Source organism: Phyllostomus hastatus, unplaced genomic scaffold (assembly GCF_019186645.2).
Source record: "Phyllostomus hastatus isolate PE091 unplaced genomic scaffold, TTU_PhHast_1.1 phas_contig_210, whole genome shotgun sequence".
Taxonomy (NCBI): domain Eukaryota; kingdom Metazoa; phylum Chordata; class Mammalia; order Chiroptera; family Phyllostomidae; genus Phyllostomus; species Phyllostomus hastatus.
Window position 1 is genome coordinate 11,756,266 of NW_025333737.1, and position 142,839 is coordinate 11,899,104.

General features: G+C 49.3%; 1 protein-coding gene and 2 long non-coding RNA genes across 4 annotated transcripts; 1 reads left to right on the forward strand and 2 right to left on the reverse strand.

Annotated features, from left to right (window-relative positions):
- Positions 1-1,507: 1,507 nt before the first annotated feature.
- Positions 1,508-12,820, reverse strand: LOC123816763. The gene is made up of 3 exons (XR_006785346.1): positions 12,761-12,820; positions 5,373-7,766; positions 1,508-1,788 (listed from the first exon to the last, which is right to left on the reverse strand). It is a non-coding gene; the product is annotated as an uncharacterized LOC123816763 (long non-coding RNA).
- An 11,248-nt stretch (positions 12,821-24,068) lies between these two features.
- Positions 24,069-76,722, forward strand: RGS9 (regulator of G protein signaling 9). Of its 2 annotated transcripts, none has more exons than XM_045835953.1 (19): positions 24,069-24,305; positions 32,426-32,522; positions 36,031-36,081; positions 37,377-37,483; positions 37,686-37,737; positions 37,995-38,053; positions 38,963-39,039; positions 42,262-42,343; positions 48,432-48,503; positions 56,631-56,660; positions 57,351-57,412; positions 58,166-58,279; positions 58,628-58,743; positions 61,990-62,077; positions 63,888-64,026; positions 66,428-66,513; positions 69,657-69,774; positions 75,411-75,895; positions 76,276-76,722. In XM_045835953.1, exons 1-19 carry the CDS (start codon positions 24,249-24,251, stop codon positions 76,409-76,411), a joined length of 2,028 nt encoding a protein of 675 aa, XP_045691909.1. In that variant the 5' UTR covers positions 24,069-24,248; the 3' UTR covers positions 76,412-76,722. The 2 variants fall into 2 exon arrangements, with proteins under 2 accessions (XP_045691909.1, XP_045691910.1); XM_045835954.1 differs by having other exon boundaries at positions 48,432-48,494.
- A 20,102-nt stretch (positions 76,723-96,824) lies between these two features.
- Positions 96,825-121,779, reverse strand: LOC123817413. Its single transcript, XR_006785421.1, has 8 exons — positions 121,363-121,779; positions 117,873-117,984; positions 117,669-117,740; positions 114,151-114,338; positions 112,395-112,547; positions 104,224-104,395; positions 102,677-102,760; positions 96,825-97,019 (listed from the first exon to the last, which is right to left on the reverse strand). It is a non-coding gene; the product is annotated as an uncharacterized LOC123817413 (long non-coding RNA).
- Positions 121,780-142,839: the final 21,060 nt, after the last annotated feature.

Here is a 142,839-nt window from a genome sequence, read left to right on the forward strand (position 1 = left end):
AGGTAGAACAGGGCAGGTTATCGAGTTGATGTCCAGGTCTGCGGTCTGAGCAAGTGCGTGGGTGCTGGTATTTGCTGAGACTGGGGACAGTGAAGGAGGCCTATAGGACCATGGGCTGTATCCCCTCCGTTTCGGACATCACAGAGTGGAGATCCCAAATGCCATGAGAGGTCATGGTGATGCTGTGTAGACAATGTTGGATGCACGGCTCCCAGAAAAGAGGTCTGTGTGGCATGAGATGTGGCTGGGAAGGCAGGCTGGACCGTGTTAAAGATACTAGTAATGGCCAACATTCGCCACATCTTCAGTAAGTGAGAAACAGTACCATTGTCTCCATTTATAGATGGGAATACTGAAACATGGACAGGCTAGGAAACTGAGGCTAGGAAACTCAAATAACCCGTGAAGGACAGTGCTAGGAATGCAAAGCCAGGCAGTGGGCCTACAGCATCTGTCTGTTTAACTATCCTGTGATCCTGGAGTGCTACAAGAGTGGGTGTGCCCGGCCCAACCTTGAACAAGTGAAAAAAAAACCCATCAAGAATAAATCACTCGCCCAAGGTCACGCCAGCTAGTTGCAGCAAGCACAGCTGGGGCCGGAATCCAAGCCTGCAGACTCCCAGCACTTCCCTTTGCCTCACGCATTCCACTTCGGGGCACGCAAGCTTCTTTTCCCAGATTAGATATTATTAAATTTTTAAAAATGTGCTTTTCTCTATTTCTAAATTTTTAGTGGTGAGCATGTACATTTATAATGGAGAAGAGAGATTTGTTCAATGATATTGAAAGACATCAATATCATTCAACAGAAACCACCTGGCTCCCATTTAAGGGAGGCGTATTGTGGTGTCTCTTGAGGTACAGAGGATGGGACACATTGTCCTGTTTGCCTTTGATGATTTCTAGCAGGAGTTTCTGGGAAATTTCTGGGCTCCTTGCAGGAACTCCGCTCCCTAGGATGTGAAGGATGGAGGGAAAACATTTCCTATTATAGGCTGACCTACTGGGGGTGACTGGGCAGTCTTTCTGAGGTCAGATTATGCTACATGAAATCCTTCATGTCAAGTCATCCACCCACGTTCCTACCTGCTTCCTCCCTCCCTCGGGTCCTCACTACACACCTCACCTGGAAATTAAGGTGGTGCGGGGAAGAGGGAGGAGATCTAGGCCTGCAGGAATGAGACATCCTTTTACTTCTGAGCTGAACTAATCAATTTAGATGAACAGACACGCTCTAATCAATTGTCTTACAAGAACAGTAAGATGTTTATCAAACTTGAATATATTTTTACCAGACTGTTCTTTCTCTAATAGGCATCTTAGACTAAAATGAAACAGTACAGGTTTAACACATCATTTGGATAAATATAGTTGTTTATCTTGAAGACTGTTAAGATTGCTTATTTTCTCCTTTCTTCCCCCTCTTGTCCAATTCATCAAGCCATCTCCCACTCATCATTCAAATATAGTTTATTTAACATATTTATATCTCAAGTCATTCCAAAAATGAGTTGTTGTGGCTTATGAAAAGAAAGAAGCTCAGACAATAAAACCCATGATATGCAAACTCGAATAGGAAAACAGATTAGAGAATAAAATTAGAAATCAAATGTTCATTTCAGTTGTTCCAAGGGAGCCTGTTGCCGTATATTTGAAGAGTTCTGCTGGTCAAGATGAAAAGGGAAACAAGAAATGCACATCTCTCTTGATCGGGGAAACGGACACAGTGTGGGCGGTTACAGGGAGAACTGAGTCTTCCTTGATACTAAACTTTGAAAGACATCTCTCCTGCAGTAGATAGTAGAGAGTTAGGCTGGTCAATATCTTGACAACAGTTTTGGCTCAAACCAGAATTTTTTCACAAAGAAATTCCCATGGCTCATTCCTATGGTAATTTTTGGTAGCAGTTAGAAATCCTAACACTGCATTTTAGCCCAGAGATGCTGATTCAGGGTGGGCATTTGATCAGTGCACTGGATTAAGCTGTCACTGGCAAGATCTTTTGGGTCCAAGTGCTGTTCCTAATGTATTAGCTATTCTTTTAATGTGTCTCTGTTTGAAAAACGTAAACACTGTCATCATCCAAATCATTATAATTTTAAACAGGAGTCAACTTGAGGTGAATCCTGTGAAGTGCAGCTAGAGACCTATCTCTATGCCCACACTGATGGTTAAGGAGGATTTGGGGATATGGTCATTCAGACACAATTCCACTTATATTAGTTCTCATCTGATCTATTTATTTACCTATACCATGTCTCTTTTTATAGTTGAGTCAGTAAGGCATACAGGAGATGCATAATATAAATAGTGAAGTGTAAATTAAATATGAGAATGAGGAAAACAAATGAAATACGGTGTCAAGACCAGGGTGGGTATAGGAAGAGGTTGGACAGAATGAAGATCTGATGACAATAAAGTTCCACTGTTGTTACAAATTGCTGGCTTGCTTTGGACTTCCTGGAACACCACAGGATCGATCATGTGTCCCTCATTCCCCAATCTGTAGCCTATTACCTCCTGGAAAGACTGACTAAAGATGATACAATGTGCTCTTGTTAGTTACCAAAAGCCCCCGGTGGCCTTCACTTCCATTTGGAAGCGCTCCTGGTTATCTCTGCCTGGCTCTGTGTGGCTCTCCCATTCTTGTTACCACCCCAGCCTTCCACTGCTTGCTCAGAGTTTGTCTCTCTTACAACTTTAGCTCAGCTATGGCTTTGCTTCATCATGGGCCTGATTCCACCTGGGGGCTGCTTTTTTCAGATTTGGCCACCTCTGCTAGCCAGCTCAAATGACTGTTTGCAACAGTGACAATCTGGTTGGTCCAGGTCATCATTTTCTATCTGGCCATGTTACAATTGGCCAGTCTATGACGTGGTGGCCTGGGTCAGGTACTCCAACGTCCCTGGTACAGTTACTCACAAGACAAGTCATGTGGTCCAAAATATGAGCCAAGGGTTGGGGTGGGGATGTGGAGAGAGCTGTGTGTGAAATCGTTTTCTTTGCACAGAGGTTTACGTGTGGCAAGCAATCAAAGATTTCACTTCTTCACCTGGGTGAGGGACTGAGCATGGGCATGGCAAACCAGCTGCCTTTTTGCCTCTGTTGCATCAGTTGATAACATGAGGACCTTTGTCCTTCTGGGAATCTTTTCTTCTGAGTTGCTCAAGTCATCCTCTGTGGAAGTGTGTTTAGAGGGCATGGGAAGCCTGAAGTAAGCACTCCCTTTTAAATGTATAGGCATATGGATTTCTGAATGTATTTCACTATAACCCTCCCCCTACTTTTTTGTTGTTGTTGTTGAATGTCATGTTTATTTATAGTCTGTGGAACAAGTCTTTGTAGACCTTTGCTACTCAGATTGAGGTCAGCCTGGGGCTGCCGGGGAGCCTGCTGGAAATGTAGACTCTCAGCCTTCCCTAGACCTACAGAATCAGAACCTGCATTTTAACAAGTTCTCCAGTGTGTGCACTCAAATTTGAGAAACACGACTTGCATTGCAAACTTTGGACAGTGCTGAATGACTTTGGCCAGGGACTGAGTCTCCAAGAGGTGATGTGACTTGCCTGAATCCCCCAATGGGTCAGTAATAGATCTGGAATCAGAATCCAGTGTCCTGAGTCCTAGTCACATCCTCTTCCCACTACCCCATGATGTCCCCCTCATCTAGGAAATGAAGAGGTTGATTAGACCATCGTTAGACCATGTGATCAGAAGGATCATGATTTATCAACCATAGTCACTTTTGAGAGTGCAAGAGGACACCATGAATTACCTTAGGGCAATAGATGCAAAGTGCCACAGGTGGCCAGTCCATACACCTAAAGTATTTTTCTGTTTTACAGAGCCCTCTCACATCTGTTAACTACTTTAAACAGCATAAATATCCAATGACTGGATGATCTTAAAGTGTTAACTATGCAATAAAATCTGGTTCTCAAGTAACATACACACACAGTCACACTATCTCATTTTAGTAGACAAATCACTATCTAACCTGACCAAGAAAAAAGGTAAAAGCCCAAAGCAAGAAAATATGAGAATGAGGAAATGATTGTAGATAGTCACACATTTAAAATGATTCTGAAGTTACTTTGCTTAACCCATTCCAGTAAGTTTGAAAGCCTGGATGAAACTAGCAGTTCCCTCCGCCCCCCATCACACACCATCGCAGTGGCCCAGCTGGGGCTGCAGGCTACATGTCAGGTAAGCTTTCTGTCAAGTCACTTCCCTATGAGTCAACCAGACTTCAGAGTTGGGTGTCGGAAACTGTTATCCCAGTGCTTTAACTCAAAGCTAAAATGTCTGGGCAGCCTGGCAGGAACTCAGCTCTTCCGTTGGGGTAGGAACCAGAGCATGTGAAGAGTTGTTAACTGATTGGACCTCTATGGCAAATGGCCACCCACTTCCTTCTGATCTCCATTTTATCTGCCACCTTCATTGCCCTGCTCTAGAAATGAAAAACAGGTATGTTCCTGATCCTGAGAATGCTGAGTGTTAGACGTGAGAGGTCTCATTTTATCAGAGATTGGTTAGTTCCAGTCCCTCTTTTAAAGATGAAGAAATTGAGAATAAGGAAGTAACTGTCAACTTGAGACTATTTTCATTCCAAGTTGTGTGCTCTATTACACTATCTTTAATAATACTAATGTTAATAATGTTAACAACTGATATCTACTGATTGGTTTACTCCATCACCCCTTCACAACCCTATGAGGAAGGCAGTCGTTGCATCATCCCCACGTTACAGAAACTGAAGCACAGAGGGGTTAAGTAACTTGCCCTGAAACACACAGCTAGTTAGTGAGAGGCAGAGTTGAGATTCGACCCCAGGTAGTCTGCTTGCACGCAGAGCCTATACCTCACCTCCATTTACTATTCCAACAGTTCCCTTATTATTCTGACAGGACAGACCTCGGATTATGTATATAACAGAGCCACTAGGCATGGTGACCTTTAAGAAAGAGTCTCAAGGCAAGAGAAACTATGGTTTACCTAACATTCAGCATGTGCCAGCTACTGTTCTGAGTGCTTTTACAAGTGTTAGCTCAGTAATCTCAAAACCAAAACCAAAACAATCATCCCCCAAAACCCCAAAACAAAACACACACGAAGAGGGCACAGTATCCTCATTTATCAAGTGGGAAAATGAAGGCCACAGAGTTTCCATAATTACCTTGAGTTCCTACAGCTAAGTGGCAAATCTGGTGTTTAGAACTAGCCCATCTGGCAGGTGAGCAACATTCTTCACTGCCAACTACACTCCACTACCAATTGACTCAGTTATTCATTTCGTCCTCATAGTACCTGACAGGCAGGTGTCATTTCCCAACCACTAATTTCCTTTTCTCTGCTTAGATGAGGAAACTGACCTGCTTGTAATGTTTAAATAATTTGCTGACCGCCATCCAGTGACTTGGTGGCAGGCCAGCCAGGATCCAAAGCCCGTGGTAGACTGTTTTCACTTCTCCAGGCTTTAGTGGTGTGAGCCAAAGCTGGACCTCTGGGACAGATCCTCCCACTCGCAGGTCTCACCTGAGGCTCCGCTGGGTACCGGCAGAGCCACACACAGCCCCCTGGCGGCAGGTGGGCACAAGGGCAGCGCATGCTAATGAGACTGCAACATTGCTCGCTGATTGGCTGGCACTGATTCCAGCTACTTTTCCCAGGGGCGTGAAGCGCTGCAAGAATAAAGGGGCGCCGCAAGCGCTGCTACCCCCACCCCGCGCCCTTCGGTCCCCTCATCTCCCCTTAGACCTAAGGGCGTGAGGGAAGCACGCGGGCTCTTTCGCTTGCTAGATTGTCCTTTTCTCTCCCTTTTGCGTTCTGGTTCTGAATTCATCCAGGATCCAGGATGACAATCCGACACCAAGGCCAGCACTACTGACCGAGGATGGCATTTCTCCCGAAGGTAAGCGTGGTCCGGTCACCTGGGCCATGGGAGTTGGGCAGGGACGCAACTCTGGGAAGTGTCCGCGGAGATGCTGGGAATTTCGGAGCGTGTGGGCAGGAGTGGAGAGCACTTCTTGTGGTCTTAAATGACTGGCATGTGGTGGAATGACAACAGTATCTGTTTAGGTTTCTGTGCTGGCCTGTTGATCCTGAAGAATCAGCACTGCTTGTGCAGAGTGCTGGAGGGTGCAGAGCCTGTTGCCAGGAACTTCCTCCTCTCTCGGGTGGGACTGTTCTGGAGGTGTTCCACACTGTTTCTCCCAGAGGCTCTGCTCACTCAGGACTCCAGTGGTCCGAAGAATGAACCTGGATTGTCCTCCTTTCTTCCCCTGGCTCACTTCCCCAGACCTCTGCTGCCACTTCTCAGGATCAATCCTTCCACCAACACTAGGAGATTATTATTCACATTTTACAGGTAAGGAAATTGAGAACCAACACTGGAAGGTTGTGAGACAGTGACAGTGGTCTCACTGCAATGGGAGAAACATAAAGTACAGTGGGCAGTGGGAAGGAGCTTCTACAATTCCCCGTAAAGAGAAGGGGGAGAGAACCTTGAAGCTGAGACTGAAGGATGCTGGGCTTCTGCAAAAGAAAGGGCAGAAGGAAGACCCAGGCAGCTGGGGGCAGAAGTATGTGCCAGAGTAGAGGTGTGTGCCAGTGTGCTGTGTTTGAAGCAAGTTGTTCACTGTTGTTTAACAAAGGTGGATCACGAAGATATACTTAGACCTATGCCTTTCAAAGTTCATCCGATTTTTCCCAGAGGAAGTCATTCAAGACTTTGGAGCAGGTGAGTGATGTAGTCAGATTCAAGTTCAAAAGACCACTCTGATGTGAACAAGAGGAATGGTTGGGGTGTTTTTTTCTTTTCCTTGAACTAAGAGAGTTCACTTAGGGTCCTCCTGTGTCCACTATATTCCAGTTGCCTAAGAAATGACAGGTCAGGGAAGAGGTGCTGGGCTGAAGGGCTCTTCTTTCTCCTGTGGCTCCTATGCCCACTGAAACACCGAGTAGACAGTCCCACCAGCCATAGTACCATTCTCTCTGAGTTGCAAAGCTTAATGACTAGCACCCAACCAGGGAGGGCTCCTGGGCTTAAGATGTGGTAGAAAGAGATGGAGCATCCACAGTCCAGGAGCCTTGCCTGGGGGAGTTAGCTGATGATGCACAGTGGACCCGAGAGCATGTCTAGGCAGCCTGCTGTGGCCTCTGGCATCCACAGGGCTCTGTTCTGGCTGCTGCCTTTTACCTCCTATGTCTGGGCAGCTCTCTAAAATGCCTTCCTCTTCTCCGACAGAAAGAGCTGGACTTGGGCAAGGACTGCAAGGAGTAGGGATCTTAATGAGGCTTGAGTGGATTTAGAATTCTTGTATCATGTATGTTTTTCCATTGAACATTTATTGAGCACCTACTATGTGTCAGGCATTGATAGACACTGGGATAACAAAGACATTCAAGACATGGTCCCTGTGTTCAAGTAGCTTCCAGTCTAGTTGTGGGACAGCCACATACACCAACCCAATGGCACGTCACAGGTGCCACAATAGAAACCTGGAAGGTAAAGGAAGTGTCCAAGTACAGGCATTCACTGTCTATTGGGTGGAATTTCACAAAAGGATTCTGAAAGATTCAGTGGTGCTTTAGTTGCATCTTGAAAGATGTGAGAAGGTTCTTAAGGCCCTGGGGTGCTGGAAGAGGGCTGTGACACAGGAGACATGCATTCAGCTCTGGATCTGTTGTGTCTCAGCTGCTGATCAGAGCCAGAGAATGATGGCCAACAGGCAATTCTGTTTCTAGAAGGAGGTTCTGGAATGATTCTGGAAGGAGGTTGAGAATGATTCTCAGTGGTTATTGAGAATGTAACAAAAATGAGGATTAATAGCATATGGCACTTGGGCATTTGGACTTTGAATGGCAGCACTGCAGCTGGGCCATGAACCCCTACTAGGAAAGAGGGTGCAGTGTATTTTATTTTTGACCACTAGTACATCTTTACACAGCCAGGACACGATTCCCATTGTCCTTAGGGAATGAGGAACACTTCACTCCCTAAGGTCTCTTGTAGAGAGTGACAGCCACTTTACGTGAAAAGTAACTGTGAGTATGGGTGGACAGCACATCAAAGCCATGAACTGCTGATACTTTTAGTGATTGTCTGGATTCTTTGATATGCCTGATGTTGTATCTCAGTCACATGCAATCTGAGAGGGGAAAAGCTAGGCCTATGGTGGGGTCAGATAGGCCAACGATGGCCTTTTTCTTACAGGATTTGTCTGTGACCTTAGGAAGTAGTTGGAGAGGTGTCTGGATTCTAGAAAGCCCAGAAGCTGGGGTCTGCTCTATGGTGTGTGTGTTGGGGGAGGGGCGGTGACAGGTTGGGGAAGGGCTGGGGGTCTTCACTGTGTTTGAGGAAAGGAGGTGGCTCAGGAGAGATGCACACAGAATGCAAAGATGAAGGCATCCTGGAGCAAGGCCACAGCAGTACCTTTCCTGGCAAGCTTGAAAATCAAGGTAGATTTTCTGTTGTTGGTGGGCAGGGTTCCTGTTGACCGAGATTACGTCTCTAAGACCCTAGAACTTGGTCATATTTCTTGCAGATTTCTTCATATTTCTTTAGATTTATTATAATTTTAAAAGAAGATTTTACTTACTTATTTTTAGAGAGAGGGGAAGGGAGGGAGAAAGAGAGGAGAAAACATCAATGTGTAATTGCCTCTTGCACCCCGCCCCGCCCCCCCCAGGGACCCAGCCTGCAAGCCAGGTATGTGCCCTGACCAGGAATTGAACTGGCGACCCTTTGCTTTGCAGGCCAGCACTCAATCCACTGAGCCACACCAGCCTGGGCTATAACTCTTTTTTAGAGAGCCACTTAAGTTAATTTACATGGGGAAAGGTCAGAGGAAAATTATCCTGTACCCTAATGCGAAGACTCCTGTCTTAGTCAGTCTGGGCGGCTATAAACAAAATACCAGAGACTGGGTAGCTTATAAACAACAGAAATTTATTTCTCACAGTTCTGGAGGCTGAGATCAGAGTGCCAGCATGGTTGGGTTCTGATGCAAACTGTCTTCTTGGTCACAGGCTTCTAGTTGTGTTCTCACATGGTAGAAGGGACAAGGGATCTCTTGGGTCTCTTTTATCAGGACACTAATCCCATTCACGAGGGCTCCACCCTCATGACCTCCCAAAGGCCCCCACCTCCTAATGCCATCACTGTGGGGGATAGGTCTCAGCATATGAAGCTGGGGGAGACACAAACATTCAGACCATAGTGACTCCCTAAAAACACATGTGGAACATACGTGTTCCACTTTTCCCAGCAAAACCTTACTTCGTATACAGTGGGACTTTCCTGCTGTAAAGAAGCCTGCTTCTCTTTATTGTGACTTTAAAACTAGTTCTTGGGATGGAAGCGGCCTAATATATGGTGATGGAAGATGGTTTGACTTTGGGTGGTGGGTATACAATGCAATGTACAGATCTTGTATCTAGAAATATACACTCGAAACCTATATGATCCTATTAACCAATGTCACCCCAATAAACTTAATAAAAAATAAAAATAGTTCTTATTGGTCTCTTTGAAGATTAGTTCAAAATTCCTTATAGATTAATACTTTCTTTTTTAACACAGAGGGAAAGGAATGAAGCTGCTGATATTTTTATCAGATAAGTTTCCATTTCAAACTAGCAGAACAGGTAAAACTCCTCTATCCACTGCTCAGCTCCCTGATTCCCTGAGAAGGTCCTTTCACCCAGTGAGGTAACAGTATTTTCAGTACAAAGTTATTATAACCTGAAAAGTTATGAATGAGTGAAAGGAAGAGAAAGTTTTAAGCCCTGTTGTTAGAATCTAAAACAGTGTGTGTGTGTGTGTGTGTGTGTGTGTGTGTGTGTGTGTGTTGGGGAAGAAGGGACAGCTGGCTGCTACCAAAAGGAGTAACTCCTGCAGCCCATGGCTCTTAGGTCCCCTGGCCATGTCCCGGAGGAGTGGGGTTACCTCCCAGCAACCCCCACACCATGTTGGGGGCACCTCTTTGCTCCCTTCGCTGCTGCAGGCTGCTCTGCTGACCCAGTGGGACACTGCCAAGCCTTGACATTGCAAAGACCAAGGTCTGCAGCTCTGCATGGAGCTGTAATAAAGTTTCCATTCCAGAACAAGTGTGTGAGCCAAGAAAGTGTCCGTGCAGATGACGCCAGCCCGCAGTCAGTCTTGCTTGCTGGCTGAGTGCTAGTGCTGTGCCCTGAGTGACCCTGACCATGCAGTCAGTCTTGCTTGCTGGCTGAGTGCTAGTGCTGTGCCCTGAGTGACCCTGACCATGCTCCTGATGGTAGCTGTCCCTTGAGATGGTGATTCAGCTGCAAACTCTGGTTCAGCAACAGATTGAAAGAGGACATCCCTGCTGTCAGGCTGACTCAGGACACTGTCCCACACTCCTTCCCTCCTTGGGGAGGTGGGAACCTTCCAGCTGTAGGAGCTGGCTGGCTGAGGGGGAGGTGGCAGGAAGACTTTTAACAAGTTAGGGCGCCCCTGCATGGTTCTTTCCCTCCAATGCAGCTGGGTCTCTCAACCTGGTCACAACATGAGTTCTCTTCAAAGTCTACTTCCTCCGGGAAGCATTCCTTGACTATCTCAATAATCATGCACTTGGGGCACAATTTATCCTGTGCTGCGTGTTCATCTTTATCTGCCTATATATGTTGTCACCCCAACTCCTAAAGGACAGAGATTATGTTTTTTGTAACACTCATAAAATTGATTCCATAAAAAACATTCAATTAAGTTAAATCTGTGTTCCCAGAGAGAGAGAGGGAGACAGCACATTTTCTAGTCTCTTCTCATAAGCACGGATCCTCTGAGATCAAGTCTCCATCCTTATGACCTCATGTAACCTGAAGAACTTCCTAGTGGTCCCACCTCCAAATATAGTCACACATAGGGGTTAGGGCTTCAGTGGGTGGACTTGGGGGCAGGGGTGACACAAACATTCAGTCTGTAACACATATAAAACCTCTAAGAAGGCACTTAAACTAAAATTAGGCTATTAGGGTGGATGCTAATCCAATTTGACTGGTGTCCTTATAAGAAAAGGTGATTAAGACACACAGAGAAAAAAAAAAAAAAAGACACACAGAGAGACACGAGGGGCGTGTATCCAGAGGGATGACCACCTGCAAGGCAAGCAGAGAGGCCTGGGAAGAAACCAACCCGCTGGCACCAAGACCTCAGACTTTCTGGCTCCCAGAACTGTATGAAAATAAATTTCTGATGTTTAAGTTTCCCAGTCTGTGGAATTTTGTTATGACAGCTTGAGCAAACTAATATGCCTATGAAGTGAGGTCCCAGGCTCGCTGGGTCCTAGATCTATTTGTTCTTCCCAATGCCTGCTCTGCATTTTCATCCTCTCATGTCTTTGCACCTGCTAGCTCCTCTTCCTGGAATGCCCCTTTTCTCATGCCCGAGGCGGTAAATCCACATTGCCAAAGAGCCTATGTGCTGTCTTAGTGAGAACCACTGGGCCATGAACACAAATGATGTGTGTGGCTTCCAAGCTGAAAGCACTGAAGGGCAGCTGCGAATTCTTTGCGTTTTTGTCCCTTCCCCTGCTTAGTGATAGTGAAAGCATGCAATGGAATGAGGGGCCACAGATGGTAGCAGCCTGGTTCTCTGAGTCATGACATTGAGGGAGTGCCCTGGACATTGCCAACTTGAATTAGCATTTGGGTGAGAAAGAAGTCTTTGTTGCATTAAACCTTGGGTACTACAGTATAACCCAGCCTGTCCTGACTCACACACTCTCATTTTCTGTCAGTTCAAATCTTCATCTTTTAAGTACCAGTTTAAATGCTACCTCTCTTTAAGAGCCTTCCAGAATCAACTTACCCCCACCCCCATCAGAATTCATCTCTTTCCCTTGTGCTTTCATAGCACATGTACCTTATGTCTATTGGGTGCTAAATGCTTAGTGTTATGGTTAGTTAAGTACGCATGGAGTTAGTGATGCAGAATGAGTAAGAGTATGGATTCTGGAACCAGACTAACTGGGTTCAAATCTCAGGCCTGCCATTTATCAACAGTGGGACCTTTGATGAGCTACTTAATCTTCTAGGACCTTGGTTCCTCTCTGTTTCTCTAGTGCCTGCCAGAGCTTTTGGTACAATAATTAATTGCTTAATTGTACCTGCTTGCCAGCCTCTTTCTGTTTGCCTCATAGATGGAAGCATCATGAAAAGACACATAGAACCAGAGATGGGGATCCATATGCAAAGCCAGGGGGTCCTGTTATCGGGGCCCTATGGCTCAGGCCAGGCCTGGAACACACTCTAGTTTTTTCCTACAAGTTAGTTCAAATTGGGGGGGACAGAATTTAGTGGGAGAAAGGAAAGATGAATTTGATGTTACTTCTCAAAGGTTCTTTCCCTGAGGTCATTATTTTTATGCATCTATCAAGATGGTTCATGATTCTCCTTTTTTTTCTGGTAATGACTTACCTTGATTGATTTTTAAGTATTGAGTCACCGTTGCATTTGTGGGATAAACCCGAACCCTAACCCTGGCTGGATGGCTCAGTTGGTTGGAGTGTCATCCTGTATACCAAAATGTGGGTTCAATTCCTGATCAGAGCACATACCTAAGTTGCAGGTTCAATCCCTTGTCAGGGTGCATATGGGAGGCAACCAGTTGATGTTTCTCACTTTCTTCCCACCCACTTTCTCTCTAAACATATTCTTGGATGAAAAATTTTAAGAAAGCTGTGGAGCATTTATACAATGGAATACTGCTTGGCCATAAAAAAGAATGAAAGCTTACCTTTTTGAGACAGCATGGATGGACCTGGAGACTATTATGCTAAGTGAAATGAGCCAGTCAGAGAAAGCCAAATACCATATGATCTCACTTATATGTGGAATCTAATGATAAAAAAACCCAAAAATCAAAATTAAAACTCATAGATATATAGAACAGACTGAGCGCTGTCAGAGGGGAGGAGAGTTGGGGAGCTGGGTGAAGAAGATGAAGGGACTGAGAAAAAAACTCATAGACACAGACAACAGTATGGTGCTCACCAGAGAGAAAGGGGGCCGGGGGTTGCAGAAAAGGGTAAAGGGGGTATAAATGGTGATGGAAAGAGACTTGACTTGGGATGGTGAACACACAAAACAATATACAGATGATATATTACAGAATTGTACACTTGAAACCTATATAATTTCATTAACCATCACTCCAATAAAGTCAATAACATTTAAAAAAATAAGTTAAAAACAAGATAAACAAATTAGCCTCATCCAGCACCCTGACTCACCTGCCTCATTCTCCCTTGTAAATCCAATCCCTTAATCATTAAGCCTTCGGGACAATGAGGCCCTAGTCGGCATTAAAGAATCTTGGGAACAAAACCTCTGGTCTGTTGACCACAGAGAGTTTCAATCAAACTAAAGATAGCATCTAGGCTGCAGTTGTGTTTCAGTTTCAGACCCAGAAAAGTGAACCAATTCCACTGACCACATCCTTGCGAAACCAGATGAAGTGACTCCATCGCTGACGTTAGGACCAGATGTACTGATCAGCTCCCCTTCCCATGGTACCAATCAATCGGTAGAGACCATGATCCCACCTGCCTCAGTCACCATGACAAAGGATTTTCCCTCTATATCACCCATTCCTGGAAGCCATCATGGAGCCAGGTCTTTGGGCATGGGCTTACCTGTGACTCGGGGCATGGTACCATTTCCTTAAAAATAAACCTTTACTTTCTTGGCTACAAATCCTGCCTGTGTTTGATTGGGCTCTGGGTGTGCGGGCAAACAAATCCCTTTTGTTTAGTAACACTGCCTACAATCTGGAGTGGACTGCCTTTCCCTTCAGTCTCTGCTTGCCTACCATGTACAGGGGTCATTTTAGGATTTCACCCAGGACGCTCCCAAGGTTTTGAACCAACAACGGGGCCACAGACACTTAAATTTTAGAAAGAGAACAAATATATAGAATGAAATCAGTCACCAACAGGAAGGACCCAAGAGACTGGTTATGAAGACCCCGAATCCAAACTTGGTGACTTAGGTGCAACTTCAGGGAAGCACAGCTGGATAGGGGCTGTAAACAGAAAAGCTTAAACCAAGCCAATTACATGTGCTCTAGCTCAACAAAGAATATGGGGAGGGCATCTCTGAAAGGTATGAACAGAGGCTTTTTGCCCATGAAAATAAATACCTAGCCAACCTGACAGGTCAATCTGTTCAGTGAAGACACCTGATGCCATTCAACTTGAATACCAGTCTCATTGCTTTGATTCTGCGCTGTGTCTCCATTATAATATGCTGTAGTATAAAGAATGTGGACTCCCAAGCAGATCCTCCTTCAAGAAGGAACACACTGTTGGCAGATAAAATTATCCAGCTGACAGGTAACCATGTTTTTCACTAGAAAGGAATCAACTTGCACTCTCACTTTGTACATCAGCCCCTTTTGAATTTGGTTTGCGTTAGTGTATCTTCTGAAGCCTGCTTACCTCTGTGAACTACTGAAGCTAGGTTTCTGGCCCTATGGATGGAGGACCAGGTGATGGAATAAGGACACTCAAACGTATTGTTACCTGTCATCCTTAGGCAGGTCTCACTTGAAATTGCACGTTTAGTAACATACTTGTAAGTCCCTTCAAAGTTCTCTTGGACTGACATTTGTGTCAAACATGTCACACTATCTCATTAAGAACTTCTATTGTTACTTCTGTAACTAAGCAATTTTATATGAAGTTCAGAATAATTTTTGTACTAAATTTTATTCTATATTAGGGCAAATTTACAGTGAATGGGATGTAATGCACACATACAACATATGTCAATGGTTTTCAATTACATTCTATTTACAGGAAGAAATGAATTTCCTAAGAAATTTGTTTATGAAACCCTCAATTGTAGAATTTCCACTTGGAACGATACTTATATTTTCCAAATACTTACTCCCACTGTTTTGTTAGTAATTATGTTGATAACATTCATCCAGTGACACTGAGATGCTATCTACTGTGCATGATGCATGTAGGACAGAGGGCAGGAAGGGTTCACTTCCTTTTCCAAATGTTATGGGGCTTGTAGTACTTCATTATGGGCCATTTTCTGCCACGTTTGTAAATTGGAAACTACCCTTGCTGAAATCCAGTCAGATGACTTTCAAAAAGTAGTTTTGAAATGTCTTTTGAGAAGTGAGAGTGTCTTTTGAGCAGATCTGAACCACCCCCAGGTAAGTGATTTCTTTGTGTCAGCATGTCCCAAAATAAGTTCTGGGGAAAATCACTTGGAGATACATTAATAGGGTGTTACTCAAATTTTTATAGACAAAATACTTGAGAAAACACCAGGCTAATCAAAGAAGAGTTCCGTTAAGGCAGGACTTCTCAGAACAAATATTCTATTATTAACTGTGCTCAGGTCCCGTCATTCAAATGCCAAACTCATTTGTCCATCTTTTCTTTTTCCCTCAGGAACACATTATGATAAAAGCTTCCTTATATGAGATATTCCCCAATACAATCTTTTTAAAAAATTTTATTTATTTATTTCTAGAGAGGAGGGAGGGAGGGAGGGAGGGAGGGAGGGAGAGAGGGAGGGAAAGAGAGAGAAACATCTATGGGTTGCATGCCTCCAACTGGGGACCCAACCTGCAACTCAGGCAGGTGCCCGGACTGGGAATCGAACCAGCAACCCAGCAACCTTTCTGTTTGCAGGCCGGCGTTCAATCCACTGAACCACACCAGCCTGGGCCCCCAGCACAATCTTTAAAATAGTGTCAGAGAAAGTAAATACATTTCACAAACGAACATACACCACTGCACAATCACACACACTAGGACGGGATGGCAGATACCCTCATTTCATTATTGAGAAAACTGCAGTTCAGAAAGTCTAGGCAGTTGGCACCTGTGGCAAGTGGCTGCCCTGAAAGAGCAATAACCCAGGCCGGCACTCTGCAAGTAATCTAAAATCAGGCGAGTCCCATTTCTCATGGATTCTGAGCCTCCACCCTCTCCCGCAGCGAGGCGTTCCGAGGCTCTGCCCCGCCCCGCACCTCCTTCCAAACTGCACTCTGCGCGTTCCCTTGCATGCGCTTCTTCTTACAGGGCCACAGTTCCCCATTCTTTAACCTAACCCCTCTCTCCCATATCTGGCCACAATTCAATACTAAGGTACATTTTTTTAGTTACCTGACTTTTTTCAGTGGGCAAGTTGGTCGTTCTCTCAGTTACACCAAAACAGACCCTAAAATCACTTATTTTTAAACTGGGGAATCACCATTATTTTCTACGAGCCAGTTGGCCTCGAGCAGTTATAAAAAGGAAACAAGTCCACGGCTCTGGGTACCCGAGGGGCCGATTCTGCGGCACCACTTTGAGGGAAAGGGGCCCTGGCCCCAAGGTTTCAAGGTGGTCTTTCCATGAATCCTACCCCCTGCCCCCCAAATCCGCGGCACGTTCGTACGTATAGGGGCTCCGCCCAAGACTCCAGGCCCGACTTCCGGGGTCCACGCCCCCGCCGCACGACCCCCAGGAGCCCGGAGCATGCGTGTGGAAAGAACCCGCCAAGCAGCCAACTCTTACCTGTAAAACTAACGACCGGGGGCGGGTGGGGCGGGGCCGGAAGTGGGCCACCGGCGGAAGTCGGCCCCCAGGGAGCCTGCATTTCCTCTCTAGGAGTTTGGAGGGATCTGCACCTCTATGTTCTAGACCTCTCCTGACCCCGTGGCGGGAGGAAAAGGTGGCTCCTGGCCCTGTAGGGTAGGGCGCGGGTTAATGTCCTCGGGACAGTTTCTTACTCTTTCATACCCGGGTGCACGAAGCAGCATTACTAACAGAGAGTCAGAAATTGACCTTTTCAAGATTCTAAAAAATGAAGATACAGGAACGCGATAGGGCGGCCCAAAACTCCTCAGCAGTTTTCTAGCAGTTTTTAATTCGTGAAGTGCACATGCATTTTTTAAATTGACATGAGGTCTAACTTGTATGTAATAACACTGCTCAAGTAGCTCAGTTTAAAAACAGGTTCAAATATAAATACATTTTAAGTATCTTTTGACTTGAACCCCAGGTTGGGGTTGGCCCTGCTGCTTTTGTGTCTTCACACCTAGTTCTACAATGATGAGTGGGCACACCTGTCCTCCCCCTCGCCTGCAGGGCCCCAAGTGGCTCATCTGTTTATTCAGAGGTTCAGGTTAATCAACTTTAATATACTCTCTTATTGTGATCTTCCACTCTAAAATGAAAAAGGAAATTATGCAAATATAAATACGGAATCTAATAAAATTAGCATTGTTTAGGTTTTAAAAATGTAACAGCATCCAACACAAATGAGGGTGTGGTAAAGTTAGTTCATTCTGGGCAGATGAATGTAAATACACAATGCTGTTGAAAAACTACTCGCCATTGTATATCAAAAACCACTGAATATGTTTAGGCTCTGACCTGTGAGAAAATTTACCCCAAGCAAATAAGTCCAAGGGAAAGGACAAACTGCATTTCTGAATGACAGTACAATGGATAACTCTTAAATTTGCTTATCCAACATTTAGTTTTCTTTTTCTTCTGATTTGTAACACTAAGGTTTTCCTGTAGGAGGCCAGCTAGCTCTCACATGACATGGCCTGGCCCATCAGAATATCCCAGCATAGTCGGGAGGTAAGGTATGAAGTCAGAGGCCACGCTGCCTGGTCCTAGTCCTGGCACTGCTGCTTCCTAAATGCATGAACTTCAGCTTGCTATTTATCCTTTCTAAGTCTCAATGTACTCATTTGTCGAATAGGTATATTAATAATAGACATCTACCTCATAGGGTTGTAGTGAGAACTACCGTAAGTGAATGGAACAGGAATATAATGCCTGGCAGGTATGTATTACCATTTCCTACCCCCATGCCTCTGAGCAGGATCTTAACACCTTTCCTTTCCTCACTTTCCCCATTGCCTTCCATGCATCCCAGTATCATCACCTACATTAATCCCAGAATTGTATTTTATACCTTTTTTCCCTCCTGGAAATGCCCTCAGAGCTTAAATCCTGACTTTTTTTCCTTCTTTTAGTAATGCAACTGCCCAACCTAAGCTTTGCTTGCCAAAGCATCGACTTCAAAGACAGCTATCCCAATAAACACTTTGTCAGCCACACCATCCATCCAGAGAGGCAGCCTCCAGCACTGAGCTCCTTTGTTTGAGGGATCTTGGTTAATTTCAACAACTGATCAATTGGGCTACTTGTTTGTTTTCTCTTCCTGTGTTTTCAATTCTGGCTCTTATGTTTTAAATTCACCAATAAGGAGTGATTCCTGGGAAACCCTAGGCCCCACAACCCTCAACTCCAATGAAAACAGAATCCCAGACCCCTCTCTCCCTCCACCTGCTCAGCCCCCAAACCTTGCTGTGTAGCCCTAGGTGTACTGTGTAATTTCCAGGTCCTATAAGTAATAAGCCTGCACCTTTTCAGTTTCCTGATGGTTACTGCCGAAGGGCATCTTGCAATAAGAACCAAAAAGGCTGGTCCGGCCACAACATTGGCTCTTAATAGGCTGAGACCAGTTCAATATATGCCTACAGGCACCTTTGTTTCATGGGTACTTCATATGGTTCCTACCCCAGAAACAGCGCTTGATAAAGTCTTGTTGAACAAATCAATACTTTCTAACATAGCAGAGAAAGCTGGAACGATGAATGAAAATGTAATAGATCCTAGAGGCTAAACAAAAAGGAAATAGAAGCTAGAACAATTTTCTTACCAAATCACCGCATGATTCCTTGGGATTAGAGACTCCATTCTTCTCAGCCCTGGACTTGCTCTCCTACTGTGGGTAGTTGAGTTCCAGCAATGGGCTAGTACCTAAGGCAACTTTCTGAATTACTGCTTCCTGTTTCTTCCTTAGAACCCATCTCCTCCCTCGGGGACTGGCAGGAGAAATGACCATTGCCTTCAGAGTGACTAGGGGCCACTAAAGATGTTTGAGAAAGGGAGGAGGATTGCAACAGCAATACCTTGGAGAAATTAATTCTCTGAGTTGGCACTCAGAAAACTTAAGATATAATTCACATGTCATAAAATTCACCCTTTTATAGTGTACAATTCAGTGGTTTTAATATACCACAAGGTTGCGCAGCCACCACCACGATCTAATTTCAGAATATTTTCATTGCCTCAAGAAGAAATTCCATACTCTTTAGCAGTCACTCCACATTCCTCCTTCCCTAAAGGTGTGTACTTTTTACATAGCACTACATTTGGTATCTATAAAGTGGCTTGAACTTTGAACCCAGCAGGGATGTCTTCCAAAGGTAAAGAGGGAAAGGAAGGGGCAGAACTAGCAGATCAGTGGTTGGTTGCCTGGGGACAGCAAGGGGAGGGATCACAAAGGGCAAAGGAAGCTTTGGGGGGAAGTGAACATGCCCATTGTCTTGGTCATGGGTATAGTTTCACAGGTGCACACGTACATCAGAACTCACCAAACTGCACATGCGAAACACGTGCAGCTGAGTAGGTGTCAAATACACCGCAGTAAAGCTGTTTTAAAAGGCCACATGTCCAGTCAGAGACAGGGCAGGGACTGGAACACACATCTTGTGCCTTGAGGCTTTTGCACTTCCCCTTAACCCCAGCGCTGCCTTAAAACCAAAGCCTATTTGAAGTTGTCCTGGCCGGTTTGGCTCAGGGCCCGTGCAGAGCAGAAGGTCACCTTTTCAATTCTTGGTCAGGTCACATGCCTGGGTTGCCAGCCAGGTCCCAGGTTAGGGGCCTGCGAGAGGCAGCCAATCTGCACCTTGATGTTTCTCTTCCTCTCTTTCTCCCTCCCTCCTCCTCACTCTAAAAAAATAAATAAAATCTGTCCTGGCTGGTGTGACCTAGTGCATTGAGTGCTGGTCTGCAAAGCAAAGGGTTGCTGGTTCAATTCCCAGTCAGGGCACATGCCTGGGTTGCAGGACAGGTACCCAGTATGGGGTGTGTAAGAAGCAACCACACATTGATGTTTCTCTCTCTCTCTTTCTCCCTTCCCTTCTCTCTAAGACTAACTAAATAAAATCTAAAAAAAAGAATAATAATAAATACCAAACCATATTCAAGTTGTAGAAAAGCCTAATGTCATTTTAAAAAACTGCACTACTCAAAATTTTCTATAATAAAAAATAAGAACATTCTTGACAAAAGAGTAGCAGGTACAGGTGGAGAGAAGTGAACTCCACTGAGCTGGAACAGAGGCACAGAGTGGTGTTTATCTCTGACTATGCTTGCAAAAAGTATCTCTGCATGGAGGGTAGAAAAGATGAGGATGAGGTTTTTATAAGACTGTACTTTGTGATGTAGTTGGTGGCCCCCATGGGCCAAAATAGTCTTTGAACAACTCCTGGACGAGGAAGAGGCAGGAAACCTTCCAGAGAAGTTCCAACTCACTCCCACTTTCTCTCTCTCCCCCTCCCTCCCTCCTTGATCACACAGCCAGGCCACGAGGTGTGGCCAGCTTCCAGAGGTGTAAAATAGCCTCTTTGTGGAGGTAAAAGTACAGGGTCAAGGGTAGCTGTGCTCCACCCCTACTTGCTTTGCTGCTCATCTGGGGCTGACCAGCACGTGCACAGGGGCTGTCCAGCTGGCCCTGTGTGCTCTCTGGGTAGCAGCAAATAGGGCTTCTGGTTTTCCTACCAGAATATGTTTTTGTAAGATATTGCCTCACTAGCAGGAGCGAGGAAGCAACGTGCAGGCATCTTAGGTGTTGTTTTTCTTTTATATGATTTTTTTTTAGAAATGCAAATGTAACACCCAAATGTAACAAATTCAAATGAGATAGAATTATGCCAAATGCAAACAGGGTAGAGTAGGGGCAGTGGCTCTGGGAGACAGATGATTCAACGTGATTTCTGTCCCAGCCTGGGAGATGTCATGCAGGGGCAGAAGGAGCAGTTACCGAGATGCCCAAAGTGTTTGGGACACAGGGTCCACTCTGAGAACTCTCCTCTGGCCATCTAGCCTGTCAAAGACATTTAACCCACCGTACTGCTTCTGCACAGTTTGTACGCCCTCCCCTCCACCGCGTTCCTCTCGCTCAGAATCCTTTGCCCTCCTCTGCCCTGCTCTGTGTTCCAGAGAGCTGACCCTAACAGGCTGCATCTCCCAGCTGCACTGCCGGCTGGCCTCGGGTCAGGACTGAGCAATGGGAGGCAGTGGGAGGAGAGGGAGAGTGTTTATCCCCCTCTCTCCCATGCCTTTTTAAGCTTTATCTCCTCAGTACCTAACACAGTTAACTGAACTAAATTGCTGAGGTGACCGGAGATTTAAGACATTTTCCTGTGGAGGTGACTTTAGACCTGGGTTTTAAAGGGCACTGCTGTGTGGATGAGCGCATAATTGTGCCCGGATGACGTTTATCCTACAAGGGCCAAGGTCCATGTTGATCACATTATATCGTGTCCAGGGCAGCATGAACCCAGTCTGGGCCCTGGATCATACCCTTCTGTTGACAAGGAGGACACTGGTGACTAAAGTGACAATGGTAATGATGACAGAATGTCCACTTACCTGACTGAGTCACAGGAGGATTTCATTTTTGTACTATGCCCCTCTGTCATATTGCAAGATAATACTTGCTTTTTGGGTCAGTCTTTTTGGGGGGTGTAGTTTACATGCAATGGTTTAAGAATACAGTTGGATGAGTTTTGACAAACTTACACACTTACCTCTGTAACTACCACTCACATCAAGATATAGAATGTTTGTCACTTCAGACAGTTCTCTGTGCCCCTTCCATTTAATCCCTGACCCAACTCCACATCCTTCACCCCTACCAAAACCAACCATTCTCCGTTTGACCCCTATCCACCTCCCTCTCCCCAACCTCGTGGGAAGTTGCGTCTAATGAATTCCTTGTCACCATCCTCAAAGCATGCTGATCCTCATCTCCATGTCCATTTTTGCACTGTTCTCTGTGATGTACCTGCATTTATCCCTTCCCACCTGGTTAAGCCACTATCTTCCTTTAAGACTCCTCCTCCAGGAAGTCTTCCTGATCTTCTCTTCTGTATAGCAGGGATAAGGTGCCCTGCTATAAAGCCTAGTATTGCATTGACTAGATCACCATTACAAACAGATTTCATTTTTATAACTTTTTTGTTAAAGTTTTCTTTTCCCCATTAACCTGTGAACTTCTTGAGATAGGGACTGGGTCATAGTCTGCTTTGAATTCCTGACTCGAGCACAATGCCTGACATGCAATATGTTAGTTGTTTAAATGAATAAGTAAATTAAATCCTTTTTTTTTTGAAGACATGGTCACTAAACTTTCACCCTTTTACATGTTTGAGCCTTTTGGTTGCAAGAAACAAAGACTCAGACTATGTGGGAGGATTTGTAAAGAGCATGTGCCCTTTGGAAGGCACAGAGCCAGGTGAGGCGCAGGGATCTCCCTGCAGCCATCGTGGCCGCACTGCTGCTCCTGGCCTCTTTACTTGCTTCTCTTTTCTGTTTGGCTTCCACTCACCTTTCATTTCTGCTTCCTCTTAACTTTAGCTTGCATTTGGCCTCCACTTCCTCTGGCCCTGACTTTTCCTATGTCTGGCTCGAGTTGACATCTATGAAGGTAATACTCTAACAGGCTCATCTAAGCTTTTCAGATCCACATCATGGCCACATCCTTGGCGGGGGATAGGTCGTTGAGTCACACATCCTGCATCTCTAGTCCAGTGAACTAAAGGGGGGGGGGAGTCAAACAATGTGGTTGCTTAGAGAGCGGGGTCTGATAGAAGAAAAAGTGGCAGGCATTCTGAGGCCTCTCCTATCCTATTGCAGAATAAAAGTCCCAGTATTTTTGCCCCTCATTGCTCCTGAATAATTTTAGTATTCTCATCCTTGATGTCAAGAAGGCCAGTTATCTCCTTTCTACTTAGGGTTTACAGCATAAGGAATGTTGAAGCTGGAAGGAACTTCATAGTTCGTCTGTTCCAGCACATTCTAGTGTGTGTTCTACATAATGCCAGGCCCCGAAGATGCTCAATGAAAAAACAAAAAAAACAAACAAACCAGTCAGGATATTCCAGCATTTTCCTTGGGTCTCAGCTCACACCAGGAACATACTTCTCAGTGATGGACCCCTGTAGAGCCCAGGATCCTTTAGAAGTAGGTGGTCTGGCTCTGAATCAGGAGCCCATGGAAAGCTCCAAAGGGAGACCAGCCATAAACCCCTTAAAAATGTTTGCAGACTTGAGTCAGTGATGCGTGAGTATGTGTGAACGTGCACACCCGGCCCCGTTTCCGAGACAGAGTTCCTGGCCTTTGTCAGATTCTTACCGGAATGTACCTCCAGGGCCAGAGATAAGAGCTGCTGCTTAAAAGGACTTGGGTTGACTGGGTCTTCCTGAGGCAAATCCCTCTTCCTTCTCTTTCAACTTAAACATTTTATTTGCTGCAGTCAACAGCCTTCCAACTTGTATACATAGGAAAAAGTGCTTTACATGACAAAACATGAAGGGTTCTGATGATTGCTTAAGAGCCCTGTCATTTTGTAGATATAAAAACACTAAGGACCAGAGAAGTAAAATAGAGTGTGCCTAGATCAGGGAGCTGCTCCAGTAGGGACTACAATTGGCTTCTCTTTCTTCTTCTTCACTTTCTTTCTTTTATTAAGTAACATCTCACCAATTCCACTTTATCACTTTTCCCTCTAAACATTTAAGACATTTATTGAAGGCCATGCACCGTATTACACATTTCTTCATTCAATAATATAGCAATCCTTCTATTGCATATTATCTCACTTTTTTACTTTTCAGATAAGGAAATTGAGCCCTAGGGACTTTAAGGAACTTGCCTAAGGTTGATCAGCTGGCTAGTGACAGAGTTGGGAGAAGAACTGCTCTCCACCGTGCTTGTTAGTGAGGCTGCCTTGTCTCATTTCTGTACATAACTAGGTCCCAGGTTTAGAGGCTCATTCTCTGCAACAGATCCTCCCACTCGAAGATCTTACCTGAGGCTCTTGCATGGTCCCGGCGAAGCCACACACTGCCCCCTAGTGGCAGGTGGGCTCAAGCACAGCGCATGCTAATCAGTCCGCGGCACGACTCGCTTATTGGCTGGCGCTGATTCCAGCTGCTTTCCCAGGGGCGTGAGCCGAGCTCTAGTAAAGGGGCGCCGCAGGCAGCTGCCACCCCCACTCCGCGGCCTCCGGTCCCCCATCTCCCCTTAGACTTAAGGGCGTGAGGGAACCACGCGGGCTCTTTCGCTTGCGAGATTGTCCTTTTTCTCCCTTTTGCGTTCTGGTTCTGAATTCGTCTAGGATCCAGGATGACAATCCGACACCAAGGCCAGCAGTACAGGCCGAGGATGGCATTTCTCCCGAAGGTAAGCGTGGTCCGGTCACCTGGGCCATGGGAGTTGGGCAGGGACGCAACTCTGGGAAGTGTCCGCGGAGATGCTGGGAATTTCGGAGCGTGTGGGCAAGAGTGGAGAGCATCCCTTGTGGTCCGTTAGTGCTGCTGCTGGTGCTATTTAATGACTTATTTGCAGTATGTGTTTTTTAAAGACTATAATAATTAGATTTCAATGTAATCTGTTTATACTGGAAAATCGAAGCCAGGGGCGAAGGTCTGCTGGAGGCTCAAAACAACCTGTTACTCAGGAGAGGGGGTGCCAGAAGGCAGTTCTGCGGAGCCTGTCAGATGTGAGACTGTCTCCTGATATTGTTATAAGGCGCTCAATGTTAAAATAATGTTGTTTTTTGTTATTTTTTGGATTCCAAACTGCGGTATTTTAAATTGTATGTGTGTGGTGAATGTGTACACATTGATCATGAAAATGATATGATTTGTAGGATAAGGGGACACAGCACTCCAGTGCCCTTATATTACTCATTGGAGAGTGTGTATCTGCTCACCAGGTCTCTGTGCTGGTAGTCTTTCCTCTTCCCTCACAAAGACTTTCTCAGACCAAGTGGCCAGGCACAAGGTGCCCTGTGGTCATGGAAGAGGTAAAATGCATCTTGTGGGGTGATGTGTTTGGGAACAAAGAGGCTCATTTTGTTCTGAACTCTTAAGATAATCAGTATCTGGAGAGATTGTCAGAGGATTAGGTCCTAGGTCCCTGTCCTCCTTTCCTTCCATCCACAGCCACTTCTCCTGGTGCAGTGTCCACCATCTTAGGCTTATCTTGTTGAGCAGAATTAGCTGAATGCTTTGTGACAAGCAGAGCCCTGCCCTGAGTCCCTGGAGCTCAGCACATTGGAGCAGTCAGTGCCCCACAGCCCTGATGGCCCGGGACCTTCAATGCTGAAACCGGGACAGTGCCAGGCACACCGGGATGGCTGGCCATACTTGTTCTGCCTACTTCAAGAAGCCTGTGCTCATGTCCAGGTAGTAGAGGTGTGATGCTCATCCCTAAAACAGGCAGGTACCGCAGACACCTGCTTCTGAAAGCAGGAAGAAACCACCTAAACCCTGTATCTGAAAGCTGTAAGTCATCTTCCAGGATTTCCCCAAGTCTGCCTTCTTCTTTTTCCCAAACAGGGCAGTCTTGGAGGCTCAGACAGTAATTGCCTGGAGACATTCTGTTTGTTTTCTGAATTTCAGACATGCTTTCCATCATGACTGTTAGGTAGAAGAGTTTCCTCTCTTTACCTTGGCCTTCTGGCTGGAGTCTTGGTCGCCAGCCTCCCCTCCTCCACCCCAGCCACCCTCCTCCACAATACCCTTCATAAACACAGTTTGCTTTCACACATCAATGTTGATTTCCTCGACCTGAAACCCCGCTCTGACTCCCCACGTTCACAGGATAGAGTCCAGACTTCTCAGCTTGGGCACTCGGGATCCTGCTCTGACCCATCTCTCTAGCTTTACCTGCCGCCTGCCTTCCATGCTTGCTCTCCAGGGAAACAAAATGAAGCAGCCATGAGCACTCGGTGGGGCTCTCACCTCAAGGACTTGCTCACCTGTCTAGAAAGCCCAGCCCTTTCATGCCTCAGCTTCCTCTACTGGGAAGGCCTTTCTCCCTTCTCATGTGCCAAGTTCCCAATTCCTCCTCTTCCCAGGCACAGCTCAATACCCTCTCCTCTGGGAAGACAGGTTCTCTGGACCCACCTGAGCAAAGGCTTCCTTCTCTGCCCTGCAGGCTCTTTCTTGCCCTTTCCCTTTGCCTTGAAGGGAGGGACCTTATTACTGAGGTCTTCACCAGGTCGCACTGCTCCTTGGAGCAGGAGGTTGGGGAGAATAAAGGTGTGCAGAGTGGGTCTCAAGAGCCCATGCCAGGGTACCCTTAATGCCGAACCTGCTGAACTAGATGTCCAGCTTTCGGATGAAGGACCCAGACTAAAGGACCATGAACCTGATGCAACTGTCATTCACCACTCAATGAATGTTCAGTGAAATATTCAATGAAGATTTATGAAGTATGTTGTATTTTCTAGTGGAGGCCTTACATGTATCATTTCGTTTAATCCATAAGACAGTGACTATTATCAGATCCATTTTACAGAGAAGAAACTGAAGCTTAGAGAGGTCGAGTAGCTTACCCTCATAGCATAACCACTAAGTCACAGAACCAGGAACCAGGGAAAATACAGGACTGACCACCTTCTGTTGCCAAATTGACACAATGCCATGCACATGTAGTACTATGTCGGCTGTTGTGTGATGTAGGGCAGAGTGGAGGCTGGGGAGAGGCCTGGCTAAATGTGTCTGGGAGACCTGGAGCTGAGAACTGGAGGACAAGTGGGGGTTCTAGGCAGGGAGAAAAAGAAGGATGTTCTAGCAGAGGGAACAGCATGTGCTAAGGCACAGAGGCATAGAAAATTTGGATGTGTTATTCGGTCTGGATGGAATTTGACATATTGGGAGAGTGGGGGCCTGAAAAGGTAGGCTGGGGCCAGGGGACTATCATGGGCCTTTTTAAAAAATGTATTTATTGATTTTAGAGAGAGAAGAAAGGGAGAGAGAGAGAGAGAGAGAGACATCAATTTGTTGTTCCACTTATTTATGCATTCATCAGTTGATTCTTATTTGTGCCTTGACCAGGGATTGAACCCGCAACCTTGTCATATCGGGTTGATGCTCTAACCACCTGAGCTGCCTGGCCATGGCCATCACAGGCCCTTTGAACTGTTTCAAGGTGGTTTGATTTTATCCTTCAGGGAGCCATTGAGGAATTTGGAATAGGCAAGTGACATGGGTAGGACTGCACATTAAAAAGACCACTGATGTGAGAGAGGACTAGATGGGTATCTTCTTATGCCTGAGTTCACTTGGGATCCTCGTGTGCCCAAGGATCCCAAGCCTTAGGAGGCGCATGAAGTGGCAGGCTTGTCACAGGGCCAGGGAGAGTGGTGCTGGATCAGGGGCCCTTCTTTTCCCCGTGGTTGCTGTGGCTCTCATACCCAATACTCCATCTCAGGCAGATGCAGCCCCCAAACAGAGGTGCCCACTAGCCAAGCTGGAGCAAACCTTTGATGCCTGGCCTAGTTAGGGTGTGAAGGAAAGAGGTGGAGAGCCCACCCATCCAAGGCTTTGTCAGCTGATGACACGCAGATAACTGCCTCCTGTGGCCCGTCCCCCACTGTGATTCCAGGTCATCATCCTAGTCGGTCCAGGTGCCACTGCCCGTGCGATACACCACGGGTTGACTTTCTTGGCACCATGTGGAGAAGTCCTATTAACACTGCATTGCTTTCCTGTGTGGCTTCTGCATCCCCCCCCCCCCCCCTTTTGCATGGGAAGGGAGTGCAGAAACAGGAGACCTGGCAGAGTGTGGTACTTTTTGCTGGTATCATTCTTCATCCAACAGGCATAATAAGGGTCCACTCGTGCTAGACAAGTGCCAGCTGATGGGGACACCATAGGGATTAAGACGCGTCTCCTGTCCTCCCGGTGCTTAGAGTCTAACAGAGAAAGACAGATATATAAATGAGAACGGTGTCCCATAGGTTCTGGCACATGTGGTTAGAGGAAATAGATCTATATCTAGAGCCATGTGCATATCGGGATCTGTCTAAATTCCTAGCTATCTATCACAGATCAGGGAGTGGCCAGTTCTACTTGGCTGAGGGAAATCAGGGCAGGTTTCACAAGAAGGTTTACAACTGTCTTGAGGTATGAAAAATACATAGTTTTTTTTTTAATGCCAACAGGATGGGAAGCTGAGTGACATTTTAGGCAACTATAAACCATGGACGTGTGACACAGCACGGCGGTTTGGGAGACTCACCAGGGTTTGGGGCGGCTGGTCCAGGGCGGGCAGCAGGTTGATAGACAGTGAGGAGGGGCAGCGAGGAGGGGCCCGGAGCTGGGGGCTTCGTATGTTGTGCTAGAGAGTTGGATGCTTTCTGTGTTCAAGGAGAAGCTGTTCGATGTTTTAAAACCGGAGATGAATAAAATGAGTTGGTTAACAGGTTAGAAAGATGATTCTGATGAGAGAGTGTGAGTTCTTCTCCACCCTGGCTGCACTTTAAGAAATATTGCTATCAAGTTACCATCCTTTGAGTTTCTGATTTACTTCAGGGTAAGTAAGTAATTAAGTGGGGTGGACCCAGAAAATTAGTGCTTTTTTAACATTGATTTTTGTTTTTAAGAGAGAGAGGAAAGGAAACAGAAACATGGATTTGTTGCTCCACTCATTTATGCATTTCATTGGTTGATTCTAGTATGTGCTCTGACTGGGGATCGAACCCACAACCTGGACGTATTGGGATGATGCTTCAACCAACTGAGCTACTCAGCCAGGGCGAACACCGGTGTTTTAAATAAAGCTCCCCAAGTGATTTGAATGCACAACTAAGATGAAAGCCCTTAGAGACATTTGGCAAACTCTGGAGACATGTTGGGTTGTCACAGCTGGCGAAGGGGATGCTGTTGGCATCTAGTGGCTAAAAGTAGGAAGCTGCCAGACATCACAGAGGGCACAAGACAGCCAGCCCCACAAGCAAGAGTGATCTGGTCCTAAATGTCAACAGTGCCTCGGCTGGAGGGTGTGTTGGAACCTAGAGATATGTCTGTCAAAATGCAGCTGCCAGGTGGGCAGAACCTGGCAGTCCAGGATGGGCGTTAGACGTCCCACTGAGGCAGGATTCAGTGGCCAGAGAGGAGGCACATCAAAAACAAAAGTAGTGTCAACAGATGTTGACCACTGCTGTCTGGGGTCATGTAGGGTGCTCCCGGGCTTTTGATCAGGGCGTATAGAGCAGCCTTGGGGGAAAGACTATTAGCACTGATCAGGGTGCGGCACTCGTGAGGGTCTGCGAGACATTGGGGTCAGGTGTCCGGGAAGTCAGCTGGCCTCCGTGTGGTCAGACGTATTAGCAGGAGCTCCTTCTGCTTTGTTAGAAAACAGCCCCATGCTTCTGGGTCACTTCTCCATCTTTGTACAGAAAAGTACTGATTATTATCACCCCCCTGGGAGCCTTCTCCAGCTTAAAGGAAAATTCCAGCCCCACAGATCTTCCACAGTGAGCGACAGCTCCTTAATGTGAGGAGCGGGCGTGGGCGTGGAGGGTGGGTTGTGGAGGCCGTCAAAGCCGTCATTTCTGCCCCTTCACAATGTGGGGGTTCCCTGTCACGCCTGCAGGCACATCGCAGCACGTTGACATCTGAGAGAAGAAACGTGAGGCTGACAGCCCGCCACCCCTGCCCCCAACACGGGGTCAGACGGGGTAGCACAGCCTGGTTACTCGACATTTATTCCATTTATTCGTTGTCTAGGAAGGAGGTGTGGCTCCTCGGAGGCGCCAGGGAGCTGAGTTGGGTCAGGAGCGGGCTTTGACATTTGGGGTGGGGACGGCCGTCCTCTCCCTCGTCTCCAGAGGGAGGCCCGCTGGCCAGAAGTGTGTGGGAGTTTGTGGCAGAAAGGCCAGGGCTCCTCGCTCCCTGGAGAACTTGGGGAACAATTCAGACTCTCCTGTCTACGCTGGGCATAAGGCTTTTCTGATGGAGGTGAAACCTAGACCCCAGAGTCGGTATGCACTTGCCTGGGCTGCCGTGACAAAGTGCCTCAGGCTGGGTGGCTTAAACGACAGGGATTTGCTTGCAGTTCTGGAGTCTGGGAAGGCTGAGGTCACGGTGCTGGCAGCGTCGGTTTCGCCTGCTGTGCGGCCTCTGTCCTTGGCCTGCAGACGGCTGCTTTCTCCCGTGTCCTCACGTGGTCTTCCCTCTGCATGTGTCTGTTTCCTCATTTCCTCTTCTTAAAAGGACACCAGGCAGATTGGGTTAGGAGCCATGCAAATGGCCTCATTTTAACTGCATTACCGCTTTAAAGACCCTGTTTCAAACATAGTCAGTCACCTTCGGAGGTCCTGGGGGTTCGGACTTCAACCTATGAATTTGAAGGGGACACAGGTCAGCCTGCAAGAAAGCTTCTCAGAGACAGCGCCACCGGCCAGTCCTGTCGTTTCCTTGTTGGGTGACTGAGGAGATGCCTCCAAGGAATTTATGTGAGGAAAGTCCCAAGGAAAATTGGTTGGCATCCCAATGGGCCCAACTCCCACAAAATGTTCTCAAGATCCACGTGATGTCCCCTCTTTTCTGGAAGGGGTGATGTACCTGCTAGCAAGAAATCCAACTCCCTCATTGTGTTTTTAAAATAACTCTCATTATTCTCCCTCTGAAGGTTATTTTCAAACTCTTTATAACTGGATTATTTTTAATACAAAGAGAAAGGATCAACCCCTGACGTTCCATCAGAGAAACTTGGGTTTCTAACTTGTAAGATGGGCTTCTATTTCTTCCCGAATATCTGGGCCCTCTGTTTACATGAAATGCTGCTGTTTCATCTAGAAATTGTTTTAAAATAAATGTGAGATTTTATCTGGCAGGTCATGTGGGAAAGGGGAGGCCTGGGCCCTCACATCCGAAAATCAGGCACTTCTTGGAGTTGCATGTCAATCCACGGCTTGCAGTTAGTTGAGAACTCTGGAAGGAGTGACTCTGCAGTCTGTGGCTCCTCAGTCCCCTGGCCATGTCCAGGAGGAGTGGGGTCATCTCCCAGCACCCCCACCTCCCCGCTGGGGGTGCCTCTCTGCTTCCCTTGCTGCTGCTGGTCGCTCTGCTGACCCAGTGGCCTGACACGCTGGTAGGCCTTGCCATTGCAAAGACCAAGGTCTGTGGCTCTGCATGGAGCTGAGGTGAATAGTTTCTGTTCCAGAGCAAGTCTGTGAGCCAAGGAAGGGTCGGTGCAGATGAAGCCAGCCCGCAGCCAGTCTCACCTGAGGAACCCCAGGCACTGCCCGGTCAGCGGCCAGTCTTGCTGGCTGAGCCGCTGGCGCTGTGCCTGGAGTGGCCTTGGAGAACTTGGGAAACCTGTTCATGGTTGCTTCTGGAGATTGTGATTCAACTGCAAACTCTGGTTCAGCAAACGACTGAAAGAGGAATCTCAGCACCCCGTGTCACCTCAGGACACTGTCCCACACCCCTTCCCTCCTTGGGGAGGTGGGAGCCTTCCAGCCTCAGGAGCTGGCTGGCTGAGGGGGAGCTGGCGGGTCTAATTTGTCCTACTCAGGGCTCTTTTTCTTTGGGCCACAAGCACGTGCAAACTGTAAAAGGACTTTATGACTGTAAAGGGCGGTACAGCATTAGAGAGTGTTATTTTATTAGATAGCAGGAGAGTAATGGTGATATAACCATGTTAGTTAAATGGAGGGGAAGCAGGCAGACCGGTGAGCCCTTGTAGTTTGGGGAGGGGACAGGCTGGTTTTCAGGTGTGACCCTCCCTGAGGACTCCTCCAGCTGTCCGCAGCTGCCATGCCTGCCAGCGAGGGAAACTTTGCCATTGACTCTGAGTGGAATGGCCTTTGCGGAGTTTTGAGAAGAGAGGTGACATGTTCTAAAACAATTAGAAGCCTCACTCTGCCTGCTCTGAGAACAGACCGAGCGGTTGACGTGGCAAGGGTGAAACCCCACATTTCTTGCCCAGACCAATGAATTTGAACGACTCTCCCCGCGTTCCTCCACTGTGGCAACCTGCTTCATACTTCAGCTTCATTCTTCTCTCTGTCCGAGACCACATTTCCAAAACGCCAGCTGGCCTATGCTGCTCTTCAGTGCTGCTCTTCAGAAACAGCTGCTGGAACCATCCACACCGGGGAGTGGCACTTTCGGGCCGCTGCGGTCTGGCCTCCACCTGCCCTTCCAGCTCTGTCTCCCACTGTTTTCTGTCCCTCTCACACCCTGGGCGCAGTCATCCTCCCTGCCTTTGCTCTCACTTTCTGTCCAGAAAAATCCTTTTTTGTCAAGTCCTATCTTCTCTTGAAAGCCTCTGCGGAACCTCCAAGCCAGAATGACTCTCTCCGGGTACTCACACTCAGGCAGGGCCTCTGTGTCTGTGGAGCACACGGTTCTGGTGGCATTGTAGTTACTCAGGGCCACCTAGGTGGTCAGCTCCGTGCGTTCACCTTTGTGTCTTTTGATCCCTCGGTGCTGTGTAAAAAGAGCCTCGCTTGGCCTTCCAAATGGTTCTGCTCAGCCCTATGTTTTGCTTCTGCCTTGCAGATTGAAGCGTTAGTGAAGGACATGCAGGACCCAGAGACGGGGGTCAGAGTGCAGAACCAGAAGATCCTGGTCACCAGCGTCCCTCACGCCATGACAGGTAATGTGTCTGGTGATGCAGTCTTGTCCTGGCGACCACACACAGGGGCCAGCAAACTAGAGCTCGTGGGCCAAATTCAGCCTACAGCCTCTACTTGTAAATAAAGTTTTATTGGAACACATCCACATCCACATTTTTGTATTATCTCTGGCAGTTAAATAGCGGTGAAGAGACAGCGTCATGCCCACATAACCAAACTTATTTACTTTCTGGCCCTGCGCAGAGTCAGTTTGCTGATTGCTGCGCTGCAGGCTCCTCCCGAAGGAAAGGTCAGAAGGGGAGGAGCAAAAGATTCAATAGGTCACTTTTGTGAAGCCATTCCTTCCAGGAAGTCATTTGAAAAACTTTTACTGTCAATTTTTTGTTCACTTGTTTTCGTGTTTAATAAAATTAGGTAGCAGGAAGTAAAAACTATGTGGCAGAAAAAAATGGCCCTTGTCCCACCCTCCCCTACCTTCTAATTCGTATTCAGACCTTTCTTAACTACCCCATTGGGATGGCACCCTGTGTCCTTTCTCTGGGTGGGGGATGGAGGGGTGCAGGGCATCCCTAGAGGATATGGGCAGGAAGGGCTGGACCCCAAAATAAGAACTCATTTTGATAATTATGCGGCATGTTTTATGATGCTGGGTTTGCAGTAGAGGGTGTGTTTCCCACCGAGGCACGTGGGCTACAGAAGCAGACCGCTCCTGCAAGCACCAGCAGGGGCCTTGCCCTGAGCTGAGCTCCTGGCGAGCCCTTGCTCTCTGCCCCGCCCACAACCTGGCCATTCCTTTTTCACCCAGGGTGCCCTTGTCTTTGCAGAGACAAGCTGCTAACAGTTCTTGATTCCCTCTCCAACGGCTTGGCAGAAGGGTGTCCCCACCAGCCATGTGTCACTCAGGGTTCCTGGAGCACCCTCCATAGAACACCAATTTCGGCGAGTTGGAGCAAAAGAGGAATTAATTGGAGTGCGGCAGGGTAGCTCCCACAAGACAAGGCAACTGATGAGCCAGACTTGGGAAAGGCGAGGAACTGGGTAGCCTGGGCACCCCCAGAGCAGGAGCCGTGGGTGGGCTTTTCAGGATGCCTCTGCCCTCCCCCAGCATTTAAGATGCATCTGTGGCAATTCTTCCTGAAGGCATCCCTGCCCCCGCCCCTCCCTGCCCCCGGTTGTCATTAATTGGGACCTGAATTCTCCACTAGATTCGGAAGCCCTCAAGGGGAGAAATGTCTTGCTCATCTGGGTAACCCCAGGGTTTAGCATAGCTGTGGGGCGGTTAGAGCTTTAATAAAAGTTTACTGAACGTGTGAACTGGAGCCAGGCTCCCTGGGATTAACTCCTCCAGGTGCCTTTTTGTAGCTATGTAGCCCTGACCACAATGCTCTCATTTTACATGCGGGAACAGCAATCCCTGTCTGACAGAATGATGGCAGGAGCGAAACGAGAGAGCACTGGGCACGTGGTCAGCTCACAGCTGACACTCCAAGGGCGGCACCAGCGCACGGTTTCCCACACTGTCTCAGTTAATACCCACACTACAAGTTAGCCCTCCCCCCTTTGGTAGATGGGGCCATGGCGACACAAAGAGGTTCAGCAACCTGTCCCCATGCCTCTAAACTCGTACGTGGCCCAGCTTGGACTGGAGCCCAGTTATGGGACTCCTGTGGCCATGCTCTTATTCCTGGTCCGTGTGCACAAACTGCTTTCCTTCCCTGCACACGGGGTGCCCTTGGTCCCTGGGCTGCCTGCCCTGCCGTGTGTTCCCTTGTCCCTCCTGCTAGTGAGTCCCAGCCTTATCTTGCAGCTTCGGATCAGCAGTCATACAGGCAAGTTGGGTGTTGGCATCCATCTCCTCAGATGGTAGGTGACCCAGGGCTTCTGGGTGTGAAGGTGGCTGATGTAGGTAGGAGCCTGCACAGACCACGTGGTGCAGGCGCCAGAGGCCTCGTAATCTCATTTGACTGATTTCAGGAAGCAGTCAAGTGGAGGAGAGAACCCTCGGCTCCTTGGGGGACAGCGCTAATCAGTCAACTGTCTGCCTGGGCGTCTCTCTTGGCCTGCACACCCTTGTGTTGGATTCAGTGAGACTGGGGCTGGGAAGTCTGAAACATCCAGTCCCGGGGTTTTAGCTAAGATTTTAGATGAAGTTTCGCTTTTGAGCAGCCAAACAGGGGTGGATAAAGCCAAGAGTAACAGAGGAGAACCCAGGGAAAGCATGAATGGTGGGCACATGGGCACTGACTGAGATAATGTCTGGACATTGTGCCCAGGGTGTGGACAGGAAGGGAAGGTTCCAGGCGGCCCCCCTCAGCCATGCTGTGGGCAGGTACTGAAGCCCAGAGAGTGTGTGGGTGAGCCACAAGGGCCCTTCCTGGAGGGCAGTGACGGACGTGCCTTTTCACTGTCTCTGAGGATGGAATTCTCATTTGCAACAGTGCAGTCACAGGGGCGGTGGGGCCTCAGGCCCTGATCCTCCTTCCTGGCGTATTTTGTGGGCTTGGGGACCAGTGTAAGCAGGCTGAAGCTGCTGGAAGGGAGGTCTTTGGCATCTGCAGGATGGTGTCTGCAGGGGAGTGCTTGGTACCCGGATGTCTTGTTCTCCTTCTGAGAGGATACTGCCTTCCTCCCACGAGGAGCACGTTCTGCGCTTGGGGCCGGAAGCTCCAGGCTGAGTAGGGGACACTCAGCTTCCCCGCAGCCCTGCAGCACCTCTGGGTCTGTTGGGGTGACGTGGCTTGACTCGGCTTTTAAATGAATCTAAATCCTTGGCGGGTAGGTGGGAGGGATGCATGTTCTCTCCTGACCTCATCGCTGTCTGCCTCTCCTGATGTTCTCACACCAGCCTCCACTCTGCATGTTCCCAGGCCCGCCTGTAAGACCTGCAGGACTCGGGGCAAGGGTGACAATGGAGCCCACACTCTGTGGTCCAAGGTTATAAATCATCCTGCAAAGTGTAACTAACATATGTCCGATCCTCTTGCTTTGACAAAGGTACCTTCACGATGCCCTGGAAGGTCAGGTTTGAATTTCCTGGCTCTCTCAGAGTTTTCCCGGGCACCTCGAGGGCATAGGAGAACCAGCCCCCCACTCTCGGACTACCCCCAGTTTTCTTCCCATCCCTGCCTCTGGCTTATCCCAGGTGTTCGGGCTCCGCCTAGAACGCCAAAGAGCTCGCCTTGGGTCTGTTGTTGTTGTTGTTGTTTTCAGAGTTAGAACTTAGTCTATTTACTTTCTATTTGAGTCTATGCACAAATTATTGTAAGGTGAGAAAATAAGTAGCGTAAGAGAGGTTAAACTGGAAATTTGGCCAGATTCAGATCACGATGGCCCCGAATTATGGGGCTGCAGGGTCTGGACTGAACTTAGTGGGGCAGGTGGTGGAGGAGAGTCCTTGAACATTTTGAGCAGAGGAGGAACGAGATCACAGCTGAGCAGGGAGGAGGCCCATTGGGCAAAACACACACAGCTCGGAGTTCAGCGGGTGTGTTAGGAGGCTCTGATGATGGCCACACTTCTGTTTTGCAGGAAGTGATGTTCTACAGTGGATCGTCCAGCGGCTCTGGATCTCCAACCTGGGTGAGAGCGCCTCTGGCACGCAGTTACGGAGGACTGCGGGGTGGGCAGCGCGCAGGAATCTCTGGAGGGCGGGGCCTAGAGGGAGGCTTAGGCGGGGCCTCTGAGAAATCGACATTTTAATGGAAGAGACAAGGCCTTCATGTGTAAAACAACCCGAGCATGTAAATAGCAAGGGTAACTGGGGAGGAGCCAGTCAAGAAAGACTTCTTGGAGGGAGTGATGCGTACCCACGCCTGGTCTCAAAAGAAGCGATTGCTTGTGAATTGTGGTGGGGGGAGCTCAGAGGGTCTGACTTCCCAGAAAGGAAAACTAGCAGGAGCAATGGCGGAGAAGTGGGCCAATGAACAAGGAGTGGACTGGGACCGAGGGGAAATTGGGTATGAGGGCAGTGGAGGGAGGGGAGTGCCTACTTGAGGACTCCACGTTTTATCTGGGAGCTAGGCAACAGGGGGCCCTGGGGGAGAGTCCCATTTAAGGTAGGATGATTGGCAGGAGTTTGAAGAGTGGAATGGAGCAGAAAGAATCTGGGGACCCGACTTCCCACTAGAAAAGGCTGGTGGAACCAGACATAGGAAATGACGGTCTGTGGTGGAGGGAGGGTTGGGGAGAACCTCTTTTCAAGGCTTGGAGGCTGGGCTGTGGGTGGCATGTGGGCTGGGTCCTTGGGCAGGGCAGGCTGGAGGACTGGAGGGCTCTCTCCATGAGGGAGAGACACCTGCTTTCATCAGTGCCTCTAAGAAAGAGCCAGGTTACTTTCCCTTTAATCGATGCAAATTCAGTAACAAGATTATGTTTCCAAGCAAACTGGAGAGGGTAGGTGGGGAGGAGCCAGAGTGTCTGGACCTGGGGAGAGAAGTTGACAGTAAATGCGGCCTCCTTTCCCACGGAGTGAGGAAGTGCTGGTCAGACAGAAGCATTCTCTCCCTCCTCCTGGGCACTTCACCAGACCCAAAGCGCCCAAAGAAGCTTCTCCAGGATGTCCCCAACTGTCACCCCTAAACACCTGCAGTGCACCACCGGTGGCACCTGTTAACATTTGGGGTTCACTGGCTCCCCTCCAGACTACTGAGTTGTCATTCCCAGGGACCTGGTTGGGGATCCTCCTATTAGTATGCTCCCCAGCTGGTACTTGTCCACAGCCAAGTTCAGGAACCACTGTCCTCACTCCCTATGGAAGTGCTGTTAGGACGGGGACATCTCTTCTGGAGTTTGGGGTGCTGTGTGTGTGAGCCGGGTAATGAGCTTTGCCTTCAGCCCCCACTCTTAACTTCCATTTTTCAACTGCTTCTCCCCAGAGGCCCAGAACTTGGGCAACTTTATTGTCAAGTATGGTTACATCTACCCCCTGCAAGACCCCAAGAATCTCATTCTCAAGCCCGATGGCAGCCTCTACCGATTTCAGGTGAGTCTTGACCTGGACTTTGGGTATTAATATGGGGCTCATCTTATCTGGAAAGAGAGTTGCTTGGCTTTATATCCTCACAGATCAGGATTTTAGAAATAGTGGAGGGAGCTAAGGAAGTTTTGTCTCTTAAGCCACGTGGCTGGGGGCTCCCTGGGTCACAGCCCGCTGTCTAAGCGGGGTTTCTTGGTTTCTTTCATAGACACCATATTTCTGGCCGACCCAGCAGTGGCCAGCTGAAGATACAGACTACGGTAACCACCCTCCCCCTCGTGCCTTTGGTAGTGCTTAGTGTGCTGCTAATTTACCTCCTGCATTTTGGTGGCATTTGTCTTGCTGTCATCATGACCTTCTGTCAGTGCCTATCTGTGCTGGGAGTGGTCCTGAGGGAAGAGAGCGGGTCTGCTGAGTGTCCCCTCCAGCAGGCCGAGCGCAGCAGCCTCTCTCCCACAGAGGCTGCGGGTGCCGTTTTGAAATATGATCATGGAAAATGTGTTGTTTTCTTCTCCAGCCATCTATCTAACCAAGCGGAATATCAAGAAGAAAGGGATTTTAGAAGAACATGAAAAGGTACAGAATGCTTTCAAGTAAAGGTTATTAAAATTGAATAGAATATAATTGTGAGCTGTTTTCCCCCATCCCTCCACCGCTACATTCACATCCTCATTTATCCATTTATCCATCCACCCATCCATCCATTTTTCCGTCATTCATCTACCATCTGTCCGTCATCCATGCATGCATGCAAGCATCCATCCATCCATCATCCACCTGTCTATCCATTTGTCTACCCATTATCTATCCTTCCAGTATCCATCTGTCTGTTCATCCATCTATCCATCCATCACCAGTCCATTATCCATCCATATGTTCAGAAGCAGCTCCCTGAAGTAAATTCTTCCCAATGCTGACCTTCAGTTTCTCCTGCTATAATTTAAGCCCTTGCTGTCCCCAAACAACATGACTTAATAAATATATATGATAATGCATATTATTTGGTGAACAGATTTGAATTTGAGTTTGTGATGGGAAAACAATAGTATAGACTTTTATTTTAGTCTAGATGAGTCAGATTTCTCAGAGGACCCTCAGAAGGCTAGATTTCTGGGCAGATGGCAACAATTCTGCTGGGTGTTATTCTTTGCAAACCTGTTTTTAGAAGAGCCAGCATCACAGCCACGTCAGCTCTCATCTGTGTGGGTTTGCGAGGCTCTGTGGTGGAAAACTGGGTTTCCACGTCCCTCCCCACGCTATTCTCCTCTTCCTAATCAGATGTGGGCACGTGTATCTACAAAAAGCTTTTTGAGAGTTCGGTGCTCCCCCTTGAACACAAGCCCTTTGCAGGGCTGGGGTGAGGGCCCTCGCTGGGCCTACTCCCTGCAGAGCCAGGGTCACGCCCTCATTGACCGAGGACTTTCTGACCACTGCCCATGGCCTGTGTCACGGACTCAGTGTTCTCACTTGGTTTTCCTTCCCTAGGAAAATTACAATATCTTGAACAAAAAAATTAACTACAAGTGGGACTTCGTCATCATGCAGGCCAAAGAGCAGTACAGGTGAGTGAAAGGTCACATGTGTCCTCCGACTGTCCCCTTTCCCTCCCTTCCTCGTTTCTCTTCACTAAAATAAACCCTTACTGGGAATTTATGTGTCCAACACTGGGCTGGGCACGGGGAATATAAGGACACAGTCTGGTGAGTTAGGCAGATGACTGTGGTGTGGCAGTGAGACGAGAGCCACAGGCAGGCGTTTGCAGAAGCAGCTGTAGAGATAGCATCGAACTTGGAGGCTGCGTAGGAGGTACCCAGGTGAAGGATGGTGATGGTGGAAGGAGCAGTGAGGTGGGAGGAACCGTGTTCTCAGCAGACAGAACCAGAGTCTGGAGGCAGGGAGTGCCTACTTGAAGCGGTTTCTCGTACGTAGTAGCAGGAGTGGAGAACGCAAAGCTCGGAACTGGTAGAAGCGAGGCTGGAGATGCAGATCAGTGAGCATTTTGTGCTACGGGCCGTGGGGAGCCACAGAGAGGCGTTCAGCAAGGGAGGCATACAACCAGATTCACACGTTCGCACTACCCACTGCTGTCTCGCTGGCCTGCCGTCCACACCAGAAATGGCGCTGACATCCCCCCGGAGGGCTCTGTCTTGTCCAGGAGGGCCAGATGTTAATGCTGGGGAGGGTGTTTTGTCAGTCAGGTGAGGATCTTATAACAGACAGCGTCCACCTCTCAGATGCAAGAAACCACAGTGTTCACTTCTTACTTGCGTTACATGTCCCCTGCGGGCCAGCTGGGGCCCAGACATGCTCTGTGCCTGCTCCAGGACATGTGTTAAAGGAGCAGCGCCCTCTGGGCTTTGTCTGTTTCCAGAGCAGTGGGGGCGGGAGGCTGTGCGGGTCACAGGTGGTGTCTGTCATTTCTGCTCACAATTCATTAGACAAAGCTGGCCGTGTGGTTTGGCCCAACTTCAAAGGAGGATGGGTGGGATGTCCCACAGGACTGTGTGCCTGGGATGTGGGAGAGTCAGCAATAGCTGGGGACTGATACCACTGACCGGCAATGTGGGTAAGCCCAGCTGGCGCAGCCTCCCGCTCCCCGACTGGGCCAGACCCTGGTAGGGCTAGCCCGGCTGGTGCGTGACTGGGCTGGACAGTGGAGACCCCCTTCTCACGAAGCAGCCTTGGAACCAGAGTGGTGGTGAATCAGTCAGGGTTCTCTAGGAAAAGAGAACCAATAGCATATACATATAAATAGATTTATTGTTAGGAATTAGCTCACACAGTTATGGAAGGTTAAGTCCCACAATGTGTAGGCGGCAGGCTGGAGACCCGGGAGAGCCAATGGTGTATGCACCCGTCTGAAAGCTGGCGGGCTGGAGGCCCAGGACAAGCTGGGCTGGGACACGAACATCCAGCCCACAGCAGCCCATTTGGAACATAGTGGGAGATCAATAAGTCTCCGAGTGAACAAATGAATGAATAATTGACCAAGAGATACAGTTGCTAAAAAAAATCATAATATGACAAACTAAAATAATTGCTCGTTTACTGCCTCCCTTGGGTCCCATTTATTACATCTGCCCTCCAGCAGCATCCGTCAGGGAAGAGCGGACGAGCAGAGCCAGGGCGGGCCACTGCAGTACATTAGTGACGGACTCTATTTACCAGGCTGCCCGGCGTTAAGGAAACTCCACAGTGCCGCAGGCTCCTGAGGACGCGGGGTAGTTAACCTGCTGGAAAATCGAGTTAGGTTGGCAAGGGGAAGCTGGAATGACAGTGTTTATATTTAATTTCCTGAGGAGGTTGGCACAACAGCCCGCCAGAATGGCCCTCCCCACCCATCTGGGCCTCTGGATGTCATTATTCACAAGACATTAGCTGGCAAACAAATCCTCCGACTCTGTCTTGTAGGGGGCATGTGCGTCATCCCACATGGCCTGGGCAAACAAGCATTACTGAGTGTGAACGCAGGTCGCCACGGAGATGGTGCTGAATGAGCCCGGGGTGCGATAAGGAACATCGCCTGCCCAGCTCCTGTGGGAGCAAAGCACATGATCGTTTCCTATCCAGAATGGGGAAGGGGGAGGCTGAGAGATGAGAGGGGAAATAAATAGCCTTTTGTGGGAATAAGTTGAGCTTGGAGAAACTCTGACTTGGCACAAACTCCTTGAAGTGACAGAGTGGAACTGGCAGGTGGGAAGGAAGGAACAGGCCCCGAGGCCAGCATTTTCCCCATGGTGCGCTGGCACTGCGGGCTGCCTGCTCTCCCAGGTGCTGGTGGTGTCGCTTACAGAAGCAGGGAGAGTGGAGAGGGCGGGCGGTCAAGTGTCAGCCCGCAGTGCCATCCACGCCCGCTCCAGTGGTGCAGGTGGTGGAGGTGGTGCGCATCCAGGGCTCCTCATGGGCGTGGCTGCAGCCCAGTGTGGTGATCAAAAGCAGAGCCAGACTCTGTCCGGGACCAGAATCCTGGTTCGAGCCCCGCTCCTGCCACTGGCTGACAGTGTGACCCCGGGCAGGACATTCTACCTCTCTCCTTGCTTCAGTTCCCTGAACTGCGAAGTGAGAGAAGGCCGCTGAGAGGGTCCAGTGAGTTCAGACACGGGCAAGGGTTTAGCAGGGTCCCGAGCACACCAGGGTCCCACAAGTGCCTGCTGTTTTCATTATCACTATGGCAAACACGGATCGGGTGGGCAGATGGGGAGCGTGGTGTGGGTCACCAGGAATGGGATCCCTCACTGAGCAAAAGATGCCAAATCTTTCTGGCTTTAAACCTGGCTTTTAAAAGAACAAAATCTTACCATTTGCAACAGCATGGATGGATGAACATATAGGGTATTATGCTAAGTGACGCAAGTCAGTCAGAGAAAAACAAACATCATGTGATTTTGTTTATACGTGGAATCTAAAGAACGGTATAAATGAACAAACACAACAGAAACAGATTCACGGATACAGAGAACAGACTGAGGGTTGCCAGTGGGGAGGGGGAATTGGGGGCCTGGGGCTGGGTGAAAAGGGTGAAAAAGGAGAAGGCACTGAGAAGCACAGACTGGTGGTTGCAGAACAGTCACAGAGACGTCAAGCACAGCACGAGGGGTAGCGTTAATAGCGCTGTGATGACGATGTGTGGTGCCCGGTGGGTACTGGGTGCTTCTGTAACCTCTATCCTGTACACCTGACACTAATACAAAATAATACTGAATGCAAACGGTAATTGAAAAAATTAACTATTAATAACCTGAAGAAAACAAAACAAACGAAACACATGGCCTTTGGCTTTTCAGGACTGGAAAGGAAAGGAACAAAGCAGACAGGTATGCCCTGGATTGCCAGGAGAAGGCGTACTGGCTGGTCCACCGATGCCCTGTGAGTATTCCTGCTGGGTTCCCAGCCCACCCTGCACTCGCCGCCCCTGCTGCTGGCTGAGCTCCCTCCGGGGCCGGAACTCCCCAGGGCTGAGTTAGCGTCCAGTGCCTCTTGGCTGGAAGAGGAAAGGCACTCCTTGGATGGGCTCTGCTCGTGGCCCATGGAGTGGTGTTAGGACTACGTGACATTTCTGAAGCCAGAGACCTTCATGAGTTTATTTTTTAAGAGGGGTAGGCTCCCTCGTTTTTGGCCAGGATACCTTGGAAAAGAAATAGAAGAAGAAAAACTAGAGCATAGGCTCCGAAGTACAAAAATAAAATGCTGCAGAGAACTGGCATTCTGCACAGGCATGGCCTTGCCTCGTGTCTCTGGCTCCCCCACTCTTCCCCAACACCTGGAGCTGGACAGGGCGAGGGGAGAAGTGTGTGCTGAGCCTCATTGCTTAGAGTGCGTGGCATCTCTTGTGGTGGGACTTTAAATGGGCCAGAGACACCAGCTGCACATCAGCGATGTCACTGTCACCGTTCATCCCTGGGAAATGGTAGCCTCATTCCCTAGCACAAAGAAGCAGCGGTCTCTGTCACCCCCTGGGGTTAACTCTGCTGCCTCAGTTTACTCCTGTGTCAGGCCCATGTGCTGCCTATGGATCACGGGAGGCGGGAGATGTGAAAGGCCTTCTGCAAAGTGAAGAGTTCAGAACAAGCGCTCCCATTCTTCCTCTTCTGGTTGTCTTGCTTGCCAGGTGACCAGATTCTCAGAGCCAGAGAGCAAACTGGTCCATCATGGTGCCAAAGCCTCTGGATTTTTGAGTGCAGGCCTATCAGATTTTGGCCCTTTTGCTTTTCCCCCCCACCAATATTCAAATACCCTGTAGCTGTTCCACCATGGGGCCACTGGTTCAGATGACTTGTTGCTGAGGGGAAGGCCCTGGGGTTGCTCTCCAGGAAGCTTGCTTGGCTTTGCTCTGTGTCGGCGCTCCTCCTCTGGGTGCATCAGTTGCCTGCTGCCCAACACGGGTGCCTGGGGGCTGGCGAGGGAGTGGGTGATGGAGCCCAGGGTCCCGGGGAAACAGAGCCAAGCCCCTGCCTCTGCGCTGGAGCTCGGGAGTGAGCTCTTTGTATGAGAAGGGAACCAAGCCTAGTTCAACCTGCATTCACACATCTGTTCCTAAAGGGGGCGCCTTGGTGAGGGTTAGGGCCAATGGCAGAAAAGCCGCTCCTGTGGCAAGATGCCCTGGTGCTCAGTGGCACCGTGACCGAGAGGATGCTGCTCCTTGCAGGGTGCAGCATGGCTTCCATGTTACGTGTGAGGCTCTGGGGCGTGGGAGTGCCAGTGCAGCTGTGCCCTGTGCAAAGTGACATCAGTTGGTTGTGCACGTGATCTGCCCCTGGGGCCCACGCCTCCCCTCTGCCCCTGAGCCCAAGAGGCCTCTGGGAGACAAAATGAAAACCAGATTGTACGAGTTCTCCCCAGTTCTCTCGGGGTAAGCGCTCAGCCCCCACACCAGGCAAATGGCTGAGTGGTTCTCCCCAGTATGATTCAGAAGGACCTAAATTTGACAGTGTGTCTCTGTGATGACTGCTTTCACTATTACCTCACACACCGCCACCACCTCCCGCATCGCCCCCGCTTTCTCCACCTCCATCACCACCATCACCACTGTTGACATCATTGCTATCGTCATTATCATCATCATCATCATCATCATCATCATCATCATCACTGCGGCCCTGAATCAAGAACTTTCAGTGTGCCTGGCACTGCCCTAAGCATCATTCCACAGTCACTATCTTATTTCATCTTTGTGGCCCTGGGTGGGAGTCAAGGTTATTAGTCTCGTTTTGCTGACAAGGACGATGAGCTGGGGGATGCTGCTAATTGGCCACAGTCACACAGCTGCTGAGTACCAGGGGCTCTGAGTCCACAGGCCGTTCAGCCTTTCCCTTAGTTGCTATATTCTTTTGCCTCCCATGACGATGTCTCAGTGCATAGAAGACCTTCTTGTAACCTCCTTGGTCATTAGAGCATTGCACGAGTCGCTGCTGCTCTAACCACCATGCTGCCAGGGTTCAAAGGCACCCGGTTCCTCTTTGATAGCGTTGGGGAGCCAAGTTCAGAATGAGGCTTTGATGTGCTCGGAGCGGTTGTAAAAAAATTCCTCGGATGCAAAACTCTTCACATCCAATCTCTCTCACTGCTGCTCCCCGAAGTCAAAACCGGACCAAGTCGTCAGAGATGAAGCCAGAGGGCAGCCGGGTCCTGCTCTCCTCCACTTTCTTAAAACATCTGCAGCCTCTGAAAGCACTGGGGTTAGGGATGTGTCCCGTTTGAAGAGCGGAACTTCTGGTTTGAAGTCTGTCTCAGCCTCGAAATTGAGCAAACCCAGGAAGCCTGGGAGCTTAGGGACTGTCAGGCTGTCTCCGAGAGACCCAAACAAACTCTCAGTCTGCTGGGAAAAAAGCCAGCCAGGCAGACAGAGCACTTGGCTCTGTGGCGTGTAGAGCAACTAGGATGTGGGCTGACGAACCCACCCTTGTTGCGGGTGGGACCCAGCCTGCAGTTCCCGAATCAATTCTTTCCCCTGTTTGCTTGTCTGTCCACTAATCCCTGCAGAATTCCTGGGGCCCTGACTGCCAGCTAAGTAGTTAGGTGCTGGGTGTAAAATGGCAGCTCGAAGGCAGTGTCTGCCTACCATGTGCCTGTGTTAAGCTCTTGGCACACAGATGGTCCTATTTACCTGAGGGTGGCGCTGTGGAACAGGGAGCAGCACTGTCCCCATTGTCCACACGGGGAGAGCCAGGCTCAGAGAGGTTCAGTAGATTGTACAGGTGCCTGTGTACTGTACACAGCCCAGCTGGCTGTGAGAGGCAGGGGTCTTACGTCAGACAGGGGGTCTGGGAGCATCTCTTTGTAGAAGTGATATTCAGATATTCAAGCCAAGATCTGCCTGCAGTGGACTTCTCTGGCCCTTGCATCAAACTTGTCTCCCACTTTCAGCCTCCTCTCTAGCTCTGTCCTTTGTTCATAAAACTGGGATTTTATTTAGTTGTTTTCTGTCTCAGGCACCCAGAGGGTCTGAACTGATATGTTAGGGAAGAGAGTGATGAGGTGAGGAGAAGAGAGCAAGAGAAGGAACCGGGGTTGGGGGGGGCGGGGCGGGGCATGGGGGTTGTCAGCAAGGAGCGGACATTGCCTCCCACCCTGCTCTGGAGTGCTGGCTCTGGGAATGTCGCCTACTCGGCATGGAGGCCCTTTCCTAACCTGAGTTATGAAGCGCATTGCCTCTTTGCCTTATGCCCAAGGGGTATGGTCACACCCTGGTGTTCATCGTTCCTCTGGTTGCAGGGGGAGGCCTGGCTACCTCAGGAGGGCTTCCTGTGTGTGGCTCCGGGGCTCCAGGCGCCTGCATGTCTCCTCATCTGCTGGCAGCCCACCACGGGGGTGCCCACTGCCCTCGTTTCCTGTGCGCTGACAGTCAGTCTGGGTTATCACCGTTCAAACATCTTCTTGCGTGCCAGGAACTATGTCAGCTGTGGCTCTGGTGACTATCACGGGGAACAGACTTCATGCTGCCTGATGACTGCATGCATGCATGCATGAATGAATGCAACCTGGGGGTTCCCAAAACCAGCCAAAGCAGAAAGGCCGTCCCCTGGGGAGTTTTGGAGGCAGGGCACTGGGATGGGACCACAGCTCTACAGGAACAGCTGAGATTTACTCAAAGGCCGAGAGGAGGCAGAAGCCTGGGTGGCGGGGCAGCCAGAGGAGCGAATCTGGCCCTTCGGTAGAGCTGGAGAGAGCCAGGAGGGCTGGCACTGGCCAGGCTGGCAGAATCGTCGAGCCCAGTAGTGGCTACAGCTCTGAGTCCCAGCTGTCTGGTTTGGGCAGCTGAGGGCAGCCCTGTGCCGATGATGGTTGTGCAGGTGCACCACAGAGCGCTCAGGCAGCCGAATTTATATCAAAGCATGGGGGGTCAAGTTCAAGGGAGAGAGTTGGAGAAGTAATTCAGGCCTCAAGGAGAGGACTGCACTAGCACAGTGGAAGAGCGGCCAGCCGGTGGCTGTAGGGGCACCGTGGGCACGGGCTGCTCATGTGTGAGTGTTCCGGGTGTGCATGCCTGTGTGTGAGAGTGCAAGTGTATGGCTGTGAGAGTGAATGCATGTTTGTGTGAATGTGTAAGTGTGAGGGTGTGTGCATGTGAGCATGTGAGTGGGTCTGAGTGTGAGAGAGTATGTGTGAGTGTATAAATGTGACTGCGTGTGAGAGTGAATGCATGTGTGTGATATGTGAAAGTTGTGAGTGTGAGCGTGTGTGTGAAGGCTGTCTTCAGTTAAGCTGGGGGGTTTCTTGTACCAGACGGAGGGGGCCAGTCCTAGAACCCTCTATAGGTAAGGGCAGCGATGAATGACTCTGGATGACCACGCTCCCCCCCCATGCTACCCCATGCTGGGCCAGAACCCACGGAAGCCTGGCTCGGACTCCTGTGTTGTCCCTTCATACCACTAGTCATACTGTGTGATTAATTGCTGAGTGGCTGCCTCCTGCATGAGACCCGCTGGGGTGTCTGGAGTCAGGGGTCTCTGTCACACTTACCACAGGCTCCCCTGGGCCAAGCGTGACGCCAGCCGTAGAAGCACCCGATAGATTTGTTGGCTGGAGTGCACGTGGAACAGCTAGTGTGAGGATGGCCTTCCCCTCTCTGTCCTCCCTCCACTCACTTTCTGTTTGTTTCTTTTTCTCTCTTCCTGGCCTAGACTGTCTGCCCAGTATTTGCCCCCATGGTAGTTCGCTGAGTGGAGTTGCCAGATTTAGCAAACAAAATACAGGACGTCCAGCTAAATTTGAATCTCAGATAAACAGCAAATGATGTATGTCCCAACATTTTTGATACTTATTATATATTTATACAAAAAACATATGCGATATATTTTTATGTAAAATTATATAATCAAAACATTTGTTGTTTATTCTGCAATTCCAACTGGCCTGGGCATTCTATATTGTATTTGGCAACCATACTTCTGAGCTGAAACTGTGACCGAACCCACTGATGAGGCCGACTCTGACGGGGAGAAAGCCCAGCGGCTTCCTGCCTCTGCTCCAGTTGGCCTACCGGGTTCATCGCCCGAGAGCTTGATGGGTGCCTGCCACCAAGGCAGCCCAGAGGGAAGTGCAAGACCAAACTGCCTGCCTTAGAGAGTTGAGAGGGAGTGAGCAGGACTGGCCGGAGAGTTGGTGGCCTGATGAGGAGGGGGGCTGACGGAGCCCGAGACCCGGCTTTGGGCCAGGCCCCTGTGTACATACACAGTCTTAGGATGAGCACAATCCCTCGCTCAGGGATAGCTACCCTCTGCTGAGAACCTCACACTCCGCCTTGTTAAGGCCTCACAAGAATCTGTCAGGTAGGAGGATCTCCATTTCTCAGAAGGGATAGAGTGTGCAGAGAGGAGAAGTGATTTCCAAGACCCTCCTCATAGCTGGGAAGTGTCAGGACCAGGATTGGGCCCCAGAGGTGCCTGGCTGACGCTTGGACTCTCCAAAGCCCTGCAGGGAGGGGAAGAGCACGGGAGGAGCTGGGAGTCCCATGTGTCCATCCCAGTCAACTCCTATGGAATTTGAGTGTTTATATATCAGTTTATCCATCCACCCACCTGCCTACCCATCCATTCATCCATCCACCCATCACCCACCTACCTACCCATTATTCATCCATCTATGCAACCACTTACTCATCCATCAGAGCATCCACCCATCCACCCATCCACCCCTCACCCCCCTACCTACCCATCTATCCCTTCATTCATCCATGCACCTGCCCACCTACCTGCCCATCCACTCATCCATCAGTGCATGCATGCACCCATCCATCCCACTGTGTTAGGTTCTGGGGATGCTGTGGTGCTGGAACAGCCCTATGAAGCTCACCTGCCCACCCAGAGGGTCTCCCACACCCTCATAACACCTGCGGGCTAGGCCACAGCCTTTCTCAGCTCAGTTTTACAATCGACAGTTTGGCCAACACCCAGGGTTAATTAAAAACCGGAGACTCTCCCAGCAGTGGTCCTCATGTTATCTTTATCCCATTCAGCCAGGAATGAACAACGTGCTGGACTATGGCCTGGACCGAGTAACCAATCCGAATGAAGTTCAGGTAAACCAGGTAGGTCTCCACTGCATCCTTTGGGCAGGGCCTAGGTCATGTTTTAGGCTGGGAAGGTGTCTACCTGTCTTTTGTCTAGCTGTGTCTATTGGGGCAATAGTGAGATTGCTTCAGTGGGGAGGACATTGCCTCCATGATATCAGTGTTGGGGACAGAGAGGCCAGGGGCAGGCCCCTGCATAAAGAGAGACAAGAGGTCCGGGTGCAGGTCAAAGCAGATGAAATCTAGATGGGTGGTTGTCAGACTTTTTAGAGTCATTTTCCCCCTTTGAAGATATAATGAAAGTTATGAAACGCTCTGCCCAAAGATGCACAGACAATTCGCATCTGATCCCAGCCAGTTCCCTGGCTCCCTGAGGCTGGTGGGCCCCAGGCTTAAAACCCTCCCATCAACTTGGGGTTAAATTTGCCTCCACAGGACAGGACCTGGAATGCCACACTTTCTTTTGCATCCCAAGAGGGTAGGAATCTTTGCAAAGATTCTCCTAGGCTTTTGTTTTAAAAGGACCGTGTCCCCAAATACAGCCACTGTTTATGATGGGTGGCCAGTTTCCTGTGATGGTTTCCTATTTAAAGCAATGCAATTCGTAAGCTGTTGAAACAGTGAGAGTCCTGGTTAGGGTCGTCCATCCCTGACACTGTTGTTTTGAGCTTTCCTGCTACAGCAGGATGTTTGGCAGCATCTTGGTCTCTGCCCACCGGGTGCCAGTAACACCGTGCCTTTCCCTGCCCACCTCCCAGTCCTGATGGTAAAAAAAATGTCTCCAGACTTCGTCCCATGTACCCTGGGGCACAAAATTTTCCCGGTTGAGAACCACCGACCCCAGTAAAACCCAGCCTAAATCCCATTTCAACTAGTCTTAGATGGTTTCATGGATTTCTGCCCAATGCTGACTTTGGTCAGCAAGGGGTCAGTGACCTCTCTAGCCTAGTGTGGCATCTGGAAGCTTTGGCAATGCCTGAAGGCCTGGGTGGGAGCCAGGAGGGATGCGTCCCGGAAGGAGGGAGAAGGAAGGTAATGGGCAAAGAGAAAGAAGCAGGAAAACGGTGGCCACGAGGCGGCTCTGGGACATGTATACTTTTGCCCTCTGGGACCCAGACTTCACCATGGCTGTGGGGGCCCCCCACCAGTGTGTGAGACAGGTGCCCAGGTTTAGGGATGGAGTCCATCTGAAGAGAGACTTTGCGTCCCCCGAGGATGTCACCTGGGGGCGGGGGCCATGCTGAGTCCCTTGCCCACAGCTCCCAGCGATCCTTCCTTTGATGCACATATGGCACTGCCATCCTTCAGCAGCCTTTTCCGTGTTTCCCCCGTCAGATGACAGATAATTGCTGAGGCCTTGTCGCTTTGGTTGCCATGGAAACAGTCATCAAGGCAAATAACTGAACCTGGCTGGGAGACTTTTTTTTTAAATGGGTAGCTGACAGCTCTGGAAACCTCCGCCGTGTGGAGGCGGGGAGGGCAGAGGTGGAAGGCACAGTGCCGGTCGGCTCTGAGGAGAGGGCGCCTTCTGGCTTCCAGCCCCATTTCTGGCCGGAGGTGGGCAATTCTGCCCGCCTGAGCCGGAGTGTGTGGGACAGAGGGCTGTGTCCACCATGCTGCTGTTGGGCACAGGCCTGCTTTTACCTCTGCTTACCATCGTCTTCTCTGTCTCTCTCTCTCTCCCTCCAGCTCCCCTTCTCGTGTCTGCCTCCGGCTGCCGTGCAGCGTTAAGAAGAACTAAGAACCGTTATTCCAGTGCAGGCAGGAGCCTCCTGCCAGTCCCCTCAGCCAGCCCCAGCGAGGGTTAGGGAAATAGAGGCTACCACTGTGCTGCAGGGTCTTGCCTGTTCGCCACATTTTCCCAGTCTGACTCAGTGTCCCCCATTTTTCCGGGTTTGTCTGCCCGGAGAGGAGGGGGTGCCAGACCGCAATGTGCCCCCGCGAGGCCCTGGGAGAGCAGAGGTTTCAGGGTTTTGTTTCCTCTCAGAGAAGAGCTCCTGGTGCTGGTTTGGAGGGAGAGGCATTGCAGAGCATTAGTCAGTTCGTGAAAACATAGTCATTTTCCTTAAATGGAGGCAAATAACCCCCCAGAGTTAAACACCATCTAGTGTGAGAGAGGAGGCTGCTGGGGTGGCAGGTGTCTAGGGGTGAGGCGCATCTTTGGGTGGATGGCCACTGGTGGGCATGGCTGCCCGGCCCTGGGAGGAACTGGCCAGGGGCCAGGGCCACAGCCTGAGAGGGCGCCCTCTCTTAGGCCTGATGTCTTGAGGCTTCCCAGGGTGCCAAGCATGCGCAGCCCCCAGTCTCCCTTATTTCGGAGAGCATTTGGCTCTGAAGTGAGAGACTGGGGGGCAGCGGGGCAGAGGTGTGCCCCAGGCTGGCCCTTCCCCCCCCGACTCCAACCAGGTTACCGTGGTCATTCAGTGACGTGGTCACTTAGTGAGGAGGGCCAGGGCAGTGTGCCGAAGACAGCTTTGACTTTGGGAATGAGCCCCACCCAGGTCTGCCAGTCCCTGGCTGTGTGATCTTGGACATGTTTCCACGCCATTCAAAGCCTTGGTTTCCTCATCTATAAAGTGGGCATAACGATAGCTCCTTCTGCAGAGAATTACATGAGACATCGATACTGAAGTGTCTAGGAGGGCATCTGACATGCAGAGACACCCGGCAGACACCAGCTGCTGCTGCTGCTGTAAGATCGCCGGGCTGCGAGAGACAGTTTAGGGGGCCCTGTAGGCCCCAGGCCCTGTTTTGTGGGGCTGTCTCCTCCTCTGCCCTTCCACCTTCTCGTACTTCTATCCCCGTTGGAGCTGGAGCAGGGAAGGGACACACGCATTTCAGCCTCCTTCCCTCGTCTGATGAATGGCTGCCGGAATGGCAGTTTCCCAGGACATGCGCACTGACTGGTGTTCGGGGATACGGCAGAGCTCTGGCTCCACAGTGTCAGTACTGTGTTCTGCAGAGCCCTCGGCCTGGAGCCCCCAGTGAGGGACAGCCCCCATGCACGCCCACCAGCTGGGGACAGGCAGCTTTCTTCCTGTGGCTCCTGTGGAACTGGTGCTGGATGAGAAGGGACAGCTCTTAGGGCTGACATTTGCTGACGGCTCCTTGCGTGCCAGGGACATGGGGCGAAGTGGCTCACACTCGGTCATAGCCTAGTTAGGACTCACAGCTGCCTTCAAGGTCATGAATTTTAGTAGCATGCCTACTGCATTGTTGAGGAGACAGAGAGTAAGCAACTCAGCCAAGACACAGGGCTCAGAAATGGGGAAGTGGGGATTTGAACCTGGGTTCATGGACCTAAGCTCAGTCCATATCCTGCCTGATGTGTTCTATTGTCCATCGGGTGGCTTCTAGGAGCTTTGCTGGATTTCACGACATTTGCACGACAAAACAGAAGCAGAGAAGTTGAGCAGTTTGCCCAAGCTGGCTCAGCCAGGATTCGAATTTAGGTCTTGCCAGTTCTACAGCTCTTGTGGTTCCCCCACACCATCATTACCCCTCCCTCTGCAGCCACACCCTTGGGCCCCGCACGCAGGGCCAGTCTCTCGGCAGGTGACTTGTTCTCAGTCTACAGCTCCACACTCAGTGCGCCCTGCTCTGTGTTTAATGTTCAGCTCTCACCATCTTAAAATTCTTATACTTTTTTGAACAAGAGGCCTGCATTTTTATTTTGCACCATATCCTCCAAATTGTGCTGTCTCTCCTGCCTTGGCCTGAACAGGAAGGATGCGGCAGGCCAGGTGTTTCAGAGGATCGCACCTTGAACTCTTGTCTCCTTGCACCGCTTGCCACATGCCTCCCATCTCGTTTCTCCTGCATTTCATCACCCACGTCAGTTCTGAATTTCCAGGTTTCTTTTTGTTGTTCATTTTTATTTATTGATTTTTTTTTAAAGAGAGAGAGAGACACTGATTTGTTGTTTCACTTATTTGTGCATCCATTGGTTGATTCTTACATGGGTTCTGACTGGGGACCGAACCTGCAACCTTGGCGTACGGGGTGACGCACTAACCAACTGAGCTAGCCAGCCAGGACCCTGAATTTCCTGATTTCTGACTTCTGATTCTCTCTGTGCTCTCAGTGCTTGGGACCCCGGTTCCCCAGGCTTCTCCCCATCTTGTGTTTTGCCCGTGGCTTGCCCGTCCTGCACCTCTTGTCTCTGCGGGTTCCTGCATGCTGCCTGCTCTGCTCAGAGAAGGGTCCTTGCTTCCCTCAGTTCTGGGCTCCACGCTCCTGTCCACAGGGACTCGGGGCCTCTCAGGTCGTGGCCCTGACCCCTCCCGCCTCCCTGTGATTATTGTCTGCAGCCTGCATCCGGCTCTCAGGGCCAGCAAGTGGGCCACAGAGCTGTGTAAACAAGTTCTAGATGTGTCCCTATTTGGGCAAGTCTGCAAGTGAAAAATAAGTTAGAATCCCAAGAATGCAGAGCATCTGAAGATTCCTTAGACTGGGGGCTTACTGTACAAAGTGTCGCCCAGATGAGAAGCGACCAGTCCCGGAGGGCCAGCTCTGAGAAAGCAGGGCATTTGTGCGTGAATTCCAGGGCACAAGAAATGTTTATTTCTTATTTTATCATCAGGTGGTTTTCTCTGAATTGCTTAGAAGCATGTGTGTGTTTTAACAACTTCCATTTATTTTAAATTAACATTTCTTATGGCCTTTGGCTAAGTCATAATTTTGGTAGGTTTATGAGATTTGGCAAATAAAAATACAGGGTGCCCAGTTACATTTGAATTTCGGATACACAACAAATGAACTTTTTTAGTATACGCGTGTCCCAAACGTGGCACGGGCCTCCTTGCATTTTGTCTTGTATGGAGGACAGAAACCCTGCCGTGCACAGCCTCAGCAGCAGCGTGTCAGCCCTCGGTCACTGGCCCCATCTGTGGAGTGTCTGCTTCGTGCCAGTCACCGGTCTACTGTCTCAGTCAATCCCTTGTTTTTCTACCCACTTTTACAAATGAGAAAATAGAGGCTTTGAAATGCTAAAAAAACAAACAAAACCTCATCCAAAGTCACGTTAGCCAATAAGTGACAGCCCCAGGATTTTGACCGTGGTCTGAGTCCCAAACCCACACCCTTTCTTCCACCCCACCTTCCCATCAGCTTTTCTCTCCGTCTTTCAGAGAAGTCAGAACCCTCGTGCTCACTGCCCTGTAAGCCCACAGAGCACCCTGTGTGTCAGCCTATAGGAGGCTGATCCCATGCACAGCTATTTTTAAAGCTAGAAACGAATGCTGAGATCCACACGGACACTCCAAGGTGGATCTGGGAAGCCTCAGATTCAGCTGAATCCTATTATTAGAGAGCTCACGGCAGCCTGATTCCCAGAAGATAGCTGGTAATTCTGGGAACCCAAACCCAGCAGCAAACCACACCACCCCATGCAGGGCCCTAAAAGGGTAATAAAAGCCAATGAAGTGCATTAAAATATGAAAAATTTTAAACCCTGAAGATTGAGATAATGGCTCCGGAAACACACATTTTTAGGCCAAAGTCAGACCACGCAAGGTAGACCAGAAATGATTCGCAGGGACAGCTCCCCACGGAGCCCAGAGAACATCAGGGCAGACTGAGAAGCTGGCTCATTTGCGTGTGCACGTCCACTCAGGAGCTCCGAGGCCACGGAACAGGCAGTCTGACCTCGGGTACCAGGCACTTTGAAGGAGGGTGTTCGGAGCGGTGGCTGCTGAGCGCAGGCCTAGCACACTTGCCATCTTAGTTTACTGTCAGCACTGCCTCCCCCACCCCTGGCTCGGCTGAGATGTTACTGACATGTAATGTGTGTAAGTTTACGGTGTACAAAGAGATGATTAGATACATGTATACATTGCAAAGTGATTACTATGGTAAGGTTAGTTAACACCTCCATCCCTTGAATAATTGTGACTGTGTGTGTGCTGATAACATTGAAGTTCTACTCTTAACAACTTGCAAGTCAGTAACACACACTATTGCTAATTATCGTCACCACGCTGTGCCTTAGATCCCCAGATCTTATTCATCTTACAGCTGGAAGTTTGTTTTATCGTCACTAGTGTTAATTACAGTTTTCTGTGTTCGTGTTGCATTTTGGGATTGGGGCTCCAGCTCTCTTCATGGTAATTTCACTTGAAACGGCTGGACAGAGTCATTCTGTTTTGCATGGTTCTCAGCTTCAGGGCAAAGAGGAAACTGGTGATGAGAACAGGCTATTTTGTTTCTCATGGACCCTTCCTCAGCCTCACCAAGGGCAGGTCTGGGTTTGAATCTTGGCTCAACCACTTACTAACCGGGATATGTTGAAAAAGTTGCCCATAATCTATTACAGTTTCGGAGCTGAAGATCAGAATAATAAAACCTCCCTTGCTGACACTTGATAAGGGCTCCAAGAGGCATAAATTGCTTTGTATGAATTGCTAAGTGGTTACTGTTTTGCAACAGTCCAGCTTCCCCTTCTAGCAGAGGGCAGAGACCCATAGATACTATTTTTAATCCACTTCAGTGGACTCTGACAGAAGCATCTGCTTGCATTGGGTTTGCATGCAAATCTCCTGTAGCATCCTGGTCCTTTTCTACCTGAAACATGTGTCTTCTAAAACGGTGCCTTATGGGAACAAATAATCAGTGTGGTTGCCAAAATATTTGAAGTATTTAGGTAGTGTCTTCAAGTTTTTAAGTGGAAAGCTATTCTACTAAGCTTAGAATACAACTACATTTTTGCAGGGAGGGGGCTTCTGAGCACACGGCAGTCCTCGTCTATTTAGTGTTTATTGAACATCTACTCTGCACCAGATATGATGCTAGGGAAGGTACACTGGCTTGTCCTGCTCTTAATGGTGCCTGGTTGGTGATTTGTTTATCAAACACAGAGTCACACAAAGAGAGATCTAATTACCATAGTGATAAATGCCATGAAGAGGAAGTCAGGGTGTGTGTGAGTCGAAAACAAGAGATGTCGAAAACAAGAGAAGTACCTGAGCTTTACCTTTCACAGGTAATTCTCTTCAACTCCTACCCAGGAAAAGGATTTCCTGTGAAAAGCAGTGACATAAAAGCAATTTAATGAAACAAAGTAAAACCCTGCAGAGGTTAGAGAGATGAGTATGGGGCATTCTAGATGGGACCCTCCTGACCCACCCTTGTCCATGGGCTGTGGGCCTGTAGTTATTTTGCTATCTGGCTCAGGAAAATAGTGGCCTCCTTGGTCTTTTGACTCTGTTCCAAGTAAAGACCTGGCTGTGTTCAGCAGCGGGGAGATGAGCAGCCAGGAGCTAAGGTGATCAATCTGGAGTATAAGAGTCAGCACCCAGCAGCCCCTGGGCACAACTAGGAGAACCCAGGCTGGAGTCACCAACTGCACCCAACCTCCCAGAGCTGCAGGGAGCAGCACAGTGTCACTGTGGGAGCATGTCAGACTGTAGAAGACGTTAGTAAGAGACAGGTCTGAACAGTTTTCAGGAGCTTCTAAGAACCCAGACGTGCCGTCCCTTTGGGAGCCACCCCCTCTCTGCCACAACCAAACAAGTCCAGCGAGGGGCCTCCCTGCCACCCGTCCCTGGCGTGAACTCGCTCCGGCAGCTTCACTGAGAGCGTGGGGCCCGAGTTGATCTTCACGTCAGGGTTCAGTTCTGGGACTCGGCCTTCAGTGGGTGCTGGTCCAGAGTCTTTCATTCGTGTGCTTTGTCTTTGGCGATGTGACTCTTTCTCCCCACGTGGGGTGCTGGTCAGGTTGTGACGAAGCCCCAGGGGATGCGTCTCACCACTTGCTGGCTTGTCTCCTGGGAGACGAGACGAGGACTCAAGCTCCATACGGGTTCCTGTCTTCATCTCCCATCCCATCGCGGCCGGAACTGTAGGCACGGCGGTAGACGGGGACCAGTCCCAAACTTAGCCTTTCATTCACCTTGGCTTTGGGGAGAGCAGGGTAAGGTTATAGGGGTGAATCATAGCCCTCCCTTCAGCAGATCTCGTGGTTCATCTGATTCTCCAGTAGTTGTGTAGAAGAGGGTGGAGATGGTGGTGAGGGGAAGTTCTGTCTTTTAAGTAGGAAAAGATGGGCAGTTTTCTCATGGGGGATGCATTTTTATTTTTCAGACGAGTCTTTGAGCTGTAATGATTTAATGGCATCTGTTTAATGGTACTGGCTTCTTTGTTTTACAGAAACAAACAATCACTGCTGTCAAAAAAGAGGTAATTAAGTCTCTGGTTCTAGGGAAGTTGGATTTTAAGCCCTCTAACCAATTATGTGTACTTTGGCTGTGCTCTCTGCACTCAGTAATGAAACGAAAGCCACGTGTAAAGTTCGAGGGACTGTTCACAAACCGATGAACAGCGGAGACTGGCGCAGCATCTTCTCAAGGTTCTCATGGGGCTGGTGCTGAGACGCTGGCTGTGGCCCCTCGGAAGGCACAGCTCTGTGGGACGGGCGAGCACGGGCTGTGGTGTCTGCGTCCCCACCTGGTCCCTGCTCCTGCGGTGACAGGGCTGTTCAGAGCCTGCCCAAGGTGGCAGTTACCTACTTTGGCAGATCTTATATCCAGGGCCCAGGACAGAGCCCTGGTGACCATTGGCTATCGAGGTTAGATCTGCTTGGCTACAGATCAGCCCCCATGTCTCGGTTTAATGCTCCTTAGAACTTTTTTTTTTTTTTAATTAGCGCCTTTTCCCAGACCAATGCATGATGGTTTCAGGAGGCCCCTGATTTGGCGTTTGGGGTCTCCCATTGACTGTGGGTACTGAGGTGTCTGCCTTGAGGGAATGGAATGGGGTGCTGTGATGGACGGATGGCTTCTAGTTCTGGAGGTCGCATGGAAATATCAGTGCTAGTGACACTCCAGGGAAGGGCAGTGGGACATCTTCTAATGCCTGTGTCTCTTCCAGATCATGTACTACCAGCAGGCCTTACTGAGGTCCACCGTGAAGTCCTCAGTGTCCCTCGGAGGGTATGTTCCTCACTTGTTGGTCTGGACGGCAGATAGGCAAGAAGAGAGCGTTTGCTTTAAGGCAAACTAGAGATCCTAGTGAACTCCAAGGGACAAAGCAGTCTCTTGGGGGTTGTTACCAGCTGCTCACTCAGCGCAAGTCACCAGGTCTCATCTCCAGTGAGGCAAAGTCAGGGGTGGGCGAGGCCCTGGACAAGCCTGTCACCTGTCTCAGAAGCCACCGCTGTGTGGGTGGGAGGTGGGGAGAGTTCATGGACTGGACCCTACGGGGACCCCTGAGAGCCAGCGTTCCCAACATCACCCATTCAAATTAATCAGGGATATGTGGGTTATGTTACGGAGTCAATTACTATTTTAATGTCTGTGATTTCACTTAAAACCCAATCAGGATACACTGGCAACATAGGTTTGGTTTATTGAACGTTGTTCAGGCTCTCTTGACCCAGTCCCCCGAGGACGTTATTTGAGAGGCACTACAGTGTTTGGGGTCACGCTACAAGGCCCAGAGCCTGCAGTGTTGGTGGGATAGGCACAGAGAAATCTGAAAGGGACTGGGCTGGGAGACAGCATTCCATTTCACAAGCACAGCAGGGACAGAGTTTTGTCCAATGCCTGCACTCTGAGTGCTGCTGGAGCAGTTTCCCGAGAAGATAGCCGTCAGCAGGTAACTGAACCGGCAGGAAAAGGAGGGCAGGCGGACCCAGTCTCTGGGGGCCTGACCCCCCAGGAGGCCGCTTCCCACTCGCCTTCCAGGATCGTCAAGTACAGCGAGCAGTTCTCGTCCAACGACGCCCTCATGTCCGGCTGCCTCCCCAGCAACCCCTGGATCACAGACGACACCCAGTTCTGGGATCTAAATGCCAAGTTGTATGTACCTGATATGTTGGCTTTTAAGAAATAGCTTTTTGAGTTATTTCCCAAGTCAATTTTTTTTTTTACTATATTCATAGACCCCTACCGCAGTCACCACAAGCAGGTCCTCCCCTCGGCGGGGTGGCCAGCTCCTAGCATCGGGCCCAGGGGACTTGTCCGGGGATGCATCTTCCTGACAAGTGGTGGCAGGCATCGAACATTTGCTCAATGAGGGCGGGGGAGAACTGGGGGGAGGTCTGGGCTGTGGGCCTCACACAGGCGAGAGGGGAGCCAAAGGCCCATCCAGGCCGCCACCCCGCACAGCCCAGGTGTCAGGTGCTTTTATGAACTGTGTCCCCGCAGGGTGGAAATCCCAACCAAGATGCGAGTGGAACGGTGGGCCATCAACTTCAGTGAACTGATCCGAGACCCCAAGGGTCGACAAAGCTTCCAGTACTTCCTCAAGAAAGAGTTCAGTGGTGGGTCTTTGATTTTTCTTAACAAAGAATTTACATTTAGAAAAGAGACTTGACTTCTAGGGTTCCCAAGGGGGCCTCACAGTTGAGGGGAAAATTTCATTTGCTCACATTAGTGTCACTCACCTTTCCAAGCACCCCATCCTCTCTGGCGCCCCCACTTTCTCACCCCGATCCTGGGGTCCCCAGCCCAAGAGCTCCCGTGGCTACTGCCACTGATACAGCTCCTCGGGAAAACCGGACGAGAAGGGGGCCAGAAGGCAGGCTCCCTCTTTTCGTCCCACAGCCGGAGTTCCTTCTCCAGCTCAGTGCCTGTCTACCCTGGCTGCACGTTCGGCTCATCTGGGGGTATTTTAAAACACACTTGCCTGGGTCCCATACCCAGAAGTTCCTTTTTAATTCATTTGGGGTGGAATTTCCCAAGGTTTGAACACTCCTCAGGTGATTCTAATGTGTGGCCATGATTAAGAGCTGCCCTCCTGGTCAGCTTCCGTCTGGGCCCTTGGAGGGTGCGATTTTACTGGAGTGGGTGGGGCCACATTTTAGACACACCCCACCCTGGCAGGGCTCTTGCACGGCCGACACTTGCAACTCCTTCAGTATCCAACACTGAGAAACATCTGGGAAAACCAAAGGCCAGGCCAGAACCGATTACATTAGGCTGAGCGTTCCACCGGCTTCCACACTTACATCGAATCATTTACTTTATGGGGTTCATTTACTCCTCACCAACTCCCCAGCTCCGGGGAGCATCCCACCTGAGCCTCAGCACTCAGCTGCTTATTCCCCGAGACCCATTTGCCTGTGTGGGGTTGTTCCTGAAACTAACCCCACGGGACATGCCATTAACTGGTGTGACCTCCTGATGCAACACATTACAATATAATATGGATTTTTGATGATCCTTCTCTCTAAGTATGCCTAATTGCCATGATATAAGAAAACCCAGTTATAGATGGATGGGGAAGGGGAGTGCATTCTGCACGGGACCCAAGCTACTAGCGAATGAGTGGATAGAGTGCCATCTAGTGGCAAAGTCACGAACCACACCCTGAGTTGATCCCACCCAGGCATCACTTAGTAACAAAATCTGTGGAAAAGGTTCCCCTGCATTATTGAAATGGTACACTTGGTGATTATCTCACGACACTCCTGAGGCTTCAAGTATGAGCAGGGTAGGTGAATCATCAGTTTGCTCATTTAATTAAAGACATTTTAAAATTGGGATATAATTTATATACCATAACTTCACATACCAAATAATTCACATGCCATCATCCACATACCCTTTTAAAGTGTACAATTCAGTGGCTTTAGTTTATTCATGGAGTGGTGCAACTGTTACCACTAGAACACGTTCACCACCTCCGAGAGAAAGCCTTCACCCATTAGAGGTCCTTTACTTTACTTCTCTCTTCCTCTGTTCCCCACTTCCTCCCTACCCCCAGCCCTAGGCAACTGCTAACCTACTTTTTATTTTAATAGATTTGCCTATTTGGGACACTTCATATAAATGGAATCATAAAACATGTGTTCTTTTGTCTTCTCTTACTTAGCACAGTGTTTTCAAGGCTCATCCATGTTGTAGCATATAAAACAATGCCTCATTCCTTTTCACAACAGAATGATATTTCATTGTGTGGACAGGCTGTATTTTGTTTATCCACTCAGCAGCTGGTGGACATTTGGGCTGTTTCAACTTTCGGGCTATTATGAATAATGCTGCTGTAAACATTCATGTACACCTTTTTGCATGCTCATTTACTTTTTTTAGTGGTAAAGTATTCATAACATACAGTTTTCCATTTTAACCACATGAAGTGCACAGTTCTGTGGCATTAAGTACACTCACACAGATGGGCAACCATCCCCAGCATCTGTCCCCAGAACCTTTCATCATCCCCCTGAACCTCTGTCCCTGTAAACACCAAGTCCTCATCTGCCCCTCCCGCCAGCTCCCAGCAGCCACCACTCTGCCTTCGGTGTCTATGAGTCCATATTTCTAGGTGCCTCATATAAGTGGCATCACTCGCTGCTTGTGCTTTTGAGTTGGCTTATTCCATTTAGCATAGTGTCGTCAGGGCTCATCCAAGTGGTACTTAGTGCCAGAATTCTGTTCCCTTTTAAGGCTGGATGACATTCCGCTGTGTGCACACACTACATTTTGTTTATACATTCCTCCACGGTTGGGCATTTGGTTTGCTCCCGCCTTTTGGCTAGTGTGAATAATTTCTTACTCAATTTTAGCTTCAAGCAGTGAACCCCTTTTGCTCTGGGCAGGATGGCCCACGTTGCACCTGGTGGGAGATGGATCACACACCCCTGTTTACTTGTGCCTGCAGTCTCAAGGACAACCTGATGTTTGGGCGGAAGAGGATGGATCTCTATAGACTTCTGGGAAGATGTCAGTCAGCTTAGAACTGTGCACCCTTTCGATCTGAAACACCTGGGGGCTTTCAAAATTACTGTGGAAGGAGAGGAGGGATCTTCTCTTGTCCACTTCCCCACATAGAGCCATTCTGTGATTCTCACACGCACACAAGGCACACACATGCACATACATGCACCCCCCCCCATGTACCCAAATGCACCCACCTCTGGCTCAGGTGACTGACCCTCGGTTAAGTCCCCTAGTGTAGTCTGGGCTTCCCCGACCTGAGAGCCAGTCTCTCAGCATCGCTGCTTGAGCAGCCTCTCTGTTAGGACCTTGAGCTGCAATATGCTCTGTGAGGGGCTCTCAAGGACGGGACCTCTACGCACAAAGGAGGCAGAGGTCACATGCAGTCACTGAACACGTGTGGAGGAAACGAGGCCCTTCATGGAGAAAACTTATCGCATAGTGACACTTGTTTACAAGCCCAGGCACATGCGGACCTGCTCCAGCACGTCTGCTATGGCTGAGTTCTGGGACAAAGAAGAGCACAGCAGCCTCTGGGGGGTGACATGCACCCTTGGGGACAGAGCAGCGATCATAGTTGACGCACAGAGCCGCAAACATGGCTGTGCCGACGTGGTTCATCCCACGGAGCACGCGCACAGCAGCCCCCAGGGGACCGTGCCCTCCGGGCTCCGGGACGCTGCTTTGGCTGGCCCCTCAGCCTGCCGTGGCTTGCTTTGTATAAGATGATGTTCTCCATGCCAGGGAGCTGACTCTATCCCAGCTAACCCATTTCTTTTCTTTTCTCTTTTCTTCTCCCCACTTGTTTCCCGTCTGGCTTTCATCTGTGTGGACCCCTCCGCCCTGGGCAGGGGAGAATCTGGGGTTCTGGGAAGCCTGTGAGGATCTGAAGTATGGAGATCAGTCCAAGGTCAAGGAGAAAGCCGAGGAGATTTACAAGTGAGGATTAGCCACTTCGCTGGAGGCCCCCCACCCGCCCCCACACCTGCCATGCTATAAATAGCTCACTGCTGCTGCTGTGGAAGGTCCCCCTGATCCTGGGGAATGTGCTCAGGGCTTTAAAAAGCCAGCTGCCCTGAATTACAATGCCTTGTCTTTGACTAAACCCCCTTAGGTCTCTTGAGAGGTAGGTGCGTGTGCGTGTGTGCGTGTGCGTGTGTGTGTGTGTGTGTGTGACAAAGAGATTGAGAGAGAGAGAGAGAATAGGTGAGGTGGGAAAACCAATTATTCTTCTGGACATCTTAGGGAAGTGAGGCCCGTGAGGGGGAGGGAAGTTCCCCAAGTGTCCGGGACTGTGGGCCCAGCAATCTTGCAGTCACTGGCTCTCGCCTTTACTTGCTCGGTGGAGCAGTAAGTCTGTCCCTCTGCAGGCCTGCCTCTCCTCCAAATTTCCCTGCCGGTTATGCAAGAGCCTAGAGTGTCCATTCAGAAGGGCCAGTCCTGCTTCTGCCGGTGGAGAGGGGAGGGGAGCCGAGGTGCATGGCCACTGAGGTCTGTACCCTCCCTCCTTCCCCGGCCTGGAGGGTGCTCCTGCCTTGCTGTGGTCACATCCCAGCTGGCCCTCTCTGTGCTGGTTGTAGTGGGCACCATTCGTGGGTTCTGTGGGCCCAGGGCTTTCAGTTCACTCAGCCGTGGTTTCCAAAGCCCAGCCACCACGTGGGCTGGAACCGGCTGTCCACAGCCACCCGCAGTGGGCCCACCGGCCCTTGCCTCTGAGCACTTCCACCTTTGGGCCCCTGGTCCCGTTCCTTCAAAAGGCCTCAGAATGGACCATCGCAGTTTTCGCAGAGGCACTAACAACATTGAAGAGAGAGCCTCAGGTCTCAGACTCAGAGGCTCCTCTATTCTCTCAAAGGTTTTCCCACCTCCTCCCACAGGGGGAGGGTCTGTGCCCCGAGAGAAAGGGGGATGCAGGGTGGTTGCCGGTCCAGGAAGGTCCCCCGACACCCTTCCCCAGGACCGTGGTGTCCATCGCCTGGCACCCAGCGGCCCAGGCGCAACTCCTAATTCCAGAAATCTGCTGCCAGGAAACCTGCTGCCTCCACCTCGTATCAGCTTCCTCGCTCCCCTGGCCCCCCCACTTAGGTAGTCTTAGCTCGAGTTCCAAAGTTTTCCGTGCAGCTTAGGAGGGTGGCGCAATACCCACCGGAGTCTTCTAACCCTCAGAGAGTCGCAGCGGGAAACCCCGCGGAGCTCCTGAAATGCCAGGTGGAGCCACAGGGTCAGGCAGCGTGGGTGAGTTGGGTTCCCACTGGCACCATTGGCGAGGAGGCCCAGGTCATCAGACCCTCGGGTGCTGGCGGCAGGGGCTGCCTCCCAGCTCAGCCCCGAGGTCCGTCTCCAAACGCACCTAGACCGGGCCAGGGGAGAGCAGCGGCAGCGGCCCTGGAGCTCCTGTGTGGAGGGGCCTCTGTCCGAGTCCCGGTGAAGAACGGGGCGGGGGGGGGGGCCGGGGGAGGTGGGGGGCAGAGGCCTTACGTTGGAGGTTGGGCTCCTCCATCCGTTTTTGCTGTCTCCTGAAGGTGGGGACACTGGTTAAACAGGCACGTTCCCAATACTGGCATGGTTGTTTTCTTGCTTCTGAGAAATGCTGCTTGACAACCTGTTGAAACTCTTACTGTCCCAAAAAGAGACCACTTTCAACGGGGAGACCTGAGTGACGCCAGCCCCTGCCTCTGGAGCAGCTGTGCACTGTTCAGTGATGGGCCGGGTGCAGCGGCTCTCGCTAACACTTCCCTCCCCGCCCCAGGCTGTTCCTGGCCCCAGGAGCGAGGCGGTGGATCAACATAGATGGCAAAACCATGGACATCACAGTCAAGGGGCTAAGGCACCCTCACCGCTACGTGCTGGACGCTGCGCAAACCCACATTTACATGCTCATGAAAAAGGTAGGTGCGGGGCAGGTCTTTGCTGATGATCCTCTGGGGCGAGGGATCCCTTCCCTTCTCGGGGACCTGGAACGTTCTTCAGATGGGGGGGCAAAGGGAGGTGACGTGGCTGTGGCTTTGCTGGTGTGGGCATGCAGGACGGCCAATTCTCTCTGCCATCTGTCCCCGGGCTGGAACCTGCTTGAGCCCCGAGCTCGCCGTCTGGGGAGGCCCGCCTGTGTGTGCATTGCAGTGGGCCTCTCACTGTGCTGTAGTGTCACAGGCGGTGATGACATTGGTAATGACAGTGTAGCTCCAGGAGCTCTTACTGAGGGTTTACAAGCTGCAGTCGATGGGCCCAGCACAGACTTGAATCAGACACACCCCACGAGGTAGGAATTGCTTCTCCGGAGTCCAGAGGTTTGCTCAGGGTCTCCCCAGGGGTGTCCGCCTGAGTCCAAAGGCCGAGTGCTTCCTCTCTACGGTAGAACCGTGGCAGCTCCGGTGGCCCGGGCCCCGAGCACATGTAACATGTTCGGGAGGTCAGTGTGTGTGGTTACCGCACACCCTGTGAGAATTCAGACAGCCTCCCAGATTATTAATAAAAATGAAAATGGTGGAAATTTTTGGGACATTGTTTAAACAAAAAAGGGAACCTGAGAGAAAATGAATCACTTAATTTTTTTAACTATCCTTGAGATGAAAGTTCCATGGTATCTATCACTGTTTTATTTTTTTAATGTTTAAAAATTACTTTTCAAATTTTACATTTCAATGACAGTTTACATTCAGCAGTATTTTGAATTAGTCTCAGGTGTACAACACAGGGTTGGACCGCCACACACCGTACAAAGTGCCCCCCCCATTTCCAGTTCCCACCTGCACCATACATCGTGATTGCGTATTATTTCAATTGCCTTTCTAAAAAATCAGCATTCGGGCTCCAATTTGGCCTTGGAGAAGTTGTCTAGTGCAGTGGCTGCTCGGTGCCACGTCCGACGAGACTGTCTTCAGCAGCTTCAACTTCTCACACGGCAGTCACTCCTTTGAGGGCAAAGAGTCTCTAGAAACTTTGTTAAACGGCGCAGGTCTGCGTGGATGGCATTTTTATTAGTTTTCCTCTTTATAGTCCTTTTGCTTAGTGTTTTTAAGTGTATTGTATTATAAAGAAATAGTTTTACTTTGCTTTGCAAATATGTAACAATTTAAATTTTCACCCAGCCAGATGAGCCATTTATTCCTCCTTAGTGGGGTTTTCTGTTGTTTGCCTTACAAGAAGGTTTCCCGCAGAATTTCTTTAATAAAGGTCTTTCTTAATGTATTTGAAAATACATTTTGATTCTTAAACATATGGTTTTTGTACAACCTTGGAGGGAGGCAGCCACGGGGTTCAGCTACGAGCCAGAACAAAACAGAATCATGGGTAGCTTGATAATGAGGCACGCAGGGGTGGCAAAGGGAGGTTTACAGTGATGATAACGTGAATCAGTTCACAGAGCGATCACCATCATCATAACCTGCATGTCTTTTCCACGCAGACAACTGTAAACCTACTTCTGCCCCCCGCAAGCTTATTGGACTCGGTGTCACTACAGGGTGTTTCCTCCATAATAAACTTAACACAGCCTGATGGTTTCCTAATCCCTACGCCCAGACTCTCTCCTAGTTCTCATGATGTTTATGGCTACCCCTTCATCCTTAAAGCAGTCCTCCTTCCATAAATAAAAAAGTTTCCGATCCCTGGTTGTTGCTGTGGGCTTTGTCCCCTGCGTGTTGTGACAAGAACTGTTTTGAGTGGGCTTGGAAGCAGCCAGCGTTCATGAGGCGACTGCTCTCAACCTCACCAGGGTCCAGGATGTACCCACGCAGGAAGAGTCTGAGCCTGGGTCTCGGTTTCATTTTTTCTTGCCGTCATACCCCAGGTGAGGGCAGACAGGGAGGTTAGCAGGCTCCAAGCAGGCTCCATGCTCGTGGCTGCCCATTGTCCTTGGAGGAAGGTATTGGGTGGGACGGGTAGTTGCAGGTGTCCTCTTGTCTCATGCCCACTTCACGGAAGAACCCCCAATGAGGATTTAGGGTGGGGGGCCCAGATTGCGATGATCTAGCCTAAAGAGCAGTGGGGTCCCCTGGAGGCTTGTTCAGACCCAGGTTGTCCCGCCCCCAGAGTTTCTGGCTCGGTAGGTCTGGGCCGATCAGAGGATGTGCGTTTCTAGCACTTTGCCAGGTGACACTGGTGCTGCTGGCCTGGGGACCACACTTGAGATCCGATGCTTTGGAGTTGCACCAAAATGCCTTTCACACAGAGGGGCAAATTGTCTTAACCTTCTTCTGATGGCTGAGGGAGGGCTCAAAAATGGCAGGCATGTTCGTTTCATTAGACACTTCCCTCCCATAATTACGGTTTTTCTCTTGCTCCCACCAGGATTCTTATGCACGGTACTTGAAATCTCCAATCTATAAGGAAATGCTGGCCAAAGCTATTGAACCCCAGGGAACCACCAAGAGAAGGCAAGTGGGAGGAGCTGTAACTGCTGGTTGCCTGACGCTTTGTTTCCCGACAAGTAGGGGTCTCTTGCTGCCCACTGGCTGTGGCTGAGATATTTGTTTGATGAAAATACTGGGGACTGGGAAGTATTTCTCAGGGTACGGTTGCCGCATTGGCTTCATGATGCTCTGAAGTCACCCTAGCAGGATTTCCTCAGCCATTACTGCCAGTAAGTTTTGTTTCCCTTGTCCTGGTTGGAAAGAGCATTTTTTAAAAAAGGTTTTGTTTATTTTTTAGAGAGAGGAGAAGGAAGGGAGAAAGAGAGGGAGAAATACATCAATGTGTGGTTGCCTCTCCCACGCCCCCTGCTGTGGACCTGGCCTGCAACCCAGGCATGTGCCCTGACTGGGAATCCAACCAGTGACCTTTTACTTCGAAGGCTGGTGCTCAATCCACTGAGCCACACCAGCCAGACCTGTGAAGAGTCTTATCAGACATAATTATACTTACCACAATTTTTTAATTAAAAAATTTTAATTTTTTTTGCAGCTCATCATTTTTTTAAATTGCTACACTTCTCCACTTCCAGACCAATATATGAGGATTAATTTAGCCACATCCTCGTACCCTTGCAATGTCCCAAGGCCTTATAGAGAGTAACAGCTTGTACTCCAAGAAAAGTGGTGGATTGCTGAGGGGAAATGGACAGTGACCTTCTAAGAATTCTTAGTGACTCCTTCCAGTGCCTGGTCGTTAGCCCCTTCATTCTCATCTTCCTCACTGGAGACCAGAAGGTCTCACCTGGCAGGGCCCCTGGGCAGAGGGTGGAACAATGTTCTGAGGGGGCAGTTTGAACTCATTTTTTGGGGAAAAAGAAACTTCTGTCACAGCGATTTTCAACCTTTTTCATCTCATGGCACACATAAACTAGTAAAATTCTGTGGCACACACATAATATATTTTTTTGCTGATCTGACAAAAAATTGGTATAATTTTGATTGATTTACAAATGATAACAATAGTAATCACCTACACTTTTTGCTCTAAAGTGACTTTTGGAAAAGTAAGGTGCTTCTACTTGTATATAAGGATTTCTGGCCTTGGCTGGTGTGGCTCAGTGGACTGAGTGCTGGCCTGAGAACCAAAAGATCGCTGGTTTGATTCCCAGTCAGGACACATGCCTGGGTTGTGGGCCAGGTCCCCAGTAGGGGGCATGTGAGAGGCAACCACACATTGATGTTTTCTTCTCTTTTTGTCTCCCTTCCCCTCTCTAAAAAGAAACAAATAAAACCTAAAGGGGAAAAAAAAAAGGACTTCTGATACCAAGAATTAACCAATCAGACACAACTTTATTATGTGACATGACCAATAAGATGCAACTTTATTATATGACCTATATATTTATGGTTCTTAACAGAGCATTCACACTGGACAGCGATCATTGTGTTGGGTGTTATCGTTTTTTTAATTTGACACCCCAAGGGAAAAGAGGTCAGTGCCCCTGACTGAACAGTCAGGTGTTGCACGTTTTAAAAATTCTTGTGGCACATGGGTTGAAAATCACTGCTCTGTGGGGACTGAAGATTCCAAAGCATAACCAGACGACAGCCTGAACAAAGACGTGGGACTTTGGCGGAGGTTTCCCAGCGCCAATGCGAGACCGTCCCCGCTTCGTTAGTAAATGTTCCCGTTTGCGGCTCAGCCCACGCTGGGCTCTTATCCAGTATCTCTAGTCAATTCAAAAGTGGGGGTGGGTGGCTGGACCAGAGCCTTTATCAAAGGAGCTTTTAAAAAAAATAACCCAACTTGGTTTCATTCTTGAGGATAATGGCACTGTTATGAAAAGGAGAGAAAGGAGGTCTTTGTGGTGCTATTCTTCTAGGTTTACCTGGGAAGGAAGGGAGTTCAGGGTCCCTGGGGATTTGAAAGCGTCTCCTTTAAGCCACAAGAAAGGGCCATAATCGCTCCACAAGCCCTGCCTGAAACTAGTGGGGAAGGCAGGGGAGTCTCCCACTGCTCGCTGCAGACGTTTTGTGAGCGGAGGCAGACCTGAGAAATCAGCTGGGATCTGCTCGCGGGCACTGGGGGCACTTTGGGGGCCGCGGCGGCCTTAGACCACAGAGGTGGCCTTGGACCACAGGGGTGGCAGTGCTGCCACTGTCACTGCCGCCGTGCATGGGAATACACCTGAGGGTGCTTCTGTAACTCGTGAGGCTGTGTTTATAACTGTGTGGGGTGGGGGTGAGTGCGAGATTGTTCTGTGACTCGCAAGTGTAAGACAATGCATGAAACTTTAATTTTTCTAGAATGAGAGAAATCGAGCTCTGAGCCTCCCCTTGGCAGGGCGGGTGGGAGACCCAGCATCAGGCACGCCCTGCTGTCAGGGAGCCCCCCTCTTCCCCAGGGCCAATAAGGAGTTCTGTGGGCTTCTGTGGGGCAGAGGTGTGGGGAGGTCCTAGGGTTTAAGTCCACCATTGCTGCTAAAATGTTTGTTTTCCAAGCCTCTGGGTTGTTTACCTGCTCATTCTCCCCTGTATCCATTCCCCGGAGCTTTGTCCTGGCTTCCAAGGCCACGGTTGAGAGAGTTTGGTCCCAGGAGGCCATGTTTAACTTCTGCAGAAGGCCCTGACTCATTCGGTGCCTGTGCCCAGAGCCGGCAGCTCCCCGTCCCTCTGTAGGCCCTGTTCCCTTTCTCTGCCCATCAACGCCAGACCTTGTCAACAGCCCAGCTCTCTCCCTCCTTCCTAGAACCTTGGCTTTGGAAAACAAACACTCCAACTCTCCCTTGAGGCAGGAACCCTTGGGCTTCCAGTATCCAAGCCCCGCCTTTCCCCTTCTTTCAGGAAGAGCCCACGGGAAGTTGGGATGACAAATTGATTTCTAAACATTGTAGGTGTGTCCAATCATCACCATCCCAGCAGTCTTCCCTGTGCCTAGCCTAAAATCTGGTGGCAGTCAGGACTCACTCTGGTCCCATGCTCCAAGGGCAGAGAAAAGAACTAAGGTGGGGCCCACCTCTGACAGCCCCATCTGAGGTTCCCCGGGAGAAGGAGGGAGCAAGTCCAGATTCTGGCCTCCCAGCCCTGCCTCCAGAGCAGGTGGTAGGGGTCACTGCTGGGCAAGCCTGTGGCTTTCTGCTGACCTCCAACCCTGTCCCTCCTTCCAGCTCCAGCCTCCCATTTATGCGGCGTCACCTGCGCTCCAGCCCGAGCCCGGTCATCCTGAGGCAGCTGGAGGAGGAAGCCAAGGCTCGAGAGGCAGCCAACACGGTGGACATCACCCAGGTCATGAGCAAGCTGGACCGTAGGAGCCAACTCAAAAGGGAGCTGCCTCCTAAATAAGTCTACAGTTCCTGGGGGTGGCGAGGGCCTGCCCTTGGGAGAGGCAAACAGGCAGGGTCAGAGCCTAGAAGAGTCATTCCCCATCCCAACTCCCTCCGACCTCCTTCAAGGTGGGCTTCCCGCTACCAAGGCAACTCACGCTGGTTCTCTCACTCCAGCAGCCCCAGGGCAGGGTCGGCAGTGGTGGGGGCAGGGCGCCTGACTCAGCTGCTGTGTGACCACCCGTCTTATGGGAGGGGGCTCTTGTAGTGAGAACCACAGAGAAAACAGGCTGATTTGCATTCCACCACTTGCTTTGGAAAGTTAAAGAGAAGGCCTTCCCGCGCCCCCTCCACTCCCAGGCATAGTTCGCTCAGGCACATTGGTTTTAGGTAGTTTAGTGAAACGCCCCCTCCCGTTCTCACCTGTCCAGTTTAGACTTGGCCTCTGAAGCAGTCGCAGATCCTGCCAAGGGACGAGTCGCAGGGCTTCCCTGTGGGTGCGCGTCACTGGGCGCCTCCTGAGCAGTCAAGGTGAAATGGCCTTCAGAGGAGCATCTTTTTGGATAAAGATCGAAGGGGTTGATGTCTTCATTCACAGGAGGAGGGATGGTAGATATCTGTGCCATTTTCAAGAGGGGTCAAGGTCAAAGATAATACCCTCTCAGATATTGCCTAGATATTAGTGCTTCCCTCCTTTGTAGCTGTAGGCTAGGCCAGCCCTGTGGTCAGGGTGGAATGGAGGGCAGTTCAGACTCTAACCTTGAGAGGCCTACAAAGTTATCTGTGAAAGCAGGCTTGCCCCACACACCTGTGTAAGAAGGGAAAGGAGATAGAACAGGTTGCTGAGCCACCTTGCACGGCAAGAAGGCTCACTCATTGAGCATGTTTACTGAGTGCCTACTATGTGCCAGGCATTGGAGAATAAAATAGACATAGTCCCTGTCTCATGGAGCTATCACATGTCTGGGACTGACAAAAATAATGAAGCCAACTGTATCAGGTAGCTGTTGCTGTGTAACAACTACCCAGAAAGCTGGAGTGGCAAGTGATCGTAAGTGTTCATTGCTCATGTGTGTAGGGCCATCTGTGCGACTCTGTTGGTCTTGGTGGCATTCATTCCCCTGCCAGGGGCTGATGTGTGGTGGTCAAGGCTGGGATGAGTGGAATGCTTCTTCTCCGCTTCACATGTCTCATCCTTCAGCATGAACCCAGGCACGAGGCTGTGGGCATGGCAAGGGACTGAGTGGGAACACGTAAGGTTTTTGAGGGGCAGGCTGGAAACTGGCACACGGTCTCTTCCCCTCATTTGTTTGGCCAGAGCAGGAACCAGAGCCCACTGAGAATCAAGGGGTGGGAAAATAGACTCTATCTCTTTAGTGAGAGAACTTTCAAAGTCTCGTGGCAGAAGGAAAGGAGACAGGGAGGGACAGAGAATTGGGGCCATGATTGCCATCAACAATGCAAACACATACATGGCAAAACCCGTAGAAGCTGTTATTAAGGAAATGGATATGTGTGTGAGCAAGATGAGGGGGTGCGTAGGTTACGGAGGCTTCTCCCAGGTGGTGACAGATGAGCAGCTGATGGAAAGAGCTGGCCATACAATGAATGTGGGCTAGGCAGGGAGACCTTTCCAGGCCAAGGGGGCTGCGTGGACAAAGGCCCAGTGGTGGGAGACGGCTCGGAGTGAAGGGGAGCACTGGGGAGGGGTGGAGCCTGGTGGACAAGGGGGAAACGGAACGAGATGAGGTGAGAGAGGTGGGCAGGGCCAGGTCATCGAGGACTTTTTAGGCTGTTGTGAGGAGTCTGCGGCTCTTGGTTTCATATAAGCAAAATGATTTTTCTTCCTGGGGCCAACTTTGCTCATTTGCTTTTGGGGACAGTGAGGGAAGGGTAGGCGAGAAGGAACCGGAGGGGGTAGTGCATACTGCATGCTGAGCCTGAATGCGGCCCTCTCCCCGCCCGCCTGCTCCCAGGGAATCAGAGTTCAGGGGGCCACAAGGGCTCACTCGACTTCTCACTCACTTTCTGAACAGAAATCGCATCTCTTTGTGCCATCTGCTCTGCCTTTCATTAAAAATCCTGTGATTGTGCCCTCATGTCAACATTCCTGCTCCATTTCATGCTCCTTCCCCCACTTCTGTCGGCTCCCCTGCATAATAAAACAACAGCACAGCACAAAACAAAGCGAAACCGGGCTCTCCTTCACTGTGTCTCTGGCGTGTCCCATTTCTTTGCCGTGTGCCTTGCATTCCACTGCTTTGCTGCTTCACACCAATGGTGGGTATGGCATCATCTGGAAGGGCTGGGTCACCAGGTGCAAGCCCCAGGCCTCTCTAAGAGTGGCCAAGGTCATGGTGGGCTGGGGTGGAAAATGCATCCTGCTTAGAGTGTCCAGGGCCAATTGGGTTAATGGTTATTTGCCCAGAAGGAAGGACCTCCTCAGCCCAGGTAAGTGAAGCAGCACAGTGGCCACCTTCCTTACCTGTACTGTCATTCATCCTGGGGAAGAGAATGGAGGTGGGGGCAGGGGGCGAATGGGATGGGGAAGAGGACAAAGAATCAGGGGAGTGGGGGTGTGTGGAGTGGCTCATAGCTGTATGATCTTGGTTACACTGCACCATCGCCATGAGCCTCAGTTGTTGTTTTTTTAATCTGTGAAGTGGGGATTAGAATGAGGGTCTGTCCCTAGTTCTGTGTAAGTATGGTGGGGTGTTCTCACTTAGTTCAGGGAGGAGCAGTTGGATGTGTCTCACAACAAAGCCTATTTCATCATTCTGCTGTTTTGGCCCACTCTCCAGGGCCCCAAGTCCTACCCAGACCCCACAGGCAATGGGATGGCAATAGGGATCAGCAGAAAAAGCAAGGGCGTTGGGGTGACACAGAACAGGGGTCAAATTCTCATTCAGTCATGGGGTTAGTCATCTGTTGCCACCTAACAAATGCACAGAAACAGCCGCCCTCCACTCCCCGGCTCGTGGTTGGCCAGGTGGGGCTTGGCCAGGCTCTGCTCAGGGCCTCGCACCCAGGTGTCACGGGGCCGTGCTCTTCGTGGGAAGAACCTGCTTCCAAGCCCATTCACACTGTTGGGAGGACTCAGTTTCTCACTGTGGATGGGAGGCTCCAGTTTTTTCCTGGCTGTCAGCCGGTGGGGTTGGGGGGCCGCTCTCAGCTTCTACAAGCTGTCCGAACTCCTCGCCACGTGGACCCCTCCACCTGAGAGCCAAGAGTGGAGAGGTTTTCCCTCACTGAATTCCTGTCCTGTCTCAGGCCTGTCTTCTGTCCCTGGTCTCTAGTCTCAGCTCTGAAGGACCCACATATTGAGGTGAGGCTCACCCTGATAGTCCTTCCCCAAATTCACCTGTCATGTAGCCTGGCCATGGGGGTGCCTACCAATAGCATTCGCTGTGTACACCCACATGAGGGATGGAGGCAGGGTTCCTGGGGGCCACCTTGGAGTTCCATTGTACACACCACACTGGCTGATGGGCTGTGAGAACCCGGGGAGGGTGATGAACCCCTTTGGTCCTCAATATTCTCTTCTCTAAAATGAGGCATCTACAGATTCGTAGCGTGCCTACTACACAGCAGATGCTTAATGGGACCCTCTTCTTTCACCTAACAGTTGTCCCCCAGCCCTTATTTAGGGCCCAGTTCCTCCCCCACCCATTGTTGTTCTTCTTTGCAGACTGTCTTGTGTGGAAACTGTGTCCCCACAGAAGGGAGGCGTTGGAAGCATAGCTCAGAGCTCCTCAAACTTAGTGGGCACAGTGACGCCCTTGGGTGTCCATTAGAAGATGCTTTGCTTGAATCACGTGCCCTGAGAGTCTCCGTCAGTGGGTCTTGGGTGGGGCTAGGATGTGCCTTTGCAGCTGGCCCCCGGGGTGATTCTGATGAGACACCCAGCTAGCAGTCCCATGTGCAAACTAAGGTGTCAGGGAGCCTGGTTTAAAACCTGCCCTGCTGTTCCCAGCAGCGTGTCCCAGGGGCTTGGTTCCTCGAAGCGTTGGCTTCCTTATCTGTAGGATGGACATAATAATAGCTCCCTCCCTGAGTGGCTCTGGGAAGTAAATGCAATACTCTACATAAAGTACTCAGCTCAGAACCTTACATTTGCTAAGTTCTCACTGCTAATTAACAATAATAACCATTCGGCTTAGTGTAACAACCCAGTGGCCCCAGATATGGTCTGTTGACCTGTGGGTATCTGAGCAATCAAGCAGAATCAGTGGCTCCTGTTTCATCGCAGAATCTTGCTTGACCTTGAACTTCAGGAGGCAGTTGGGAGAGAATGTAGACCCCCCCCCCCCACACACACACACAGCAAAGCACACTGTGGCCTCCTGGGTTTCCTTCCCTCCAAAAGCTGTTCTTGCATGTACCTGCCTTTTCTTCTCTAAGTTGGGACTGGCCCACTCAGGTGACCTGGAAACTAAGCCGCAGGCCGCAGAACCAGGCAGTCACCTTTCGGGGCCCACAGTATCTAGGTCCCAGGGTGGCAGGCAGGTCCCTCTAGGCAGGACCTTGGGGTGGCTGTGGTGTGTCCTTCACTGAAATCATTGCCAGTTCTCCCTTGGAGGCAGTGTCGGTCCAACTGTCTCAGGGGTCCCCTCTCCCTAGCAGGGCCAGCATGTCCTTAGGTCCATCCACTCTGGGCTTTGGGGTGGCACGTGGCCACAAGGGGCCCTCAGGGTGGGATCAATGAGCTCCAGGCAGTGGGCCTGTGCAACCTGGGCAGGGAAGAGAGGTGACAGCAGAGAACCTCCCCGAAAACTCCAATTTTCACTTTCCCGCTCAGTCTGAGCTCTCTTGGGCTCCTCAGGCTGAAAACGTGCCTGACCCAGCCCTCCTGCCCCAGAGCTCCCGGACCCAGGGGCCATGGTGGCCCAGGGAGGCTGAGACACTCCTCCTCCGAGGAGTAACCTCATCACCCCATATTTCCTCTTCCTTCTCCTGGCTTGTCCAGGTTCTACATCCAGTCTTTCTTCCTGGCCACCCCGCTCTGCTCACGGGAGGCACAGGGAAGAGCTGGGTCCGGGCCAGCCCCTAGCTCTGGTCAGTGTGGACACAGGTGTGGGTTCAGGTCAAGGTGGGTGGTTTCAGGCGTGGAAGAGTCAGCCAGGCACAAGCTGGGGCTTCTTCTGTCATCTCTATCACCCTATTAATGCTCTAAATGCCTCCAGCCCTCAGGTTGGGAACCGAGCATAGAGAAGGGATGATGGCACGAGGCAGGCACTAAACATTGCTCACTGGGGGACTGGAATTGGGGGGCAATTGGGAGTTCAGCCTGGCCACACCCAGCTTCTCAGGCCTGGAGGAAGCCAGTCTATGCCCTGGGATGAAAGTGCCGAAGTCTGGGGACCATGGCCAGGGCTTGGGGACAGGCAGGCCCTTTGACAGGAGGCCTCTGAGTGGCTGTGCCACTGTCACAGGTGGCTTTGGGCACCCTTTCCAGCTTCCCAGGGGATAGCTATACCAGGGGACAGCCGTGCCCTCTGCTTTGAGCACTGCAGGGGCTGAGTCAGCAGAGGGCGGCCCCGGGCCCATTGACTGGTCAGTCACCTGTCTCACTCTGAGCTCTCTCTTTCTTCCCTGCAGCCAGGCCAGCACACCGCTCCCAGCCCCCACCTGGCTGTGTACACGGGGACCTGCGTGCCCCCCTCTCCTTCCAGCCCCTTCTCCCCCTCCTGCCGCTCCCCTAGGAAGCCCTTCCCTTCGCCAGGCCGTTTCATCCGGAGACCCAGCAACACCATCTGCCCCTCACCCATTAGGGTGGGCTTGGAGAGCTCCTTGGGCTCTGAGCAAAAGGGGGAGGCCTGTGGATCCAGTTCCCGCCAAGGACCCTCCACCGCTGACACCAGCGAGTCCTCGGCCGACTGCCCTGGGCCCCAGCTGCTGCCCACGGCCCCTCCCAAGGCCCGCATGGCTCTGTCCTTCAGCAGTTTTCTGAGACGAGGCTGTTTAGCCTCTCCGATCTTTGCCAGGCTCTCGCCCAAGTGCCCCGCTGTGTCCCACGGGAAAGTGCAGCCCCTAGGGGATGTGGGTCAGCAGCTGCCACGGCTCAAATCCAGGAGGGTGACAAAGTAAGAACCAGAGGGAATTGCACTGTGCATGTGTGCACATATGTCCTCGGGCATGTTCACATGGGCACACATGCACATGTGTCTGTGGACACACACATGGATGCTCACGTGCCTGTATGCATGCATGTGTACATGCACACACATCCGTGCACATAAGTGTGTGCATATGCATGTATGTCTACAGGCATGAACATTTGTATGTATGCACATGTGTCTGGACACACACGCTTATGTGCTTGTGTATATGTGTATGTGCACATGTTTGTGCATGTGAGTGTGTGCATGTACACTTATGTCTGTGGGTGTGCATGTCTATTTAGAGTCTTCCCACTTGGCATTCCCCCTGCACCCCCACACTTGCTTTCCTTTTGCGTCTGAAGCTTTTTCCAGATCAAAATGGATGTGCGTATGGAGAATGGAGCCTGCCTGATGGACTCAGAGGACACGGGGACAGGAGAATCGGGTGACCGGGCCATCAGGAAGGAGGTCATCTGCCCCTGGGAGAGCCTGGCCTAGGGGAAAGCTGGCTGAGCCGGGGCCCTTGGACCAGGCAGGTGCTCCCGAAGACTCTGCTGCTTTGGGCCACAGGACACGCTCTCAAACCAAAGTGCATTAAGATCATACCTGGGGGCCGAGAGCCAAGATGGGGTAGATTTTGAGGAAGAGTGCTTTGTCTGGACTCCCAGGGGCCAACTCCCTCCCTGCCCCCTGACCTTCTCTTCTTTGGGCAGAAGAAAAGCATGCGGATCAGATGACTTTACTTGCTGCCTTAAAACCGATAAAAGGATAACTTGTAAGAGTCTCTTGGATTGAAATATTAGTGCGTGTCTGGTTTTCTTAGTTATTTATGAGCTATTATTAATGAGTTAAACTCATATCTTCTTTGTTTGTTTTTTGACAAAGAACTTGATTTCTGCCTAAATCGGTTTGTGTGTGATGCTTTGTACAGCAGTGCTCACCAGAAGGACACCCTAGTGTGTGGCATCACCCAGGAAGGGGGCTGAGGGAAGGCACCCTTCTAGAATGCCAGGAGTATTGTTCAGACCCACTGAGAAGCAGATGCCAAGATGGGGGTAGGTGGGCAAGGGATTGTTGGGGAAACACCTGTGAAGAATGGGGAGTAGGAGCTGGAGAGGGGCCAGGGCCCTTGGGCCATGATGCTGGGCTGACCTCTGGGGAAGGGGAAGCGGGCAGGGAGAGGAAGTTTTGGCCAGGCTGTTGGGGTGTCCTTTAGCCAAAGTCACTGGTGGAGGGGTCCTGTGTCTTGCGAGAATCATTCTGCACGAGTATCCCCACTGGGCAAGGTCATCGGCTAGGAGCACCTGTGGGAAGCCTGGCCCTGGCATAGACATGCTGGTGGCCACGGTACCTGCAGCAGGAGACCTGAGCGCACATTGCCATGGCTGCTGTACCAACCCAGCAGGCACCTCTGCAGGTCAGGGCCTCAGTGCACCGCTCCAAACTCTTCTCCAGCTATTCATTCAACAAGTCTTTACTGAGCCCCTGCTGTGTGACAGGCACTGTGCGAGGCCCCGGAGACGCAGTTGTGACTCCTTGCTTCACGGAATCCATCTAGAGCAGTGGTTCTCAACCAGGGACAGCTCTCCCCCAGGGCACAGGGAGCAGTGTGTCTGGAGACAGTTTTGGCTGTCAAAACTGGCTGGGGAAGCTACTGGCATCTAGTGGGGAGAGGGCAGGGATGCTGCTAAACCTCCTGTGATGCACAGGACAGGGCGCTTATCCCTCCGCAACAAAAGAGTTCCTGGTCCGGTATCAGTGTTGCTGCTGAGAAACTCGGAACTGAACGATAGGCCAGGCTCTGTGACGCTGGGCATGTGCCCCTCGTCATTTGTTTCAGCCCCAAGACCGGAAGCTTTGCCCTGAAGGGTCCTGCTGGGATCATATTTGGATTGAACAGTGGGTGGGGATCACAGGTTACACAGCAAGTAAAACATTTCTTAAAAGATGCATGGAAAGTCACTCTAAAGAAAAAAATTCAAGTGATTTGCCCGACCACTTATCATGCCTCCTCCTCAGGGTTAAAGAAAGCTTTAATGCTCAGCTATCTCTGAATTCAGTTAGTAAACAACAGCCCCACATTTGATTTTAACCTCTGACAATTTACCTTACTTGGCCCACAAATATGGGGGCCACCGAGTCATTTCTCAGTATTCTAAAGACGCACGGTGGGTAGGTGCACGGCCAAGACCTGGACTTGCTGACCCCGCAGGAAAACAGGGCCTTCCACACAGAAAGAGCATCGCATTTCTTATTCTACAGAATCCCCGCCAATGGGCTCACAAACGAGTCACCAATCTAGGGCTCAGGAACCTTTCTCCAAGAGAGTAAGTAAAATAGGCCAGGTCTTTCTTGGAAGGTGAGTGGGCCAATTCATTTCATGCCTTTATTTACACAACTGGTCTGAAATGATATTGAAGGCACAGCCATCCATACCCCCGGTCTTCCAGCAGCCAGTGTCTCTGGAAATAAGGAGAGTCTCAACCTTGAACTTGCATACTAGTGTTATGGGGTGCCCCTCCTAAGCCCCCAGAATCTTAAAGAGAAACCAAGCCCCTGTAGATCTCATGTACCAATGGCTAAAGCCTGCAAGATTCACTGGTTGGAATAACTAAGGTCCAGGCTAAAGTTTAGTGACAAAGAGACCCCAGAAGGAAGGAAGTTCAAACACAAAGGAGTTTCTCCCTCTGTTGCTTGATTGTCCAAAGGCAAGACACATCCAGGGCGAGGGGGGTCCAGGGAAGGGAGGGAAGCCAGGGCAGGTTTTTTTTATCTTCTTTCTCCACTCGTCTCCTAGCCACTGGTATGATGATTCATCATCTTGTCTGGACAGTGGACTCCTCTGGGGAACCTTGAAAGCTCCCAGTGCCCAGGACACACCCGGTCCAATCATGTCAGAAGCTCTGGAGGCAGAGGACCAGGATTTTTACTTTTTGATTTTTTTACAGCCTAGGTTGCCCCAGCCCATGTGTTAAGCACCTCATTTGAACCCCGGCAAGTGCCTGGTGCCTACAGCCGTATTCTCAGCCTTTAGGAACACAGCAGACACAGAGACAGAAAACACCCTTTTTTAATATCCCAGCACCTTTGTCAAAATTTCAGGAATGTGCTTATTTTCCTTCTGTTGAACATCTACAAGCAGAACAATTTCTCCAGGAGCCCTAAAGTGGTTGTCTCTTTGCCCCATGGGGAGGGAACCCTTGGTGGCCCCCGGAGGCTATGAATTCATTGAGCCTGAGAGGAGACAGTGTGTCCCTTGCTCATTTGTTAGGAAAGAGGAGAAGAAGGATTGTTCAGGAGTCTGTAATGGTCAAATACTCAGAGGTCGCTGAGTGCCCAGAAGGCGAGCTGGGGACACTGAGGGGACGTGGGACATCTGTTCCCCTTGGCCTCAGAGACCCAGTCCTCTGCTCTGGGCACAGTCTCCTCCTCACACTTCACCAGAAGAGGGAGTCCGAGGCTCATGGATCCCCAAAGGGAGGAGGCTGGTATTTCCCCTTAAAAACTCAGAGACCTGTGTTGGAGGAGAAGGAAGAGGGAACTTCGAGGCAGGCTCTTTCCTGAGTTGGGGGGATGGGGAGGACTTGGTGGCAGCAGAAGGGACCTGGTCTCCCTGGTGCGCTTTGTCCTCCTGTCCTCAGCCCCAGAGCCCCCACAGCTGGCCGAGGGCAGAGGTGCTGACACCTTGATCTCAGATGTCGGGCCCCTAGCACTATGAGAGAAAAAATTTCTCTTGTTTTAAGCCACTTACTTTGTGGCATGTCGTTATAGCAGCCACAGAAAACTAATACATTATGATTGTATCATGGTTTGAACACTAAATTGTTTCCCATTTTTCATGAAAACAGCGTTGTATGGAGAACACATCCGGAGTGTTCTTCTCCGTGCACCTCAAGTGCCTCCCCGGGAAGAAACAACAAAGGGGGGGTCCCTGGGTGAAAAAATGTGCATATTTTAAAGATGAATCCACCATGCCACGTTGCCTGCCTAAAAGTCCATACACATTCAGATTTCTGCCAACATGAAGACATGAGGGCAGTCTTTCCTTACACACACCCAGGACCGACAGTGACAGGAGTGCATTGCCTGTGCCAGCACTTACGCAGCAGCGAGACCAGCTGGAGCCAAGCACATTCTTCTGGAGCAGGGCGTGAGGCCGAGTACGCCACATCTCCTGTCCCTTTGCACAGTCCTGAGCCTAGGAGGACAGGACAGTGGGACGGTCACGGAGACTGTGGGCGTGTGCCTCCCTCCCTGTGTCCTGGGGGGCATCCCAGCTCTGCTGGGGCTTTGGGTGTTCGGTGCCACCAGCAGCAGGGGTCCCAGTGTACAGCTTAATAGGAAGTGCGGGAATCTTGACTATGACCACAGTTAAAATACAATACAATACAATACAATACAATACAAACTTGTGTTTGTGAGTTATCTCCTTGAGAGGTGGTGACATCCCTGGGATTGGGTACTCTGTCAGTCATCTTTGTGCAAAACATGGAGAAGAGCCTGGGCCCTGGAGGGGAGAGAAGTGAGGTTCCATTTGCAGCTTCCTCACTGGACTCAGCCTCTCTGAGGCTGCTGGTGCCCCCACGTCTCCCCCAGAAATGCATTCTACCTTTGGAAACAGAATGTGAGCCACCCCCTCCTTCCCATGATCAGGCCTCAGGATGTTAGCTACAAGGTGACCCCAGAAAAATGACTCAGGTCCCTCAGGCACATCCTGGGTCCTCACTGTGGGGTGTCCTACTATGGACAGGCTGGCTCCAGGGTTGTAGAAACAGAAGAGGCAGGATCTGCTGATGCCTGCTTAAAATTCACGTTGCCATAGCAGCGTGGCATGAGGCCACCGGTGATCCGGCTGCACAGAGCTTTCATCTCAGGGAAGCCAGGGTTTCTTTGCTCTTGAGCTGGTTCTGAGGGGACACTGCCTTGGGGTCAAGCTTTGGCTTTGTTCCTAGGCCTGGGGATCGTCCCAGAGGTGGGAGGTTGAGGACAGGAAGACAGAGAAGGAGGCCCTCAGAAGTTGGCTGAGCCCTGAGACTGAGATTTTAATCTGAGGGAGTTGGCTGGACACCCTCAGGGCAAGAGATCTGGGTCTGAAGAGGGAGCCACCAGGTGCGTCTGTAATGAGGGGTGCAGGTGCTCTGCTTGACCTGAGAGGACAGTGCAGGTGATTTTTGTAGCACAGCCATGGAAGAGAGTGGTTGATCAACAGATGTGGCCTGGCCCAGCGAGTCTCAGCCATATTAACAATAGAAGGATTCTTTCAATGCCGGTTAGGAGGACTTGCTGTGTGGTTGGTGCAGGGGACACGAGAGTGGCTCGCAGGGCTTCTGCCCTCAAGGACTTTCCGAGTTTTCAGGGCTCGAAAGCACACAGTGAGATGATGATACAAAGTAGAATGGGACCAAGAGAATGGAATTTCAGAAGGGAGAAAATCACCCCATTGGTGCCATCGGGATTTCATAGATGAGGTTAGATTGAACCTCTCATGGAGGAGAAGAAACAGGCGGGGCTTCAGTTAGAGTAAACCACAAGGACCATGGACGGAGATAGAGGACGGACAGGAAAGAGAGGGGATGCAGCCAAGAACCATGAGGAGTCCAGTTTATTAAAGCGATAGTAGGAAATAATGTCCCAAACAGAGAGACCCTGGGGCTGAGCTGAGGGATAATACACTTAATTTGATAGCTAATGGGGAGCCATGGAGGGTTTTGAGCCTGACAATAGCTCATCAAAGCCAGACTTTAGGAAATAAATCTGGGTGCAGGGTTTGGGATGGACTGAGAAGAGAAGCAACAGTAAGTCTGTGAAGCCTTCGCAGGTCCGAAGAGCCCGGGGACCGCACAACGGTGGCAACCGAGGGGCCGTTAAAGACAGCTCCCCTGTGATGGGCCTGGAGACCAGGAGGGTGGAGTGGCTTGGGGGGAGGGGGCTAAACACATGATGCTGGGCTGGAAAATGCCGAATGTGTCCCTGGGAGAGGAGACAGGACAGGTGATGTAGCTTCTGTCGACACCCTCACAGGCATAATCAAAATAGTGAAGGCCTGGGAACAGATGCAAGCACTGAGGGACAGAGCAAAGTGTCAGAAGACAGAAGATAGAAAAGCAGGGTGTGGAGGAGAATGACAAGGGCCAGAGGACACAAGCGCATTGCCCAGCAGCATGGAGGACCCGCTAGTGGTTTGAGAGCCTGCGTTCCCGTTGAGTGTGCCAGGGCAGGGGTGAGTTGCCTGTCACAGGAGTTTTGATAGGGAAATGCCTCAGCCCCACTCCTCACTTAGGTGTCCACATATATGTCCTTCTGTCCATTCTCCCTACAGGCTGACTACATATCTGACCTCCTAGGTCACATTTTTGGTGACTTTCAACTCCTTCTTTCTTTCCATGACAGAGCTGAAATCCCGTGGTAGTATCACTACTGTGTTGTGTGCAGAAACATATGCTTTATCTTTACTACTTTTTCTTACACTTTTCTCTCTATCTTCTATATCCATTGCGTGTGATCAGGGCATACAAGTAATATTATTTTTCCTTCCCTCATACATATTTATGATCGCACACATTTCATCTGCATCTCAGTGGTCCCTAAACTTTGTACCACTAAAGACCTTTTTATTACTTCATTCTACCCACATATTCCAGGTTTAAAAGGAATTAAGGAAGGGGGTTTATTTACTAGTCACATGTTTTCACATTTTTTAATTAAAAATTAAGTAACTCATAATCAGTACTTTTGACCCTTAGCTCTTCTGACATTTTTAGGATGCCGCAAGATAACCATGCGGCCAGACTCTGCTGTGAGGGGCACACAGACCAGGGACAGAACTGGAGGGGTAAGCCAGACAATGAGTGCCGTTCTAAATGCGAGATTCGTCTTTGGAGACCATGGAAAGCCATCACAAGATTTCAAATCAGGAAGGACATAACATAATTTGTATGGTTAAAATTTCTCTTTAGTGGCAATGTGGAAAATGGGTTAGTTGAGCGAAGGAGGTGGCAGTGAAGAAGGAAAGGAAGACAGAGATTTGAGAGATGTGTAGGCAGTAAAATGAACAGAACTTGGGTAGCCATCTGAGTACAACAGAGTGAGGGTCAAGGATTTAAAAAAAACGGTTTGGCTGGGAACATAACCAAGCGAGGTAGGGGGAAGGACAGATCGGGGGGGGGAGAGATAGAGGGAGGGAGGAAGGGAGGGAAAGAGAGAGAGAGAGAAGTATTTGGGGAATAGATGTAAAAGAATATGCATTTTCAAGGACATTTATTAGCCAGGGCATAAATTCACTCATTCAGTACCATAAACATTGATTGAATACTAGAAATACAAGAAAGGGTCTCCTTCCTCGAAAAATGGACTGTCTCCTTAGGAAGTCAGACATGTAAATAAATAAATGTCAATGCATCTAATATATACAAAGTATATTTTAGTATATTTCCCTCAAGTTATATTTGTTGCATATATAACACTTTCTCAAAAAATTTATTAGATCTTCCTGTTGTCTCCATACCCATGCCATGATATTTTATATTTATTATAACTATTTTTAATTACCATCTCTATAATTTTATTGTTTCTTTAACAATGCAGCAAGAGTTGAGACAGGAATTGGAAAAGGAGGCTACAAATATTATTTGTAGCTAATAGGATTGTAAGTATGAAAAGCTCCAAAGAGTCCCCTAAAAGTATTTAAATTAATTGAGAATTTAGTAAGGTTAGATAAAAGACAATAATCCAAATTCAGGAACTTTTCTTACGTGGTGCCTTACTTATATCGCCCACCTTGTCCCTGTCGGCCTTTTCTTGGGCAATCCCTGATTACACACTGAACTTAATCTTTGGATTTTATCAAATCAAATCCAGAGCATCAGAGAACTCTTTCCCTCAACCACATTCCTTTGGCTCTTTGCCTTTGGCTTATGGAATTTGCCTCTGGGATCATTGCAGGAAGTTTTTGAGGGGGTGGTTTTCTAGAATCCACAGGACAGATTTCCCTCTGCATTCAATGTCAGAAAATACCTCTGCTTCTCCCCAGCCATGATTGGTCTCCAATCCCATGGACGCCATGAGTCGGGAGGCCCATCACGGCTCTCTCAGCACTGACTTCTGGGAAGTGCAGGGCCAACTATTTCATAAGATACTGTGTGTTAGTGTCACGCAACATTCCTTGTGCATATAGAGAAAAGGATGAAAGGAGATACATTAAAACATCAACAGCAACACTGTAGGAGGCTCTCCTAGAAGCAGACCCTGAGATGAGGATTCAAGTGCAAGTGATTGATTAGGAGAGTGCTCCCGGGACAGCCCAGCCGAGGCGTGTGGGGAGCAGGTCAGGGAAAGGGACGGGGCCCAGGAGGGATGTGATGTCTGTATCTTGGAGGGGAGCTCCAAGCAGGGGAACTCAGGCACACCTCACAGTGTCCTATTCTCCTTCACGTATAATCTGCCCAGCCACTGCCGCCTGTCTGCACGTTTGAGCGAAACAGCTCCAGCACCATGAGGACAGACCTCCTGCTGGAGGTCAGGAGGCGAACCACACTGAGCCCAGAGGAGGCGCCGCGGACTCAGTGGAGCAGCTCTGGGTGCCGCAGCGCAGAGCCGGAGCGCCTGGGACGAAGGGGTCGTTTCTGAGAAGCCAGATTTTGTGTGATTATAGGCTTCGTACACTTGTATTATGCTCAGCTTTTCTACATAATCAGAATAGATTGTTTTATAACCAGAACACGGATGGAAATAAAATGTTAAGCCATTCTTTGACACTATTTTCTTCTAGCTGCTAGTCTTTCTTCTTTCCCTCTTTGTTAAGCCTGTCTTAAAGAATATTGAGGATACACTTAAGATGATTTAAGATAAATTCTATTTATTTTTATGACAAAAGCAATACATATTCATTGTAGAAAAAGAGAAAATACAGATAAGTAAAAATCAGAAGATAAAAGCTCCCTAATCCCCCCACAGAGAGATAACCGCTGTGATTCCCTGCAGGTATATTCTTCCAGGTGTGTGTGGCAAACAGAAATTTGATAGTACTATAAATACGTGCTCTTTGAGATATTTAGATAAACTTTTTTTTAAAATTTGAGAATGGTTTTAGATTTATAAACAAGTTTCCAACATAGGACAAATAGTTCCCATATACCCCTCATCCAGTTTAATGCCTTCTTTTTTTTCTCCACCTAATTGGTCATGGAAACTTTCCCATAATGTTAAATAGTCAACATCATTGTAAATAATGGGATCATATCCAATTATAGAGATAAGCATAACTTATTTAATCCTGTTTTTGTTGGCTAGATGGGGTATTTCTAATTTTTCACTTTTATAGGTGCGTCTTACAAAAGGTTCCTAAAACTCGGAGTGCTTGGTCGTGTGGGGGAAAGTTTTAAGGCCCCGGATCCTGTTGATCGTTTACCTCTCAGGAGGCTGCTCTCAGCAGAATAAATACATGAGCACCCGTTTCACCGCCATGTGCATTACAATGTAAAAGTCCATGTTCTTTAACCCCCACGGCCACGCCTTTGTCTAAATCCTGGTCATCTCTTGGCAGCGCCCACTGCCTCCTCTCTGGCCACTTGCATATCCTTGGTCCACGTGCAGGGCATCCTGTAAGTACCAGGGAGCTAATGCCAGGTGAGGTCCCAACCCAGGGAGGATGGGCATTTGTGGACCAACCTTCTGAATCCCTCATGGTTGGTGAGACAGCCTGAGGTCTGTTCCACAGGGTCTCTCAGAATGTCCTCAGAGGGACCGAGCTACAGGGGCCCGTAGTTGCAACCCAGTCATTAACACACACTCCTCTGGTCTTCTCCTCCCTTCCTGTCTCATGCACCCCACTACCTCACAGTACTTTTTTGAATTACCCCTTAGGTAAGCTGCTTGCCCCCAACCCCTTGTCTCAGGGTCTCTTTGGGGGCAAGGGTGTGGTGAAAATATATGGCAGCTCAGTGCACTCATATCTGAAACAAAACTTTCAAGAAAGAATACTTATTTATCAAATGCATTCTGATATTTTCTTTTCTAACCTATTCTGCTGGACGTGATCCACGAGGCTGATTCGATGACCCACTCCCAGGTCTCAGTCGGCAGTTGGAAAGTCACCCTCCTGGAAGGCGGGCGTGTGAAGGAGAACGCGCTCTGGATCACAAGGGCAGTCGGAGAGCGGGGCTCTTCCTGGGGAGGCCCAGAGAGCAGCTGAGGTCAGCCGGGAGGGTTTCGGACAGCCTGCGGACGCCTGTTTCATCGGATCTCAGACCAACACTTCTAGTCAAGGGACTACTTCATTGGCCTCTGCTGACCACCCTGGCACGAAGCCAAGTAGAAACAATGTCCCCCTTTTCTCCAAATAGTCCTTGGGGTCACCTCCGAGAAGACCAGGGCTGGGAGGGAGGGTGGAGAGAGCAATTAGGAAGGAGGAGGGGGAGGAAGAGTGGATGTAGATTTTCAAAGGTCAGCTGGAGTATGATGAGCGAAGGCCTGAAGATTTATTCCAAGTGCCTTTCCTGGAATAACTGGAAAAACACAATAAAAGAAAAAAAACACACCCAGGCCCACAAGTGGGGTAGAAGTTGAAGAACACTTTAATTCATAAGGAAAAGGGCTTGAATAATTGATGCTGCCGCCATGCCAAAGATAATTTCAGCTGTCTCTCTATCTCACAAAGACATTTAGCATTGATTGAGATCAAAGTCTCCAGGACCCCGCTGCTAGGCTGAAAGGCAAAACTCGCAGCGCCCTTTCTCCGCTCTGATAATGTCGTCTTTATGTAGTTAATAAACTGCACACTTCAGTCAAACTATATCATTACAGAAGACTTAGGGAGCTAATAATTTAAAAGCAAAGAATCGCTTCTGTTCTTCACTTTGAACTAAACAACACTCTGTTGAATGAAGAGGACATCAAAGTCTTGTTACTATTACCAGTGTGGATTGAGCAGAAGGCCGCACAGAGTGGGTACTTCAGTCATCGAGAGAGAGAGAGAGAGAGAGAGAGAGAGAGAGAGAGAGAGAGAGAGAGATAGGCAGAGAGACAGAGACACACACACACACACACACACACACACACACACACGCATACACACAAAAAAGGATTAAAGATACTGGCTTGTCAACCCAAAGGCAGTACCAGGTGGTATATTATTATTTTTTCTACTATGCAAGCATCCTTGTTAAACGGATATACATTAACTGGGTCGGACTGTCCATCTTTCCCCTTAGCCCCATTCTGAACATTGTCTCAACCACCTTTGTGTTCTCCTCCCGCCTGCCCACCCCTCTCACCACTCCTCGTCCCCGGTTCTGGTTCTCTTTTCCAGCTTCCCTGGCCTGTCTTTGTGAATGACGGCAAAGCTGTGCATCTCCCTCTCCAACACTGGCCTGCATGTCACTGGTGGCTTGTGTGTCACTTCATGGCTTATCCGCTCCTACTACGCCTCTGAGACTCTGCAGGCTTCCCTGGCCTAGGACACCCTGTGCACATGTCTGGGGAGATGCCACCATTTGGAGCAGGGCTGTTCCGGGGTTGAGAACACCATTCCGCCAGCACACCCCCCCATCCTACCAAGCTCTGTGGCTGGGTAGTTTTAAAAATTCACATGGCATAAAAAAGCACCTAAGACCTCCCACCTGCCCACTCCCAACACTACTGTTAGGAGTGTGTCCTAGGAGGTATTTGATAGAAGGGATTCTCCTGCAAGTGATTCGTTTATCGAGGGTGGCTCTTAGGAGAAAAGCCTGTGAGGAAGTAAAGGAAGGTAGAGGAAGAAGTCCAGCAAAGACACAGCTCAGCTGAAGTCTGGTCTCAGCCCAGTCCCAAGGGGAGGCAGGGAGGTGAGTGGCACTGCTGGTGGTCCCGCCTTGAGGTCAGGGGGCTGGCCTTCGTACCCCTTGTCAGTCTGCCAGTGGCTGTGCGCTGCCCTCGGGGATCAGCTAACATTCTAGGCACTTCCAGGAGGTTCCCCGGGACTGCGGCGCACCTGAGAGCCCTTTGCAGTCAGTGTGCACAGCACGTGAGAGAGAGATATGCCAGCCCAGGAAGGGGGCGCAGGCAGGGATTGTGAAGGGTAAATGAAATTATTATTTATCAGCAGACTTTAGAAGTCGTAGGTGTCCCTGAGCCCAGCAGTTTTGTTTTCAGGTGTTCATTGGGAGGAAAACACGGGTTTGGGAGAAGTCATGTGGTCATTATCACCAATATAATCATCTGTATCATCCTTTCTTGAACACGAATTTGCTGAGCACTTGAGAAGTAGTATCTCAATTAATTCTTTCAGTGAGTCTGGGAGGTATTGCCAACATTTTATAAACCAAGAAAGTGAGGCTTAGAGAGGTTTTTGCCCTTGCCTTTGAACCCACAGCTAGAGAGTAGCATGCCGGGGGGATGTCCATCATAGTGTTATATACAGTAATAAAGGTTTAGAAATAACCTATTTCTCCAACACTGGGCATGGGAGGTCAGTGGTGGCTCCTCTGTGCGATACCATAGTATGTGGTCAATAAAAATGCCATACTGATAAAGAATGGGCCCACGGTGCATGTCTAAGTGGAAAAATTAGGTCACAGTGCAGTATCATATTGGTTGGTGTGAGCATGTGTAGACAGTATCTTTAAAATATCAAGGGATATTTTTGTATCTGCCATTTCCTTTTAGCCTTTGCTGAACCTCATCCTGACCCGGGAGCCTCTGTATTAAAGTTCTGCCCTTTGGAGCTTATTGCCTCAGGGCAGGGATGTGCTGCGGAGAGAGCAGTGGGAAAGAAAAGGCGGCAGGGTGTGGGGCTTAAAACGCAGAAAGGTCTCGGGGCTGATGGGTGAACTTTTCCCCAGCCCCACCCTAGAAAAAGATCCTTTGGGTTGACTGAGTGAGAGGGGCTGGTTGTTGACGGGTGGAGGGAGGGATGGGGGTGTGTTGGAAAGGTGGGGGAGGGAGAAAGCTAAGAGCTGAGACACTGGCTGGAGGGTTCCTGAGAAAATATGCTGAGACTTGCCTGTCTGGACTAAGTCTGCCCAGGGCTGTGTGGACAGAGAGGATGTGCTAGCCTCTAAAGTTTAGAGGCTCCAAGAACCCAGAAATCTGAGGCCAATTCCTGAGGGGCCTTTGATCCCAGAGAGGGGATGCTGTGTGGGGAGGATCCTGAGACGGGTCCTTGGGCAAGCCCCTTGCTTGCTCCCATGCTCTAGGGGACCCTCAAGGCAGAGACACTGAACCTGCAGCCCCTGTACAGGGGAGTGAGAGGTAATGGGTCGCACACCATTGAGATGGATGCCTGGGTCCATGGCCCAGGTCCCCTTGTCCCCTTCGTCTCCCCCATCATCCTCTTCTCCTTCCTCTCCCTCCTTCCTCCTTCTCCCCTTCATTTTTACTCCTCTCCCTCGTTTTCCTCCCCCTCTTCCTCTTCCCTCTCTTCCTCCTGCTCTTCCTTTTCCTCCTCCTCTATTCTCCCTTCCTTCCTCTATTCCTCTTTCTCCTGTCTGCCCTCCCTCCCCCGCCCATTTTGGACACAACCTCAGGGAAAGGAGGGGGACTGAACTGCTGAGACTGAGTGTCTGCCTGCAGTGGAAGGTGGGCTTACAACAGAAATCAAACTGACCCAGAAGAAATAAGATCCTTTTCCTGCCCACCTGAAACCGTGCACCTTTATCGCTGAGTGATTTCTATTCCCTTCTCGATGATTTCCTGCACTTTCCAGGGGTTTTTTGTTTGTTTGTTTGTTTGTTTGTTTGTTTTTGCAGTTGAACACTAATTAGTTTTGCAATTAAAAGAGTTATTTAATTTCCTTCTCCAACAACAACAATAGCTTACATTTATTTACCAAGGAAGTTCAATATGCCGGACTTAGGGCTGGCTGCCTTGCATTACTCTATTCCCTCCTCACCACTGCCCTATGGGGTAGGTTCTATGATGATTCCATTTTACAGATAAGAAATTTGAGGCTCACAGAACTGAAGCAACGGAGTTCACGTGGCAAAAATGCACTGATAGTCCAGGTCTGTTTGACTCCACATCCCGCGCTCTTTCCATCTCGCCTATTGTCCGTCAGGGGAACTTTTCCTGCTGTAACACATAATGAGCCAGAGCCTCCGGGTGGGGTGGGTCTGAGATGCGCTGCGAGCACAGGTGCTGAGCAGAGCTGGCTCTGCCAATCAACAGAAGAGTCTCCACAAAGGGCCGGCCAGCAGGGGGCCCGGAGACACAGCTGTCCATGCCGTGCGCAGGGGAAATGTGCCACGACGAATTACACTGATGCGACAATGAAAGAATCACTGTTGAAAGAACTGAGCTGTTCCGAGAAGACAAAGGCACATGGATCGCGTCCACGTTGATCCACGCAATGTAATTTCTGAACTAGGCTGTTTTGTAAGTTTCTAAGTTACATTTTTGTTGAAGTTTGACAGATATAGATAAGCTCACACAGCAAACCGGGGTGCAGCTTGCTGAATTTTCTGAGTGAGTAGGCCCATGTCACCTGCTCCTAAGTGAAGAAACAGGCATTTCAAGGACCCCGGAAGCCCCTTCTAGTGTCTTGTCCCTTCATAAGAGTACAACGACTCCTTGACTTCTACCACCCCAGATTGGTTTTCCTGGTTTTGAACTTCACGTAGATGGAACTGTCTGAACATTCTATCGATGGACCACACAGTATACGTATGAGATTTACCCATGTTGTTTATTTAAGATTTGATCATGCTCATCAATGCACAGTACCCACTGAGTGACTGTATTCGTCATCAGTGTGCACTGCTGATGGGCATTTGAGTGTTTCTGTTTTTATTCATGTTGTTTGTTAAACATGCGTATGCATTTCTTTGGGGCGTATACCTAGGTGTGGACTCGCTCAGTCATAGGGTATCCGTGTGCTCTGCTTTGGTAGGTACATCTGACCATTTCCCAAAGTGGCTACGCCAAGTCACAGCCCCACCCAGAGTGTGTAACTGTTTCTGGTTGCTCTCCTTCTTTGCCAGTGCTTGGCATTTTCTGCTTTGTTGGGTGTGTTGTCGTGGGTCCCAGTTTGCGAGATCCTGGGCCGCTCTGAGCACCTCAGGTCAGAGGCCCAGGACTTTGCTCTCAGACCCCCACTCTGCCCCCATCTCTGCTCCTCCCTTGGGGGCAGCTCCTCTCTTCCGGGCAGGCAGCATGGCTGTTGGCAGCGCGGGGTCTCAGTCCTTACCACGGGATGGGCTTCTGCGGTTAGACTGTTTTATCAGCAGCCAGAGATCTGGGGTCTCTCACAGGAACTTGAGGGGAGGGAACAACGCTGAGAAAACAGAAACTACTGCTACTCAGGTGCCTCCAAGGTGCTCCCCTGAGTAGCCAGGAAGAAGTAGGAAGGACTGGACTCATGAGAGGTTTTGATGGGGGGAACATGGGAGGACTCTGTTGGGGAGGGGGAAATTCCCCCCTTCCCTTCTTGATTCTTATGGCTGGTCAAATAATGAAAATCACATAAGACAGACCCGGGGAGTCACATCAGCATGAGCCTTCTGAAGACAGGGAGGCAAAATGAGTTATATATGTCATATGGACTAAGGAGGAGAAGACAGCAGGGACCTGGGACTTCAAAGGGAAGAAAGATAATTCACTGGGAGATGAAAAGAGCTAAGGTTTAGTAAACAAATGTTTGCTGGGCCCTCCAGTGGGTCACAGAGTGGACTTTGATCAAAGCGCCTTGCCTGGTTCCTCCCTGACGGTTGGTCGCACCTAGTTCATGTTACACTGTGGTCACCTGCAGTGATAGTTCTTCCCAGAGCAGGCCTTCTACCTTAAATTCTTTTGGGCAATCTCAGGGGAGCCTGTTGTTTCTTAAAAATAAAAGAATCCTCATGCCAGAGAGACACCTCTTGGGGTGGCAAATTTGCTTCCCTACAACTCCAAAATGATTTGGTCTTTATTCGGGAACTATCTACTGAGTTTCTGCAAAGTGTCAGGATGTGGTGCTGTGAACTCAGGGCTAAATAAAATATCGTTCTTCTCCTCGAGAACTCAGCCCAGCTGAGAAGATAGTAATATATATAAAACTAGCAATTATATTATGCGATAAGAGAAAAAAACACAACTAGTTGTTGGCTTACCCAACAATGATTTTCCATTATGCATGTGTTTATAGAGCCCCAAGATTTTTCAGGTGACCCTATTCTTAGGACAGGTGGTCCCCTCCTAGTCCTAACAGACACACCATGATTGGACCATGCCAAATGTAATCCTCACTTTCAGGGATTGTTTAGGAGTGGGCATGTAACCACATCTGGCTAATGTACTAGGAGAAGTCCTCTTGAGGTGGACCTGGCACCTTCTTCCTGACTTGAGAACGGCTGTGTACAGATATGCCATTTGGAGTGCAGGCAGTTATACTGAGACAAGACCAAGGATAAAAAGTCAAATGCTGAGTTTTACAGTATGGGAAAAAATGTCAGATTCCTAGAGGGCTTCGTTGGACTGCTATTTCAGAACCGCCTACCCCGGACTTCTTGTGAGGTGAGATAGTCAGAGTACTTAACCACAGCTGGGCACTCTAAACCCGGGAGCAGCTCACATCTCAATGATATGCACACGCAGGGGGCTGAGTAGCATGGCGGATGGAGATGGATGTTGCAAGTAGAAAGAATCATGGAAGGCATCTTGGGGAAGAAAAATTTTAAGGTGAGTTATGCAAGATAAACAGATGTATTAGAAGAGTTGAGAGGGGAGAGAAGGAATTCCACTCAGAGGAAAGGGTCTGAGCAGAATCATGAATGCCTCTGAGTGACAGGTGAAATCTGGGGAATCCGGAGCCCAGGGTGCATTAGGGACAGAACGGAGCCTGGAAATCCAGGCTGGGGTCAGGTTGGGTAAGGGTCTTAAATGCAATTTTGCCTAGAGGTGAACTCCCTGTCCAAGCCAAATTTCATTTTGGCAGAAGAAGCTCTGGGTTTCTTCAAGCTTTGGTTTTAATACTGATTAGACTGAGATGTACTGATTAAACCATTAAACGCCTTCCAGCAGGATGTTTGTCATTACATGGCAAGCTCATGCATGCCCTGAGGTAAGGTTCCTCCAGAGAGGCAGGTTATAGGCCCTGAAACAGTTTAACTGCTTGAGCAGCACCTGCGTCAGAATCCACATCCTGTCTGTGGAGAATCTTCTCTACAGAAAGCTCTCCAGGCCTTATGAGTTTTATATTTGCAATATGGTGTGACCTGGGACTCACATTGGCACATTTGGAGGCACACGGGGCGGGGGGGTGGGGCTAGCAATGTGACATATTGTTTGCAGAGCCACACAGCTAATTAGCAAAACAGAATAACTTCCACATCCTTTGGCTCCTCCACACCAAGTGATGGCTAATTTATCACCCACCCAAGGGGGCAGAGGAAGCATCAGGAATGGTGGGTACACTGCAAGCTCAGGCTTCCAGTCTCCATCCCTGTTAAAAGGCTTCTATCGGTCAACTAGTGCTGTGGACCAAACTGTGCACGAACCAGTGCCTTAAAACAATGGAATCATCTGTTTTGCTCATGTGTCTGCAGTTTGGGCAGGGCTTGGCTGGGAGAGCGCATCTGTTTCACATGGCGTCAGCTGGGGTGACTCAGTCGGGGGCTGAAGGGTTCCCTATCAAAATGGCTCACCGACATGGCTGTTGTCTGGGTGCCCAGTCTCAGCTGAATCTGTGGGCCTCAGCATCTGTCCCTCAGGGCCTCTCCACGGGCTGCTTGGGCTTCCTCGCAGAATGGTGGTCACGGTCTAAGAGTGAGCATCCCTACAAAACAAGGCAGAAATGCACAGCATTGCTATGAGTTACACACAGATGTCATGTAGTGTCACTTCTAATATACACTATTGGACAGGCAGCTGTCAGGCCAACCCAGGTTCAAGGGGATGAGGGGTGCCAAGTTTCTGGAGGATCATGTGGGAAAGAAGATATTATTACAGCAATCTTTGGAAAATGCAATCTGTCACAGCCCGTGGCCTCAGAACTGCTTCACAAGTCCTAATTATCTGATGAAGATAAACGTGTCCTAAGGAGAAAAATAGAGGTGCAGCCTGAGGCAGTATGGGTAAATCAGTGTAATGGCCAGGTGGCATTTTTTTCATGTCCTTCATTTCTCTCCTTCTGAATATGCAAGAGAACCCTCCCTTTTCATTTTGCTCACTCTCAGTCAACCACCACTATAATCCTGGCTTGACCAATCAGAATATTTATTCCATTTTTTCTCGGTCACAGTGATTGGTTCAGGAATTGTCACCTGACCCAAGCTAGGCCTATCAGAGTCAGCCTTGGGAGCTTAGAACTACTCTTTTCACTCTGAGCCCTGGCTCTAAGGACCTGGGAAGCTTGGAGCTACTTGGTGTGTAGCATCTTTTGTAAGGCTCCACAGCTAAGAGCTTGCCTAAGAGTGAAGCCAAAACTGAGGAAAACAAAGCTGAGAAATGAAGGGAGGAAAAGAGTTCTGATCTCATTGTTTACAGACCTGGTTTCAGCGACACACAAAGGAAAATCCACCTCTGGAGGTTTTGTTTATAGACACTGATATATTTCCTCTGGGGCTTAAGCCAGGTTGAATTGAGTTTCTGGCATTTGCAACCAAAAATGTCCTGGTTAACCTAGTGAACTTCCCACATAAATATTAACATAGAGAAATTGAATCAGAAGTTTTCAATTCTTTCCTTAGAGAAAAGATTCAAGGTTCCAAGGATGTGAAATCACCATGTAAAATACCTTTTCCTTCACCAAAATGGATACATTAGAGGCAGGTCTGGCCCTGAGAGAAAGGACAATGGCTGGGACTGGCAAGGTGGGGCACACGGGGCTGGTTCTGCCGTGTCTCCGACACCTGCTACCGCTGGGATGCTTATTGTGATAGCAGACCCTGGGCACATAGAAAACATTTGTTCGTCTGATAGTTTTCATCCATTCATTCATCTGTTCACCCACCCATCTCTGCATTTTCCCACTAATTAAACAAACATTGACTGACACAAGGCCTTTGGAGAACAAGGGCTTGAATCACTAGGTCAAGGTCAAATCAGCAAGACATCTCCATGCCTGGAGGCTGAGGGTCAGCCAGAGGTCTTATTTTTTATCAGAAAAATGAGAAAATCAAACTTAGATACTCGCTCTCTAAGTGCTATTACTTGATGATTCCAACATTTTTCAAAATGGATGAGGACTTAGAGTGTGTGATCTGGTCCAATTTTCTCATGTGTGCAGTAAGAAAACCCAAACTTGGGGAACTTGAGGGATTTATGCCAAGACCTGACACCCCCCTCACTCCCCTGTGGCTCCCTCACTTGGTGACGGCTGGCGGGTGAGAAGAGAAGAAAGACTGTGGGCAGATCGTGCAGGTTACAGGGCGGCAGGAGGGCCAGTTAGGAACCAGGGGCAGCTGGGGTGGTGACAGGCGCAGCGGGTGGGACCCACACAGACACGGAAAGCGGAGAAAGACCTGGGAGCCACAGAAAAGCTGCCCCTGTGGCTTCCCCCGCCCCAACAGCTGAATTGCAGAGCGTATCTGCTGAGACCTGGGAAGGAAACAGATCAGCTACCTTGCAGAATGGGATTTCTGCGCGGTGGCCCTGGGGAACATGTGACATGCCTGCTCTGGGCAAGCTCATGGAGGGCGCCAGTCTGCTTGCCCAGTGGCTTTCTCTGGCTTCTCTCCTCCAAAAAGGAAATTGCAGGCTTGTTACTGCTTTTGCTCAGGACTTGGGATTATGGAGCTTAAACTCTCTCCTTCGAGCCATGTTCAAGTTTCTGACTTAAAAGGGGAATGTTTCATTTTAGGCCAAATGCATCCCCCTCTTTTCCCCCTCCTGGACAGAGAACAAAGCAATTCAAATCAGAAAACAGGGAACTCCATGTGCACTGTCCACAGGGACCCAGCTCCCAACTGGGTCCCAGGGAATGTGATTGACGTACAACTGAAGCCCTTTGCGTTTGTTCAAATGTCATTTAAATAGAAATGTTTCAAATCTCTGCCAAGGCACTGCCCAGGGGGTGGCGTGGAATGGAGTCGGGCCCTCGCTGCTCTGCGGGCTGCTGGGGCCACAGACCGCAGGGGCGGGCCCAGGCGAGGCTGACCCAACCTGGCTCAAAGGAGGAAAACGGAGTAGGAAAGGAAGCAGGGGCAAGAGGAAGGAAGGAAGGGGATCAGAGGCAGACTGTCTGGGTAGTGTTTACACTGAAGATACAAGTGACAAACAAGACACAAGATGCCTGCATTTTATCATTTGATTTTTACCTTTAAAAAAATGATATAGACAAATTCAAAACCTGGAACAATTCGTGATAGAAAGCTTCCAGTTTTGGCCGGTCACCTCTCTGGCATCAGGACGATTCCAGTGGGTGCACCACGCAGGGGCTGTTTTTCGGTCACCAGTTTGGAGAGAGGACAGCCTGCCTGACTTGCTTGGGTGTTCTCAAGGCAGTATGGGATAAGGTTTGGTTTGAGGGTGGGGGCTGAGGATGGGGGTCTTGCTTGCCTTACCCCATATGGTAAAGGTGGCCATGAGGTCAGGGCTTGGATGCTATTGGTACCCAGCACTGTGAGTCTGCAGGCATAGCTGAGGTGGACCCGGGGATGTCCAACATGGAGGAGTCTCGTACCTCATTCTCCCGGCAGCTGTAATGGCTAGTCTTTGATCTGTTTTATATTTTGTGGTTCTGGGTAAGATTTTGTGGCAAGAAATCTGGCGCTAACCAGTCACTGTTTGAGAACCATGGAGGAAGACATTTCAAAGGGCCCTTGGTTGTGACATTACGTGAGATCAGAATTGGGAAGAAATTGGAGTGGGGTCATCTTCTTATCTCAAAGAACTTGTTATCATCATCATCATCATCATCATCATCATTATTCCCCTGGGATGCAGTTCATTTACTGCATTAGGACCTCCCTTCCCAAGACAATAAGCTTACCTGGTTGTTGGAAAACCATGTTAGTGCCAGGATGTAATATAAGCCATTCATTCAGTGTGTGGATTTGTGTCGAATCATCATGACATAATTATGTCTGATATCTTTGTTTGCCCTTCAGCCTTTGCTCATGAGGAGGCTGTAAAGCAGTGGCTTCCACTTTTCTTAAGATGAAGACATCTTTTAAATATCTTGCAGGCCCTCATAGAGTGGTAATTAGTCTCTTCTTATCTGTGGACAGAAAACATGTATGATGAAAGAAGTCCACTCTGAATTGAATAATTCTTTGAAATAAACTTGTATTTTATTAGTATATCTATTTGTATTTGAAAAATCACTGTGCATATACCTATGTGTGAGACATTCATTCCAGAATGAATGTATAGTATAGAGACAATTGGAGAATCTTTCCAGTTACTTCAGAGTTCACAGATTGGTGAACATATACATATATGTTATATGTTGATGAGGGATGGAAAATATATAGAATCTATGCCCCGGGGCCTTCTCCTGGACGTACTGTATCATGCCACCTTTTTTCCTCCTGAGAGTGAAACTCAGCCTCAGAATTCTTCTCAACACAATGTATTAAATTACTGATAATTGATGGGAGTTGGCACATGAGGTCCCACATAAACTCATTTTCTTCCTCTGATATAAACTGCAAGTTTGTAGTGGGTCAGTGTCAGAGGATGCCTGCTTGGTATTGTTCTGAGCCGAAAGCCAATAATGAAAGACTTCTAGAGTTTGGGAAGGAGTTACGTGAGCCTGGTTTAATCAGCTTTCTTCACTGAGAAAGCTCCGTATTGGTGATCCTACAAGACGAGCTGCCCCTCGAATTGAAATATTAACCTAAAGACGTATGAGAAGAACAGTCCAAGAGTCACTAGAGTGAACTCTCCCCTCTCTAACAGACATTTGTTCTCTTATTGTAGAGAACCTCACCCAGCAGTAGGATGTGTTCAAACAGGGCACCCCCCGCCGCCCCGCCCCACTGCCATTCACCACTGTGTTCAGTCCTTTCCGGTGAGGGTCACCAAGGAAGTGGTGGCTCACGCACTGAGGGAGGACTTGAGGTAGGAAGGGGATGCTCACAGTAACCCAGCTGATGACTGAAATGATAGAACTTCAGAGGTGATAGAGATCCAAGAATCATCTCTGTTCACAGACAAGAACATGGGTCCACATCAGTGAGTGTTCACATATAATTAATTGTTGCTTTAAGTAATTAATAGTGATCCAATTTGGCTCAAACTCCCATAACCTTGGTCAAATTTCAGTGACTTTGGTTAAAAAATCACAGAATACATACCATTTTATTTTAAGGTCGTATGAGAAACCCCAAATCCAACTCACTGTAATTTTGCCAATCTTTGTGATGGATTGAATTGGATGGAAATTGGCTCATTTCTTTGCAAGTGGCCATGGAATAGTGAACAGGTGAATGTAAAATGCTTCCCCGCTGGGGTAGGCTTGGGTGGAAACCCTGTGTCTTTCACGCTCAGCAGAGAGGCCCCGCCATTATCAGCATTTGGGCGCCTGCGTGAGACCACTGGTCTGGAGGGGGGCACTTTCTGTTCCCATCGTCGGTGTGCAAAGAAAGCTCCTCTACCTGCCCACAGCTTTCCTCCCAAGCCCTTTTCAGAGATAAAAGGCCGTGGGATCAAAATTACGCCTGGCCTTTTTGCAAGAATTGACATATGAAAATGCAATTCCTAAAGTTCATATGAAAGTACAAGGGACCCAGAAAAGCCAAAACAATGTTGAAAAAAATAGAACACAGTTGGAGGACTCGCACTTTCTTGACTTCAAATTGTATGCAAAGCAATAGTGACTGGGACTGCGTGACCCTGGCATAAGGATAAACCTGTGGACCTATGGGACAGAATCAAGGGTCCAGAAATAAATCCATGCACGTAATTGATGTGTCTTAATTATTGATTTTAGATTAAATGCGCCAAGGCAACTCAATGGGGAGAGAATAGTCTTGCTAACAAATGGTGCTGGGGTGACCGGATATCCACATGCAAAAGAATGGACACTCCTACCTTATACCGTATACAAATATTACCTTGAAATGGTCAAAGACCTAAATGTAAGAGCTAAAACTTTTAGAAGAAAACACAGTTGTAAATATTCGTGACTTTGGATTAGGCAATGGTTTCCTGGATAGCACACCAAAGGCACAAGCAACCAAAAAAAATTGATAAATTGAACTTCATCAAAATTAAGTGCTTCAAAAGATACTATCAAGAAAGTAAAAATATAATCCACAGAATGGGAGAAAATATTTGCAAATTATGCATCTAGTAAGAGTCCAGTAACCACAGCACTGGCAATTGAGAAATAAAGACAAGTAACACAATTTAAAAATGGGCAAAGGAGTTGAATAAATATTTCTCCAAAGATGGCATTTCAATGGCCGATACCACACAGTGCTCAACACCGTTAGTGATTTCATCAGAGAAATGCAAGTAGAAGTCACAATGAGATATGCCTTCACACACACCAGGATAGCTACAGTCACAAAGACGGGCAATAACAAATGTTGGTAAAGATGTGGAGAAATTGGAATTTTTGTACATTGCTGGTGGGAATGTAAATGGGGCTGCCACTTTGGAAAATAATCTGGTAGTTCCTCAAAGTTAAATATAGAGTTATTATAAGACACAGCAATTCCACTTTTGGGTACATACCCAAGAGGACTGAAGACAGAAGTTTACACGAAACTTGTACATGAATGCTTAGAGCGAGATTATCCATAATGGCCCAGAGATAGAAGCATCACACATTCCCATCACCTGATAAGTGAATATGATTGTTCCTGCAAGGGAGTACTTTTCATCCATGAAAAAGAGTGAGTACCTTATCCAACTCTGACGTGGATGAACTTTGAAAACATTCTGCTGAAGTGAAAGAGGTCAGACATAACAGGCCACGTATTACATGATTTCATTTCCATGAAATGTTTAGAACAGACAAATCCACAGAAATGAAAAAAAGATGCGTGGTTTCCGAGAGCTGAGGGCTAGAGATGGGGTAGGAAGAGACTGCTAATGGGCACAGCATTTCTTTTAGGGGTGATGAAATAATCAGGAATTATATAGGGTAACAGTTATACTGCTTTGTGAACATACTCAAAACAACTTTTAATGAGTGAACTTTATGGCATGTGAATGATATCTTAATATTTTCAAAGGGCAAGTGAGAGCTTAGGAGGCATCAAGACATTTACCTTGGCCACACTAGGATTTTCCTTAATCACAAAATGTGAGCAGTCACTTGTCTGCAGTGGGAGTGGCCCAAACCAGGTCACTGGGACATGCGTGTTTCAGTTTCCTTTCTTCTGAGTGACTTGGATCTGGCTATCGGACATCCCCTTGTCTTCTCTTATACATGTTGGTGACTCAGTACAGAAGAAAGGGAAAGAACGTCAGAGCCAACCAGAGTCACGTTAACTCTCCATTCTGCCCTTGGCCCATTCACTGGAGGACCTCGGGCGGGTTATTTGGCCCCACCTCAACCTGACTTTCTTCACCTCCAACATGGTTTGATGGGAAGACTCAAGGTCAAGTCCAGGCCCCTGGTACATGTCTAATCAATGTTAATGCCTTGTCTTTTCCTTCTCCCGGCCTTCCCAGGGTGGTGTGAGCCCAGTGTTCACACCCAAGAGAGCACGTGTAGACAAAGGCTGGGTGAAAAGGCTGATTTCACCCCCATGCGCCCTTACCCAGACTCTGACAGGAAGGGATTCTGATCACAGTCAAATCCCTCAGGACTGGATTTCACCTGAGGGCAGCTTCCTAGGAGCCCTTCAAAAGTTCAGCTAGACCCGGAGGCTCAGGGCTGGACGAATTCCCCAAACTGGGAAACCGCTAGAAAACAGGTAAGTACGATAAGTTTCCAGGAATCCAAGCCTCTGTGGCTTCCTCTCCTCCTCTGGAAAAATTCAGATTGTTTGCCAAGTTCCTAGGTAGCTGTACCATTGCCGTGGACTTCCTCCGTAACCCCCTGCCACCCCCCTCCCCTTAACATCAGAGAGAGCCCTCAGCAGAGGCAGAAACTGAGTCAGATGATTCCTTCCAGAGCCGTGCCCCATCTTCGCCCTCCCTCCACACACTCTGACCCGCAAGCTGGTTTTCATTCTCCTTCTCTCTCAAGCTGTGAAGAGTATCTCTTCCTAACACTTGTCAAAAATTAAAGCAAGACCTGCTTTCAAATGTTCTGTCTGTACTTGCCGGCCAGGAAGGCAAGTCTGTCTCCAAAGAATTTGCATTTGCAATTCCAAATATGCACTTGTGCTGAGACGAAAGAATGCCTTCTCGCCTTCAAGCTGAGTTTGGCGTGACCCCTAGGTTTTAATACTTTCAACAAAGTGTCATTTGATGATTCAGCCGCATCAGACAGAGAACAGTGGATGTCCTTTCATACTCGTCCGGACTTGATTGAGAATCAGATGAGAAGACTTAACCCAGAGCCACGGACTTCATTTTATCTTTTGCTTTTACCCTTTATTAATTTAAAAAGCCCCTGAAGAAACACTGTTGTTTTCATTTCTAGGTTCCAGCTTGTTTCCGTTAAGAAGGTCAGCCGATGAGCAAGAAGACCAGGTGTCTGCATTTCCTAGCACAAAGTCTTCAGGCAAGTCAGTTTTCCAGTCTCTCTCTGCCTCTGACATCCAACCCAGCGCCCCCCACGCACCCTGTCCCTAGCTCCAAAGGAAGGAAATCTGATGACAGCCAAGTTCCCCCAGGTCTAGATTCTATCTGAGGGCAATATCCCTGGAGCCCTACAAGAATCTGGCTGACTGTGCGCTTTCTAGGGCTGCTCCCACACAGTGGGGAGTGCCCCTTTCCAAACACCCTCTCAGAGTGGTCAGCTCTGGGCCACCCCCGGACAGGGAGCCCTGGAGTAGCTGTGACAGGCACAGGTGCATGTGGGACCACAAGGAGGGCGTCTTCTGTTGCAGAAGTCCTATTTATGGGTCACAGTCTCCCCCAGTTCTTCAGCCCTGTTATTTCTTTCTCGCCTTTGAGCACAGAAAGCTCCATCTTGACAAGTGTGCGGCTGTCACTCCACGACGCAGCCTGCACGTCCGCTTGTCACAATAATCAGTGCTGCCCCGGGCTGCGCCCACCCGGCTCTATGTTACTTAGAAGTTGGCGAACAGTGGGATTTCTCTCGACAGCTTCATTCAACACTCGGACAGGGCTGTGGGCACAGGGTGGAATGGGCTGACACAGATGCTGGCCTCTCTGGCTCCCTGAGCAGGTGCCTGATAACCTCATCCAGACCACCCTCACAGTAAAGAGCCCCCTAGCGTGTGAGGTGTAAGCGGGCAGTCTGTGGAGAAAACTTGGAGGATCCCCTTCCTGCCTAGCGCCCTCAGGTTGGCTGAGACATGAGGATTTGAGTTCACACTGCAAGACCGTGACCTAGAGTCTAGCACAGGAGAGCCCCCAGGTGCTTTGTACGCCCCTTCCCTGATGTGTCATGGCCTCCCCTTTAGGTATTAGTAGCCCATTTACATACTGGGCAACAAGCTCAGACTCAAGGAGTGCTTTGCCAAAGGTCACAAAGCCAGTAGGTCTCAGAGCCAGCCTGATTGGACCACTGTTCCACCTGTAAAAATAGATATGACTCCTTGGAGGCCGAGGATATGCCTAACCATCATTGTGTACTTTCAGGTTGTAAGAGCATTTTCACATCCACTTCTGTTATCTTGTCTGCTTCTCCCAGGGGGTTTCTGCCGGTGTGGTAGGGTGGATGCCAGACCTGGCGCTGGTCTCACCTCCCTGCTGCCCCACCAGCCAGGGTGACCACCCTCTCCTGAGAAGCATGCCTGGGCGCCGTGGCCCTCATTTGCCCTGGGAGCCCATGTGACTCACCTGTAGCGAAGACGGATGCAAGGGAGTGACTTCTTCCAAGTCCCTCAGTGCCACATGCTTCTCCACAGCCTCCACCTAAGAGTCCTGAACAGCAGAGAGGGGAGGCGTCTGAAAATCCTTTGAAGTGTTATATTTTATCTTAAAAAAAAAGCCCATGGAAAATTGCATTCTACTTCATCACATATCTGATTCTTTGTTTTCTTTCTTCTTAAAAATTGTAGTAAAATACACCTAACATAAAATTGACCAGCTTTATCATTTTTAAGCGTACAGTTCTGTGGTATCAAATGCAGTTACATTGTGGTGCAACTGTCCATCCCCCTTCAGAGCCTTTCACCCTCCCAAACTGAAACTCGGTCCTGGTTACACCCTCCACGCCCCTCCCCCAGCCCCTGGCAGCCACCACTTTCTTTCTGTCTCTGTGAACGTGACCACTCCGGGGACTTCCAAGAAGTGGAATCATACAGTAGCTGTCCTTCTGTGGCTGGCTTTTCCATGAAGCACAGTGTCCTCTGCGTCACAGCCTGTGTCAGAATCTCCTTTCTCTTTAAAGCTGAATAATATTCCATTATATATATTTAATTATATATATATAATTAAATATATATAATTAATATATATAATATATATAATTAAATATATATAATGTATATATACACACACACACACACACATATATATCACATTTTGTTTATCCATTCATCTATATTTGTTTCTTTTAAATAAAATGCCTTAAACTACTTCTAGTCAAACAGATCATTCACACCATAGTAAGGCCTGACATGTAGAGCCAGGAGTTGGCCACCTTTTCCTTAACAGGCCAGATACACACATTTCAGGCTGTTCAGGTCCTGTGGTCTCTGTCATAACCATACAACTATGTAACTCGGCTCTTAGTAGCACAGCTGCCATGGCCCAAACATACATGAATGGTGGTGTCTGTATTCCAATAAAACTTTGTTTATAGAAACAGGCAATGGGTCAGATTAGGTCTGTGGTCAGGGGTTTGCAGAACCCTGGTCTGGGGGTTGATAGGGTCCATCATTAAGAGCACAGGCTTCGGTGTCAATAGGATGATTCAGTTCACATAAAAAAACACACAAACTGTATTCCTCCCCAGGGCTCACATGTGTAGCAGCGCCAAGACCCAGCTGCCATGCTCTGCCCAGAACTGCCCCCAGCCCTGATCTTTGGGTCCTGTGGCTGAGTCTGGCACCTCTGGCCAAACTCCTTCCAACATGACTGAATCTCTCTCGAATAACCAGGGTCCGTGCCAGCACCACCCAACGTTTGCCAAATGTTACATGTCTGTGAGTGACTACATGATTGTGTACAAGAAGCTTCCCCCAGGAGGTCCTCAGTCCCTCCGAAGACCTGGAAGGAGGCAGAAAAGTTGGAGAAATGCCACCAGCATCTGAAGGCCAGCACTGGCCCAAACAAGAATTCTATGTCACTCTGCCCAGTGAAATCTTTGTAGTTGCTTACACAGTACCCGTGTTCATTTTTCCTTCTTAGAAGGGATTTTACCTGGGACACCTGGCACTTACCTTGGGTTCTTCCAGATGCTCTCTCCAAACCAGAATGTTGAGCTGTGTATCAGATGCCTTCAGCCAATATCTCAGGGTTAGCAGAGCACATGAACCTGGGCACCAGGCAAATTATGCAACTTCGAAAACAAGATTTCTAATTGGAAACTTTCTTCTCTGCCTTCCACAGAACCTTAAACCATTTTTTAAAAAAGCGATATTAAGGTAGAGTTGACATATAATAAGCTGCACATAAGATGTATAACTTGACAAATTTTATTATATGTATATATCTATGAATCTATCAGTATCCACAACCAAGAGAGGGAACATATATCTCTCTCCTCCTAAAGTTTTCTCATGTTTCTTGTTAATCACTCCCCTGATCTTCTCCCCACATCCTTATCCCAGAGGAACCGCTGATCTGCTTTCTTTCTTTATAAATTAGTTTGCATTTTCTAGAGCTTTGTATATATGGATTCTTATAGCATGTACTCCTTTCTGGTTCACTTCTTTTACTAAGCATAATTATTTTGATATTTGTCCATGTTAGTGAGTGTCATTTTTTCTTGTTGCAGGTGGTATGCATATGCACACCACATTTGTTTATTCATTCCCTGTTGACGGGCATTTGGGTTATTACCACTTAATTAGGTCAAGCCAATTGCTAGTGTTGTCCAAGTCTACTATATCTTTGCTGATTTTCTGTCTATATGATTTTATCAACTATACAGAGAAGAGCCTTTGGATCTCCAGCTATCACTATAATTTGTCTATTGGTCAGTTTGTCATTTTCTCTTTGCTCTTTTTTCAGATTTTGCTTTATGTATTTGGAAGCTCTGTTATTAGGAGCATAAATGTTCAGGGCTATTATGTCCTCTTGATTAATTGATCCCTTTATCATCAGGAAATGATACTGTTTATCTCTGGTTCATGACCCAGAAGGCAACATTTTGGATACTTAAGTTTGCTTTTTTAATTAAGACTATGTGGACTAGGGGGAGTCCAACCCACTGAGGGAGGCCAAGTCATTCTGCTGCCTGGCCCACTGTGATGGGCTGTGCAACGCACCCTCTCTAGCTCCCTTCCCATGTGACGGGCTTCACAGAAGCCAGGCCTCAGTGGGGTAGGGCTAGGGTTGGGGGTGCAGGATTTGAAATATCTTGGTTCATCACTGGGCCCACTCCTCACCCTGGTGACATATGAAGACCCAGAGGTGGTAAGGAGGTCATGATAACATTGTCTAGACTCTAAATTTATTTTTAAGAGACAATTTTGTTGGAATCAGGGCCCAGACTGTGCAGTGTGTTGTGAAATGGTGCTAAAAGGACCTACTGTACAGGGGCAGTACCTAGGTTTACAGTTTCCTGACTAATTCCACCATAAACTTAATTGCCTTTTCTTTGGCTTTGAAGCCCTAAGACTCCCCTTGGCACAGGGCTCCCTCCCACACACACAACCAGACTCCTGGCAGGAAGTAATGACTGAGTATCCAAGTGCCAGGGCTCCTCGACTCATTCTCCAAATGGTTACTTCTGCCTGGCCCAGGAGCTGGGCCGTTCAGGAGGTGATGTCAGGGAGAAGCCACTTTGCCAACAACACTTTGGAGGATTTGGAAGCAAATGTCCAGAAGCTGCTGCTCTTGAGCGCTGTTTCGAGTGCTATCCTGAGCACTAGGATTGCAGCTCATCATCTCGCCCACCCAAGCCCACCCCTCTATGATGTGGGACCTCTGCCAACTCTGCCAGAGGCTTTGCCTGCATTGTTTCAGATCTCATTCATTCTTACTATACTCCTGGCAGCCAGGTTACAATGTACCCATTCGACAGAGGAAGAAACTGAGGCCTGGGTGAAAGCATAGGAGCTATGAAAGGTTACACGCCTAGGAGGTGAAGAGTTAGAGCTCAGATTCAGGTCGTCTGATTGATTCCAACAACAGGCTCATTCCATTACTCTACACAAACCTCTATTAGTTTCCTAGGGCCGCCATAACAAATTACCAGAAACTTGGTAGCTTATAAAAAATAACAGAAATTTATTCTTTCTCTGGCTGTGGAGGCCAGAAGTCCAAAACCAAGGTATTGGCAGTGCTGGAGGGAAAATCTATTCCATGTGTCTCTCCCAGCCTCTGGTGGTTGCTGGCAATCGTTGGCATTCAGATAGATGCATCTCATCAGTCTGGGCCTCTGTCTTCCCATGGGACTCCATGTGACCTTCTGATAACAACGAAATAAGCTGAGAGTTGTAGGCACCATGGGAAAGGTCACCCAAGATGAAAGGTGGTTTGGGAGTCAAGGACTTCTAGGCTGAATTCCGGGCAGTCAACTCAAGCTTTGCGCTCCTGAATTTACTCATCTGTAAAGCGGGGATCGTGAGAGTGCACACCTTATGAGGTTCTTAGAAGACTAAATGTATGCAGGGTGCTCAGCTCCATGCTTGGCATGAGCAAGAGCCCGGTTAACATCAGCTGTGAAAAAACATGGTGACAAGATGGCTTCCATCTCACCGTGAGTAAAACCCAGAGTCTTGCTGTGGCTGGTAAGACCTTCTTGGTGCGGGCCCAGTTCTCTCTCATCTCACCTGTGACGCCTCGCCCTCTGCTCTCTGCGTTTCAGCTGCGTCTTGGCTGTCGCCTGCCAAGGCCTTTGCACTTACAGTTCTCCCTGCCTGTCTTGATCCTGGTCTCTCTTCCAAGGCCATCTGACTTGAGACCTTCCCTGATGTCGCTATTAAAATACCACCCCCTTAAAAAAATAAGTAAAATCACACTCTGGTCCTCTCACTTGTCCCGGCTTCTAGCACTTCTAGCCTCTTACCATTTACCATGAATTGATATATATATTTATTTACCTTATTATTTATTTCTGTCCCCATTCATCAGGGTACAAATCCCCAGAACTTTGTTTTGCTCATTGCTGAATCCCTAGTGCCCATGGCAGTGACCAGGAGACAGTAGTCCTCAGTCACTATTTGTGATACACACAGAATGAATGAATGAATGAATGAATGAATGAATGAAATCTGACTAGACAGCCCAGGTGGACAGTGCAGTCCAGGTGTACGATCCTGTCCCATTAGCCATTTTTGAAGAGGGATATGACAGCAAGCATCTACCGTATATGCCAGGCACTGTGCATAGTGCCTCAATTCATTGCTTCCTACTTTTACAGGTGAAGAAACAAGCTCAGAGAGGGTGAGTCAGTTGCCTAAGATCACACAGCTCAAAAGAGGAGAGATGGAATTCAAATCCATGTCTGCCTATTTTCCATCACCCCAAGCTGGGTCTCCCTCAACTTTGGATTCTCAAGGAACAAAATATGGGAAAAGATGGAATTTGCCCTCATCAAAGAATGCCATGGGAAACTCTCCTTGGCTCCCAGAAGAGCATCCTGGCCTCTGAAATTCTTGGCAGGAGACATGAGACCCTCCTGTCACTGACGCTGAAGAAGTGTCTTCAGAGACTCTTGTAATCTAAAATCGCCTGCAGCTTTCAGCCAGACACATCTTAAATAGTGTCAGCAGGACCCTCTCACAGTTGCCATTCTTTCCTGGGGTCCCTGACCCCAGCCTTCTCCAGCCCAGATCTCTGCTGCTTCCCCACCTCTGTGGTTAGTGGTGCAGAGGTGGAGGGTGGCAAGGACCAGAAGACCTCAGCCACTCTGCTGGAGACAGGGAGCAGCAGCTTTGCCTCAGAACCCATCTCCAGGAAAGGCTCCAGATGTCTGGAGTCAGGGGCCGCAGGATTGTGGCACAGCATGTGCTAGTCCAAGTTCAGAGGCAACTGGCTCACTGTACAAACCAGCAGAAGCATCTTCCCACTGTGAGGGGATCTGTGCTCAGAAAATGGGGCCCCCACACCCTGGCTCTCCCAGTCCACCCTGCATCGCTCCCTACTTCACCATGCACCTGTATTAGAACCAAGTTGAAAGTGTTTGAGAAGCCAATATACAACTTGTTCCTGGCTCTGCCCTTTGTGCCCACCTGGGATGTCCATCCCACCTTCCCTGAGGATCCCTTGCCTGGTCCAGACCTAGCTCAGATCTCAAATCCATCCTGCCTTCCCCGGTTAACCCATCGACTCAGACCCCTCCAAACTGCACTCCACACAGGGGGCCTTAGGGTGTCTTTAAGGCGGAATTCTGATGAGAACACTCAGTCCCCCACTCAGGGTGAGCCTGTGGCTTTTGAAGCTCTTGGGGTCCCACCTTGCTGTGTCTCCAGCCTCCTCTTCACTGCTCCTGACCCCAAGAGCCACTGCAGTCACTCCAGCAGTTCCGGCCACCCTTTTTGGCCTGGCTTTCTCTTTCTTCTTCCCGGCCTTTGCCCTTGCTGTTCCCCCTGTTGAGTTGTTTTTTGCCTGCAAAATTAATATCCTTCCCTGACTTGAGCTGTGACCTCATTTGGATATAAGGTTGTTGCAGATTGATTTTTTAAGATGAGGCCATGCTGGAGTAGGACGGGCCCTTGGTCCAATACGACTGGTGTCCTTCTAAGAAGAGACCCAGAAACCCACAGGGGAGCAGGCCATGCAAAGACCGAGGCAGTGTTTGGAGTGATGCAGATACAAGACAAGAAACACCAAGGACTTTCTCAACCCTGAGAAGCCAGGAGAAGGCAAGGAGCCTGGGAGAAGGCAAGCTGGAGCACAGCCTTGCTGACACCTTGGCTTTGGACTTCCGGCCTCCAGAATTGTGAGAGAATAAATTCCTGTTGTTTTAAGCCACACATTTATGGTACTTCGCCACGGTGGTCCTCGGGAACTAACAACCCTGGCATGGGCACCGCCTCTCTACTCCCCAGTCCCCTGTACACTCCGTCTTTTGTTGACTGCCCACCTCCTACTGACTTTCCAGCCTCGCCACATCCCATTGGGTTCTCCTAAAACACATCACATTTTTTTTTCACATTGCAGCCATTTTCTGTTTACTCCCCACTACCTCCAAACTCCCCATTCCCACTCCCCCAACAGCAGGTTCCTTCAGGGCTAGGATTTGGGATCGGCTCTTTGAGCCACTGCAGGCAGATCTAAGCTCACTTCCCAGAGCATCAAATATACTAAGAGAAGGCTTCCCATAAACAGGTTCCAAGGCGGTACTTGCCATGAACCCATGTGCCTTCTGAGGTCCCCCTGACCGTCCCCGACTTCCTCCTTCTGGGTTGGTGTCCCACCTTTGCTGGGACACTCCCTTCCAGACTTAGATGGAAACTCGTGCCACCAGGTATGGAATCTGGAGTGGCTGCCAAGGGGCCAGAGGACACAATTGGTGAAATCAGATCTTGGGGTAAGTTCGACCAATGGGACCTGGGAGGGACCTGGGTGGGACCTGGGTGGATAAATTCTCCCTCTTTCTCTCATTGGGGCGGCGTCTCCTCCTTTGTAGCCATTCTGGGGAAATCCCATGTGCACAGCAAGCCCCCCTGCTGAGCAGCCTCGAGTAGAGTGGTGGCCCGTGAAGTGTGGCCGCCGCACGTTGCTTTACCCACCTCCTGGCCTCCTCTCCCCTTCCCTCCTCCTCGCTGCCCTGGGCTTGTGTGTGGCAAAGAAGGAGTCGGCACTTTCATCTTTGTCTCAAGCTTTGCTCGTTAGAGGACCCAGTTGAAAACGGTGGGCAAAGATGATTAGGAAATAATCTTTGCCTGTTCCCCTTTCAAGAGTCACAGAGCCCATAAGCATGTCAAAGACTGAGCAGTCTACAGTTTTAAAAAAATCTGTTTCTCTTACAAGATGACAGTTATTGAACACTGACTCTATGGCAAACATGATTCTAAGTACTTTACATATATCAGCTTGTTAAAATTCCCATGCAGCCCTCTGGGGTAGTTATTGTGATTACTCCGTTTGACAAATGGGGAAACCGAGGCACAGAGCACTCAAGTAACTCGTCTAATGTGACACAGTTAGCACTAAGAAAGCCTGGCTTTGAATCCAAGAAGCCTGGCTTCAGAGTGGGTACTTATAATCATAAGGCTACATACACTCTTTCTTTAACTCAGAATTACCCTTATTTTTTGATGATGGATAAAAAAAAACATATCACCTGTTCTACTGAGAATAGTTTGCTCTAAGTTTATCTTGATTTCCTGGTTCTACTGAAAACAGTGTGCTCTAAGTTTATCTTGATTTCCTGCAGAGATGTGGTGCAACGAGCTGTGATCCAGCTGCCTTATCTGCTCAAGACCTAGCCCAGCACCCACAGGGACTTTACAATATAGTAAATATTTGTAGGAAGGGCAGGAAGGAATAAAGGGGGGAAAGGCGATCCTTCTAAAAAGACCAGAGACCCTGACTCAAGAGCAGGAGCCCTGGATGGAAGTCCAGCGCCACTTTTAATTCCTGGTTACGATCCCTGCATTGAAAGAGGCTTCTCTATTACAGGGATAATCACCAATTGCTCTGCTTCTTTGTAACTTCTAAACATGGGAATGGCCACAAAGAAAACCAGGGGAGGCTGCTGTGATGATGAGACAGGGTCCCTTGGCTTCCGGGAGCGAGGCTGCCAGGCGCAGGTGCAGAGGCTGCGCACTGCAGAACTGAACGGGCTGCTGTGTCCCTGACGGTCCACTGCACAGCTGTCCCGAGTGGGGACCGCACTGCACAGCAGCCACAGCGCCGAGGTTTGGGTGGGGTGGCGTGAGGGTAATTGCAGGACTGTAACCATTGCAAACACAATCTGGCTTATCTGAGCGGCTCAGGGTGTAGCCCGTGCCTATCACAAAGCACCAGGAAGTCCTGACACTGGCGCCTGGCAGCCCGCCCTGTCTGAGGCGAGGCCTGAGTTCTGGCGGGAGCGTCTGCAGTGGCATCACTCTGACACCCTGGCATCGGGTCTCCCTCTCCCGGCGTCACGTGGAGCTCTGGCTTGCTTCTCTCCCTACAGTGGGCCGGATGGTTCTTTGCTGCCGGAGGCTGTCTTGTGCATTACAGAATGTTCAGCAGCATCCTGGTCTCTACCTCCGTTGTGACAACGCAAACTGTCCCCAGACGTAACCAAATGTCCCTAGGGGGCAAAATCACCCTCAGTTGAGAAGCGATTATCTAGAGCTCAGCACAGTGTTGCCCAGCACAGCGGGCCCCGTGTGGCTCTGGAGCCCTGGGACCGTGGGGCTGCTCCGAGTGGGGACGCGTGCTCCGTGTCACTGCACACGGACTTCCGAGAGCGCATGCACAAACAACAACGCCAAAGAAGGAAAAATACCTCAACCATAAGTTTAAAACTTCAGTTATACGTTCGAACAATAACATCCTAGACATATGGTGCCAATGAAAATACAACACCGATTTCACCTGTTTCTTTTAACTTTTTCTTCCAGTGTGACTCCTCGAAAACTTAGAATTACATCTGCATCTTGATGGTATTTCCATTGCGCAGCCTGGGTTAGCCTGTTCCTGCTTGCCTTGGGCCCTTCCGGCAACATTGTGACATCGGCCTGCTAGGCCTCCGTCTCACCCTGGCCCCACTCTGCTCTGCTCCTGGGGCCCTTCTGCTGTGCCTTAGTACCCAAAGCACCCTGGGGCCCACCCCCTTCAAAAATGCGCCATGCTTGAAATTTCACCCTATCCAAAGGTCCCGGGCAGAAGGACTCACGAGCTTGCTCATCTGTGCCAGCTGGGCACAAAGGGTCTCCTGGCCCCACGGGCATCTGCGTGGGTGCATCAAGAAGTCATGTGAGAAGTCGTGTGATTCTGACGCCCAGGACCTTTCCGTCGGCTTCTGACCCTTGCTTCTGACTCTCATCTCTTCCTTCTACAATCTCCCGGACGCATTGCTCTGACCCTATCGACCCCCATGTAGGAAACTTTAAGGACAGTGTCATGACCCCTGGAGGGGGCCGGGCTCCTCAGCTGGTCTTCAAAGCCAGCGGCAAGCTGGCACAATCCACTGTGGGGGGCCTCGTTGTCACGGGGTTTTCTCCCTGCTCCAACCGGGTCTTCCCTTGCACAGCCTCTGCACTTGGCATTTCCCCCTCCTTATCTTGTCCTTTAAGACCCCTTTCAATCCCTCCCCCTCCAAGGAGCCTTCAGAGTTCACACTGTCCATGGTGATGGGGAGCAACCATTGGGTCATCTTGAGGACACCCCAGTGTCCAGCTACTCTCAGTTGACCGGCTCACTCCTGGGCTGGCTGTGCGTTTACATCTTTACCCACAGAGTCTGGCAATTCCTCAGTCTTGCCTTGGGCGAATATACTCACCAGAATAGCTGGACACGGTATTTTAAGGTCTGACATTGAAGATAGGTGGTGATGACATCGAAGCTCCTTGCTGTTCCTAAAACCCCAGTGCTGTGCAAAGGCCACCTGGGTATCCACGGATGTTTGTTAACTGGGTTGATGGAGAAGGAGGCCCTATTCAGAAGAACAAATCAAATGGTGTGGGGGTGGGGGCATCAGGCAGGATAAAACCTTGGAGATACTTGGGGTACACCTTGGAAATAACTGTCCCCCATGACTATGTGTAATCTGTCCAGTTCTGATGAGCTTGGCGGCGGGGGTGGGGGGTGGGGGGGGGAGAGGGTGAGGAGGGTGTTGCCGGCAGTGGCGTCTCTTTCTCTGGCAGAGCATCTGAGGATGTTCATTTAGATTAGTGATTTCCTGGGAAGCAGCTATCCTCTCTTCTCCAGCCACCTTATCGGTCAATATTTGAACTGGCAAATTATGGCAATTAGCCACAATGGTGAACCCCATTTGTGTGCATCAAATGGTGCCGGGCAGGGATAAGGGGTTGTAAACCCTGATTCAACAGGAAGACAGCCTGCCAAGGGAGGATCCTTTCTGAAAACCACACTCCACATCCAATCAGCCTGTGCAGGGCCAGGGTGTGGGGCAGGGGGAGGGGGGAAGTGGGGAGGGGCCTGTTCCTTTTCCCTCCATTTGCACAGAAAAGCTACCCTCTGTTTATTTGCCTATAAATGGCTCTGACTCCACCTTCTAGGCAACCAAGACAAGCTGGGAGTCACCAAACTAAGGGACTGATACTTTGAAATACAGTGGTCCCTTACCTTTGGCTTTTGTCCTCAGAGCAGCAGTGAAAGTGACAAGAATCCGTCAAGGAGGGGAGCCCTCTCAGAAAGCAGTCCCACCTGGCCTGAGGGGGGCAGAATGGAGGGGAAACCCTGCCAGATGCTGTGTCCACCTGGCCCTCCCAGGGAGGGGCCAGGTTCCGGGTTTTCGGGGCCTTGTGCTTGAAGCAGCCAGCAGGTGTCTCTGTTACATGCTGCTCACAGCCCCCTTGGTTCTCGGAGGACGGCAGGCACCGGAAAGGTGGCTTCCCCATCTCTCTGCCCAAGTTGTGTCACCCACCTGGCCCAGGGACGGAGGCTCTGGCTTCTTGGGAGAAAGCAGGAGGGGCATTTAGGGACTGAGAGCAGTCTGGGAAGGCAACAGAAAGTGTGAAGGGCAGAGAGACTGGAGAGAGAGCGCAGGTGTGTGCAGAGTGGAGGAGGAGCTGGGAGGCATCCCGTCCCTCATGCAAGGTGGGTGGGGAGAGCGGTGAGGGGTGGGGCCCGGAGGGAAAGGGGCAGTATTCCAGGGGAGTTTAGCACATAGCCCTGGAAGAAGCGTTGGTTCTGTGTTTGCATTCCAGCTCTGACCCTTACAAGTTGTGTGGCTTTTGGCAAATGACTCACCCTCTCTCTGTTTCCATGGATTCATCTGTACATTAAAGACATCACACCTCATGGGGTTGTTGAGATGAGTGCCCCCACAAACCAGATATGTAAGCACTGACGCATAGTAAGCACTCAATAAAACTTGTCTGTTTCTTACTAAGTAGACTAGGCAGGCGGGACAGGCTGCTGCAGACTTGCACGGCCCCTCTACCACTTAGCTACCCCCCACTCTATTAAAGGCAGGAAGAGGAAACCAGTAAAACAGGGCAGGGGGAGGATGGAAATTCTCCCTTTCCTTCCAGATCTAATGCCACCAGGCGATTAGACGAAGGAAGGCTCACCTGGAGGAGGGAAGAAGCAGTTGGGAGAACTCGGAAGCCAGGTCTGTGCAAACCGGCGGCACCTGTGGGCCTGTGGGAACCGCAGGCTCCCTGAGGGACGGGTCCAGTCGGGCGGAACTGTGAGTGTAGTGGCAGCACGGAAGACCAGGCAGGCCCAGAGATGGGGGCTGGTGAATGACTGCTCACTTCTGCAGACGAAAAAAAGAGCGCATGTGCTCCATGGACCAGTGACCAGCAGCCCAGCCTTTCCTGGGAAGATGCTAGAACTGATCCCCATCTGGGGGAACACAGGGGTGGTGTGCCTTAGTGTCTAAGAGCAGGGCCCCTAGAGCCCACAGACTACTTCTCTCACTGGCTATGTGGCTGTAGGGCAAACAATTTTAACCCCTTCGGTTCCTGCTACCCACCAGAAGGATGTTATAAGGGTCCAATGAGTTAACCTGTGCAATATGCTAAATATATAATGGCTATTACGGTGAGGCAGGTGGGCATGGCCAAGTAATGTCATAAAGAAAACATCCTAGACCAATCGAATTTTCACTCATCTTCACTTTAAGGGAAAAACAAGGCAGGTTGGGGTTATATGGGCCACCTAATTGTCTTGCTAAACTAAGGCTCAGACAAAAGTAATTTATCCAAAGTCTTAAACTCATTAAAGGTGAAGGAGTCTGATCTCCTGACTTTAAGTCAAGTGCTTTTAAAAATTATTATTTCTCTTTATCCTGATGTTAACATTTAATCTATGAGTATTTCTACAAATGTTTCTCAGAGGGATAGTAATAGGTGCTTCTAGAAACAGGTTCTTATAGATCATTAAATTTGGGAAATATTAGAAAAAATTACATGGGATTTTTTTTCACCATAGAACTTCTCAGAGCCTTCAATGCATTGCATGAAGAGTGTTTTTCAAGAAGAGTGAACAGCGCTGCCCTTGCCCATCCCGTGGGGCTAGCGTTTGTGGAGTAGAGTTTGAGTTACTCGCGCATGTGTGTGTGTACACACATTATATATAAAAGTTTTTGATTTGGGAGTGTCTGTGTGGTAATGGAGTGTGAATAACTAGCCCTCTGGTCACGCTCTATGATCAGCTCCACAAGCACGCACATCATCGGGCAGTGTGTCACTTAAGCCATGTTGATGAGTGTACACACACACACACACACACACATTTCACAAGAAGAATCCACACCAAATGACAGCGCTTACATTGGCATGGTGGGATAATGAGTTATTTTGAGTTCCTTCTTGCGCTTATCTGCACTTTGTGAATGTTCTACAGTGAACACAGGGTTCTGTGGCCAACCAAAGAAGACATTCTTTATCAGATAGCGAGTGCCATGGTGTGCTCTTGAAAGATCACTGGGCCTCTGGGATTAACCACTGGGCTGATATTCATTAATGGCTTAAACAAAAGGGTGGAGGTTGTGCTCATAGAATCCTCACACGATTCTAAATTTGGAGGGGTGGCTCACACTCAGAAAGCCAAGAATAAAACTCAAAACAACCGTGACAAATTGAAAACATGGCCCTACAAAAACCTGATGAAATTCAATAGTACAATTATAAGGTGATATATTTAGGGCTAAAAGCAGCCATCATACGTTTGGGATGAAGACAGAAGCAGCTTCCAACTGGTCACCAGTTACCAGGTGAGCCCCTACTAAGTAGGTACTTGACCCCGAGCTAAGGTTTGGGGCCAGACACAGGTTTAGGAGAAAAAGACCTAGAGGTGACTGCTGTCCACACGCTGAGCACAAATGAGCGAGATTGTCCGCGTGACCACATTTTCTGAAAACAAGACCCTAACAGACGGGCCTGGCATGAGGTACGACTTCTGGTTCACAACAGGGAAGGCTGTGTGAAATCAGGACAACCCGCCCTTCTCTAGGACTGCCATCCTATGACCTCACCGCATCAGGATGTCATCTGTCCCCTGCTGGGCGAGGGGAATATTTTAGTGTCACCCGTGTGTAAGAGGCACTCTGGGGGCGACAGTGGGGAAACAGAAAAGTTAGAACTGCTGAGACATTTTTATTGGCTTATGGGGACAATCAAAAAGAAGATTTGAAATCTGAACCATCTCTAAAAAGCCTGTCCTGGAAAGTCCAGGGCATCTGGTCATAGTCAACAGAGTGCCTTGCCATCTTCAAAGCCAACTGGATTCCACACACATAAAAGGCCTGTGACATGTCCCGGCCCCCAAGTCATCTCCCTCCCCCCCACCCCCCTTCCCGGTCCCGCATTAGTCAGCTCCTCTAATTAGACTGCTGAGTCGAGTCTGTGTCACTCCTCCTGAAAGGGCTGGGAGAGGCTGGAGGGTGTCCAGGCAGGAGCCACAGAAATGATCAAAGCCATGGAAACTAGGCTCTGTGAAGCAAGGTCAAAGGAATTGGAACTATTTTGCCCAGAGGAAGCGGGGGAGAGTCTGAAAAGCCCAACTCCAGAAATGAACCACACAGACCCACACGAGCCCTGCCTCTGCTCCCGTCCACACGTTCATCTGATAGGACCACCGGAAGTACTACCATTAGCTTGAATGGAAGGTGTGCTTATTATGCTCCGGGGTCTCTGTTAAGAGCTTTGCATGGCTACCCCCTCTCATCATCACTATGGTTCTGTGACGGTCCATGCCTTCGGGTGGGGCCCCGCAGAGAGGTCGAATACCTCGCCTGAGTTCATTGCACCAGTGAGTGGTGGGCATGGGATTTGAACTCAGGCAGTCAGTCCAATGCCATTTCAGACTGTTATCCAACAGCAACTGTTCTTTCCAGTTCCCTATACAAGAGCACCCTCATCTCACATGGCACAGCGTGAAATTATGGGTGATTGACTGAAGGTACTGAGCTGTCACCAGATGAAGTGTCAACAATGTGTCGTATTCAATGCAACACAGCTGCCTCCCCCTATGTGACGTCTGGTATTATAGACTGAACTGCGTCCCCTCCAGATTCATATGTTGAAGCCCTAACCTCCAGGACCTCAGGTTGTGACTGTATTTGGAGACAGGATCTTTAAAAAAGAAAAGAGGCACTGAAGATAAAATGAGGTCATTCAGGTGGGGCCGAATCCAACATGCCTGGTGCCATATTGGAGACATTATAAGAAGGAGATTACAATACAGGCACTTGCAAAAGGAAACCAAGTGAGGACACAGGGAGACAACCATCTACAAGCCGAGGAAAGAGGCCTCAGGAAAAAAACAACCCTGCCATCCCCTCGGTCTTGGACTCCTAGCCTCCAGAACTGTGAGCACATAACTCTCTGACGTTTGTGCCATTCTGTCACGGCAGTCCGAGCAGACCAACACACCAGGAAATCCTCCAACAGCCCCCTTTTCAGAATAGGAAACTGAGTCTTGGAGGGTTCCAATAACTCACTCACTGTCCCATCTTGCAGGGAGCTAGTAGCAGAAGTAGATTCAAGCCCCTTTCTTTGACCTGACCTTCTGTATTCCTTTCAACACCCTGCAGGAACACAGTCGAGAGAAAGAAAACCCACAAATAGCAGATAACACTCACCTGGGACGTCAGACCTTGACTAATACGAGCTGTTTCAATTCCATGTCTCAGCAAGCAGAGGCCTTTCCACCCCTATTATGGATTCATAAAGAGATTTAATAGCCACCTTAAATGTGGGGCAGGATGACCCTGTTGACTGCAAAACAGACAGGGGCAGGAGGGCCGGGCAAGGGGCTCTTAAAATGCAAGTCTGGAAAAGCTTACCCAGCTCCTCAGGGGGATCGTGAATGCACCAGAGTGTGGGAACACAAATCCAGCCCATCTGGAACTTGAGGGAAGTTCTTGCAGATCAGGGAAGAAGGTGCTGGCTAGCATCCTGCCAGGGAAAGGGTGGCACTAGGCCTTGGTAATTGAACCTCCACGTAAGTGCAGGGGAACCAGTACCACTGAATAAATAGAAATAGAGGGTCGAGTTCCATGGGCCCCAACTCAGGCTCCTCAGGCCCATGTGGGAAATGGGGTCTGCAGGAGAGAGCAGACCAGGGTGCTGGGAGCTCCCAGGGGTCCCCAGAGACAGTCAGGATCTGTCTTTCGGGGGATCCAGTGAGGGCCTGCTTCCTGGTTCAGACAGCTGTCTTCTCTCTACGTCCTCACATGGGGGTGGGACAGGGAGCCAGAGATGACGAGTAAGCCCGTGACCCGGGAGGTGTGCACCTCACGAGACCACAGCAGGGGCCTCGGAGATGGATGGGAAGGAGGGAAAGTCTGTGAGTACCTATAAGAAATGGAAGCCAGCCCCTGCTCCATGCCAGCCATGGGGATGGCGGGTCCCTCTGCTGCAGACTTTGCACCTGACAGGTGGGCACAAGGGCAGAGCACCTAAACAAAGGTGGCAGGACGAGGGCTCAGCGTCACACCAGCGAGGTGCCCACAAGACCCCTGAGTGACTTGGGCTGCAGACTCCCCAGGGGGCTTCCACCTACTGCTGCCGCCCTGGGGGAGGGGCAGGCCCAGACTGCCTGCCCTGGGAAAGTGCACTCGGTGAGGGGAATGAGCGCGGAGGTTCTCCTGCTCCCGGGAAGCTGGTCCATCTGTGTTCAGCCGTTTATCTGCTAAGTGATCCCCTGTAGGGTCCCTTCCAGAGCGACATATGATTCCTTGACTCTGAAGGAATCTAGGGAGGCTCAGAGCCCATCAGCCAGGAAGCCAAACGTTCTGGCTCCGTCGGAGGGAGGAAACCACACAGCCTCCCTTCCTTTCTCTAAAGCAGGAGCCCCGTCCTGGCGGGCCCATGGCCCTACGGCAGTCAGTTCGGAATATTCCATTCATGGGCCTCTAATGGAATCAAGACCAGGCTATTTATATTTACAGATGGGGCAAACTTTAGTGGAACATCAAATGTGCCACATGTCCGGACAGAGGAAAACCAGTAAACGTGGCTGATAGAAACCAAAGGGCCCCCGGGAGGAGGTGTGTTGGACCCAAGATGCACGGGACCCTGAACGGGCAGAGGACAAGAATTGCGGGGCTGGAAGACCCGCCTGGCCTTGTGCAGCCTCTGCAACCGGCAAGGAGAGTGTGCCCAGCTTGTTTGCTGGCGGAAAAATGCAGTCGCTGTCTGTCCCCATTGTTCCTTCAGAGACTACGCGGGGGACCCTGAGCAGCAGGCGTTTCGCCTCCAATTATTTTCAGCCAAGAGAAAAAAAACAGATGGTAAATAGCACTGAATTTTTTTTTAAGAATTAATATTAATAAAAGATGTGTTGAAGCCTCTGCCTGGATCCCAAGGAACAGGAACCCGTCTTGTGTGCCGAGTGGGGGAGGGGAGGTGGAGGTGCGAGGAGGCTGGGTTAAGGGCAGGTGTCCACAGACAGAGAGCAGGCATGTGGGGCCAAGCCAGCGCTCCCCAAGTACCTCCTAAGGTGCCAGAGGGTGGTGTGGGGGGTGGCGCACCCTTAGGAGCCCAGCATGTGGTCGGGGCTGGAGGCCTAATGCCACCACGTCGTGCCTGTCGAGGCTCTGAGCTCCGCGGGGGAGACGGGCGGTGGGGGCCAGGCAAGGACTGCCCAGCGCTGCTTCACATGGAACGCTGGCGCCACCGGGCCCCTCTTCCCGCCATGTGAGTGCGGCCCAGATGGCTCTTCCGTGCAGCTGCAGCCTGCAGAGGAGGAGGGCGGTGTCCGCACCTCCCCAGCCAACGCCAGTCTCTGTCCCAGGCCCCGCACGGCCTGTCTCAACATCCATCTGTCAGCAAGCACTATCGAGTGTCCACCAGCTGCCCAGCTGTCCTTGGAGAGCTTGGATTCCGTGTTCAAGCAGAGAAACCCTTCAGAATGTGTGGCGTTCCCAGGGGAGAAAAGAGTGACAGGCAAAGGTCTGTATGTGGACAGAGAAATGCAGGGCCTGTGGACACACGTCCATTCAACAAAAGCTTTTGAGCCCATCCTAGGTGCTTGGCATTGCTCCGGGCCTCAGAGAAACAGTGGGGAACAGAAACACCAAGGTCCCTGCCCTCCAGGAGCTTCCACTCCAGCAGGAGAGAAGCCATCATCTCACTCACACACAGTGTGCATGGACTAGTGTTCATTTCAATGAGCTCGTATTAAATGGCAGATGGTGACAGCGCCTGAAAGAACTAGAGTGCAGCCAGAGCCCGTGTAACGGCTCTTTACCACGGTCTCCGAGGCTTCTCCTGACCCCTGCCTCCCTTCACCCAGAGCTTAGGGTGGTATACACTTGGAGAAGAAACTGGCTAGAGAGTGTGTACAACAACCATGAACTGTGGACATTAATGTTAAAAAATAACAAGGCATGCCGCCTAAGAAGACAGAAACCCCTCCTCCTCCACCCTGGGGCCGAGCTGCTGCTGTGTCTATCTGGTTTTGTTTCCTTCTTTGCTTTGGCCGCCGGAAACCTCAAGGCCAAAGCATGTTTCACCCCCAGCAACCAATGCGAAGGACTTCGTGGTACGTCTCGTAAGAAGTAGCCTTGCCTCCGGTGTTAGACTCCTTCTCTTCTCTCCTTTTCCCTCTGTTTTGTTACTGTCACCTGGTATTTTAAATTTGTATTCCATCTTATTAAATATCTGTGTCTTTCCTCTGTGCTGCTTGAAATCCTTTCTGAAACCAAGTGGAGAATATATACGCAAAGCAGCGTGGGATGGGGTTCAATTAAGACCTAAAAACCATTCTTGCTTTTGGTGGTTCTAGGTGGATCGTGAACCAGAAGGAGAAAAGGACATTACTGGGATAACTGATGGAATTGGAATACGGACTGGAGGTTGGATAGGAGCATTGTCTTAATGGAAATTTCCTGAATTTGATACTTTACTGTGGTTATGTAAGAGAATGTCCTTGTTCCTAGGAAACACACGCCAGAAGGAATAGAGTTATCACATCTGCAACCTACGCTCAAATGGTCCAAAAACGGGGAGAAAAAACTGCATATACATTTATATATGTATATCTATGAGAGAGAACAGGGAGGGAGAAAAGATTACAATCTCACACTTGAAAAATTAAAGCACTTGGATGTCCAAGCGAATTTGCCTCACAGTTTTAATGACAATAGATGCCTTTTTAAAAGGAATCAAAAAATGATATCTTTTTGCCTTCAACGCTCCCTCTTCTTGCTGCCTGTCTTCAGCGTTCTCCCAACAAACTCCCACTCCCACTGGAATGCTAAAAGATGGCCGAATTTTGGAGGGATTCTGGGAAGAACTGTTGTGGGACAATGAGGCATGGTCTGCACTTACCTCTGGCTTTGGTGTAGGTAGAAAAATCCCATCTGAGTCATCAGCAAGAGTTTAAGCTTTTAAGCATTTTCTTTTGGAGCCTTTTATGAATCCATTGGAGAAACCCCTCAACATTTCTCTCCTGGCCCTGACTTCTGGTCATTGGCAATCCAACCACCGTGGACTTCCACAGAGAGAGCGCACTGCCAGCAGGAGCAGTCACAGACTTTCCAGAATCAGGAGTAATCACTTTCTGCTGACTCCTCCGCAGCCTCTGCTTGGCCAGAAGTCACCTCCCATCCACCATCTCTCTCTCTTCTTAGTCTCACCCAGAGACTGGAGAGCACCAATCTGTAACTAGTTTCAAGAAAACTCAACAGCCCAGGCTGGGTAGCTCGGCTGGTTAGACCATTGTCCCAATACTCCAAGGTTGCGGGTTTGAGCCCTGGTCAGAGCACATGCAAGAATCAACCAATAAATGCATGAGTAAGTGGAACAACAAGTGGATGTTTCTGTCTCTCTTTTTCTCCCCCCTCCAAAAAAACCAAAACAAAACCCCTCAAGCAGGGTACTACAGACTTTCCCTCTACTCGTCACTCCTATTCCCGAGGCATCAGGATGACAAGACAAGGAAACAAGCCTCTAAGAAGAGTTGTTAACTCTGGCCATGTTCTCACTCTTCTCTCCTGAGAAGCCACGGTCTTCAGACCACAGGCTAAATACCCCGGTGTCTTCTGAGCTGCTTCAAGCCCAGTTGAAAGGCTTAGGGCCCAATCTGTCCAGTGGAACTGACCATACCTCCCTCTCTCCTTAGCCAAGTCTCGGGAGCAGTCTTATTCATCCGTTTTCCTCTTACTATGAACCCTCCCATTCTTCCACTGGTGTTCTGTTCATCTACGCTTGCAAGTGAACCACAGGGGGGATTCTCTGCTCGTCTCCAAGTCACAGAAAAGGCTACTGAACTGGCCTTGTTTAGTCCAGAGCAATTCCTGTGTGACTGGGGGCTCACAGAGGAGTCCTGCCATTCAGTCTGTATGTCTGCAAGGGAGGGGGCACAGAGAACGCGGTCATTGCAGAACGGCTTCTGCCCAATTAAAGGGTGAGGTGAGTTCAGAGAAGTGACTTTCCTCATAGCACCCAGAAGTGGCACTTTATCCCCATAGGCCATTATTTTGCTTTTTCCCACCTCTTTTCTTGGAACCCTCTCATTCACACAGTTCAAAGTGGTTTTCAAACTTAGCTCTTTAATCCTGGCGATCACTGCATGAGGCAGCAGATGATGACAGTGATTAGCCTGGGAGCTGGGAAGCCAAGCCGAGGCAAAACAAGAGATTTAGCCTGTGACATGGGTTGACCCTGGTGGCCCTGCAGGTGCTTCTGAGAGGCCAAGCTGGATGGAGCAGGGCTTCTGAGGCAGGTGAAGGCCCTGGGAGTGGGCCAGGTGGGCCAGCCAGGGCTCCGGGGGCTCTCCAGGCACGTGCAGCAATAGCCATGGGCCAAGATCAAGACTGAAAAGTGGATGCCCTTCATCTTAAACCCTGCTCCACCTTTCAGCACAGCCTCTGGTTCTCCCCTCTGCGGTCCCACCCTGTCCCTGATCCCCGAGTGCTGCTCTCCAGCCGCCCAGGCCCTCCAGCAGGACACGCCCTGCTGCGGGCCAGAGGCCCAGGTTTGAGTCCTGTCCTACCACCTGCCCACTGCGGAGACCTGGGCTTGCTTTGGTGTCTCTGGCAGCAGGTGGGGGAGGGGGATGGTGGGAGCCAAGGTGTCTGACCTTTGTAAGGTGGTCCTGCCATTAGCTGGATCCTCTGGCCCTCTCTTACTCTCTGACAAATCTGCTGTACTTTCCCTGGAGCCCTTCTGTTCTCTGCCTGCAAACGAATTTACACCAAAGTTGGTGTGAGCAAACAGGGGATGGTGATTCCCCTTTCAGGAAAACGGTTCTGTTTTTTTTAGACCTTGTGCCAGTGTGTAGAAGGCTACGGGAATGATCGCTGGCATCTGGCGGCAGGGGAAGGGGGCGTGGTTTGAAGGGATGCATTTGGACACTCCGCCTCCCCACCCCCATGAAAATGGCAGCAATAAGGGCCAGCAGAGCAATGACCATTCACTCTAGGCCTGGAGCCACGCGCCCTCCTGCCCGAACCATTTCAGACGGGCTGGCTGGCGTTGTTCTGTCCCGTAAACGAAGGCTCTGAGGCCTGCTGTGGGTGAGCAGCAGGGCAGCACTCAAAACCTCGGACCCCGAGTCTGCCCAAACCCTCCGTCTGAGTCAACGGCCTTCAACAAGTGCCCACAAAGCAGCCCAGGGGCAGCGTTTGGCCTGTGGATTACAAACTGTGTATGCGCACAGGACAACATCTGCCGGGGCTTGTCCTGGGCACTGGGGGAGGGGTGTGTCCACGAGGAGGAGTTTACAGTGTGGATGCGGCCAGTACAGATAGTGCTCAATTTACAGAGAGAGAAGAATCTCTCTGGCAGGGGAGGGGCCCTTTTTGGATCAGGTGATCTGGAAGGGCTCCTCTGAGGAAGTGACATTTGGGCTGAGGTCTGAAGGGTCCGAACCTGGGAGAAGAAGAATCCAGGGGGCAGGATGAAGGCTGGAAAGTCAGAGGACACAGAACTGGCCGACTGTGCTTGGAAAGAATTGGGCGCAGGCCACAGGCGTATCCAGAGCCCCTTGGAGGTTGTGGATAGTGTCAGAGTTGTGTTGTTTGCAGGGTTTCCAGCAGGAGTGGAATGCTCTGATGTCCTGAATGCTCTACACAGACGGCCATGGCTGCCAGTGAGGGGTGGACCTCGGGGGTCGAGTGGAGTATCAAAGGGGAGGCCAGTTCATCTGACACCAGGGAGAAGATTCTGAGGCCACAGGCTTATGGGAGAATAAACAGTCAAACCCCAGCACCGGTGCTGGTGCTTTGCTGTGGTCACAGGCAGCTGACACAGAGGACAGATGGACCCTATGAAGCCCGCTAGGACAGGGCTCATCCTACCTGAATGTGGCGTGATGATAAGGCCATTATAGACACGCCCACAGGGGTCAGCATGGACACTGGTGCCCACCCCAGAGTCACCCAAAAGCAGCCCCTCCATGAGCCCAAAGGCCCCTCTGGACAGACAAATCCCAAAAGGTGGCCCCTCCCTGCAGGAGCTCACAGTGAGAGGCCCCTGATTCAGCCCTGACTTGGGCCCCTGAGCCAGTTTGGAAGGTGATTAAACCTTTATACAGGCGCACAACCCAAGGGGCCGAAAAATGACAGTTAATAGTTGTACAGAACTTACTACATCCTGGGCACTCTTCTGAGCTCTGCACATAGCTTGGGTCTCATCCTCAAACAACCCTAGGAGGTAGGTACTATTACATCCCCACTTTACATGAGGGAACTTAGGCACATGTGGCTAGGCAACTTCTCCCAGGTGGGAGAGAGAGAGAAGAGACAGAGGTCCAGCGAGCCTCCCAACCCATGCTGGCTGGCTGCGGAGTTCCTGCTGCTAAGTTAAACCCTAATCTGTCTCTCAGAAAGCTTCCCAAGGTGCTAGGAGCTCACAGATTCTCCAAGGTCTGAGCTCCCAGCAGCATTTGACCACAGCCCAAGACTTCTCTGAACTGGGAGGCCTTGGGGCAACTCATCCTCCAAAAATATGTTGACCAGAAAAGGAAGCAAGTGAAAAGAGAAGGCTGCGGACTCTGAGAAAGTAAAATGCGCAATACGGTTAGAGCAGTAGAATTCCGTGAGCAGTGCAAGGGCCATGCCCCTGCGGCAGGTGGGGCTGCCGCCTGGCTTCCCTGGGAAGGAGGACTAGGGCTCTGGCCCTCTGAGGGAACCCCCTGGTGCTTAGCGGCTGACTCCAGAAAGCCAAGCTCTTCTGTGGGAAAATCAAGGATGGCAGTGATTGGTCCCCCCGCCACAACAAACCTATACTTAAACATGATTAAATATGCTCTCTGTGAAGGAAATACCCCACGGTTTAGCCAAACACAGGGGCACCCTCTCTCCCCCAAGGGCAGTCATGGTGGTTTGTGTGGTGGACTACGTTCTGAACCAGGACCCAGCCTATTAGGCCAAGTTCCAAACTGGGTTTTTTTTTTGTTTGTTTGTTTTTTTTTCCCTAGCAGCCTGGGCCTCACTTGTGCCAAGGAGAAGACCAGATACGGGAGGCTTCATCCCTGAGCCATGCTCTCCGCGGGGGGTGACAGTATGCAAACCCTGCACACGCCCAGCGGGGCTCTCCCGTGTGTCTCCAAGCTCCAGACCTGCTGACCTCCTGGCTGGCCTTTCTGCGTCCCGGAAATATTCCAGTTCCCTTCTCCAGGGAGAAGCATTGGGAAGCACAGAATCTTCCCAGGTGGAAAAACAGAAGACGTTTGTCAGGCAGTTAAAGGAATCAGTGGGTGACTTGGTGAGACACCAATCCCCTGCCCCGTTCCCCAGAGCCAGCTCAACTCTGAACAGAGAGAGGCAGGTTTCCAAAGGGATCCTGCTCCCTCCGCAGTGCGGGCGGCAAAAAGGCGTTTCGCTCTCTTAATTATACAAACGCCCACTCCCAGACACAAACACCCACACATGAGGTGATCTGCGAGCGTGTGTGTTTGTTTGCACACCCTCACACATCTGCTTCCAGAATCCTGTAATTAGCACCCCGGAAAGGACGATTCTACGTTTTTGAAAACACCAGCCTAGATCCTGGGTGACTGACAAGCCAGAAAACTTAATTTCCCTCTTTGTAGGAGAGATCTTTTAAGCTACTTACTGTTTGATGGCCTCTGCAGATTAGGGTAGCTCTGAACTGCTTTGGAGAAATGTAGTCCTTCGCCCCACACCCTCCCCCCTGACTCTCCCTCCCCACCCCTTAAGCGATAAGGCATCTGTAAACACTCTCTGAAACTCTTTCTCCAGCCTTCTTGGCTTTGCCACTTTGAAGTAGAACTGCAGGAAGACCTCCATATGAGATGAAAATGTCTTGCAAACTGATAAAGAAGTGCGGATCCAGCTAAAATCCACTGGGTAATAGGGATTAGTGAACCCGAGAAGGTTTATTTGGATGGAAGACTCGTGTTGAAAAATGTGAAGTTTGGATTCAATCAAAATGAACCCAAACACCATCCCTTACCCCCTTATCTACATCCCACGGATGGGGGTGCCCAGCCAGACACTGGGAGTGCACCCACCTTCAAATTCCAAAAGGTTTTCAAGCCCCTTGGGTTTTCCCTTTACTTGGGGCTCTCAAATTTCCTCAGGTGCGCAGATCACCTGAAGAGCTTGTCAAATGCAGATTTTGGGATTCTATTGCCACAGAGTCTTATCTGCATGGGTTGTGGTGGGATTCAGTGACCAGGATTTTTAATAAGACCCCAGGGCTATTCTAATGCAGGTGATCAAAACCAGACTCTTTAAGAACACTGTTGTAGAATCAGCTGATAACGGTGAAGACAGTATAAACAGGACTGCGGTCTGGGTCCGGTGGTGTGCACTAGCACTGGTGGTGAAGAATATTGAACTACTGGGGTAATGGGTTGATAAACAGCCATAGCCTCTAGTGGTCCAGGAGACATCTGCCGCCCCAATTGCCCTCCCCTTTCCCAGGACCTCCTGGACTTTTTCACAATTCAGACACCCCAGAGTTCATGTCTGGCACAGCAGAGGGTCTCTGAGCCCCGGAACCTGTTGCTAAGGCCCATGTCTGCTCTGATTGGCCAGTCTTATCAGTTAATAAGTATCCTCACTGCCTCCCTACATGAGGCTTGTCTGGCAGGAGCTTACCACGCTCTGGGTGCACGGTGCACGTTTCTCCTGGTTGACCATGGCAGGGACATCTTTGACCACCCTGATCTGCTTGCAAGCACCTTCTTCTGCCCCTCTCCTGGTTTTCCTCCCAACTGCTCCTTTTCCTTTGCTGCTCCCTCCCCCTTTGATCCACCATTTCTGTTGGTCCCCTTCTCTTGTCCAGCCCCAAATACCATCTAAATGTCAGTGGTTGCCAGTGTGTAGTTCCTCTCTCTGGAACTCCAGACACATTCCACTGTCAACGGACATCACCACATGGATGTCCAAGGAGCTCCTCAAACTTCACAAAGACAAAACAGAGTCCCTAACGCCCTACACTCTCCCCAGTCTAGCCCTTCTCTGGAGGTGGCCCTCTCTAAACTAATTGACTCAAGCCAAAAGTCCAGAACTTATCCTGAGTTCCTCTCCTTTTCTTGTCACTCTCATCTAAACCATCAGCAAGTTCTGCCAACCCCTCTGGGATGCACCTGCTCTCCTGCACCTGCACTGCCACCACCTGCACTGCGACCACCGCAGCTCACTGCCATTGCCCACCTGCCTTTCTGACCTCACTTCTCTCATGCTCGTCCCCTGGCCATTCCTTCTCCACCTGCTGGTGAGCTGGTCCTATTAAAACACAATCAGATCATGTTGCTGTCTTGCTTAAATAAAGCTCTCCGATGGCACCCCTGTGTGTTTGGAATAAGACCCAAATTCATCTAGTGGCATATGAAGCACCTACTGCTGATACTCTGACCTTATTTCACACCACTCTGCCTCCGGGCCAGCACAGTCCAGCCTCTCTGGTCTCCCCTTTCTCCCTTGGAAGGCCCCTAGCTCATTCCTGCCTCAGGGCCTTTGCACTAGATGTGCTATGGGCCTGGAATGTTATTTCCCCATGGCTGGTCTCTTCTTGTTCAGATCTCAGTTCAAATAGACCTTCCCTGACCTTGCAGACTAAAGTCACTACCCAGCCACTCTCTATCACCCTATTTCACTTGTCTGCAATAGCTCACCACCAGTGGATGTTATAACAGTTTGCTTGTTCATTCAGTTGTTGTCCACCCAGCCCTCCCTAATGAGGATGTTTGCCCCAGAGCACCATACTCGGGGAGTGCTACTTCTTCTTCTTCTTCTTTTTTTTCAGTAGCTCTTGTGACTCCCCCCTTTTTAATGAACATTGTCACTGTTTCCTGGAGTCAGAACTTCCATCTCTGGCCACCACCCTCCTGTCAATACGTCCTGAGCTAGGAAAGCAGTAGGCATGCTAATGACAACTGTGTACAAAGTAAAAGTTAATAATTCTGAGTAAGACAGGAACTCTATAAAAATAAAAAGATGCCTGTGGTTTAGTGTGATGATTCCTAGGCACCCGCCCATGGACTAACTGCATCAAAACCACGTGGGGGAACACCTGAGTGATGCAGACTTCCGCATGCCCTCCCTGGAGGACCTGTTTCAGTGGGTGTGCAGTGCAGTCTGAGAATCTCTGTTTGCCAAAAGGCAGTCCAGGTGCCCTCACGCTTCACCAGTTTGGTAGCCGCTAGCTGAGTGCATATGCGGGAGGTGCCTAATGCACACAGGCCTGCAAGGGGAGACCTTTTCTGCCTCCGCCAGGATGGGGTTTCTCAACCTCACTACGACTGACATTTTGGGTTATTTTTTTGCTGTGAGAGGCTGGCCTGTGCCTCTGAAGATGTCTAGTAGCACCCATGGCCTCTACCCTCCAGGTGCCAGAGCATCTCTCTTCTAGCTGTGACAATGAAAAATGTCTCTAGATATTGCTCAGTGTCCCTGGGGGGTGGGGGGTCGGGCAAAGTCACCTCTGGTTGAGAATCAGTGCTCTAGGATTTCAGCTATGGTCTGACTAGCCAATAGGAGACTGCCATAGAAAATGGTCTAGAACATTCTGTTGCCCCAAATATAGAACAACATGCGTGGGCACTCCAACAACCACCTAAAGCGTAAGTGTCTATGTGCTGGCTAATTGTGTACATGGAAATCAAGAATAGCTTTTCACTAATCAAAAAGAGACATCCTGGTCAAAGCCTGTTTGAAGACTGCCATGTTTTAAAACTCGACATGACTTAACACAGAACCCTATAAGTTCCTTTTCTAAAATACTTTCAGGATATATTAGGTATAACAATAGTTTGCTACATGAAAATGGCTTTGAAAATCTTTAAAGCGTTTTAAAAGAAAGGGGACTCTCTTTTTTTTTTTTGCAAGGCATTAAATTGGATGTGAATATGACAGATTTCAAAGACTGTCAAAATAATGAATTTACATCATAAATGCATCGGCTTTCTTTTTCAAGGCCTCTCCACCACTCAGGAAGGCATTTAATGGTGAGCAGGTTCAAAATGTCGCCAACTCCCACTGGTACAAAAGGGAGGCAGATCTCCACTAGAGTCTCTGAGCTTCAGATAATGTCTCTGCCTCTTTTCAAGTTAATAAACTGCACTCCTGTCAAATTGCAGATAAATGAAAGAGACAGCACCATTGTTTTCTCCCACATCTTGCTAAGAAAGATATCTCCCAATATTTCGGGAGGACCAGGATGCCAAAAAATAAACTTGAAATAAATCCACCCTGCCGTGACTTTACCGGATCAAAGACAATGGAATTTCCACAGAAGCAGTTTTCTGAAGTTTGCAGGGCTTTAGTTCAGATAGCGGCTCATTAAGAAGCTTCTAATGCATTTGATTGTTTCAAAGTTAGCCATCTAAATTTTTAATCATGTGTGAGTTCAAGATAGTCGTAGGGTTGTACCCAAACACCGCAAAGCCTTTATATCCTAAAGAGTCATGTCAATATAATATTTTCCTGAATAATCAGCAGGTAGGCCTGGGGAGGGGGTAGCTTCAAACAGCTTGGCTCTTTGATGGAGGGTAGACAGGTTTCTGAAGTTGCCTTTTGAAAGAGAAATAAGTCTGAGCGGCTTGAAATCTGGATTCCTTTCTTTTTGACGGAGTGCGGGTGCAGCTCTCTTTTCTCTTCTCTCTTCCTTTCTTTCAGCAGAGATGAATAAAAATAAACGGGAAAACAGGGTTTCGCCGGGAGCCCAGCCTCACCAGCTAGGAAATTTTGGACAGGAGGCTCGCTCGCTGCTTCAGCACGCTGGGGTTAGCTTTCTTCCAGGACGAACCACAGGCGGGGTTTGCTGCTTCCTCCTCTTCTGGGGACGGTCTGTCTCTCTCAAGAACCTATTGATTGAGAACGTGGGAAGGCGTGGGAGCAGGCCGCACGGAGTTCTGCAGCACTCATTTTTTCCCAGGCTGCGGCTCCTTCCTGTGGGTGGGGGTGGGGGTTCCACCTACAGGGGGCAAAAGAAGAGGAGGGGACTTGGGGAGACCTTGCTGCAACTGTCTTGTAGAAGATAAGGCACAGCTCACCTGGGTGGGAAGGATCTTGGGAGGCCATGAAACCCATCCCTAGCCCTTGAGATAGCTCTTACTCCACCCCCTATTTATCGAGCGTTTATCTGTGCCAAGTCTCTGTTCTAAGCACTTTACTTGGATCAGCATGTTTAATTGTCACAACAACTTGTATGGCAGGTTCTTTCATTAGCCCCATTTACATGAGAAGCAGCTGAGACACAGAGCTTGTAAGACGCAGAGCCGCCCTTCTAGCAGACCCATTGGTCCCATCTGTCCACGTCTGGGGTTGTTTCGTGACAACACACAGCCACAGCCCGTCTCCCTCCACCCGGGGCAGCCTGAGGATGGCTGCAGTGTCTCCCATGGCTGGTTGCCATGTGGGCCTGTGTGTGTGTGGCTGGCATTGTCATTGACCCCAGGGGAAACCTGGCAGGAGCTGCCCAGTAGCAGGGACCTTGGTAGATGGCGTCCTTTCTGCATCCTTGTTACTCAGCAGCAGAACCAAAGCTTATTAGGTAAGTGGTAACTTGAGAAACAAAGCCCAAACTGAATGTTTGGGGCTCTGTTAAGAAGGACGCCAATGAATCCACAGCGCGATTATCTGGGAGGAGAAAGTCACCAGACTGGAACAGCCCAAACTTTGGGGCCAAATCTCGAGGTGTGACTGCCATGCAGGAGGCCTTGGATGGGGAGTCCCCATTTACCCCTGGCCTCCACCACCCTTAAGCAGTGAAATCGGGGCAGCACTAGCCTGTCAACCTAACACAATACCACGAACAAGATCTAGGTTCCCACATTTCTTAACATGTTTAGTTTCTTTCTGACGTCAGGCCTGCAGACTTGGACTGATTTTCACAAAGGAGCAGGGAGCGTAAAAGCAAACTCGGGGAGGTACCACTCACTGTCACCGCCGTGCAAAGTATGACCTGAGTCAGGGCACCTGCCCCCCAGCTCTGTCTGCCTGTGACTGCAGGTGTAACCTCAGGCAGGCCATTTGACTCAACTTTCAAATGTGAATAAAAATACATGCCCTGCCTGTCTTACGAGATTATTTTGAAGAATGTCTGTCTCTTTTGCTCATCACTGCATCTTTTGTGACTTGTGTAGCACCTGGCGACAGGAAATTTTGGGAAAACAGTCCATGGCAATTTGGAAATTGAAAGTACTTGGCCTGAGAGATGTCTAAGTCACAGCGTGGGAGCAGGGTGGGAGCAAACTCTCATTCAGCCCACCCAGGGGGTCCCTAGAGCAAAAACAAAAAACCCAAAACATGCAAGCAGAGAGCACCATGAATGCTTCTGGGGGGAGGAGGGGTCCAGAACACCCCTCACATCTTAAACTCCTTAGCACAAAAACAGTACTCAACAAACACATTCTGAGTGACGGAATAAAGAAAAATATGAGCCAATAGCTACAAAAGTGGTTTCCAAAGTAGGATGAAACTTACACTTTGAGGCAGAGACTAGCAGCTTCCTGATTCTTTATTCCCTGGGCCCACGGTTAGGCATTAGGCAGCGTACCCCAGGCTCCTGTGGGTGTGGCAATACCGAAGAGGGAGCACCAAGCCTGGCCATAGAAACATCTGGGAAGCCAGGTGCTGAAGATGGCACAGTGATAAGAGAGAAGAAGTTTGGGGCCCCAAATCAGAGGAAAGCCTGTCCCCAATTAGGCAAACCAGGGTTGACTTTATGTAAGTAAGGAATGAACATCTATTTTGCTTAAGCCATTGTATGTCTTGGGGGTTATTTAGCATCTGGTACTATCTTAACTAACACACAGTCTCTGGTATAATTCATACCATTGATCTGAGAGGCTCCTAGAGGTCAGGTGATGTTGGGGAGAGAGCCCAGGGGCATGGTTCTGGAGTCTCATATGCACTTCCGCAGCAGAGCTGGAAACACATAAAAAAAGTGTAGTTCTTACAGTGCAATTCCAAATGGTCCCAATGAGGAAGCAAAGAACGGTACACATGAAGAGTCAGACAGCCAAGGGGCTGTCAAGAGAGCTAAGGTTCTAAAAGGGCACATAAAAGAAAAGATGGAAAGACATTTACAAGTGCAAAGATACCCAAGTAGCCTAGGATTTGAAGCATAATTTCTGAGACTGAGACTTCTGAAAAAACACTTAGGATGACTGCACGAAGAAGGGAGGGCAAGGCTAGCCACTGAAACCAACCAACAAAGCACAACATTTCAGTGGCATGAAGTGCTGCTCTTGATGAAAGTGCTGCTCTTGTTTGTCAGTCATGGACCAGTTCATTGAGGTGCTCAGGTCGGCAGGTGGCCATGATCCGTGTGGTGAGGAAGGGATGCATGGATTCACACACTTTTCTCCTTGTGCCTTTACCCACGGCCAGGCTCTCAGGGCTCTCTGCCCTCAGCCTGTGGAGGCAGGGAAAGTGTGGGGAAGATGACCGCTCACATCCTAAGCTTTTTATCCCTAAAGTGATGCTCATCGCTTTTTCCACATTCCACTGGAAAGCCCCAGTCACAGGGCACCCCCTTGATGCAAAGGGGCCTGAAATGCAGTCCTCAGCAGGGCAGCCCTTGCCAGGTATAACACTCTACTGTGAAAGGCAAAGCATATATTGTTCGTGGACATCTCACTGTCACTGCTACTTTTTTTAAGTGATAGTTAAGATGATCAAGAAAGAGATAGATCTGGGTTTTTAAAAATATTTTATTTATTTTTAGAGAGGGGGAAGGGAGGGAGAGCAACATAGATACATGAGAGATATATCAATCAGTTGCCTCTTTCACACCCCCAACTGGGGACCTGGCCCACAACCCAGGCATGTGCTCTGACTGGGAATCGAACTGGTGACCTTTTGGTTTGCAGGCTGGCACTCAAACCACTGAGCAACACCACCCAGGGCTAGACCTGCTTTTTTGAATTAAATGGTATAGTGCTTGTGATAGAAAAAGGAAATGAAGGTCCTTATCTCCTGTCCCTCCTCTGTCTGGGGAGAGAATTAGCCTACAGGATAAAGGAAAGTGGACGCTGGGTAAAAGGAACTGAAACCCTTCTTGAAACAGTTATTGACTCCAGATGGATTGTCTCTCCTGGCCTGGTTGGTTCTACTCCAGACATCACAGAGGGTTTTTGAAAATGGTGCCAAACCAGACTGCATGGAGAGCAAAAAAAAGTACCTGAAAACTGAAGATGGGTAAGTGTATTCCTAGTTGTTATAAAAGAGAAAATGTCTTCTGCATGTATGCTAGAAGGACTGATGACTGATTCTAGGTTAAGTCCTGAAAAGTCCCAAAGTCAATGTTTTAAAGGATAGTTGGTATGCTCTCAGAAGGTAAATGGTGATGGTGAAGAGTCAGAATAGGTTTCCGAGACCAAGACGGGCCAAGCTAATCTTGATTTCATCTTCCACAGTCTTAATCTGGCAAATCCAGGAGATGCAGTGAACCCTGATAACTGTGTTTTATACAGCACCTGGCAAGATCTCCCTGAAAATCCAGGGGACACTATGTGACTTGGGTGACTTTATGACTGGTTGACAGATAATACTCAAAGCGTGCCAATAAAAGGGGAGTAAGGGCTGCTAACTCAATGCTGTGGGGAGTGAGACAGGCATATCACCAATGAGTAGGGGTAGGCTAGGGGCTCGAAACAAGGGACTATGGCGACAGAGACAAATGGAGAGTGTACGTCTTGCCTGATGGCTGTGGTCGTTCTGCACATCCAGGTGGGACGTGCAGCCCACATCCTGCACAGCTGCACACAGCTGCTTTGGCCATCCCAGCTGATTGTCGCCATGTTGGACAGTGAACCCAGGGCTGAGCTATCTTTAATCTATTAGGAGAAGCTAGAAATCCAGATGTTGGCCACTGATTCAAAGTTGTGTAAAAGGAAACACTATACAGGCCAAACCAAACACACCTGCAGGCTACATTTGGCCACATGTGACCTCTGACCCAAAGAAAGATTTCTAGTAGCCCAGGGCTGTGGCATTGGTCTGATTCTATTCAACGTTTTTATCAATGACTTGGCCAGAGCTCTAGAAAACATGTGGACCAAATTGGCCATTGACCCAAAGCCAGAGGGACAGCTGGGTGACAAACTTGGGATTCTGAATAACCTCAACAGGCGAGGACAGGGCCTGAACTGCAAGGAAGGGGCTCTTGGGTAGACAAATGTAAGAGCATGTACTTGGGCTCAAAAACTCCACCACACAAGCACAGAATGGCCTAACAAGAACACATTAAGAGAAAAATTGCCGTAGAGTTGTAGTGGCCTGCAAATCAATACAAGGCAACGGTGTGATGCGGTTGCCAAAAAGCAAAGGCAATCTCAGACTGCATCTAAGGAAGCCGGTCCTGCACAGCCCAGGCTGGCCGACCACATCTGGAGCCCTGCCTTCAGTTCTGGGAAATGCTTGAGAAGGGGTGTGGGGGAACCAGGCACACTTGGAAGAGAGCAACTGGGACGGGGAAGGACTGGAAACTACTCAAATGAAGAATGGCTAAAGACATCAGGACGACTTGGCTTAGGGAAGGGAAGCCTAGGAGGTACCTGAATGCTGGGTTCCAACATATGGGAAGTGGTCAAGTGGCTGGGGAATTAGACTTGTTCCTCACTTCTAGACTAAAGCCAACGGGGAGATGGTTCGGAGAGCTAGAGTTCCGTTCCATAGTCAAATACCTTTCAGACATATCTCTGGGGAAGGAAAGAACTACCCAGAAAGGAAGTTAGCCCTCCATTCCACCCATAAAGATGGAAATGTGGGAGCACTGGGTGGGAGGGAAACCTCTGGGCAGGAAGAAGGTAGAGCAGGGGTGTCAAAATCATTTTCACCAGGGGCCCATCAGCCTCATGGTTACCTTCAAAGGGCCAAATGTAATTTTAGGACTGTATAAATGTAACGACTCCTTAATAATTAAACAATAGCTCAGCACTGCCGCTGGGTAGAAAAGGTGCCGGGCCAGATAAAACAAGGTGGAGGGCCGGATTGGGCCCTCAGGTTTTATGTTTGCCACCTGTGAGGTAGAGCGATTTGACGGTTAAGTGAGTGGCGATTAAGACAGTGATGAGCATACTAGGATGAATGCAGTTTACAGAGACCAGGTGGCATTTCAAGTTTTCATGGCTATTGCTGAAAATTCAGAGCCACCCAATAAACTTCTGACCAAGAGACCTGTCAGGGAATAGCAAATAAACTTATTGGGGTGGCAGGTGGGGAAGTCAATGACAGCAGGGATTTAGCAGAACTCTAAGTTTCAGAGTCACTACAAGACACAGTCTGAGAAGGATAAACCATGGCATGTGGTACTGTTGATGGCATACCTGTCCTGTAGGGAGAGCTGGGCCAGGTCTCCTGACAAGCTGTTTCCACGATCATCATTTTGGATACTCCACAGAAAACTTGGCCTCAGAATTACCTTTATCCTCAGAATCGCCCCCACTTTGGTGGCCAAAAAAACTCTCTTGATAGTAATGATAATGGTATCCAGACATGGAGCCCTCAACAGCCCCAGAGACAGAATGGACACCTCTATTCTTGTTCTTTTATACTTTTACCTCAGGTAGCTTGGTTCCAAGATTCATGTTTTATCATATTCTTCCTATGTCATCCTAGATCGCTCCTATCTGTAGTTCCTATGACATCTTGCCAAAATGCTGGTCCCTAGGGTTGCTGGGGAAGAAATGAAATCTTCTCAGTACCTCTGTTGAGGCCAGTTCCCAAATCACCTTCGTCTTCCTTCTCTGAAGTCCAGCTGGCATGACGAGGCGGACACGGGCTGCCATAAACTGTCCCCCAGCCTGGACCTGAACACAGGCACTGCGTTCAGACACTTCCTGAGCTCTTCGCTGGGCCAACCCATCCCTTGAACTCCTCAGAAACGCTGCTGAGTGCCCTACTGAGTGAGAGAGGTGGAGGGGACATCCTGTGGGGATAGGCTTACTCTAGACAGAGGTACCATCCCAGCCAGCAATTCTCCTTCGTCTTCCTCCCAAGGGCCAAAAGGGCGATGGAGCAAAGCCCCACTGGAGAGTCCATATGGCACCAGACCAAGATCCACCCGATACAATCCTTCTCTTGGCATCTTTGAGCTCTGGCTGTTTTTCTGCTGAGGTGAGCCTTCCTGGGAGAGACCGTAGGTGGCATCCACAGGGCTATCCTAGCATACCAGGGGAAACTTCAGTTCCCTCCACTGCCTTTCTCCCTTCCCACTGCTGCTCAGGGATTTCACACATCAATAGTTATGATTTTCTGAACACATTCTTAAGAAAAGAACTCTCTCCATTCCAAGTTCTGGAATATAATTAACCTGTTCCCCTCCAGAATAGGCTCAATCTAGATTCTTTAGGTTTGGGGGGTTACCAGGCAAGCCTAACAGAAAACACAGAGCATGGGGGATCAACTATCTTCAGTGACTGGAGGAAGTGGATGTTTCATTGCTGCTGAAGGAGGAAGTGAATCCTTGGAGCCCAGAACCGTTCGCTACACTCCTGTGGATGTAAGGCTGCACTAGTAAGGATTACAAGCACCTCCCAGGGCAAGAAGTGAGACAGACCCTAGGTAGTCAGGGAACCTGAGATACAGGCCAGCCTTCTGCTCCTCTGCTGGGTCATATCACTTTACACCCACTGTCTCACGGTAGAACAAAATGGACCATCCATAAGGACTGACTTGGTATAGACAATGAGCCTGAAACTTGGCTCTACCCATCAGGGGCCACCTCAGTTAACGGTGTAGTGATGAGCAAGGGTGTCTCCAGTTTGAGTTTAATCCCTTTCAGCCATATCTTTAAGGTGACTTTCAACCAAAGCTTGAGTGTCATCACAAGTGGGAATACCACAGGTATCTTCCTGGGTGCAAGGCATCTCATTTGATTTCTATTCTTAGCACTTGGCTTGGCTCATCACTCTGTGGTTGCCAGTCATCCTCACCTTTGGGTATTCATGGCCTTGTGCAGTTCTCTCCCACACCAAATAGAGCTAACCTGAATAGGGCTGACCTATTGCAGTGCAACTGTGCGACTGTGCAACTGTGCAACTGTGCAACTGTGCGACTGCAGTGCAACAGACAGTGCGACTACTCAGATTAGCTCATAAAAATTATTACTGCTTTTTCTCTCTCTTAGATCACTTACTCTAGGGGAGGGCAGCCACCACGCCACAAGGACCCTCAAGGAGCCCCATGGAGAGGTCCACATGACAAGGAACTGAGGACTTCTGCCCACAAGGGAGTGAATGGCCCCTCAGAACCAGATCCTCCAGATCCTGACAAGACTTTAGATGACTGTAGCCCCAGCTAATCTCTTAACTACAGCCTCATGAGAGACCTTGAACTAAGCTACACCTGAGTTCCTAACCCACAGAAATGATAAGAGATGACACATAGTTATTACTGTTTAAGGGGCTAAATTTGGGGGTAGTCTGTTATATAGCAACAAACAACTGGTGCGTACATACTCTATAAATGCTTGGTGAATGAATGAGTGAATAATGAGTGAATAAATCTGGCAATGCCTATACATGATCCAATGGTCATTTCTACCCCCTTCAATCTAAAAGAGGCAAAAAGGTCACGTCCTACCACAAAAAGACCTCAGTTCCAATCAATGCAGGAGGAAGGAAGTGGATAGCCTACTATGGTTCCCACTCCACCGAAGTAAGCTCATTTCCCACCAAACCCCATTGGGCCTGGTGTGCCTTCCTTCCCAAAGATCACCCCGGATGCTCGAAACCTGTCCCTTCACACCTCTGCCCCCCTGCGTGGGCTCTTTACCCAGCCAGGAGGTCCTGTTGTAACCCCCTGTGCTGGTGACTTCTACTCATGTCTCACAAAATGAAAATGAAAGGCCCCAGGGTGAACTTATGTTTCCCTGTGAACCCTAGTTCAGGAAACTCAGAACAACAGAATGTCCATGTGGTGGGAGAGTAAATGGTCATTTAAAGGGATGTTGCAGAGGAGTCATTCATGGCCAGGGGAAATGTTTATAATATACTGCTAACTGAAAAGGAAAAACCGCTAACAGGACAAGAAGCACATTTAAAGGCAAATATATTATGTAATATTTATTATTACTTATATTATAATAGGTCTTATATGGTTGTATGCAAATATATATATGAACAATAAAATACATCCCCATGTAACTTAGATGTAAATGAAAGAGAATATACATAAAATGCTAATGGTTCTCTTTGAGTGAGGCATGGTGAGTCATTTTTAATTTAAATTTTTAATGTTCTATATTATCCAAATTTCTATATTGACCATGTATGCATTGCATATAATTAGGAAAAAATGAGATTTTTTTTTCCAAAGGGAGACGAGAGGGCACACCTGGCCTGGGACTGACTCTTCCAGCTTGGGGTGAGGTCCTGCTGCTGGGGCTGGAAGAACAAAGCAACAACAGCACCCACAGGTCCTTGGGGATCTCCAGCCGCCACAGGCAGAGGGGAGCTCAGGCCTGACCAGGCTGAGGAGCCTGGAGTGGAGCCGGGAGTGGCCCATGGGCCACCCTCTGGGCTGGAAGGTCAGCCTCTGTTCTTCCCAGCACAGCAGGAGCCAAAGGAAGGAGTTGTTGGGAGAGCAGGAATAAAGAGCAGGGAGGAGAAAGTAGGTCGCCAGGAAATCAGGAAATAAACAAAGGGTTCCTGTGAAAGGGGAAACTTGCTTTGATCCTGGGGTGGGAATGGGAAGGACTGGCTCTGGGAAGAGTGACAGGGTTTCTGCGACATCCTCGGCCCCACCGCAGGCTGACACAGTCAGAGTCTCAGAACAGCACAGATGGACAGCGGAAAGGGGCAAGCAGCCAACCCGCCAGCCTCGCCCAGAGCTCACTTCCCTGTGGGAAACACCACAGCCTACGGTGCAACTCCAGCGATGACACTCAACTGGTGGTGGGCCTCCCCCCCACCCCCACACCCCAGCTGACACCCCACCTTTGCACAGGCTGGTCCCTCTGCCTGGATTACTCTTCTCCCTCCTTTAAGAATTAGCTCAGCTCTCGATTATCCATAGCAGAATTATCTCTTACATTTCTTTTTTCTCTCCTATTAATTTTTTAAAATTATAGTATAATATATATAACATTTATCATCTTGGTTATTTAAAGTGCACAGTTCACTGGTGTTAAATGCATTTATATTGTTTTGCAACCATCAGCACCATCCACCTCTGACTCTTCTCATCTTGTAAAACTGAAACTCTGTCCCCATTAACTGGTAACTACCCCCAGCGTCTGGCAACTGCTATTCTAGACACAGGGCCCGGCACAGAAAATGCCCCTTTTTATTACAAAATCATAACTATGTACTTCTGTAACATAACAATATCACACTCAAACACATCATATGACATTTTAGGTGAAATGTTCATATTAAAACTATAAATTATTACACCCATATTATTACCCTACCAAACACACTCAAGCAGGCCTTACTTCTGCTGGACCCTGTACTTTCTACCCCAAATTTGACTGTTCTAGGGACCTCATAAAGTGGGATCATGTAGTGTTTGTCTGTTTATGGCTGCCTTCTTGTGTTGCGCATGTCTTCAAGGTTCATCCACATTGTACCATGTGTCATGACTTCCCTCCTTTTTAAGGCTGAATAACATTGCATTGTACGTATGGACCACCACAGTCTATCCATACATCTGTTGATGGACACCTGGGTTGCTTCCACCACCTTTAGCTATTGTGAATAATCCTGCTGTAAACATGGGTATACAGCTGTGTTACATTTTGCAGCAAATTTTACCTGGAATTTGTTCACATACAGCTTCCACTATTAGCTTTATTACTGGCTTTATTAATGTCAAACTTACGTACTTACTCATATTTAGCATAGTGGCTACTTTTTCATAGGGGGTCTTTGGGTACTTCATCATCTCTTGGTGAAGAGAAGTTTCAGGAGAGGGCCACTCTTAGACTTGTACCTTGCATCAATCTAAAACATACATCACATTGCAGGTGTGATTAAGTTAAGGATCTACAAATGGGGAGATTATCCTGAATTATCTTGGTGAGCCCTAAGTGCAATCACAGGGTCTTCATAAGAGGGAGGCAGGAGAGTCTGAATCAGAGAAAGAGGCATGGATTCCAAAGTCACTGTCACAGCTGAATGCAGTGATTCTGCCCACTTTGCTTCAGCACCGATGGCTAAGTGTTGACTACTTGGGCACACATACACTTCCTCATCCCTCTTAACCAAGCAGTCCAAGAAGTGACAAGCAGGAAGGCCTTAAAGAGCAACCCCTAAACTTGCTTCTCCAATCCAGCCTCCAACAGAAAGCCCCTGACCTTGCAAAGCTTGTAGACCCTCTTTTCCTAAGAGGTCTCACTGGGCCCTGAGCTTCCCTCCTCACCCTCATCATCCTGCATTGCAATGAGGTTGATTACCTGTCTGTCTCCTATAGGCTTCTACTGAGACTCTTTTTATTCTTTCTCTGTCTCCAGTGCCCAGTGGAGTGCCCAGGATGGCATTCACGCTCCCTTCGCTGGAAGCGAACGAATGAATAACTCCGGGAAGGCAATACAATGCTTCCCTGGATGCAACCGACTTCCACCCCACCCCCAAACCTCAGACCTGCCAGGATTTGCTTAGTATTCAGAGCAGCTTGTCCCGAGGAGGTCAATCTGACCTCTGGCATTTTTCCCATGTCAGGCAGAGCTGCAAGTGGGGGTGGGGGACGGGGTGAGGAATGCAACTAATATGTAGCAATCAGGTCCTCGATTGCTTTGGGATAGCCAAGAAGGAGGGTAGAGAGGGAAAAGGATAAAATATGAAGGGGTATGAGAAAGCTTTTGGAGGTGATGGGAATATCTATTATCTTCATTACAGTGATGATTTCACAGACTTTAAGTATGAGCAATGTATTGTATGTCAATTATACTTCAATAAGGTTTAAGAAGACTTTGTATTATAAAAAATAAAAGAATTGCTGTGGATAGTAAAAAAATTCCAGCATATTAAATCCAGTAATACATTTTTAAAATACAATAAAGACTAAGTAGTATGCCTTACTTGACATAAAGAGTATCCTGGGAATATGTTTCTAATTATTATAAAACCTAGGTATGTGATTCAACATGTTAATAAATTCAAACAGAACAACCATATGATCATGTCAGTATATGCAAAATACAACATTCAATAAATACTTTATCAAACCAGAAATATAAAGGAAATCTCTCATCTAATAACCTCAAAATTTTCATATCTAATGTAGAAATACTATAAGTTTCCCTTTAAAGTCAGAAACAATATAAAGATGGTCCTTATCACTGTATCATGTATCTATCTAACATTATTTAGGTGATCCTAGCCAATGAAATAAGGCAAGAAAAGTGAATGAGAAGAAAAGTTTGAAAGAGAAGAAAGATATGATTTTTCACATGGAAAATTCTTTAACACTCTACCAAAAAATCTATTTGAACTACTAAGAGAATTTTTAAAAGTTGATTATTTCAGTAGAAATTGCATGCTGAGCCAAAATCAGGCATCCATGGCTACAAAGGACTCTGAGAAATAAATCTAGTTAATTCCCCTGCCACTTAATAAAAGAATAATAATAGTAATAGTAACAGCTACTATTTATTTAGTGTCTACTGTATCCAAAATTCTACAAATACTATTTTAATTGAATTATATTTTATTAACCATAATGTCTTCTACCTACAATTGAAAATATAGTATGAATTACATGTAGAAGACATTGTATTTATTCAGCTTATTCATAGTACCTGGAGCTCCTGCAAATATGCAGATTTGACATAATTCCATCACCTATAGTTGTCCACAGCTGACCGGTTGAGATACACTGACACAGAGGTTTATAACATTTGTAGTTAGGTAAACCAAGCATTGCTCTCTTAAATATATTTTTCCTGTATCAGAGTGTATCTTCTTTCTTTGCATCTAATAGTGAAGACAAAAAAATCTTTCTTTAGATCTAGGAGAGTCGCAATGCTTATCTCTTGGATGAGGCATATGGTGGCTGGCAAATGCATTGGATGGAGAAAGGCAGAGTCTTTAGGTCACAAATATTGTTTTTCCTGTTCACAACAACTGTGTGAGGCAGGCACTGTCAGTATCTACATATTACAGGTAAGGAAACTAAGGCACAGGGAGGATGTCAACTTGCCCCAGGTCACATGACTACTAAAGGAGGGAGCCCAGATTTGATCCATGTCTGTTTGATCCTGTCCTCCAAGCTCTTTTCATCCTGCCAGGCTGCCTCACTACAAAAAGATGAAGAGTCACACTGTTTTTGAAAGATCTTCAGATTACCAGATTACCATGCTAATCAAAGAGGACAGTCAGACAGATAATTCAAAACTGTAGATAGTAAAAACTCAGTGGCTTTTGAGTCAGACAAGATTTGA

What these genes read in the sequence shown, in the direction of transcription:
- RGS9 (XM_045835953.1), top strand. Translation starts at nt 24,249, where the DNA reads ATGACAATCCGACACCAAGGCCAGCAGTACAGGCCGAGGATGGCATTT. An exon ending in GCAGCCTCTACCGATTTCAG is followed by an intron (nt 37,484 to 37,685) that starts GTGAGTCTTGAC and finishes TTTCTTTCATAG; the next exon opens with ACACCATATTTCTGGCCGAC. An exon ending in TTTTAGAAGAACATGAAAAG is followed by an intron (nt 38,054 to 38,962) that starts GTACAGAATGCT and finishes TTCCTTCCCTAG; the next exon opens with GAAAATTACAATATCTTGAA.